At 41.1% G+C, this 131,838-nt stretch overlaps 2 protein-coding genes and 1 non-coding gene across 3 annotated transcripts; 1 reads left to right on the plus strand and 2 right to left on the minus strand.

Annotated features, from left to right (window-relative positions):
* Nucleotides 1-28,063: 28,063 nt before the first annotated feature.
* LOC112585369 lies at nt 28,064-28,170 on the minus strand. Its single transcript, XR_003109834.1, has one exon. It is a non-coding gene; the product is annotated as a U6 spliceosomal RNA (small nuclear RNA).
* Nucleotides 28,171-35,708: 7,538 nt separating this feature from the next.
* Nucleotides 35,709-70,834, plus strand: C5H1orf100 (chromosome 5 C1orf100 homolog). The gene is made up of 5 exons (XM_006045841.4): nt 35,709-35,791; nt 44,904-44,972; nt 54,023-54,118; nt 60,215-60,387; nt 70,743-70,834. Exons 2-5 carry the CDS (start codon nt 44,917-44,919, stop codon nt 70,832-70,834), a joined length of 417 nt encoding a protein of 138 aa, XP_006045903.4. The 5' UTR covers nt 35,709-35,791; nt 44,904-44,916.
* Nucleotides 70,835-73,410: 2,576 nt separating this feature from the next.
* ADSS2 (adenylosuccinate synthase 2) lies at nt 73,411-106,210 on the minus strand. The gene is made up of 13 exons (XM_006045840.3): nt 105,812-106,210; nt 91,917-92,019; nt 91,038-91,106; nt 88,771-88,821; nt 87,827-87,893; nt 87,445-87,552; nt 86,335-86,416; nt 83,504-83,630; nt 82,170-82,324; nt 80,858-80,982; nt 79,529-79,626; nt 75,874-76,023; nt 73,411-74,554 (listed from the first exon to the last, which is right to left on the minus strand). The coding sequence occupies exons 1-13, from the start codon at nt 106,001-106,003 to the stop codon at nt 74,502-74,504; spliced, it is 1,380 nt and encodes a 459-aa protein (XP_006045902.1). The 5' UTR covers nt 106,004-106,210; the 3' UTR covers nt 73,411-74,501.
* Nucleotides 106,211-131,838: the final 25,628 nt, after the last annotated feature.

Genomic DNA, 131,838 nt, shown 5'->3' on the forward strand with positions numbered 1-131,838 from the left:
AGTTAAATCTTATATCCCAGGAGAATGCTCCAGTATCTATAAAATTTCCCTTATCCAACTGTATTTTCTACCTCATAATATAAATATATACCCAGAATTTGTCTAAATGGGTTTGGTAAGATAGCAGGCATGGAAATGGTTGTTTTGAAGGAAGACATTTATACTCACAGATACCCAGACACAGGAGGCACGACACCCATGCAGAACCATATGGGGAAAGAGAAGGGATGGCTTGGAGTCAGAAGAAGGAAGAGGAGAGTGTGACCCAGAGCCTTTGGAGGGTTTTCTTGGAAAGGAATAAGCGAGGCAGGTACTATTAGGGGAAACACAGACTGAAACTGTCCACCCTGGCCACGCACCATAGTAACCATTTGGGATTTCACATTTGAGTAACCATTTGAGTATTTCACATTTGAGTAACCATTAGAGTATTTTACAGTGGAAGATCCTGGTAAGGAACACAGAACCAACAAGCCACCACCAACCACAAAATTCAGGAAAGTTCCAAAGGAGATGCCACATGTCCTACCAACCTCTCAGAATCCTCCTTTTTGGAATCTATCTTGACTGAGCAATGTGTGTACCACCAGGAAAGACCCTGAATCAGAATGATTGGTCAGAGACAACCTAGAAACTAATCCCATCATCATAAAACCCAAGACTGTGAGCCACGTGGCAGAGCACTTTTCCTGGGTTCCCTTACCCTGCTGCTCTCCACTTGGGCGCCCCTCCCAGTAAAGTCTCTTGCTTTGTCATCACGTGTTTCTCTTCAGACAATTCACTTCTGAGTATTAGACAAGAGCCCACTCTCAGGCCTTGGAAGGGCCCCCCACCCCACTTCCTGCAACAGTACTCTGAGTAGATTTAAGACTGCATAGTTAGAATAATTTACCCAGGTTCTGGACTATAAGAGTGGTCCACAGTTGTCCCATTCCCAGCCCTGGGGTGATATTGGCTTGGTGTGTGGGAATCTCTTAAAGGAGACAGTTGGGGAATATGGGTTTAGGATGGGTTGGTGTGCATATGAGACGTGCACTCGCATGGGAGTCATTTGCTCTCTCTAGGAATGAGTAGCCCTGGGAGTAGCAGTCTCTTCAGAATCAAAGACCCAGATGCCAGAGCACCAAGAATACAGAGAATAAGAAAATATAGTCAATACATCCCCCACTCCCCACCATCCCCCATTCTCAGACTCAGCACTCTGAGAACCTGGCCTCTCTGTACACTGCTGGAGATGTTGGCCAGTCCCTGCAGCCCCTTCGGTGGAGAATTCCTTTCCTCCCTTAGCAAATATAGCTCTTTCCCAGATGGAGAATGGTCTCTCTTCATGCTAGTTATTGGCCTAACAACCAAGAGGTCAGGTGAGGGCAGACCCTGATGAATGTGCCTGCTGTCGTACAAGGGAATGGCCTCTAAAGTGTCTCAAGGCTTGTCGGCATAGATGTTAGACCTTAGTATGGAGAAGGGAGCTGATTCTGTGGACAGAAGAATCAGGATATTCAAGAGCATCAACCCAGACGTCTGCACTTTGTATTTCCAGATCCCATTCTTTGCTCATGAGAGTCCTGACTTGGACAGAGCAAACCTATCTAGGCTGAGTGTTCTACACTCTCTAGAGCTCAGCTACTCTTTCAATTATAAATCCTGGGCTGGACTTCAGCTTTTCTGTCCTTTGGCTACAGGGGCTACAGATTCCTTTATATTCTGCCAAGAAAGCCTCTGACTTTTGTAACTACCTCGTAATCTGTGCAATCACTGTCAGCCTTTCATTTTCCAAAGCATCAACTGCCTCCCAGAAATAGCCATCTAAATCCATTGTCCTTCTAATTCCTTTTCCCCTCATTTCTTAAATGTGTAATACATTTCACCTATGACTGCGTTTCACATCACTGGCATATCATCCCAGTTCACTACTGGTCAAAGCTTTATCATTTGCACTGCTACCTTCTACCAGGGCTAAGATGGGCCACAACTACCAGTTATGAAGTTAACTTTGCCAACTGGACAACAGATGCTTCAGCTGCACAATCCCATATTAATGTCCTCTTCTTGGACTATTGCTGGTAGCAACAGATACAGGTTGAGTCCCTAGGAAACAGACTGTGAGATGGAGATCAACATGCTTATTGATCTTATTATTTTTTATTTTTAATGTTGTTGTTCAGGAAGCTTATTAGAGAGTGTGTTCTTGGGATTAACTTCCTTGGAGAAAGAGAGGGAAATGACTGCAAGGAGAAGTTGGACTGTGCTGTGGTCTCAACAAAAGCCTCAGCTGACCCCATGGGGAACTTTAATACTGGGATGCCCCTTCAGAGTTGTGATGATTTGGGGCAAGGCATTTGAGGCATTATACCCTCACAAATAGCAGTCATTGGATACAGGCTTCCCCAAGAAGAGGATGTGACCTTGAGCAGGATGGACCTCTGTAGCGAAGGGTAATTTCTGGAGAAGGCAAACAGCTCAGGGCTCTCAGGCAGCAGCACTCCCGGAGTCCTTCAGATCTACAGGGGACCAGGGATGGGGCTGGACCATCCTGCATCTTGCAGTCTGGACATGAGCTATCATTTTTTTAAGTTTTTTTTTTTTAATTTTTAATGTTGTTATTGTTGTTCAGTCTATCAGTCATGTCTTACTCTCTGCGACCCCATTTATTGCAACACACCAGGCTTCCCTGTCTTTCCCTACTCTTTCTAGGGAAAAGAGTATATCTCCCAGGGTATATACTCAAACTCATGTCTATTGAGTTGATGATGCCATTCAACCATCTCATCCTGTCGCCCCCTTCCCCTCCTGCCTTCAATCTTTCCCATCATCAGGGTCTTTTCCAGTGAGTCAGCTCTTCTCATCAGATGGCCAAAGTATTGGAACTTAAGCTTCAACATCAGCCTTTACAATGAATATTCAGAGTTGATTTCCTTCAGGATTGACTGATTTGATCTCCTTGCTGTCCAATGGATTCTCAAGAGTCTTCTTCACCACCCCAGTTCGAAAACATCAATTCTTTAGTACTCACCCTTCTTTACAGTCCAACTCTCAAGCTTTGTAATATGCTGTCTAAGTTTGCTGTAGCTTTTCTTCCAAGGAGCAAGCATCTTTTAATTTTATGTGGACAGTTTTTAAAGTCTTATTGAATTTGTTACAATATTGCTTCTGTTTTATGTTTTGGTTTTTTGGCCCTGAGGCATATGGGATCTTAGTTCCCTGGGATGGAACCTACACCTCCTGCACTGGAAGTTGAAGTCTTAACCACTGAACCACCAGGGAAGTCCCTGGACATAATTTATTTCAACATCCTATTCCCCCTCAAGGTGCATGCTATCTGCTTACACAGATGGTCTCTCTTTTATGATTATATAACTCGTATTTACATTTCCTTCTCCATAACAGAATTAGTTAACTTTAGGACCTTAAATACCTGGATTTGTAATACTTCTAAAAGGCAAGGAATAGGAATGGGAGCATCGATTTCCTATGGGTAACTTCTCTGGAGACAGATGTGTTAACCTAAATCAAATATTTCTCACATTTATTTAAAGAGCAGGATCTGGAAACTCAGAATACAGAAGACTGATAATTTTGCTTTGAAGTACTTGAAAGAGACTGTTGGAAACGCTATCCCCCAAGATTCTGCTTTCCGGCATGAGAACAGTGTGATGTTACATTAACAGCTTGCCTGCGTAGATTCAAGAATCATTTGCTAAGTTAATTGCCATTTGAGGTTTTGAAAGTAGGCAAAATGTGAATGAAACCACCCTTTGACCATTCTGGTTGTTTTCTTTCAAGAGTTTTGTGAGGAGAAGTATTCCCTCTTGACACAGAGGTCATTTATTACAAAACTTTTCTCTCTGTAAGAAGATCACTGGTTACGTCCTGAAGGTATTTTTCACAGGAAGTCTTGCCATAAAGGAATTTGACCTGTGTTTGCATAGCCACTGATCAGCGTCGAGGTTGTTTGGTTTCTCTGGAGCTAGGCCACCTCAGGTGGGAAGAAAAAGGAATTGTTTCAAGTTCAGACTAAACACAAGGACTGAGAAGCCAGCAGGAGTTCCCTATGACTCCCAAGACTGAAAGGATATGTGTATGGTGGCCTTGGTATGTTCATGGTCCACAGGAACTGGTGATGGTTCAGAGGGGCTCAGAGACAGTGGGTAGGAAAGCCTAGAGAGAAGACTTGAGTTTATGGGGTTCTTTTTTGCTTTTATCGTTTTGCTTTTAAGTTAAAAGAAAAATAAATCAATTTTCGATTAAATTTTATTATTCATATCAACTGTAACAAAAACTATGTTTGGGTTTATCTTGTTGTACCCCCTCCTCTGCTGACAACACAGACACCAGAATTCTTAAGAGTGAAAGGACACTGGTTTTTGGAGATAGAGAAGTGAAGGGAGGCCAGTTCATGAGTTGGATCTGGGCCCCACTTGCACATTATTATGTCTCAGATGCACAGAGGTAGTTGTTTTTAGGGTGGTAAGATTTAGCAAATAAAAATGCAGATGGCCCGTTAAATTTTCTCTTGTTTTTGGCTGCACTGGGTCTTCGTTGCTTTCTCTAGTCACTGTGTGTGGGCTTCTCACTGTGGTGGCTTCTCTTGAGGATCACGGGTTCTAGGGCGTGGACTCAGTAGTTGTGGCACAGAGGCTTAATTGCTCCGAGGCATGTGCAATCTTCCCAAACCAGGAACTGAACCTGTGTCCCCTGAATTGGCAGGCGGATTCTTAACAACTGGATGACCAGGGAAGTCAAAGCCAGTTAAATTTGAATTTCAGATAAATAATAAATAATTTTTTCGTACAAGTATATCCCAAATGTTGCACAGCACCCTATAAATCATATCCCATTTTATCCTGTATTTTGGGCTTCCCAGTTGGCGCTAGTGATAAAGAACCTGCCTGCCAATGTAAGAGACAAAAGAGAAGCAGGTTCAAACCCTAGGTCAGGAAGATACCCTGGAGAAGAGCATGGCAACCCATTCCATTATTCTTGCCTAGAGAATGCCATGGACACAGGAGCCTGGCAGGCCCATAGGACTGCAAAGAGTCGGACATGACTGAAGCAACTTAGCACACACGCACACATCCTGTGTTTTACCTGGCAACCATACTGTATTTTCAAGTGAAAACTGTTAGGCTATGCTTGGGGATTTGCAAGGTGAATAGGACCAACAATGTGACTGCCCATGACAAAAGAAAGGAAATGAGCTGAACCATGAAAGAAGTGACAGAGAAAACTAAAACTGAGTTAGAGAGCCAAACAAAATTGGACTGTCCAATTAAATAAAAATAAATTTTTAATGCATATTACATGACAAAATAGATCAGCAGACTTGGCTTGGCAAACAAGTGAGACAAAGAGCAAATAACTGCTGCAATGAGCGTGCACTGGTTTGCAGTCTGAGAGGAGTAGGGGTGTGGCACGATGGCAGTTGCCATGCTTATTTCCAGTGAGAAATGAATGCTAATGTTGACCTGTGGTTTTAGAATTTTAAGAGGCAGGGCAAGCCTCCACTGTGATTAACTCACTCTCCATGGAGAGATCTGGCAGGAAAATCCTTTGGCCATTGTCAAACCAGAACAACAAAGCATCCAGGGATTCTTTGGGGGTCCTTTGCACTGAAGATCAGGGCCAAAGGTCAGGTACCCACAGGTCTCTCAGGGCAACAAATTCTGTCTCTACTTGCCCATTCAGGTAATTAAGGGGTCCCTAAATCTACAATTGAAGAAGGCAATGGCACCCCCACTCCAGTACTCTTGCCTGGAAAATCCCATGGACGGAGGAGCCTGGTAGGCTACAGTCCATGGGGTCACTAAGAGTCGGACACGACTGAGAGACTTCACTTTCACTTTTCACTTTCATGCATTGGAGAAGGAAATGGCAACCCACTCCAGTGTTCTTGCCTGGAGAATCCCAGGGACAGCGGAGCCTGGTGGGCTGCCGTCTATGGGGTCGCACAGAGTCGAACACGACTGAAGCGACTTAGCAGCAGCAAGGCTACAATAATTAAAGCTGTGTGCAACAGTTGCAGAAATGAGAGATGAAAGAAATCGTATTAAAAGTCTTTCTCACTTTCTGTGATGTGAGCATATGATAAAAGTAAAGCGTAAAGTGTTCACTCAATGACCATGGGACAATTGGCTCACCATTTGAACGAAAATAATTGAAATTGATTCCCTTGGTGAGGATTAACATAACTGTCTTTTACTTGGTCATCTGAAACCAGAGCAGTTTTCTTCCTCAAAACAAAAAACTCTCCCAGTGGGCATTGATTGGGTCCTGGAAGTGACTTCCAGAGGGTCCACTTTTCCCAGCATTTCTCCTAACTAGATTCAGGGCCACCTTTAGATTTGATGCTTCAAGAGCAGGGGACGGTGACTCCATGAAGTGGGCAGATTGTGGGGGTGGAGAATATAAAAGACATGTATAGAATTGACAGCCCTGACGAAAGCAATCATGAAATTCAACCTACAAACCCTTGAGACTTAAACTTGCCTTCCTAAGCCAGTATACAGCCATTGCATATTTAAATACATCAAGGGTTTCCCTGATTTCTAAATCCCTCAAAGGCTCAAGAGTGTCCCCAGCTCTGACAAATTTCTAATGAGAAAATGATATATAAACATGTTATTTTTAAAAAACAATACCTTACACCCCAGCTTTTGTTGTTTGTAAATCTGTACCCCACTATCACATGTAATCACAGACATTCAATACATAAAAGTGTATGGAGTTTGTTTCAGCAGATTAAGCTCTGTGACCCTGACAGGTTACTGCTGTTTCCTTGAATTCTGTCTCTTCTAAGATGCAAGGGATGCACCAGGGGCTATCTGAGGTTGCTTCTAACATGTGACTCTGTGATTCTATAATCACTAAAAGTGCATTGTTTGATGTTGACATTTAGACAGGGCTGCTCAATCTTTTTGTTTAAAACATTGTCATTATCATTAACATACTTGGGTAATGTTGCTGAGTCTGGGAAAACAGAACAAAAACCAAAAGTCTTAATAGGAATAGTTTTGATCTTTTTTCACTGGATTTTCTGTCTCTGGTTGGACTTTTTGGGTTTTGGAAGCAATTCAAAAAGACCAAAAGTAGAACCACAGCTCTTACATCAGTAATCAGAGGGGAAAAAACAAAACAAAAACAAAAACAAATAATCAGGAAAAAAAGAAACCAATCATTCACTTGATTCTCTTCCTTTTCCCTCTTGCACTGAGGCCATTGAACTGGTTTGCCCAGCTTTGGAGTAATTAGTAAATTTTGTATTATTTCTTATGAAGACACTAAAAGAATGGTTCCAAGACAGATTGGGGAAGACAGTACAAGACTAACTTAAGTGTAAAGAACATCCAGTGTACCAACTCTGCTATAAACAGAATAACCATTTTCAAGTGAACCATTCAAAGATTGTGAATTGGAGATGACCTATAACTACAGAAGAACATTTAGTTTACTCACACATTTTCTTGGTGGCTTAAAAAACAAGGTTTGTTTTCTTGGAGAGCATAGCACAGCTGTGACTCAGTCTTGACTCAAAGTTCCCTGACCAGTTGAAGAAGAGAAAAACAATTCAGTTCTCAGGAAAGAAAAAACAATTCAGTCTGGTTAATGAGGAGTCACCTTGAGCCAGCTTCCAGAAACGTGATAAAGCAGCTTTCCTGCCCCACAGAAAATGTCACTTTTCTTCAAAATGTCACTTGTCCTCCAGTTTGGAGGAATTGGGGGCAAGTCTCACAGTTGAGCAAAGAATGCTCTCTGTGCCTCAATTTCTGTGCCTGCTTAGCCTAAGATATGCTTTCTACCTCTCCTGCTGGCCTACCTTTATCATCAGGACTGATGTGGACTGAGCATTAGCTTGGTGACAGGCACATTACTTACCCCATGTATTCATCATAGTAATTCTAAGATACTTTTTTCATCATCTTATAGAATTGGAGAATGAGCTGTCAACAGCTTTCCCAGGGCCCACACCTAATGAGTCAAACCAGAATTTTTGTGGGCAAACTCTTGTACAAGCACTTTTAAAATGTCTGTTTTCCTTTAATCGAGGTATTATATACAAAAATATTTATCTATCTTAAGTGAGAAATTTGATCAGCTTTAATATTGATATGAAAGCTGGTAACCACCACCACTGTCTAGGTACATAGTAGTTCTCTCTCTTTAAAAAATTCCTTGTATCATCTTTACAGCTGATCCTCTCTCCTTACCCTCAGTCACTGATCACTTTCTCTCACTGTAAATAGAGGAAATAAATACCTTTTATTTAAAAAATGCAATAAAATACCTTTTATTTCCTTTTCTCATCTTACTGCCTTCCCTAGGATTTCCAATACCGTATTGAAAAAGGTTAGTGGGCTTCCCTTGTGGCTCAGCTGGTAAGGAATCTTCCTGTAATGCAGAAGACCTGGGTTTGATCCCTGGGTTGGGAAGATCCCCTGGAGAAGGGAAGGGCTACCATCTCCAGGGTATTCTGGCCTGGAGAATTCCATGGACTGTATAGTCCACAGAGTCGCAAAGAGTCGGACACAACTGAGCGACTTTCACTTCACTTCAATGACAGAGGCCCTCTTTGCCCTGTGCATGATCTTAATAAGAAGACTTCTAGTTTCTCCATTAAGTATGATATTAGCTGTAGGTTTTTTGTAGATAGTCCTGGTCAAATTGAAAACGTATGCCTCTATTCCTAGTTAACTAAGAGTTTTATCATGAATGGGTATTGGATTTGTCAAACGGTTTTTCTGCATCTATTGATTTTATAATTAGACTTTCTTCTTTAAATCTGTGTGGAAAAGGTCAGTTTTCATTCCAATCCCAAAGAGGCAATGCCAAAGAATATTCAAACTACTGCACAATTGCATTCATCTCACATGCTAGCAAGGAGAAGGCAATGGCACCCCACTCCAGTACTCTTGCATGGAAAATCCCATGGACAGAGAAGCCTGGTAGGCTGCAGTCCATGGGGTCGCGAAGAGTCCGACACAACTGAGCAACTTCACTTTCACTTTTCACTTTCATGCATTGGAGAAGGAAATGGCAACCCATTCCAGTGTTCTTGCTGGAGAATCCCAGGGATGGGGGAGCCTGGTGGGCTGCCGTCTATGGGGTCACACAGAGTCAGACACAACTGAAGTGACTTAGCAGCAGCAGCACATGCTAGCAAAGAAATGCTCAGAATTCTCCAAATCAGGGTTCACCATATGTGAACCATGAACTTTCAGATGTTCAAGCTGGATTTATAAAAGGCAGAGGAACCAGATAACAAATTGCCAACATCCTTTGGCTCATCAAAAAAGCAAGGGAATTGCAGAAAAACATCTACTTCTGCTTTATTGACTACACTGAAGCCTTTGACTATGTGGATCACAACAAACTGTGGAAAATTCTTAAAGAGATGGGAATACCAGACACACACCTTACCTGCCTCTTGAGAAATCTGTGTGTAGGTCAAGAAGCAACAGTTAGAACTGGGCATGGAACAACAGACTGGTTCCAAATTGGGAAAGGAGTATGTCAAGGTTGTATACTGTCTTATATACAATAGGCTTATATTGTATGCAGAGTACATTGTCTTATATACCCTGCTTATTTAACTTCCAAGCAGAGTAAATCATGTGAAATGCCAGGCTGTATGAAGATTGCTGGAATCAATGAAGCAATGAAACAAAGAAGATTGCTGGAATCGAGATTGCTGGGAGAAATATCAATAACCTTAGATACACAGATGACATCACCCTTATGGCAGAAAGTGAAGAACTAAAGAGTCTCTTGATGAAAGTGAAAGAGGAGGGTGAAAAAGTTGGCTTAAAACTCAATGTTTAAAAAACAAAGATCATGGCATCTGGTCCCATCACTTCATGGCAAATAGATAGGAAAACAATAGAAACAGTGAGAGATTTTATTTTTTTTGAGCTCCAAAATCACTGTAGATGGTGACTGCAGCTGTGAAATTCAAGGACATTTGCTCCTTGGAAGAAAAGCTATGACCAACCTAGACAGCATAAGAAAAAGCAGAGACATTACTTTGCCAACAAAGGTCCATCTAGTCAAAGCTATGGTTTTTCCAGTAGTCATGTATGGATGTGAGAGTTGGATCATAAACAAAGCTGAGTGCCAAAGAATTGATGCTTTTGAACTGTGGTGTTGGAGAAAACTCTTGAGAGTCCCTTGAACTGCAAGGAGATCCAACCAGTCCATCCTAAAGAAAATCAGTCCTGAATATTCATTGGAAGGACTGAAACTCCAATACTTTGGCCACCTGATGTGCAGAACTGATTCATTGGAAAAGACCCTGATTCTGGGAAAGATTGAAGGCAGGATAAGGGTACAACAGAGGATTAGATGGTTGGATGGCATAACTGACTCGATGGACATGAGTTTTAGCAAGCTCTGGGAGTTGGTGATGGACAGGGAAGCCTGGCATGTTGCAGTCCATGGGGGTTGCAAAGAGTCGGACACAACTGAGTGACTGAACTGAACTGAAGTGATAATTACATTACTTGATTTTCAAATGTTGAATCAGACTAACATATCTGGGATAAATCTCACTTGATCATGGTATATAATTCTTTTTATACATTGTTGGATTCAATTTATTTGTATTTTGTTGAGGAGTTTTGCACCTATGTTCATGACAGATAATTGGTTGGTAGTTTTCTTTCTCGTAATGTCTTTGGTTTTGATATAAGGGCAATGCTGACCTCATAAGATGGATTAGGAAGAATTCCTTTTAATAGGTTATGGAAGATATTATAGAGAGTTAGCCTAATTTGTTCACTCAATGTTTGGTGGAATTCAGCAGTGAACTCATCTGGGTCTGCTGCGTTCTGTTTTGGAAGGCACCAAAATTGATTCAGTTTCTTTAATAGACATGAAGAAGTGAAATGAAAGTTGCTCGGTCATGTCCGACTCTTAGCGACCCCATGGACTGTAGCTCACCAGGCTCCTCTGTCCATGGGATTCTCCAGGCAAGAATACTGCAGTGGGTTGCCATGCCCTCCTTCAAGGGATCTTCCCAACCCAGGGATCGAGCCCAGGGATCGAGCCCAGGGATCAAGCCCAGGTCTGTGGCATCGCAGGCAGATTCTTTACCATCTGAGCTACCAGGAAAGCCCAAGAAGTGTGCAGATGCAGATTCTTTACCGTCTGAGTCACCAGGGAAGCCTGAGAATACTGGAATGGGTAGCCTATCCCTTCTCCAGGGGAACTTCTTGACCCAGGAATCAAACCTGTTTCCTGCATTGCAGGCGGATTCTTCATCAGCTGAGCTAATAGACATAAACCTATTCAAATTGTCTATTATTTTTTTGTGTAAATTTGGCAGGTTGTGCCTTTCAAGGAATCGGTCCATTTTATCTAGGTTTTCAAATTTGTGGGTATAGAGTTGTTCATAGTATTATTATTATTAATATCTGATATTAGCAACCTGTGTTCTCTTTCTTTGATTTCTTTTTAGCTTGCCTAAAGGTTCATCAATTTTATTAATCTTTTCTGAGAACTAGCTTTTGAATTTATTGATTTTCTTGTTGATTTTCTGTTTTTTCAATTTTATTTATTTCTGCTCTAAATTTTACTATTTCTTTTCTTCTGCTTACTTTGGATTTAATTTTCTCTCTTTCTATGTTCCTGAGGAGAAAACTTAGATTCTTGATTTTAAATATTTCTTCTTTCTAATACATGCATTCACAGCTAAAAATTTTCCTTTAAGCTCTGCTCTCATTGCATCTCATGGATTTTAAGTTCTATTTTCATTTTCATTTAGTTCAAAATATGTTTTAATTTCTCTTGAGGTTCCTTCTTTGATGAATGTGCTATTTAGAAATGTACTGTTCAATCTCCATGTATTGGGGAGATTTTCCAGCTATCATTCTGTTATTGGTTTCTAGCTTAATTCCCTTGTGGTCTGACAGGAGATATTGTATGACTTCCATTCTTTTAAATTTGTTAAGGTGTATTTTACGGCCCAGAATGTGACCTATTTTGGTGAGTGTTTCATGTGAGCTTCAGAAGAATGTATATTCTGCTGTTGTTGGATAAAGCAATCTACAGATGTCCATTACATCCAGCTGATTGATGGTATTGTTGAGTTCAACTATGTACTTACTGATTTTCTGCCAGCTGTATCTGTACATTTCTGATAGAGGGGTGTTGAGTACTCCAATTACAATAATGGAGACATCTATTTTTCATTGCAGTTCTATTAGTTTTTTTTGACTCATGTAGTTTGTCACTCTGCTATTAGGCACATACACATTGAGAATTGTTATGTCTTCTTTGAAAATTGACCCCTTTATCATTATGTAATGCCCCTATTTAGCCCTAATAATCCTCCTTGCTTTGAATCCTACTTTGATTGAAATACAGGTAGTCTCACTTTATTTTTATTAGTCTTAACATGGTATATCTTTCTCCATTCATTTGCTTGTAATTTGTATGTGACTTTAAAGTGGGTTTCTTATAGACAACATATAGCTGAGTCTTGTTTTTGCCCTACTCTGACAAAATCTGTCTTTCCTTTGGGATATTTAGACTAAAGACATTAAAAGTGATTTTGGATATAGCCTTCTCTTGTGGCTCAGTTGGTAAAGAACCCACCTGCAATAGAGCAGACATGGGTTCGGCCCCTGGGTAAGGAAGGTAAGGAAATGGTAACCCATTCCAGTATTCTTGCCTGGGAAATCCAACAGACAGAGGAGCCTAGTGGGCTACAGTCCATGGGGTTGCAAGAGTTGAACACAACTTAGTGACCAGACCACCATGGATATAGTTGGATCATTATCTAACATGATTTTTACTCTTTTCTATTGGTTGCCCTTGTTCTTTGTTCCTGTTATTGTCCTTCACTCTTTTTTCTACTTTTGCAGTTTTAACTGGGCATTTTATAAGATTCCATTGTCTCTCTTTCTTGGCATCTCAGTTATACTTCTTTATAAAGTTTTTTTAGTGGTTGCTCTATAGTTTGAATATACATTTTCAAATATCCCAACTCAACTTTCAAATAACACTATATAACTTCAGGGTGAGACCAAGTCCCTGGTAATAACAGCATAATCCTAATTCCTCCCTCCATTCCTTGTGTCATTGCTGCCATTTGTTTCACTTATATATAAGCACATACAAGCACATGTACATAAACATATGTGTATGTAGGTATATATAATTGAGTACATTTTTGCTATTATTATTTTGAACAAACTGTTCAAAATATTGTTACATCAATAAAAAATAAGAAAAGTAAATACTTATATTTTACCCTCACTTATTCCTTCTCTAATGCTCTTTCTTTATGTAGGTCTAATTTTCTGACCTATATAATTTTCCTTCTCTCTAAAGAACTTCTTTTAACATTTCTTGCAAGGCAGACCTACTGGCAAAAATTCCTCAGTTTTGTTTGTTAGAAAAAAAAAAAATTTACTTCTTCACTTTTAAAGGAAAATTTTAGAGGGTACATATTTTTAGGTTGGAATTTTTCTCTCAATACTTTGAATACATCACTCCATTTTTTTCTTGCTTACATAATTTTTGAGAAGTTGCGTGTGATTCTTATCTTTGTTCTTCTATAGGTAAAGTATTTCCCATCCCCGACCCCCCACTGGCTTTTTCTTTATCTTGTAATTTTTTTCCCCTTTATCTTTGATTTTCTGTAATTTGAATATATGTCTATGTGTAGTCTTTTGGCAGTTGTCTTGCATGGTGTTCTCTGAACTTTCTGGATGTGTGGTTTGGTATCTGACATAAATTTGGGAAGTTTCTCAATCAGCTTGCAAATATTTCTTCTGTCCTTTTCTTTCTTTCTTCTCCTTCTGATGTTCTAATTACATATATATTACCTTTTACAATTGTCCAACCATTCTTGAATATTCTGTTCTGCTTTTTTCAGTCTTATTCCTCTTTGCTTTTTAGTCTTGAAGATTTCTACTGCTATATCCTCAAGCTCAGAGGTTCTTTTAGACATATCTAGCCTACTAATAAGTCCATCAAAAGCGTTCTTCATTTCAGTTACAGGGCTTTTGATTTCCAGCATTTCTTTTTGGTTCTTTTTCAAAATTTCTACCTCTCTGCTTACATTGCCCATCTGTTGTTTAATGCTCTCAACTTTATCCATTAGGAGCCCTTAACACTGTAACTATAGTTGTTTTGAATTCCTAGTCTGATCATTCTAATAGCCTTGCTATGTCTGAGTCTGTTTCTGATACTAGTTCAGTTTCCTCAGACTGAGTTTTTTGCCTTTTAATATGTTTTGTCATTTTTCCCCTTGACATCTGATATGATATACCAGTTAAAAGAAACTGCTATAAGTAGACTTTAGTCATGTGGTGGTGAAGTGTGGGGCAAGGGAAGGCAGTCTAAAGCCCTGTGATTGGTCTCAGGAGTTTCAGTGAGCCTGTGTTGCTGGATCATGAACTTCACCAGTGCTTCTCAGTCCCTCCTTCTCAGGTGGGACAGGATGGCTACGGTGGGCTGGAGTTGGGTACTTCCCTTCCTCTAGGTCACATAGGCTCCAGTAATATCCCAGCAGGTTGGACTCTGGTAAAATAGTTTCTCCAGCCTTGCTAAGAAGAACAAAATGCTCCGGTGCATTTCAAATGTTTCCTTTTCCCAACCCCCTGCAGAAAGCATGAGGGGATCTTTCACAAAAGTGTGGGACCCCTTATGATTGGGTCCCCCTGGAGTTTTGTCTCTGCTACTTGTCCACACTGAGCCTTCAGTGATTTGTCAGTAACATTTTAGCTTTTCCTACCCTAACACTGGTTCTCACACAGTTTCTGCTCCAGTAAGTTGTGATTCTCTGTATTCATCTTTCTGTTTTTCCCATTTTGGAGGCAGCAGTCCTGTGACTTCATGTCTCTTGCATATCTAAGAAGTCACATTTTCAATTTGTTCAGCTTTTCACTTGATGTCACAGTGGAGTGAGTGGCAATTTCCAAGCACCTTATATATGGAATCAGAAACTCAAAGTCCTTAACTGATTGCTCTTACTTTCATTAATCCCCTGAGCTCAATTTAGGCAGTCTCTGGACAACGGTCTCTGGCTTTAATGACTGGGGTGAGTACACCCTCTACGTGCTTTCCTGAAACTGTGTGCTTCCTCTTGCCTAACAATTCATTTACTCCTCTGTCCAATAAATGTCTACTGAATAACCAAACTCCCAAGCACTGAAAAAGCCACTATGAATTTTAAAAGTCTCCTCTCTTGAGAAGCCTAGAGCCTAGGTGGGGGAAATTAGGCAATTACCATAATTATGGTGCATGACCCGCCATTACTGGTCATCAAAAGCTTTCCAGTGGACAGGAATATAGGAGCCCTGAGGGAAATGATGAGTTAACCAGGTGGAGAGAGCATAGAGGTCATCTGTTTATACGTCTGTTTCCCTTTTTTGATTCTAAACTTTTGCAAGACAAGGTCTAGTTCTTTTTCATATTACATCTGTAGTTCCAATGCACAATAATCATTTAAAGAAGCAAATAATTGAAATTTAATAACTGGACAATGAAGCAAAGGGCATAACAGTTGGAACAATTAAAGCACTGAAGTAAACTTTATGAAGTGTTCAGGGAACTGCAAATAGTCTAGGGAGATTAGAGCATGATGTCTGTGTGGAGAGCTGGCCTAAATGAGATGGCGGCTGGTTGATGGAGGACCAGGAATGTCAGATGAAGGAGTTTGGTCCTTATTCAGCAGACAGTGAAGGGCTCAAAAAAGATGTTCAAATGATAGAAAGCAGGTCAGTTAACAGAAGCAGTCCTCTCTAAGCACCCAGTGCTTCTTGTAAGGAGTGACTATAAGCGAGTAATTCCCAAATTAGTAGTGTTCCTAAATTCCACATCTGCAGTTAAAAGTTATTTTAAAAATTACACTCTTAGCTTCACAAATAAAGAATGAGTGCTGCTAAGTCACTTCAGTCATGTAGGACTCTTTGTGACCCTATGGACCATAGCCCACCAGGCTCCTCTGTCCATGGGATTCTCCAGGCAAGAATACTGAAGTGGGTTGTATGCTCTTCTCCAGAGCATCTTCCTGACCCAGGGATAGAACCTGCATCTCTTACTTTTCCTGAATTGGCAGGTGGGTTCTTTACCACTATTGCCACCTAGAGAATGTTTGAAAGCCTTGATGCCCTGGACAAGACCCATTCTTTGGCTTGACTGATGAGGCCACACCTATTCCCCAGGATCACCTCTCCTGGGCACCAGAAAACCCACCACACCCTAACCCTGGGAGCCCTGGGGGTTCATCTGGGAGTGCCAGTCTCCAGAGGCAGAGAGAACACTCTGAAGAAGCTGAAGTTTCCTTGTCTATGAAAAGAGAGCTTCCTGGGATACTCTCTCGTTGCCAAAGAGGTAATGCAGGAGCCTGAGGAGAACAGAGCAGGAAAGGACAACACTGTTCACAGGAACATGAGTCCCAGTCGGGCCAGCTCTCCTTGGGATGTGAGGCCCCGCATCTTCAGCTGTTGAAGGCACCCCCAGTGTATCCCCTGGAATGGATTCAGCTAATGGAGTTCTACTACTGAATTAAATTTTTCATTTCCAGTATTGTGAATAATTAATTTGGGGACCTTTGTTGAAGCAAAGAATATGAAGAAGGAGATTAAAAAAGAGGAGAGGTATTCTGTTTTACTTTGACGCATGTAAGTAGTTTCTTTAATTTGGAGATTCACAGGGGCGAGAACAAGAAGGAAAGGCTAATACTATAAATTCAACCACACGCTTTGTTCAGCTTGCTCAGGGTACTAGTAGTCGGAAACATTCCATTAGAAATCTGTTTTCTCTGAAAACTCTGGAAGACCTGCGTTCCCTGGGTCCACCCTCCCACAGAAGCAGCTGTAATGGGGAGCTGAGCAGCAGTCGCCCCCCCATACAGGGCGGGGAGCCCTCCGTACCCACAGCCCCTCCGTCCTTAGGCTCCTGAGGTTTCCACCCACTTCTGTCCGTCTGTCGGCTCCTCGTTCCTAGGGTTCTGAGTCTTCTGACGCCTGTTTCACAGATTCTTTAACTCTTCTCAAACCTTCTTCTATTTCCAAGAAGAAGGTTTCTCTTGGTCTCTTTCCAAGCTCTTCACTCAAAGCAGACAAAAGTAAGTGTTAGTTAAGCTGTCATGTCTGACTCTTTGCCTCTTGTCCTCTAGTCCTGAGAATCTCATTAAATTATTTCTACAAAACACCTTAGATAGAACTCTCAGGGGGCTTGCTGGCCTTCCCATGGGTTACAAAAAAGTAAAGACAAGGTTAAGAGAAATGAGGATTTTCTCGAGATCTGCCTGCAGCCTATTTTGTAACCATAGTACACTTGGTAACTGGGCTTCCCTGGTGGCTCAGGTGGTAAAGAATCTGCCCACAATGCCAGAGACCTCAGTTTGATCCCTGGGTCAGGAAGATCCCCTGGAGAAAGGAATGGCAACTGACTCCAGTATTCTTGCCTAGAGAATCCCACGGACAGAGGAGCCTAGTGGGCTACAGTCCCTGCGGTCGCAGTCAGACATGACTGAGCGACTAACACTCTCACTTTACACTTGGTAACTAGCACCATGCCCAGCACACGCTAGGTGCTCCGGTAAGAAGCTTCAAATGAATGAACAAACTTTACTATGGTCTTAATCAGTTTCCTCACTTAACCAGATGGTCTCCAAGGTTCATTGAGCTCTACTTTCTGTGATTCTGTGAGGGCAAAGGAGAGTTTCAGGTGGCTTCATATGGCTGAATGACAGGGTGATGGGCATAGACCCTAACGTCTGCCAAATATTAATTCCAGTTGACTGGAGCCTGTAAACATTTGTTGCTTCTGTGCTAAATCTAGATATACAAGATTTATAAGATGCAGAGTCTGCCTTCCTTATGATGGCAACCTCCTGCCACTAGAGAATAAAGATATCAGTTATTGAGACAGTAAGGCTCACTGGGATGATCCCCCCAACACTTCCTCTGTCTTGCAGCCCCCTGGGCCACCACCTGTGCTCTTTCATCTTCTGCCCTCCTCTCTGGGAAGCTACTAGCAGCTCTCTAAGGCAGAGCATCACCGTCTCCTGGCCTAAGCACGTCTGCTGGTGGTTAGATGAGTGATGCCTCTGTAATTATGTGGGTTACAAATGGAGAAGCTAAAATGCTCATTCTTCCGAGAGAGGCAAGCCAAACCTCAGATTACATTAGGATCCAGATGATAAACATCAGCTCCTTTCCTGGGTGCTGACCTTGGTCAGAGGAGTGAGGAAGAAAGCAAGGGAAGGCAGTGGAGAGTTAGGTCATTGTTGGCAAGGTCAGGGAGGCTCCTGTCTCTAACTCTCAACTCCTCTTGTGAAGGTACTTATGGCATCAGCTGTACTGTTATGTAGTTTTATCTCTATATTACTACATTGTATTGAAAATGCTGGCTTTCTGGAAGAGAGGTCAAAGTTCAATCAGACAAGAGAAGTGATTGTCCCAGCCAAGCCGGCAAAGGTGGTAGCTTGCAACCATGGAGCTCTGCCCTCACTCAGTACTCTCCTCTACCACAGTTGTTATTTCTCTGCTACAAGAACTGAGGCTAGAGCAAAACAGGACCCAGGGCCACGCAGCTGCTTTTCTGATGTGCGAGCCTGCCCAGCCCCACAGCTCAGCGTCTCCCCCTCCCCCAAAGCTAAGCCATTTAGCGTCACACACAGGTCCCAGGATGCACTCTGACCTGAAGCAGGAGGGCTTCGAACTCAACTGCCAGACTCAACATGAGGTCTGATGTACTTGCTGTCCACATCGGTCTGGTCCTGGAGACAGGCATCATGGTTTTGTTCCTAGACTCTCTTCCTCCCCAACACATGATCTAGTTCTTACCATAAGCTCCTGGATATTTTTAATTAATCTGGCAACTGCCCAGAACACCCTCTCTATCACCACCACCACCCCTGCCTCCCAGATCTGAGCTGGGATCCCTTCTGGAAAGAGGAGGGATGAGCTAACATTTGCTGACGGCTTTCCTATGCCTGCATTATCCCATTTTGTCCTCACAGCACTTGTGCAAAACTAGTCCCCAAATATAGATGAAGAGCACTGAAGTCACTGAAACTTAGACACAATAAGACATTTCCCAAGGTCGCGTGGCTTCTAAATGGAGGAACAGAGGTTGAAGCACAGTCAGTTTGGCTTGAAAGCTTTATGTTCTTACCCCTCCACCCTGGAGGCTCCCAGTGACTGAAGCCCAGCTCTAAATGCAGCTGTCTGGCCTGACCTGCCAGCCCCCTCTCTGACACCCAGCAACTTGTAAGTGCTATTCACCTTAGATTTGCCACAACTCTGTCCACTTCCTGGCTTGAAGTTCCCCTCTGTGGTACCTTGACTTCATGCTGTTAACCAGCCTTTGGGGGAAAAACCAAACTCTGAAGTCACATCTGGGCTTGGCCACTTCAAAGCTTTCTCTGTGACCCTGAGCAACTTTCTAAACTACTCTGAGCCTCAGTTTCCTCATATGTAGGGTGTGATGTTAAAACTCACCTCAGAGAACAGTTGTACAGATGCGAACCTGACTGCCCTTTAAAATCCTAAATTTAAAAGCTTGTTTTGCTTGCCATGAGTCTGGACTCATTATTTTAAAATCTTTTTTTTAAAGCTGAGTTAAGAAAAAAAAAAAAAAAAAGACACTTGCAGAGGACTTCACAGATGATTTTGCTATTGAAATCACTAAATTGCATTGTAGACAAAATAGGATATAATACTGTCTTTCTGGCATTTATTAAGAATACAGCCATTAGGCAACAAAGGCAGAAGAAAATTGCAGCGTTCTGTAAGCATATCTCGTAACAATGCCTCTTTTTAGGAGGGGCCTCCATGACCACTGCTGACAATTTTCTTTAGGCTCCATCAATGTTTTTCGTTGTTTAAAGACACACATTAATTTAAAGTCTCCTCCCATTCTCTGTGCAAATTACAGCATTCAGATGAAGTGGCAGCTGCTGTAATTAAGACACAGTTAATTGCCTATCTCCTTAATTGCAATGATAGGATTTTGACAGTTCGGTAAATAAGAATTGTTTGGTTTCCTCTGGCAACTTCAGCCTTGTTTCCCATCACAAGTGCTGAGTCACTCACTTCCAGGACAAGAGCTGTGGTCCAAGGGAGCTGGAGTGGGAGAGGAATCGTAATTCACCTGCAGTTCCTTTTCTTGCTGCAGGAACCTCCCAATGGAACCACCCAGTCCATTGCCTGATAAAATCCTCCCAGAAGTTTTTTCCGCATTAATCAGTCATTAGATGAGAGCAAATGGGAAATCACAGAAACAGAAGGATGGGGTTGTGGGACAATGATTTGCTACTGCTGATGGGCACAAGAGGAAACAATGCTCTTAGATGAGAAATCAGAAGTCCAGAGTGTTTAAACACCCAAAATCAGGGTGCTACTGAGTGCCAAGCCAGGTCTTCTGACCCACTGTGCTCACAGGATGCTCAATGGAAACAGAGAAAAATGATGGTTCAAAGCCAGACCACTGGGGTCACGTGGACCTGGGTTCAAAGACTACCTTTACTGCTTGTGTAACTATTGGCGAGTTACTGACGGTTTCCAGGCCTCATTGGCTTCCACTGTAAAATGAATTTTGCATTCCTCACCTTGTATCATTGTGAGAATTAAGAAAAATAATCTTACAAAGTCCTTTACAACCTGTCAGGTTTGTGGTAAGTTCTCGACAAATGAAAGTTACAGAGCAAATATGACTCTTTTTCCAAAATCTACATAAACAAAAAATTTTTTTTGCATTTCTTTCTTTTCCATAAACTTAATTTTGACTGTGGCTATGTTCTAGGTTCCCATCTGAGGCATTTCTCTCTAGGATCTTGCCACTTTCCAATGAGACTATAGCAAGGAGCCAAAGTCCAAGTGATTGACATCAAAAACATCAGGCACAGTGTTCAAAGCCTCGTAGGAGACAAGGAGAAATATTTACACTCATCTGCCATACTCTGTGGAGCTGAAAGAAAGGAAGAGAAACAAAACAAGTTGCCACAAGAAAACAGTATAGATACTCATATCCTACCATGGTTATCGTTAGCTCTAAAAACATGACTGTAAACTTTGTGTTGTGACAACCATGTTATTGGTCAATCGTTGCTTCCTACAGGCCACACTAGACTTGGGAACTAAAAAAGGATGTTAGTCATGATAACCATTTAGCTTTTTCCCAGTGCTCTTGTGTTTGTACTCAAATTCTGCCCTTTCCTAAGTATGAAGTGAAGGAAGTATTAGTATATAATAGTTAACAGTTTTCAAAGAATGAATGAATGGAGTGAGTGGGTGAGAAAATCCTATCTAAAAATAAGATTACCTTTGAGGAAGATGTTTCTTGTCCTGCTCAGCATATATGTGGCTTTAGCTGTGATGATATGAGCTTTAAAAAGACAGAAACTTGAACTTCCCTGGTGGTCCAATGGTTAAGAATCCACCTGCCAATACAGGGGACATGGGTTAAATCCCTGGCCCAGGAAGTTTCCACATGTTGTGGGGCAACTACGCTCATGCACCACAACTACTGAGCCCATGTGCTGCCGGGAGCCAACGTGAGGAGCTCCGTCCGTGGCAAAGGTCATGAGGAGGGAGGCTCAGCATACACAAAGGCGGGTTTGAGCCTCGTGAGTCACCGTGGAAATTCTCGAGCATCTACCCCCAAAACCAGAGTCTGCCTACTTTCTGCTTTGTGCTCTCACCTACACCTCTGACTTTACGGGGGGCTGTCCCCCACTACCTCTCTCTGAAAAAAGAGTTAACTTACAGCTCCAGTTAATAATTCCTGAGTGTGATAGTGTTTCAACCTACAAACTCCTTTGGAAGTCTTCTAGCCTGCCTGAATAGGTTTTTCCTGCCACATGTGATTGTTCAGAGCCTCCCAACTGTGAGAGGCATGAGATGTTCTAAACTGTCTAAATACAGATTCCTTTGAGCAGTTAAAAGATTAGAAATTGTATTGCTGAAGGGTTTTTCACTTTTTGGGCCAATGTTTGCTGCTAAGTTTCCATATCCCTTATCTGCTGTGTCCCTGGCAGTGTATTGATTAATATAATTGGTGTAAGTAGTAGCTTTAATGTTTGTAACCTTGGACCCTTGAGTTAATTCTTTTTCTTCTTATAGCTCATCACACCTTTGCCCTGTAGGAATGCAACTTTATCTAATGCTTTTGGAGGGTGGCGCTTGGCTAATCACCTTTAGAGAAAAATAAGTTTTCTGAAGAAAGGGTCTTAAAATGTTAACAGGCCTCCAGGCCAGAAGATGATGCAAATCACCTACACTTTTGCATATGGTAAGTTTGCAGGTAGAAATCCTGGCTTACTGCATGACTCTACCCCTTCCCCCATTATCCTCTATGCATAACTTAAGGTATAAAAACTACTTTGGAAAATAAAGTGCGGGCCTTGTTCACCGAAGCTTGGTCTCCCCATGTCGTTCTTTCTCTCACCTTCTGACTGAATTATTCAGCCTCTTTTCTCCACTGAATTTCCTCACTGAGCTATCCTTATTTAACCACTCTTTGTATCTTTAATTAACATTTAAATAAGCTGTTGTTTCCTGATCATCGATGCCGTCTCCTCTTGGAAACCCCTGACTCCACCGGGGCTGGAGCCCGGCAATGTGCCCTAGAGCCCAGGCTCTGCCACAGGAGAAGCCACTGCAGTGATAAGCCTGGGCACTGCAACTAGAGAGTAGCCCCCCTTCTCTGCAACCAGAGAAAGTTCGCATGCAGCCGCAAAGATCCAGCACAGCCAAAAATAAATAAATGAATAAACAAAATTAAAAAAAAAAAAAAAAGACAGAAGACCAGTGTGCTTTCGCCTAAACAAAGTCCAAAGTCAAGGGTTGTTTGCCAGCTCCAAAATCATGAAGGAGTGAGCTGCTTCAGACTTACTATCATCCTAGATGCATGGCTTCCATCATGTGGTCCCAGGGCTGCTCAATCTTGAGGGCTTTGCACTTCCGCATGGAACAATATTGTGGGTTTGAGGTAATCTTATCTAGATTCTAAGCGGCCAGACCACCAGTGACATCTGGATGTAACTGAGTGATGCGTACGTACTTGTCACTACACAGCCCGCGACAGCGGCACACTTGAGCCCAAGACATTAGCAAAGCATTTGCTTCTTTAACTCCCTGCAGTCCATTAAAAAGAGCACTGGACTTGAGTTCAGCCATCCTCTGAGTGATTTTGTATAAGTACCAGAACAGAAACATCAGCAGTAATTAATGCCTGATGAGATGTTACCATGCATTAGGTACATGTTACACATTTTATATGCATTTCTTTATCCTCCACAAAAATCCTATGATATACATAATATGATTATTGCCACTTTTCAAACTAAAGAAAGAGATTAAGAGATGACCAATGGAACTGGTAAAGTAGCACAGTGAGAATTTGAACCTATGGCTTTGAAAGGTCAGATTTCTCACTCTAACTGTCTTTCTTCTCACAGGGAAGATATATGCCAACATCAAGCATATAGAGGCTGAGAGGCAAATAAACAGTACATAGTGACCAGGTCCCTATGAGGTCAGGTGCATGGCGGGGGCTTCCTAGAGGAAGAATGAATAATCGGCCAGGCAGACAAAGAGGGACAAGTGTTCTAGATCCAGGAGCCAACAGATGTTATGGCACAGCCTTCACTGACCACAGAGTGGCTGCTGGGCTCCAGACATGGGCTCTCCCTCAGGAAGGTGTGTGTGGGAAAAGATGTCTCATTGATTAGTGAGGAAAATACTGCTCAGCAACTCCCTGACAGACTTTATGTCCCACTGGCCAGACCATGTCACAAGACTACTGCAAGCCATGAGGAAGGACAGAGAAGTCACATTGCCTGTGGTTAGTCATGAATCATCCGCTGGGGCTGGGCCCACTGCAGCACTAACAGAGCTGAGGTTGTGTTGGCCAAGAAGGAAGCGGGGATGGGAGGCGGGGAGGCAGGCAGCCCATAGACTCGGGTCACCATTCTTCACACTGAAGTCCAGGGGGAGCTGAGAACAGCGCAGTAAGACAAGTGAGAGGAAGAACTGAAATCATTTAGTGAGATACTAGAGGTGAGAGCTGAGAGGCCAGGATTGTTAGGTGTTTAGATTTATGGCTTGGGTGACTGGGCTGTCAGTGACTAAATTAATCAGGGAGCAGATGGCTATAGCTGGAAGGCAAACTAATAAGATGCCTTGTTTTAGTCAGCCCGGACTGCCACAATAAAGCACCACAGACATGGCAGCTTTTTTTTTTTTGGTCTTTTTTAACAATTTTTTTATTTTTAATTGGAGGATAACTGCCTTACAGTTTTGTGTTGGTTTCTGCCATACATCAACATGAATCAGCCATAGGTATACATATGTCCCCTCCCTCTTGAGCCTCCCTCCCACCCCATCCTACCCCTCTAGTTTATCACAGATCTCTGAATGGAGCTCCCTGCACCATAGAGCAAATTCTCACTGGCTGTGTATTTGATACATGGTATGTTCAAGCTGGTTTTAGAAAAGGCAGAGGAACCAGAGATCAAATTGCCAACATCCGCTGGATCATAGAAAAAGCAAGAGAGTTCCAGAAAAACATCTATTTCTGCTTTATTGACTATGCCAAAGTCTTTGTGTGGATCACAATAAACTGTGGAAAATTCTGAAAGAGATGGGAATACCAGAACACCTGATCTGCCTCTTGAGAAATTTGTATGCAGGTCAGGAAGCAACAGTTAGAACTGGACATGGAACAACAGACTGGTTCCAAATAGGAAAAGGAGTTTGTCAAGGCTGTATATTGTCACCCTGATTATTTAACTTATATGCAGAGTACATCATGAGAAACGCTGGACTGGAAGAAACACAAGTTGGAATCAGGATTGCCGGGAGAAATATCAATAACCTCAGATATGCAGATGACACCACCCTTATGGCAGAAAGTGAAGAGGAACTCAAAAGCCTCTTGATGAAAGTGAAAGAGGAGAGTGAAAATTTTGGCTTAAAGCTCAATTCAGAAAACGAAGATCATGGCATCCGGTCCCACCACTTCATGGGAAATAGATGGGGAAACAGTGGAAACAGTGTCAGACTTTATTTTTGGGGGGCTCCAAAATCACTGCAGATGGTGACTGCAGCCATGAAATTAAAAGACGCTTACTCCTTGGAAGGAAAGTTATGACCAATCTAGATAGCATATTCAAAAGCAGAGACATTACTTTGCCAACAAAGGTCCGTCTAGTCGAGGCTATGGTTTTTCCTGTGGTCATGTATGGATGTGAGAGTTGGACTGTGAAGAAGGCTGAGCGCCGAAGAATTGATGCTTTTGAACTGTGGTGTTGGAGAAGACTCTTGAGTCCCTTGGACTGCAAGGAGATCCAACCAGTCCATTCTGAAGGAGATCAGCCCTGGGATTTCTTTGGAAGGAATGATGCTAAAGCTGAAACTCCAGTACTTTGGCCACCTCATGCAAAGAGTTGACTCATTGATAAAGACTCTGATGCTGGGAGGGATTGGGGGAAGGAGGAGAAGGGGACGACCGAGGATGAGATGGCGGGATGGCATCACTGACTCGATGGACATGAGTCTGAGTGAACTCCGGGAGTTTGTGATGGACAGGGAGGCCTGGTGTGCTGCGATTCATGGGGTCGCAAAGAGTCGGACACGACTGAGTGACTGATCTGATCTGATCTGAATGTACATGTTCAATGCTACACTCTCAGTTTGTCTCACCCTCTTGTTCCCTCGCTGTGTCCACAAGTCTCTCTATGTGACAGGGCAGCTAAAACAATAGAAAGTTATTTCTCACAGTTCTGGAAGCTAAAAAATCCAAGATCAAGGTGCTGGCTGATTTGTTCCTTGAGGAAAGCTCGCTTCTTGACTTGCCTTCTCACTGCGTCTTTACATGGCTTTTCCTTCATGCTCATCCAGAGTTTCTCTCTCTGTCTTCATCATCTTAAGAGGACATTATATTCATCAAATGGAAACAGTGAGGGATTTTATTTTCTTGGGCTCCAAAATCACTGCAGAGGTGACTTCAGCCATGAAATTAAAAGATGCTTGCTCCTTGGAAGAAACAAACCTAGACAGCATATTAAAAAGCAAAGACATTACTTTGCCAACAAAGATCCATATAGTCCAAGCTATGGTTTTTCCAGTAGTCATGTATGGATGTGAGAGTTGGACTATAAAGAAAGCTGAGCACTAAAGAATTGATGCTTTTGAACTGGGCTGTTGGAGAAGACTCTTAAGGGTCTCTTGGACTGCAAGGAGATTAAACCAATCAATCCTAAAGGAAATCAACTCTAAATATTCATTAGAAGGACTGATGCTAAAGCTGAAACTCCAATACTTTGGCCACCTGATGCGAAGAGTCAACTCATTAGAAAAGCCCCTGATGCTGGGAAAGATTGAAGGCAGGAGGAGAAGGGGATGACAGAGGACAAGATGGTTGGATGGCATCATGACTGAATGGACGTGAGTTTAAGCAAGCTCTGGGAGTTGGTGATGGACAGGGAAGCCTGGTGTGCTGCAGTCCATGGGATTGTGAAGAGTTGGATACAACTGAGAGACTGAACAACAAAATATTCATCAAAGGGGCCCCACTCTCAATTGAACTCTAATTACCTCTCAAGGCCCCAACCCCAAATACCACCATCCTGGGGAATACGGATTCTACAGATACATTTTTCCGGTGGCACATTCATTCAGTCTGTAGCATGCATAAAATGATTTTGTGAGTCAGGAGATATTCTATTGCTTTGGGATTCTTCACAGACTTTCCCTATCTCTTGGTCTGATGGGACAATCAAACAATTAAAGCAAGTAAAAGCATTTTTTACGTAAGCTTTGTATAACAGTAAATTGTCAGCATCAAGTAAATAGAAAGCAGCTGGAGTGGCTGCCTGATCCTATTTTCCTAGTGGCTTTGAGCAGGCTGTGTGATCCTATCCTCGGACTGATGGGCTGTGTCACTGTCATATCAATTTCAGTACCCAGTGGACCAGGAACCCCTGCTTCCGGGATCCCAAGACCCATCCTAATGCCTGCCTTCCTGAGGCTTAGTGATTCTCATCCTTCCTTCAATTTCTAAAAAATTATTTATTATTTCATTTTTGACTGCTCTGGGTCTTTGCTGCTGCCCGTAGACCTTCTCTAGCTGTGGCAAGCAGGGGCTACTCTTTGCTGCCATGGCTTCTCATTGTGGGGGCTTCTCTTGTGGAACACAGGCTCTAGATGTGAGGGCATCAGTAGATGCAGCTCATGGGTTCAGTGGTTGTGGCACAAGGGTTTGGTTGCCCTGCAGCATGTGGGCTCTTATTTCCTGGACCAGGGATTGAACCCGCATCCCCTACACTGGAAGGCAGATTCTTAGCCTCTGGACCACCAGGGAAGTTCCCCTCCCTTTCTTTTTATAGTCTACACTAATAGCCTTTCAAGAAATTAATATTTTCCATTGTTAATAGTATTTGTTTGTGTAACCTACAAGCAAAAGAACTATCCAACTTTTTGGTAGGGTCTTTTTTTTTAAATCACTTTATTGAGGTATGATTGACATACATCTTGATCAAGTCTTTAAAAGTATATAATATGCCACAATATCCCATATGTGATAGTCTTGCCAAAAATGTTTACATAAAATTTAATTATGAGGACATGGGTTTGAGTGAACTCCGGGAGTTAGTGATGGACAGGGAGGCCTGTCGTGCTGTGGTTCATGGGGTCACAAAGAGTCAGACCCGACTGAGGGACTGAACTGAACTGAACTGAATTATGAGGAAATGAGAAAATAATAGACTGTGAGACATATTATGAGACAATTAGTGTGGCCCCTTAGAGCAAATCATTATCATAAAAAGTCAACAAAATTCTGAGGGCTTCTGTTGTAGATTAGCAGAAACCAGAGACATAACAGCCAAATATGATGTGTTAACTTTGGGTTTGGGTTTTGTTTGTTCGACATTAAGTTTAAGCCAGCTTTTTACTCTCCTCTTTCACCCTCATCAAGAGGCTCTTTAGTTCCTCTTCACTTTCTACCATTAGAGTGATATTATCTGTATGTCTGAGGTTGTTGATATTTCTCCCAGAAGTCTTCTTGATTCCAGCTTGTGATTCAAGTATTGATGTGGGGAAAGGTGCAAAATATGGAACACTTCATGAATTTGCATGTCATCCTTGCACAGGGGCCAGGCTAATCTTCTCTGTTTTGTTCCAATTTTAGTATATGTGCTGCTGAAGCCAGCACTAACTTCAGGTTTTGAATTATTTATAAAAAAAAATCAGCGTTCAAAAACAATTCTGAGTCAATTTAGACTGTAAATGAGTAAATACTATAGAATTTTTAGTGTCACTTATGTGAGACAACGTACTGAAGTTAACAGCGTTGACATGAAACAGACACAGTTATTTCTCCAGAAAAGATGATTTATTCAAGATCAATGAGAGTTACATTTCTGGGTCTGCAGCCATGGGAAGCCACATAAGTCACCCCATGACAAGGGAAGGAGAATGCTTTTATAGTGGGGAAAAGAAGTTGGGAGGGCTACAAATTGTCCATGGCTTTCATTGGCTGAGTCCTTGCCAGGAAAGAAGAGGAGTTTTTCTTTTTCCTCTGCTAGGCTCTGCTACTCTAGAAGGGAGTGAGAGCTTCCCCTTCTAGTGCTTTGACTCTAACTGAGATTTTTTATTCATTCATTTTTTACAGTAGAAAATAATTTTATTTTTAGGAAACACATGCTGAAATGTTTAGTTGTGTCATGTCATCTACTTTCAAATAACTCACAAAAAAATTTACATGACTTCAATAATTATTTTAAAACTGCCCCAATTAGGTAAAAGGTATATAGATGCTAATTGTACTGTTCTTTCAACTTTATGAGTTTGCAGTTTTCTAAATAAAATCTCTGAAAAAGTGTACTATATGCAATTGTCCTAAAGGACAGATTCACGAGTCAGCGTGAAACAGGTCTATACTGCCCTGTATAATTATAACAAACATTTACAAACTAACAAGCTGCTGCCACAGGCATCATCTCCTATAAGCCTAATGTGAATGACCCTTATGTGGTAGGTTTGTTGTTTTTTTTTTTAATCCAACTTTGCAGCAAAGGTGCAGAATTGACCAGCAGAGCTGCAATTCTGGCCTGTGTTTGACTCTGGTCCTCCTAGGCTTTCCTCACTCCCTGCGGCCAATGCAGTAATGAGCACCTGGCAGGTGCTTCTTGAACATTCATGTAGGATTTACTGGAGAAAGAGAAATTTTTTAATTGTTAATTTAAAATTAGAAGTATTGTGTTAAATCGTTCTCAAGTTTTTAGATTTTTTAGTAGATTTCATGACACCAGAAACTTGAGAATAACTGTTTTAATCAGGGAAGAAACTTTTTTCTTTCTTTTCTTCTTTTAAGCTTGCTTTTCATGGAATACACTTTAGTCACTACTTCTTCCTCCCCTCCCCAGCATTGGACTGGAAACAGATGGAGGAAGCAGGAATTGTGACTCTTTAAAAGAGAGAGGTCTTTTATCTCTGAGTGGGTCTTCCACATAAAGTTTCCTGGAAAACACTCTGTGATAGAAATTTGCTTAGCGGAGATTTGGGGGTATGTTCCTGTAGAAATGGCTTCCCATGTGGCTCAGTGGTAAAGAATCCACCTGCCAATGTAGGGGATGCAGGAGATGCAGGTTCAGTCCTTGAGTGGGGATGATCCCCTGGAGGAGGAAATGGCAACCCGCTCCAGTATTCTTGCCTGGGAAATCCCATGGACAGAAGGAGCCAGGGGGCTATGGTCCATGCAGTCACAAAGAGTCGGACCCAACTGAGGACACATAAACCTGTAGCAACAGGATCTAGCAAAAGGATCAGCTGAACTGCACGTCACTTGCATCAGAGGCCTCAGCCAATGCCATCGAGAGCTCCAAAGCTAGAATGGAATTTCAGAGGCGTCCCAAATTGGAACCAGGAGACTGGGCTTCTGTATACCCATGTTAACCAGCCGCTGGAGGTGGTCTCCCTCAGAAACCACTCTTTTCAGTCATGGGAAATTCTCAGGGAAAGACTGAATACTTTCAGTTGGGACTCCAGCAGGTGGAGTCTGGGTGGGCTGCAGAGCCCTTTTACAACCTGAGCCAGGATCCAGTCCTAGATTACAGAGTGCTTTTATTTGTCTTATCTCTTTAGGCTTTCAATCTGGAAGAGTGTCTTAGCTTTTCTTTATCTTCCTTTGTCATTTTTAAAGAGTTCAAACCAGTTATTTTGTAGAAATATTTCAGCTTGTCTAAACTTTTCTTATGGTTAGAGAATTCAGGTTATATTTTTTTTACTCATAATTTCTTTCCTCTCTAAGCAGGTCCAGCACTTCCCTGCAGGTTACACTGTTACTTGGTCTAAGTATTGTCTGACAGTCAGAAGAGGAAAAGGTAGATTCTAAAGAGGGAAGATGGACTCTACATGATCTTCAAGCAAGAGAGGAACAATAACCCTTTAAAGAGATGAGTAGATCACTTCTGCAGGTCCAGAAATTCAGATAAGTCTGTTGTTAAGGTTCCCAAGTACAATGACCTCTTCTTCCTCGTCCCAAATCTTAGGTTGCCACTCCTTTCCAATCATGGCCTTGACATTGGCATGGAAAATTTGTTGACTATTCTCTGGAACTTCACTACACGTATGCCTGAGTCCTGAGACTGATTCTCATCAGTTTCCGCCTTCCTGCCACAACAAATGAGAGTCTTTCTATGTGCTACAGGGGGAGGTCCTCAATTTCACATTTTGCCTAAGTTAATGCTTAATCATCCTCATACATTCTCTATCTTATTGCAAAACACAGTAGTACTTGGAAGGAAAGTTATGACCAACCTAGATAGCATATTCAAAAGCAGAGACATTACTTTGCCAACAAAGGTCCATCTAGTCAAGGCTATGGTTTTTCCTGTGGTCATGTATGGATGTGAGAGTTGGACTGTGAAGAAGGCTGAGCGCTGAAGAATTGATGCTTTTGAACTGTGGTGTTGGAGAAGACTCTCGAGAGTCCCTTGGACTGCAATGAGATCCAACCAGTCCATTCTGAAGGAGATCAGCCCTGGGTGTTCTTTGGAAGAAATGATGCTAAAGCTGAAACTCCAGTACTTTGGCCACCTCATGTGAAGGGTTAACTCATTGGAAAAGACTCTGATGCTGGGAGGGACTGGGGGCAGGAGGAGAAGGGGACAACCGAGGATGAGATGGCTGGATGGCATCACTGACCCGATGGACGTGAGTCTGAGTGAACTCTGGGAGTTGGTGATGGACAGGGAGGCCTGGTGTGCTGTGATTCATGGGGTCGCAAAGAGTCGGACCTGACTGAGCGACTGAACTGAACTGAACTCATCAAAAGCCATCTAATTCCATTGCTCTAATAATTACTTCTTTCTCCAGCTTTTCCAAGGCCTGAGAAACTGCACCTGCCCATGGATTCCTTCCTCTCATGTCCTCTAAGTGAAAGTCTCAACAGTTGCTCTGCTATAGAATCCAGCGGCTCTCCCTGCTCCACCTGCCACCAGTGGTGATGCAATTCCAAAATTCAGTTCAGAGTCTATTTCCTCAGACAACTCACAGAACCAACTCTTTTAAGATTCACTGAGAAACAGACAACTCTGAGACAGAATTGTATGAAGGTGGTTTATTGGAAAACAGTCTCAGGAACTAACTCTGTAATAGAATAAAGTGAGCTGGGTTGGATAGAGGGAGAACTTGAGCTCAAACAACAATTCAGTCTCAGCCAATTGGTTCCACAGGGCCCATGGAGCTGGGCTGTTTGTAATCTGTGGATCTGTCATTACTACTTTCGGCAAAAGACTGTTGAATGGGATGTCCTTCTCTAGGCAATATTTCCCTACCTCAGGGATAAAGTGGTGGCAAAACCAGACCTGGAAAATGGCTTGTGTAACCCAGCCTTTGGGGGACTCTTCCATTTAAGGGCTGTCAGGTTCTCTGAATGGTAACAAAGAGAGGCTTCGCCTTCGTATCACTGGAAGCATTGCCACCAAACAGAAGTAGCCCGTCCTTTGTCACTTTATAGGCTGGCATCAACTTTTCCTCCTTACTGATGTGACTTTGGTATGGCATCCCCTTCCTGTTTGTCTAGGGTAAGAAATGGCTTTCAACTCCAGTTTTCTTGTCTGGAAAATCCCATGGACAGAGGAGCCTGGGAGGCAGCAGTCCAGGGTGTTGCGAAGAGTCGTTCACAACTGAGCAACTGAGCAAACACACACTCACAGGCCGTTCAGTGGTGAAGACACTAAGCTTCCACTAGACGGGGCACGGGTTTGATCCCTGGTTGGGGAACTAAGAGTGTGCATGTTGCACAGTGCAGCCAAAAAAATAGAGAGGAAAAAGAGAAAAAGCAAGTACGGAAGTTTTTGTAGTCCTGTCACATGCAAATGCAGATTTGTAGTGACTTTTGGACCTAAATTACAGGGACATTTGAGAATTTTCCAGTGTCTTTCAGTGACAGAGCTAAGAACCCAGGTGGTAGGAAGTCTGTGGATCTTGATGGATTTTCTAAGAAAATGGAATCAATAGCAATAAATGTGAGGGAAGGAAGGCTTTAAAGAGGAAATTAATGCTTCATTCCTTGCATGGTTTCAAATAAGTATCCCCATTTTGTGCATCTGTGTCTGATCAGGAGGAACAGTTGGCTCAGAACTGTTTCATACCCTTTTGTGATATCTTTGACACAGGTGGTCATACCTCACCCCCAGTTGTTCTTCATACGTGTAGTCTGTGTTCATGCCACCAGTTGCTGGGGAAAAACGTGATGTTATTGTTTTGGAGTCACTGATTCCAATCTTGACTCGTTGGCTGCACAGCATCAGAGAAGCCTATGAACCTCTCTATGCCTTAGTTTCTTATCTCATGGAAGAGCTTGTTGCCTGACCCAGGGACTACCTCAAAGGCATTAGTGAGGACACGTGAGATTAGGAAGGCTGGAGAACCCTGAGGACCAAATTTCTCAATGCCAACAATTTGCTGGAGTCATTTGGGACATTTTTAAACAATGTTGATGTCCACACCTTCCTCCTCCCCCACCACTGGCCCATTAAGTTAGAACCTCGGACATCAGCATGCTTTGAGATGCCGTGAACCACTGCTTGAAAAGGAAGGACAGATACATTACTACCTTGGAAGAATCCAATAAGGTTTAGGAATTTTTAAAAAATTCCTTTTGGAAGGCCAGGCATTTCTTTAAGAATGACCAGATGCTGACGAGATACAATGAATTCTGTCCAAACAAGTTCTCTTTCTGCTCCACACTACACCCTTTGGAAACTCAGCTATGCTCTCATCTACTTAAATATTTTGTGAAGCCTTGTTATCAAATGTAACAGACATGAATTTATAAATCTGCTAAACATGCATTAAGGTTATGAATGAATTATTGAGAGGAAAGCGCCTTCCATCTCACTAGGCTCCTGTGATGACCATAAACTCCATTTCCCCAGGAAAAGAAAACTTGCTAGATAAGTACATGCCTTAATCAATAATTTCTCAAAGCATTTCAGGAAATTTCCAGGCAGCTACAATATCTGAGCATATATCAGATCAGATCAGTCAGATCAGTCGCTCAGTCGTGTCCGACTCTTTGCGACCCCATGAATCGCAGCACACCAGGCCTCCCTGTCCATCACCAACTCCTGGAGTTCACTCAGACTCACGTCCATCGAGTCAGTGATGCCATCCAGCCATCTCATCCTCGGTCGTCCCCTTCTCCTCCTGCCCCCAATCCCTCCTAGCATCAGAGCCTTTTCCAATGAGTCAACTCTTTGCATGAGGTGGCCAAAGTACTGGAGCTTCAGCTTTAGCATCATTCCTTCCAAAGAAATCCCAGGGCTGATCTCCTTCAGAATGGACATGATATATATGATAAACTGCCATATATGGTAAACCCACAGCTAACATATACTCAATTGTGAAAAGCTGGAAGCTTTTCCTCTAAGATCAAGAATAAGACAAGAATGCCCACTCCTGCCACTTTTATTCAAAGTATTAGTATTTTATTCATAGCATTAGTTGTCCTGGCTATAACAGTTAGACAACAAAAAGAATGAAATGTATCCAAATTGGGGAAAAGAAGTAAAACTGTCATTATTTGCAGATGGCATAATAATATATATGGAAATAATAATTATATATATAATATACAAAACTATTAGAACTCATCAATGCATTCAGTAAAGCTGCAGGATACAATACAAAGAAATTTGTTGCTTTTCCGTACACCAATAACGAGCTGTCAGAAAGAGAAAGCAAGAAGACAAACATTTAAAATTGCATCAAAAAGAATAAAATACCTAGAAATAAACAACCAAGGAGGTAAAAGGCCTATACTCTGAAAAACTATAAAATATTCATGAAACAATTTGAGAATGATATAAAGAAATAGAAAGATATCTCATGTTATTGGATTGGAAGAATGAATATTGTTAAAATGTCCATACCACCCAAAACAATCTATAAATTTAACCCAGTTCCTATCAAAATACCAATGGCATTTTTCACAGACCTAAAGAAAACAATCCTAAAATTTGGGTGGGATCACAATAGACTGTGAATAGTCAAAATAATTTTGAATAAGAAGAAAAAACCTGGAGGTATTACACTCCATGATTTCAAACTATGGAAAGCTATGGTTATCAAAACCATATGGTACTGGACAAAATTACAGACACAGAGATCAATGGAACAAAATAGCTTAAAAATAAACTCATCAACATCACTAATCATCAGGAAAATGCAGATCAAAGCCATAATCAGATACCAATTTATAGCTCGCAAAATGACTACAGGCATACCTCAGAGATATTGTAGGTTTAGTCTTAATCTACAGCAAAGAAAGCAAGAATACACATGGGAAAGAGATAGTATCTTCAAAAAAAAATGGTGCCAGGAAAAGTGGACAGCTACATACAATAAAATAAATCTAGGCCATGTTCTTACACCATATTCAAAGATTGAAATGGATTATATACTTAAATGTAAGGTCTGAAACCATAGAACTCCTAGAAGAAAACATAGTAGCATGCTCTTTGATATCAGTCTTAGCAATATTTTTCTGGATCCAAGCAAGGGCAACAAAAGCAAAAATACACAAATGAGAGTAAGTTAAACCAAAAAGTTTTTGCACAATGAAAGAAACTGTTGACAAAATGTAAAGGCAGCCTACTGAATGGGAGAAGTTACTTGCAAATGGTATGCTTGGTAAGAGGTTAATAGTCAAATATATATAAAAAAATTTATAACACATTAGCTAAAAAACTAACAAACTGATTAGAAAATGGACAGAGAACTTGAAATATTTTTCCAAAGAAGACATACAGAGGGCCAATTAAATGTCTCCTTTGATACCTTCAGTAGTAGCAGGATGGAGCCTAATCTAGCCTTGGACCAAGCAGAGCTAGACTCATTTGTTGCAGGGGCCAACCCCTACTTCCTCAATTTTAGCTTGCAAAGGGTAGGGCTTGCAGTACAGCACCTCTCAGATCTTTGACCTTATGCTGTCTCTGGAATAATCTTTACAGAACATTCTAATGATTAAATAGTCCAGGTTACTTGCCACATGGTTTTCCTTTCCACACCAATTTTTATCCTTTCTTTCATGTACAGGGAGACCAAAGGATCTCTATTTTTAATAAGTCCAAGACTTGAAAGGCATTACCTACCAAAAGTTTCTAAGTCACAGTGCATCACAATACCCTTTCAATGATGTAAAAAAGATCAAGTCCTATAACTCTGCAGTGAGCCTTGGCAGTACTTGGAGACAGCTAAAATAACTGCTGTCCTTAGAGGACTGCTTTCAAGAACAAGGAGGTCTCTACCCACTTCAGCCTAAGCAGGTAACACCAGTTACTGCCCAAACCTCTCTCTTCTCACTTAATGGTTGCATTACTGAATTGCTGATTGCATTTTGAATGCTCTAGGGACAAGAGCTCACAATATAAAGAAACTTGGTGGCAAACCATTTTGTAAAGTGAAGAATTCTTTTGGAAACTGAATATTCATATCTCAATTTTGAATTATTTGAAGAGCTTTTTCTAGATCAACATTTTTTTCTTAGAAATGGGATATACCTATGTTAAGGCAATTGGCTGTTTATGATACAAGAAGAACAAAGTTTAAAACCTATTAACCAGATTGCCAGATTACTGAGTGGGCTGACTGACTGATTCTGTATGCAGTGAGCACTTCCTTGGATGGGGAACACTTTGCAAGACAGTGAGGTAGGAAGACAAGGAGAGGGAAGATAAAGACCATCAAAACAACGTGGTTCTGGGATTTCCCTGGTGGTTCAGTGTCTAAGACTCCACAGTCCCAACACAGGGGGCCCGGGTTCAATCCCTGGTCAGGGAACTAGATCCTGCATGCCACAACTAAGACCCAGCACAATCAAATTTATTAATTGAAAAAATAAACATGGTTCAACATCCAGGAGCTTACATAACTTTAGGTGAAAGGCAAGACATTGTATGAAACTATTATCTTACTCGTTGAAGAATCTCTAGAGCCTTATTTAAGACCAGGCACAAAACTGCCACTCATTAAACATTTTCTTAAATGATGAATAAATGAGTTCAGAAATCAATGAACCAATAAGAACCAATGTGCATCATAGAATTAATCAGGGGCTCTGGGAATTCAGGGGCAGACAAGAGACCCCTGGGAACTCAGAGTCCTAGTAAGAGATTGTAAAGGACCTGAAGAAGGCCCTGAAGGGTGGGTGGAATTTAGATTAGAAAAGGAGGAAGGAAGCAACATTCAGACAGCAAAATTCATGGTAGGGTTTTGGGGGTTGGATGCAGGAATGTGGAAGGGCAAGAGAGCAAGTGGTTAACCAACCTTCTTGAACTGTGAACCCTGGCTTCCTGAGGAAACAGAAGCAAGTAACTCAGTTACTCAAAACCATTTTCTAAATGTCCTTTTATGACACACATGCTGAAAAGCAGCTGAGAGCAATTGCCTTGGCCACAGAGTAACTCTGCAGTCAGCGAGGCTACTGTCGTGCTCCTAGCAAGGGCGGGGCATAGGAATTCTGAGAAAGCCGGCCGCCCCACATGCCTTCTGTGCGCTGGCAGATTACGAGGACTGGGCTTGCTCCAGGGGCCCAACTTCCCCTGGTATAGAGGACAGATGCCACACCTTCAAGGAAAGGGGACACCCAGGACTCTGGTGTTACGCACTACATTTCGAAAGTACATTGTTGCCATGTGTGCACCAGATTATATGCCACTCCCTTCTATTTCCAAAAATTACCAGATAAACAACATCAGAGTCTGGGGACCCCACTAATATTCTGCCTCTGCCCTTCTTTGGACAGATGAATTAAATGATAATTTGCTGTGCTCTGCTGTGCTTAATCACATCTGACTTTTTGCAACCCTCATGGACTGTAGCCCACCAGGCTCCTCTGTCCATAGAATTCCCCAGACAAGAATACTGGAGTGGGTTGCCATGCCTCTTTCAGGGGATCTTCCCAGCCCCAGGGATCAAACCCAGGTCTTCCACATTGCAGGCGGATTCTTACGCACAGGGAAGCCCAAGAATACTGGAGTGGGTAGCCTATCCCTTCTCCAGAGGATCTTCCTGACCCAGGAATCAAACCAGGGTCTCCTGCATTGCAGATGGTTCTTTACCAGCTGTCCTACCAGGGAAGCCTGATAACTTGCTAGTTATCATGTATTAATGCTTAAGGTCCACAAGCTGATTAACTTACTAGGTAATTGCTGCTGGATCCATTTGACATTGTAAACCTTTGATTTAACAAATCTTATTTTTAACTCTTTCCTACCATAAAAGTTGGTGTCAGTTTTTACAAACTTTTTCTCAGTCTCAGAAAGCGCATCTCCAAGAGGAGAGAGCTTCTCGAATGTTTCCTATCAGGGAAAATGTCCTGAAGCAAATGTGACTTATCTGTTCTTAGAGTCTTTAGAATTCTGAAAGAGGGGAGGAGGGATGCAGTCCATCAACTACCTAAAAGCTAACGTCAGAGGATTCTATTTCAGCAGTTACTGAGCTTCAATTTTACATTGCCTTGTGCGACTCTGATTCATATCTGACTTCATCTCCTCTAACACATAACAGGAGAACAAAACTACATACTTTTGGCTAAATGCTTTTTGCCAGTACCTGGTACAATGCCATGGGAAGGTAGTTGATCATTAAACGTTTGCTGAGTAAATCAATGAATCAGTGGCCCTAGGGGAGAAGGCAGACAGGCTTTGGAATCAGGCAGATCTGGATTTTTGTTGTTTACTGGCTGTGCTTATATGTGTGTGTGTGTTTAGTCACTCAGTCATGTCTGGCTGTTGGAGACCCCAGGGACTGTAGCCTTTGTCCATAGGTTTTCCCTGGCAAGAATACTGGAGTGGGTTGTCATTTCCTTCTCTAGGGGATCTTTCTGACCCAGGGATCAAACCTGCATCTCCTGCATTACAAGTGGATTTTTACCCACTGAGCTACTGGGGACTATATGACCTTAAACATGTAATTTAACATCTTCTACAAACTCAGGATACCGATAAACAGCTCTCACTACTCCTATGAAGACTGAGTGAAATAACACATGTGAAATGTCTAGTTGATAATAGATGTGAGCTGAGGACTAGTGTTTTTCCATCCCCTTTCTACCAAAGTATGATTGCTCTTTTTCAAATTACTTCAGCTATTTTATTAATATTTCCCTTGCATTTCCAAATAAACTTTAGAAAAAACTTTTGTCTATATCTATTACCAAAAATATTGCTGGGAAGTTCAACCAGAGAAATCAAATCAATTTGGGGAGAATTGTCATCCTTACAACGTTGAGTCTTCCAATCCAGGAACACAGTGCCTCTCAGGTCTTTGATTTCTTTCATTAGTACTTTGTACTTTTCAGCATATAGAACCTGAACATGTCTTGTTGGGAGAAGGCAATGGCACCCCACTCCAGTACCCTTGCCTGGCAAATCCCATAGGTGGAGGAGCCTGGTAGGCTGCAATCCATGGGGTCGCCAGGAGTCAGACACGACTGAGCAACTTCACTTTCACTTTTCACTTTCATGCATTGCAGAAGGAAATGGCAACCGACTCCAGTGTTCTTGCCTGGAGAATCCCAGGGACGGGGGAGCCTGGTGGGCTGCCGTCTATGGGGTCGCACAGAGCTGGACACGACTGAAGTGACTTAGCAGCAGCAGTTAGCATGTCTTGTTAGATTTATACATAGTATTTTTTTTCTTTGTTTCTTTCTTTTTTTTGTGCTATTGTAAATAGTTGTGTTATAAATTCTGTTTGTTTTTTTACTTAAAGTATATTTATTTTTTATGTGTTGACTTTGTATCTTAACATCTTGTTAAAAACAGCTACTAGTTTAAGACTTTATTTGTAGATTCCTTGAGATTTTCTACAGAGACAATTATGTCACTTGCAAATAAGGACAGTTTTCTTTCCTTCCAATCTGCATGCCTTTTATTTCATTTTCTTGCCTCTTGCCCTAAGATTTCCAGCAGCACATTGAGTAGAGAGGTAAGAGTAACATCCTGTTTTGTTCTTGATTTTAAGAAGAAATCAGCCTTTCACCATTAAGTATGATGTTAGCTGTAGGTTTTTATGGATGTTTCTTATCAGGCTGAGAAATTTCCTTCGTGACTTGCTAAGAAATATTACCATAAATGGGCAGAATTTATCATACTTTTGACTGCTAATATATTTTATAAAATTTTGGTTTGATCCATAATATACAATACCAGAAAGTTGCCAGAATAAATCCTGAAGTCAGCATTTTGAATATGTTGAATATTAACTTTGAGGAAGCTTGTTGGAATGTGCATCTCATATACATTTACCTTTGTTCACCTCCTGAACATCAGCATGATAAAAAATTCTACTATTAAATTTTAATTCTTAGGCCCTAGGGGTCTATCCATAGTGATTTAGGTACCAAAATTAATTATTGAAAGTGACTACAATCCTCCTAAGAAAGAGCCATGAAGATGCCCAAACCTTGACTCACTTCTAGGAATGTACCCTAAGAAATTAATTCAACTGCATCAAACATATAAAAGCTCAGCATGACCAAAATGTCCAACATTAGGGAGCTGGGTTACATAAATTATAGCACATTTAGTTGTTCAAAGAATATTTGTTAAATGTCTACTGTGTCAGTTATCATCTTTGGTCCTAGAGATACAGCTGTGAACACAACATTCAAAGCTCTCTTTCCAATGGGGAAGACAGACATAAACAAGATACCTAAGTAAACATACAGTGTGGCAGATGGTGATGAGTATTTTGGAGAAAAATCAAGCATAGAACATGGATGAGGAGTCCAGGTAGTGAAGAAGATACTGTTTTAAATAGAGTAATAGGTGAGCCTCACTAAACAACACAAAAGAACATTAAATATTAGAATTAAGAATATTCTGTAGCAGTGTAGAAAATTTTAATATATTGTATTAATTTTAACATAATATATTGTTAAATGAAAACCAAAAAATATGAAACAGAATGCCTGTTGTGTTTTCAAGTTTTTAAGTATATATGCTGTTTATGTTGTTGTTCAGTCACTAAGTCACGCCCAACTTTTTTGCAGCCCCATGGACTGCAGCATGCCAGGCTTCCCTGTCCTTCACTATCTCCCGGAGTTTGCTCAAACTCATGTCCATTCAGTCAATGATGCCATCTAATCATCTTATCCTCTGCCACCCCTTTCTCCTCCTGCCTTCAATCTTTCCAGTGAGTCATCTCTTCGAATCAGGTGGCCAAAGTACTGGAGCTTCAGCTTCAGCATCAGTCCTTCCAAAGAATATTCAGGGTTGAGTTCCTTTAGGATTGACTGGTTGGATCTCCTTGCTGTCCAAGGGATTCTCAAGAGTCTTTTCCAGCACCACAGTTCAAAAGCATCAATTCTTTGGCACTCAGCCTTCTTTATGATCCAACTCTCACATTCATACATGACTACTGGAAAAACCATAGCTCTAACTATGGTTTTTAGCTTAACCTTTGTTGGCAAAGTTATGCCTCTGCTTTTTAATACACTGTCTAGGTTTGTCATGGCTTTCCTTCCAAGGAGCAAACATTTTAAAATTTTGTGGCTGCAGTCAGCATCCACAGTGATTTTGGAGCCCAAGAAAACGATATTCACATTTTTTGTTGGTCAGTCACTAAGTCGTGTCTGACTCTTTTGTGATCCCATGGTTTGTAGCCCACCAGGCTCCTCTGTCCATAGAGTTTTCCAGGCAAAAATACTGGAATGGCTTGCCATTTCCTCCTCCAGGCGATCTTCCCAATGCAAGGATACAGCCTGTGTCTCCCGCTTGCAGGGACCCTCTTTACCACTGAGCCACCTGGGAAGCCCCACATATACACATATAAATGTAGATATATGTGCATACATATAATATAAAAATTTAAAATAGTTTATGGGTGGTTTTAATATTATTTTATAGCATTATTCAGTCTGAGCATATTGTATTTCAGTTTTTTAAAAAAAGAAAAAAGCTTAAAGTTTTGTAGAATTAATGTGAGTTTGAATGAAAGGTAGGATGACAGTATAGACAGAACTCATATTTGTTCTGGAAGAATTTTACTAAGGGCACATCAGAAGGAGAATCTTCTATTAAGGTAACTAAGAAATTATACATTTTAAAGGTGATAAAAGATATGTTGTTCGTGGTACCTGATAACAGCTGTGCAGTGTTGGCTGTGAGTTTGTAAATGATGGCAAGTTTAACATATGTTCATACCTAAGTCACATTCTGATTTGGTGGGTGACTCTATTTTTTAAGATTAACTAAAATAAAATGCACTGACATATCTATTGCAAGCTACATTTTCTTATGTGTTCAAGAGATGATAGCTAATCACACAAAATGTGTTTTGGTACCCTATACGCATGGTAGAGGCATTCTCTAAAGATGTAGAATGGCAAGGTCACCCTCCCAGACAAGGTCTTCTGATTATTCTGGAAGCTTAGGCTTAGACTCAAAGTGAGTTAATGTGTTCCTCTGAAAGGGTTTCTACCACATAGCCAAGTCACAGCCACCCAGGACTGATGTTCCCTGTGATGCTGATTCAGAATTTCTAGGCACTGAGCAATCACTCCATCATCGAAGGCACACTTGCTGTTGTCTTGTTAGGAGCACACATGTCCTAAATATCTTGCATTCTTCTCCGGCATGTCACTTCTAGTGAATTGAAATCCCAGCAGTGATGTTTTCTGAGTTTAAAAGAGAGCTCAATTGTGTTTGCTCAGGTTCTCTCTTTCATTCTTTCTGCCTTCTTTTTTCTTTTTTTTAAATAAACACACCAGTGCTGAAAGTAAAAACACACTTTGTAATGAACAGATTCTGTTGGATAGCCGAAGTGTCCTATTATGATCTTGTTTGAAACTTTTCAAGTTGCTTGAAAAACATAGAGGTGAAGTAAAGCAACCAGCTGGCCTGTGGACAGAAGTCAACAAGTTATACAAGGAAAAGAGCGAGGTATCACACTCTTTTTTCCCAGTTCTTTCTCCCTCCTGGTTACTGCTTCTTGTGTATTATCCCAGTTTTGTTTTGGCTGATGGTCAGGGTGCCCCGTGGTTGTTTTGATAGAGCACAGTGTTAAGACAACTGTTTCTGGAGCTAGAGGAATCTAACCATGGATCCTCAGAAGTTACTTTACTTCTCAGAATTTCAGTTTTCTTGTCAGTAAAGTGTAGTGATAAACACTTAATAGGATTACTGGGAGGCTGATAGGAGTTCATATGTGTTGGTGTTGGTGGTAGTTAGTTGCTGAGTCATGTCTGACTCTTTCGTGACCCCATGGGCTGTAGCCCGCCAAGCCCCTCTGTCCATGCAATTTCCCAGCAAGAATATTGGAGTGGGCTGCCATTTCCTTCTCCAGGGGGTCTTTCCAACCCAGGGATCGAACCCATATCTTCTGCATTGGCAGGCAGATTCTTTACCACTGAGCCACCAGGAAAGCTCCTTAATACATATTACTGTACACATAATACATGCTCATAAATAGAAACTCCTATAGTCTCCTTTCTCCAACGTGATTTTTAGGTTAGAAAACACACATGCATCATTGTCTCACATAACTCTCCAGAAAGATATCATAACCATCAACGTACTGAGCTGGTGCCTGAGTCTGTTCAACTGCTGTAACAAGCTTCAGAGGCTGAGAGGCTTGTAAACAATAGAAGTTTCTTTCTCAGGTTTCTGGAGGCCAAAGTCAAAGATTGGGGTTCCAGCATGGTAGGGTTCAGATGAGACCCTCTTCCAAGTTGTAGGCAGCAGACTTCTTGTATTCTCATATGGCAGAAAGAAAGCCAGGGAACACTCTGAGGTCTTCTTCATAAGAGCACTAGCCCCATTCACGAGGGCTCCATGCCCATGAGATAATTATCCCAAAAGCTCCCCCTCCAAATACCATCACAGTAGGATTAGGGTTTCAATATGTGACTTTCAGGGAGGACACAACCACCCACACACATTTCCACTCTGGAGAGGCAAAGACTGACCACAAGTCACATGGGTCTCAGGACAATGTTCTTCTGCTACCCCATGTTGATGCAAACTGGAGTCCAGCTGTCTTTGTATATGCATAATATATACACCTTGTACAAAATTCCCAAGGTACACCAAAGGTAAACTGTAAAAAAGTAAGGCTTTCTCCCACCTCTGTCCCCCCAAGCACTTAGTGTCCTCCCCATTGTAGACTCTTTCTCAAGTGAATACTTAGATGCAGTGGTTTTCTATGGCAAGTTCTCCAGTACATAAGCAGATGCAACATGAAAATTTAGACTAGAAACATTATATATTATATGTTTAAACTGGAGCCAGCATACGAACAGAAAAGAGTTCAGTGTAGATAATGAGATGGTTACAAAATCATTTGAAGTGTTGGAAAGAGTAGGCCCTGGGGAAGGCCTCCAGGAAGCTTCTAGAACATCTTCACAAAACTGACCCATCATAAAAGCAGCTACCTGTGCCCTGATCAGGAAGTTGCTTCCAGACAGCTGAGTTCAAGAACCTGGTCCCAAAGCTAACAGCACTGCCACTCCAGCTGCCTCTCTGCCCTCAAGAAGCTGGTATTTGAACTCTAAACACAGCGTTCAGCGTTGCTTCAACACAATTGCCTCTTCCACCGTCAAAGCTGGAGATTGGACACTGGCATTCTGTTGCAGAAAGAAACATCACGTTGTCTTAACCAGTTTTGCCAGTATAAAAAGGCAAAGAAGCAGAAATCAATCCCTGTCTCGTTTTCATCTTCCAAATCTCAATTACATCTGATTTGAGTACATCTAACTCATTTCCAGAACTCTAGTTATGAGGGCATGTGGAAGATGCAGAGCTTAGCCTACAAGCGGGTGCAGTAGGAAGATACCTCAAGAAGAGTGACAAAGGAGGCTACGTCCCCAACTCACACAGTACTTTTTACTGTTAAAGAAAAGCATGCCTCTGTGTATTGGCTTATGCTTTCCATTTCTTTTTGCTTCTTTTAGAGTTTATTTCCTGGGGCTTCCCAGGTGGCTCAGTGGTAAAGAATCTGCCTGCCGATGCGGAAGACACAGGTTTGGTCCCTGATCCCAGAAGATCCCACGTGCTTCAGGGCAACTAAGCCCAAGTGCCACAACTCCTGAGCCTGTGCTCTAGAGTCTAGAAGTCACAACTATTGAGCCCACGTGCCGCAACAAATGAAGCTCGAGCATCCAAGAGCCCATGCTCAGCAACAAGAGAAGCCACCCACAATGAGAAGCCCACGCAGCACGATGAAGAGTAGTCCCTGCTCACCACAACTGAAGAAGGCCACAAATAAATAGATAAATAAATAATTTTTTTAAAGAGTCTATTTCCTTCCCTAAATAGTCTAGCAGAAGCTATGAATGGCCCTTCTACTTTCAAGACAGACTTTGTAGTACTAGGTAGGCATGCCTGGGAAATGTGTATAAACTTGCAATAAGAAACTTCACTTAAATTTTTTTTCCAGAATCTTATCCATCATGACTGCCATCCGGCTACGAGAATTTATTGACCGCCACCCAGCAATCCCACCCAGGTAATGGTCTTCCAAATGCAGACACCTCCAGAGCTGCAGTACAGAAGACAGACTCCTGGGAGGCTAGAATTATTCGCCCTGCTGCTTGCTCCCTGATTTAGAGATAACTGCTGCCAGAGGTTCTACTGAAGTTTCTTTGGGTTTAGAAAAAGCTGTTTAAAAAAAATAAAATCCTACATTTATGGCAGCATCTAAGCAAACTGGCAACTCCAAATTTTAGTATTTAGTTATTTTCCACAATGTTTAGTCATCAAAGATATGTCCTTTTGCTTCCAGAAATCACTGAAGGAGGAAGGGAAGGATGTTTTGTTCTTAAAAAGATGTTCTTTCTCTAAAAGAGTCCTATTTTAGAGAAAGTATAGTCCCTATCCTTCCTTCCCTGAAATGCACATGCAGAGGAAGCAGGGTGGAGAGAAAGGGGTGGGTTCCAGAATTACTTGATTTCTGCCTCCCCACATGCCCTTGGCTTTCTGTGTGTGTGTGTTTGAGATTTTTGCCCCCCACTGTCGGGCCTGTTTAATTGTGGTCTCATCTCCTGGGGAAAATGGAGACAATCCTCCATTGGCTGCTGCTGCCTAGAGCTAAATGGAACCAAGTCAGAATCACTGGACCTGACTTAAGGTAGCCCTTGGGGAGCTGGAGGGTTGGGGTGGAACACAGTGCAGAAGGCACCGGGCCGCTGATGTCCTCAGGCTGGGCTGCATTCAGCTCTCTTGGGCTCATCCATCAGAGAGGCACAGTGTGCCTGCACTAGACTGAGGCCCCCACTTGCCACTTGAGTGCTCCCTGTGGGGCAGGTCTCTGTCTATTTTGTGTCTCTCCTGCCTTGCAACAGAGTGGACCAGTCCATCAGCAGGGTCCTCAATTCTGCCTCTAGGGTGTATCTCCATCTGACTGTTTTTCTTCATCTCCACAGCCACCACTTGGTCCAGACCACCACTGCCTCTCCCCTGTTCACCTACAACGATGGCCACTCTGGTCCTCCTCCAATCCATTCTCCAGAGAGAGCCCCATAAAACATAAATGGGATCAGAGCCTTCCATTGCATAAAACCGTGCAATGGGACCTCTCTTGTGGTCCAGTGGTTGAGAACCCACCTTCCAATGCAGCAGACACAGATTTTATCCCTGGTCAGAGAACTAGGATCCCACATGCTGCGGGGCAACTAAGTCTGAACTCCACAACTAGGGATCCTAAGTGCCGCAACAAAGACCTAGCACAGTCAAAAAAAAAAAAAAAAAAAAAAAACAAACCAAACCCTGCGATTATTGCGTTTTGCATGAAGCCTCAACACTTGCCAGGGCCTGCAGAGCCCTACATAAACAGACCCTGCTGATCTCTCCAACCTCCTCTTAACCTCAGCCCCATGATCTTTCTTGTTGCTTCAGTAGGCCCGCACTCTTTCATGTCTCAGGGTTTTGGGACATGTTCCTTTCCCCTGCATCACTGCCTTCTGGACTCTCTGCTACTCTTCTTACTCGGTTCAACCAGCCCCCTTTCACTCAGCATGTCTCCACTGTTATCAGCTGCTCAGTGAGCAGAGGGTGGTACCATCCAGGCTGGGGGAGGTCTCTTCCTTTCACCTACCTCATCACCTATGTTAGTTCTCTTTCTCACACCTTTTTTGGTTTCCTGTATGACTCCGATCATAACTTTCAGTTATTTTTTGTTTCTTTATTTCCTGTCTAGATCACCCACTGGATTAATAGTTAGCACTTATACAGCCCTTAATATGTGGCAGGCACTGTTCTATGTATATATCAACTCATTTAATCTTCACAGTGACTGGGAGGAAATTGAGGCAAGGAGTGGTTAAGTGACTGTCCTGAGATTCCACCGTAGTGAACTAGCAGAAGGAAGATTTGAACCCGCTGGTCAGGAGCCAACATCTGCGCTCTTGGTCACTGCCCTTGACATCCCCAGGTCAGCCCCCAGGGCGGGGCTTGTTTCACTGGCCACTCTGCCTAGCAGACTGCCACACTTGGTAGGACCTCTGTGCACCTTTGTTGGAAAACTGAAAATGAATGAATCAGTGAGAAAAACTCATTCCGGCATGTGTTTGAGGTTTGGCCTCCTGGTGATTGACAGTATCCACAGAAGGTCTGCCCTCTGCTGCTCCTCTCTATAAGCATTTACCCAATTAATTCACCCTTAAATGCCTAACCCTTGGGCTATAGTAGGGAAAACTGAATTACAAACCAGTAGGAGCACCTCATAAAGTTAAATATTAAGTGATTCACAAGTAGTAGTGACCACACAAAATTCTCATAAAAGAATTACATTAGATACAAATTATCTTAGCCTTGTCACTCAGGGGCAGGGCTGAGCATTGTGTTGACTTGCGGGGCCTAGGATGCTCCTGGAAAGATCACTTAGGTTGGATTAAACTCACTGTGGTGTGCAAAAGACAAAGAATTTGTTTTGGGCTTAAATGAATTTTTAAAACATCAACTGAAATGATCTCTGAGACATCAAAGGGCAGCTGTGAAGATCAGATCATCCTGCCTTGAATGATAGATGGCAACAGCAATGGGATACTTCAGTCACCGAGGACGTTCACACATGTCTTATTGACTTTCATGTAGTCATTAACAGAGATAGCATTATCCCCACTTTATTTATTTTTATAATTTTTTAAAATTTCATTTATCTATTTATTATTGGCTGTGCTGGGGGTTTGTTGCTATGCAGGCTTTTCTCTAGTTGTGGCAAGTGGGGGCTACTTGCTCGTTGTGATGCCCAGACTTCTCATTACCATGGCTTGTTTTGTTGCAGAGCGTGGGCTCTAGGGCGCGGGGGCTCAGTGGTTGTGGTTCCTGGGCTCTAGAGCCTGTGGTTCCACAGGCTCACTAGTTGTAGCATGCTTAGCTGCTCTGCAGCACGTGGGATCTCTCCCGATCAGGGGCCACACCTGTGCTTCCTGCATTGGCAAGTGGATTCTTTACGACTGAGCCACCAGGGAGGCCCTCCCCACCCCATTTTATTGATGAGGAAACTGAGGCTCCCTCTTCCTTGAGGAGATTTGTGAAGCTAGTAGAGTCTGGGGAATGAAAGCATGAGGATGCGGGAATGGTGGCCTCCCATCTCTGGACTTATCGGCTCCTGTCCTTAGTAAGAGACTCATTCCCCCTGAGCCTTTGTTCCCTGACTGGTGCAGCACTTACCCCCACTCTATATGATTAGGCCTGAGGAGGGTTTTCCTTGCCTGATCATGAACTCTCAGGTGGAAAGACAGCGTTTCTCATCACTGCAGCCCTGGCATCTAGCACACTTCAGAGCCTGCAATAAGCACTATTTTTATTGAACCGAAAGCAGCCTCCAGTTACACTGCTGGGCCTACTTCACTTCCTATTGCTTTGGTACAGGACATCCACGTCCTGTCTGCCCACAGTGAATCACAGAGTTCACACAAAAGTAACACTGAACTCTTCTGAAAAAGAAGTCATTGCACAAACACAGAGATGACTCTGGATGTGATCTGGAGTTCAGAGAATTGGGTTTGACTCATGCTTCTGGCATTTATCAGCTGGGTGTTATTTAGAAAGCCCACTTAACCTCTGTGAGCCTTGGTCTCCTTTTCTATAACAGGGTGTTAACAATGTTTACCTAGCAACAGGACTGTGAGAGTTAGATGAGATCATCTCTGCGAACTGCACCATCACAGTGGCCCGGGCTACCTCAGGTCCCAGAGGGATCCTCCCCTTTGGGTGTTGAGTTTTGCCTGCGGGGAAGCCCAGATCCTGCTCTGGTTACATTCACCCTCCCGGGGAACAGGTTTGCTCTTGTCTAGACTGAATGTGTAACCTCAAAGAGCCAAGCTGGTAAATACTGTGCCCGGACTCCTACTCCCACCCAGGGAGGAGAAAAGGCCTTTCTACAGCTGTCTCAAGAATCTTACAAGCCAAGTCAATAAAGTGGGTCTGAGCAGAGTCCAGGGCAGGGCTGCCAGACCAGGAGGCCAGCCCTGCTTTCCTACTCATTAATCGATTTTTTCCTCACGCCCAGCCCATCCTCGGGAGAGGCCGGGTACTGTGCAGCCTCTGGGAGGACTGACTGCCAGGCCAGGCCAGGCATTATCTCTTAGGACATAAAAATTCTCTTCCAAACCACTGACATGTTACCGCATTCATCTAGAGCTTTCTCTTCTCCGAGGTGAAGACCACGTGGGGGAACTTGGAAAGTCTACCCAAAGAGTTGGAAGAAAAGCATACCACACCTTCATTCCTCAAACCTCTCCATGACCTCACCCAGCCCTGCCTCCAACACCCACCTGCTTACACACTTTCCTACTCTCTCCACTTCAAAAGCTACCTGCACAGGGACTTCCCTGGGGGTCTGGTGATTAAGACTCTCCGCTTCCACTGCAGGAGCTGCAGGTGGGATCCTTAAGATCCCACATGCCACGTGTTGCAGCCAAAATAAAACGAATTTAAAAAATAAAAAAGCTACCCAGGAAGACTCCCGAGGGACTTGGGGTGGGCACGTTACCTGGTGCTGGTGAGGGGCTTCTCCAGTCTCAGACGGCTTGTACAGACCATTTCTAGGAGCAGGGCTTAGGCTGCTCACCTGGACTCATGCCAGGGAGGAACCCAGAGTCAAAACACAGCCTAGTGCAAATGGTATAGCAACCGTGAGAAATCAGTGTTGTTCTGGAACTCCAGGTTGATGCTTCACAGAGCATCCAGTGAGATAATCTTCCCAAGGGGGGGCTTGGAAACTGGACAGGCACCTAAGAAATCTGTGTCTCCCATTCCCATGCCCTCAGGAATGTCATTTGCTCCTTATTATTGTGCCAGTTCCTCTTTCTTCTTGTGACCTAATCCCCTGCTGTTATTTACTGTTCAGGGCTCAGTCATATTATCCCAGCCACTGGGCAGGCCCAGACAGACTGTGGTTTTTCTGCAAATCAGAGCTCCCTGAGGTCCTGTTTGCATAGACAAGCAGACCCGCCCTGCTGACAGCACTTGCCTTTGCACCAGCCAGACAGCAAAGTCCCCACTGGCCTTCACACACTCCACTCTGATCACAACTCTGTCCCAGAGTTGGGTTCTATCATTCCCTCACCTGGAATCTCTTCCCTCTCCTACTGACTTGCTCAAACCCTAGACAGCCCTCCCTCTTTTGTGCCCCACTGACCCTTTATTCAGGTCATGATTTCAGCACATAAAGAGCGTGATGAGGACAAGCACTGCTTTTGAGTCAGCTCTGTATCTGCAGAAAGTAGTAATGTAGAATGTAGTAATGTGCAGGGCACGCTGTTGTAATTATTCAGTCCGCTAGTCATGTCCAACTCTTTGCAACCCCATGGACTGCAGTATACCAGGCCTCCCGGTCCCTCACCATCTCCCGAAGTTTATCCAAATTCATGTCCACTGCACGGTGATGCCATCCAGCCATCTCATCCTCTGACGCCCACTTCTCCTTCTGCCCTCAATCTTTCCCAGCATCAGGGACTTTTCCAATGTGTCAGTTGTTTGCATCAGATGACCAAAATACTGGAACTTCAGCTTCAGCATCAGTCCTTCCAACGAGCATTCAGGGTTGATTTCCCTTAAGACTGACTGGTTCGATCTCCCTGCTATCCACGGGACTCTCAAGAGTCTTCTCCAGCACTACAGTTTGAAGGCATCAATTCTTTGTTGCTCTGCCTTCTTTACCATCCTGCTCTTACAAACATCCGTGACCACTGGGAAGACCATACCTTGACGATACGGACCTTTGTCGGCAGAGTTATGTCTCTGCTTTTCAACACACTGTCTCGGTTTGTCATGGCTTTCCTGCCAAGAAGCAATCGTCTTCTGATTTCATGGCTGCGGTCACCATCTGCAGTGATTTTAGAGCCCAAGAATAAGGTATCTGTCACTACTTTGACTTGTATTCACCATGAAGTAACGGGGCCAGATGCCATGATCTTAGTTTTTTTAATATTTAGTTTTAAGCCAGCTCTTTCACTCTCCTCCTTCACCGTCATCAAGAGGCTCTTTAGTTTCTCTTTGCTTTCTGCATTGGAGTGGTATCATCCACATATCTGAGGTTGTTGATGTTTCTCCCACCTGTCTTGATTCCCGCTTGTAACTCATCCAGGGCAGCATTTTCCACTATGTGCTCAGCATATAGGTTAAACAAAGAGGGTGACAGCAGACAGCCCTGTCATATTCCTTTCTCAATATTGAACTAATCATTTGTTCCATACAGGGTTTTAACTGTTACTTCTTGACCTGCATACAGGTTTCTCAGGAGACAGGTAAGATGATCTGGTATTTCCATCACCTCAGGAGCTTTCCACAGTTCATAACAATCCACACAAAGGTTTTGGCGTAGTTGATGAAACAGAGGTAGATGTTTTTCTGGATTTCCCTAGCTTTCTCTATGATTCAGCAAATGTTGATCTCTGGTTTCTCTTTCTTTTCTAAGCCCAACTTGGACATCAGGAAGTTCTTGGTTCACATAATGCTGAAGCCTAGAATACAAGATTTTTAAGCATGACCTTATTAGCATGGGAGATGAGTGCAATTGTGTGATGGTTAGCACGTTCTGTGCTACCACCCTTCTTGGGAATTGGGTTGAGGATTGACCTTGTCCAGTCCTGTGACCACTGCTGGGTCTTCCAGATTTGCTGACATATTGAATGCAACACCTTGATGGCATCGTCCTTTAGGGTTTTGAATAGTTCTATTAGAATTCCATTGTATCCACTAGATTTATTAACACTAGTACTTCCTAACGGAGAAGGCAATGGCACCCCACTCCAGTACTCTTGCCTGGAAAATCCCATGGACAGAGGAGCCTGGTAGGCTGCAATCCATGAAGTCGCTAGAGTCAGACACGACTGAGTGACTTTACTTTCACTTTTCACTTTCATGCATTGGAGGAGGAAATGGCAACCCATTCCAGTATTCTTGCCTGGAGAACCCAGGGACGGCAGAGCCTGGTGGGCTGCCATCTATGGGGTCGCACAGAGTCGGACACAACTGAAGCGACTTAGCAGCAGCAGCAGCAGTACTTCCTAAGGCCCACTTGACTTTGCTCTCCAGAAAGTCTGGCAATGGGTGACTGACTACACCATTGTAGTAATCTGGTTCATTAAGATCTTTTTTGTACAGTTCTTCCATGTGTTCTTTCCATCTCTTCTTGATCTCTTCAGCATCTACTAGGTCTCTACCATTTCTGGGCAAAATGTTCCCTTGATATCTCCAATTTTCCCGAAGAGATCTCTAGTCTTTCCCCTTTTGTTGTTTTCTTCTAGTTTTATGCACTGTTCATTGAAGAAGGCCTTCTTGTCTCTGTGCTGTTCTTTGGAACTTTGCGTTTAGTTGGATATACCTTTTCCTTTCTCCCTTGCTTTTTGCTTCTCTTATTTCTTTGGCTATTTATAAAGCCTCCTCAGATAACCACTTTGCCTTCTTGGTTTTCTTTTTCTTTGGGATGGTTTTGTTTGCTGTAGTATACATTATGCATAGTTAATAAATTCTGGTCAAACTGGAGGCATAGCTTAAGTTTCCATTCATCATTCAACACATACTTGATGAGTTACTCCATGCAAAACTATGTACTACCTTCTACTGACTCTTCTTGAATTCTTACGGCACCTACTGAGTAAGAACCTATGGAAGGTCCCCAAAGACCCCAAATACCACAGACTCTACAGTCATCATCTCAAGAAGGGTCCCTTTCCTGCGTTCTGTCTCCTGGTGAGTGGCAGCCTGTTTCCCAGCGTCTGAAGCCTTGTCTTGATGTCCTCCTTCTTTTTCATCCTCAACCCTCTCTCCTAGCAGTCATCTTAGTCAGGCCTCTCCTCCCCAAGTGAACTTTCCACCACAGAGTTCAAAGCTTCCCTACATCCCACATACATTACTATGATTACCTCCTGACCAGTCTTTGTACTTCTAGTCAGAACGTCTTCAGATTTGTTTTCCACATTGCCACCAGCAGAATCCCTCTTCAACAAAAATTGCATTCATCATGGATTTTCTTTAAAATCCTATAAAGATTCCCTATTACCTATATCAATGGTTCTCAGTTTTTCAGATGACACACTCCCTTGGTTTATAATAAATATTTCATAATGTCTCTGATACTCTCCTGAAATAAAATCTGTAAATAACATAATACAACTACATATAATTTTAAGATGTCAGTATAATGCTGTAGGGCTTCTCTGGTGGCTCAATGGTGAAGAATCCACTTGCCAATGCAGGAGACATGGATTTGATCCCTGGGTTGGGAAAATCCTCTGGAGGAGAAAATGGGAACCCACTTCAGTACTTTTGCCTGGGAAATCCCACGGACAGAGGAGCCTGGTGAGCTACAGTCCATGAGGTCAAAAAAGAGTTGGATACAACTTAGCAACTAAACAACAGCAACATAATGCTAGAACTATCATCTAAAAGAAAAGTAATTAATTATAAAGAAGATGTATTTCAAAATGTGAGACCTGGGCACCATGAGCCCTCGGCTTCTCCCGACACTGCTGTGTTTCAGCTGCATACACCCAGCTCATCTCACGCCCCAGATTTCCCCCCACTCTCCACCTTACTCACTTATGCTTGTGCTTCCGAACATCCTCACAGCCCAACCCTCCCAGGCAAGGCTGGAACCCCTCCTCCAGGCTTGCAAGTAACTTGTGCTTTGACCTTCACAGTGCTTCTTCATTTTTAGCCCCTATATATTTAATTATAAGAATTTCTCTTTAAACACTGTGAAAGTTCATAAAAATATCAAAAGTAGAAAAAAATAGTATAAAGAATCTCCATTTATCCATTTCCATCTTTCAATAATTATCAACATTTGCCCCACTGGCCTTATATATTCTATTCTTTTCTTGATATTTTGAAACTAATACCTAAGTCAAATATTTCTTTATAAATCCTGAAAATTGGATAACAAAAGATACTCCTATCAAAAGATTCCAAGGATTTTAGGACCTTTGTGCCAGGAACTGAGGATAGAGACTGAATATATTTTTTTTACCACACCACAGCTGGTTTTCCTCTGTAAAGAGCTAATAATATTAATTCCTTTTGTCTCATTCTCCTTCCTGTCCTCACTAGTATATTCATTGTTCACCAAGGAAAGGATCTCCGTGGTTATTACACTGGGCAGCTGGCAAGAGTCCATTATGATTATAGTGTGAAGAGATCTCCCAGGTAAGACACTTTCCTAAATCTTAATGTACTAAAGTTAGGCTAATAAATGAAAAACTGGGAATCACAATTTGCAATGATAATAACAATAATAATTATTATTTAATTTATGGAAAAATTTGGAAGGAAATACACCAAATTGTTGACACTGGTTTTTCATGAATAGTGAGATTATTGATATTTGTATTTCATTTTTTATCTTTTTCTTTATTTTCCGGATTTTCTATGATAAACATATATTACTTTTATAATTAGCAATAAATATAAAATTATTTAAATCATCAAAGGAATGTAAGAAATACCATTAGTTTAACATTTTAACTCAATCAAATAACTTAATCTTCCTGACACTCATTTTCCTTCTCAATAAAGTCACAAATTTGGCCTAACCAGTCACTGACTCGATGGACATGAGTTTGGGTAAACTCTGGGAGTTGGTGATGGACAGGGAGGCCTTGTGTGCTGTGGTTCACGGGGTTGCAAAGAGTCAGACACAACTTAGCGACTGAACGGAACTGAACTGAACAGCCTCCCCAAACTAGAAAATAGCATTGAAGTGCCTGCTTTTTTCCCCTTTCTGTTAAAATCATGATCTTCGTTTTCTGAATGTTGAGTTTTAAGCCAACTTTTTCACTCTCCACTTTCACTTTCACCAAGGGGCTTTTTAATTCCTCTTCACTTTCTGCCATAAGGGTGGTGTCATCTGCATATCTGAGGTTATTGATATTTCTCCCGACAATCTTGATTCCAGCTTGTGTTTCTTCCAGCCCAGCGTTTCTCATGATGTACTCTGCACAGAAGTTAAATAAGCACAGTGAAAATATACAGCCCTGATGTACTCTTTTTCCTATTTGGAACCAGTCTGTTGTTCCATGTCCAGTTCTAACTGTTGCTTCCTGACCTGCATACGATTTCTCAGGAGGCAGGTCAGGTGGGCTGGTATTCCCACCTCTTTCAGAATTTTCCACAGTTTATTGTGATCCACACAGTCAAAGGCTTTGGCATAGTCAGTAAAGCAGAAACAGATGTTTTTCTGGAGTTGTCTTGCTTTTTCAATGAAACATCAATTTGAATAACTTATGAAATATTTGATTTTAGGCAGTTTTCATCCATTCTGAATATCAATAGGTTTACCTGTTAAGTAAAATAATTGATGTAAAATTCCAGAACATAGTAAGTACTCAAAATGCGATTGCTATTATTTTGAGTTCATCATCATAGTATATTTTAGAAACTACTTTTCTTCCTTAATTGCCTTTGACATAGTCAACTCCTGATTATTCTTCAAGTAAAGAAAAGCGAGCCATAGCAACGACAGAGTAGCACACAGACTAAACTTAATAGATGACTGAACTGGAAGTAGCTTTAGCTTTTAAATTCTGATTCTATCTGATAAATAAGATGTAGCCAGAGAAATGACATGACTTGCATGACATGTAGCTGGTTGGTGTAAAAGCTGAGTTGTGAATTGATCCACACTTTCTGATTCCCAGTTCAAGGTTCTTTGTTCTAATTCAAATACATTCTTATATCAAAATCTTGATAGGAGCATGATCTCTGCCAGAGAATAAACAAGGAAGGAAACAACTGAAACCTCTTCCAGAAGTCAGCTCCACAGGGCACTTTCCACGTGTATTCTATGGACTCTGACCGTTCCCTCGGCTGCATTATCTGCCCCTCCTCTTACCACAGGACGCTCAGGCAAAGGGAACCTTGACTCTGACAAGACTTGAGCCGGCCTAGGATTAGTCTTAGGGGAAAAACTTAGTCAATGTTTTGTCAACCAATGACTTTATTAAACTTCTGGTTAAGAATAAGGAAAAGACAAGCAAAAATGAAACAAACAAACAAGACAGGAAATCATGCAATTATTAGGACCAGGCCTAACTTCTTTATCCTCATAATTTAAACAGACAGATGCCTATGGCTTACCTTCCCCAGATATATTCTCCCACCAATGTAATATTTTCAGAATTAGAGTCCCCCTTTTGAGTAAAAGTCTTGTCTCCAGAACACCATCAGTATTCTTGAAAATGGAGATGATTCTGGTTCCATAGAAATATCCAGGACAAAGTCAGAACAGGCTGCCAGTCTAGGAGGGCTGGGTGTAGGAGCACTCACCAGGATCCGGTTCGGGAGCCATCCATGTCTGTCAATGGCATAGAAGTGACCAGATGATAGTAACAGGCAGAACACAAACTCACAAGAGGCTGACCCATTCATCAGAAGGCAAATGTTTTGCTTCACAGCAGGAGACAAGCTTTCATAGGAAAAGAAGTACTCCCACCCACCATGTAAGGCACCCATTTTCTAGGACCAAGAACCTTTTAAGCACAAAACAAAAGCAAGTAGAGGTGGGAAGGAATTCTTGGTGCTTCTCCACACCTGTCTTCAACAGAACATCTCCCGCCCATCCAGCATCGCTCCGCTGTCCAGTACCACACACACAGTCAGAGTCTTGCTCTTTCTTTTCCTGAACTTCAGGCAGAGGCATCCCGTTTCTGCTAACAAACTCTTCTCTTTAAAGAAGGCACGTCACAATCAAGTTTTACCCAAGTATATAAACATAATGCATTATGATTAAATAGTGTCAGTCACCCATTTCAGTGTGATTAATCATGGTTATACAATCAAGTAAGATGACATCCTACTCAAAATGATTGGATTAGGATGTTCTTAAATCTCACCCAACATTTAATCTTTTTCACATCTCTAGTAGCTCACCTTCTCTACTTTACAGTACAAAAATACACATGTTCATTAGAACATTTGAAAACACTGATAATCAAAAATTTTTTTAATTATCCATAATGCCATTACCCAGAGATAGATAACATGTAAAATCCTCCAGATCTACACAAAATAGAATGAGATGGTATTTTGAAACTCTTTTTTGCCCAATTTTATTGGGATATAGTTTATATATAACATTTTATTAGTTTAAGGTATGCAGCATAGTGATTTTGTATATGTTGTTGTTGCTGTTCAGTTGTTAAGTTGTGTCCAAACTTTTGGGACCCCATGGACTGCAGCCTGCCAGGTTCCTCTGTCCATGGGATTCTCCAGGCCAGAATACTGGAGTGGGTGGCCTTTTGCTTCTTCAGGGGATCTTCCCAACCCAAGAATTGAACCTGCATCTCCTGCATTGGCAGGCTGATTTTTTATAGCTGAGCCACCAGGGAAGCCAGTACATACTGCAAAATGTTTATAAACATCCATCACCTCATATAGTTACAATTTTTTTCTTGTGGTAAGAACTTTTGAGGTCTATCTCTTAGCAACTTTCAAGTATACGATATAGCATTGTTGACTATAGTCACCATGCAGTACATTACATTCCCAGAACTTATTTATTTTATATCTGGAAGTTTGTATCTTTTGACCATTTTCATCCATTTCCCCCAGGCCCCAAACCTCACCTCTGGCAATCACTATGCTGTTTTCTGTTTTTATGAGTTCAGGTTTTTAGATTCCACATAAAAGTGAGATCATACGGTATTTGTCTTTCTTTACCTCTTAGCATAATGTCCTCGAAGCTCATCTGTGTTGTCACAAATGGCAGGCTATTCATCTTTTTTAGGCTGAATAGTATTTCATAGTATATACATTTCACACATTTTTTTCCATTCATTCATCAGTGGACATTTAGATTATTTCAATGTCTTGGCCATTGTAAATAATGTTGTAGTGAAGATGGGAGAGCAGATATCTTTTTTGAGATAGTGATTTTGTTTCCTTTGGATAAACACACAGAAGTGGAATTGCTGGATCATATGGTAGTTGTATTTTTAGTTTTTTTGAGGAATCTCCATACAGCTTTCCATAGTTGATGTAACCAGTTTACATTCCCATCAACAGTGCATGATGACTTTTTTTTTTCTCCACATCCTTGCTACTACCTGTCATTTTTAGTTTTTTTGATGATAGCCTTTTTGACAGGTATGAGGTGATATCTTATTGCAGTTTTGATTTGCATTTGACTGTGTGGATCACAATAAACTGTGGAAAATTCTGAAAGAGATGGGAATACCAGACCACCTGACCTGCCTCCTGAAAAATCTGTATGCAGGTCAGAAAGCAACTGTTAGAACTGGACATGGAACAACAGACTGGTTCCAAATAGGAAAAGGAGTACGTCAAGGCTGTATATTGTCACCCTGATTATTTAATTTATATGCAGAGTACATCATGAGAAATGCTGGGCTGGAAGAAGCACAAGCTGGAATCAAGATTGTCGGGAGAAATATCAATAACCTCAGATATGCAGATGACACCACCCTTATAGCAGAAAGTGAAGAGGAACTCAAAAGCCTCTTGATGAAAGTGAAGGAGGAGAGTGAAAAAGCTGGGTTAAAACTAAACATTCAAAAAACTAAAATCATAGTATCTAGTCCCATCACTTCATGGCAAATAGATGGGGAAACAGTGGAAACAGTGTCAGACTTTATTTTCTTGGGCTCCAAAAAATCACTGCAAACGGTGACTGCAGCCATGAAATTAAAAGATGCTTGCTCCTTGAAAGAAAAGCTATGACCAACCTAGATAGCATATTGAAAAGCAGAGACATTACTTTGCCAACAAAGGTCCGTCTAGTCAAGGCTATGGTTTTTCCTGTGGTCATGTATGGATGTGAGAGTTGGACTGTGAAAAGAAAGCTGAGCACCGAAGAATTGATGCTTTTGAACTGTGGTGTTGGAGAAGACTCTTCAGAGTCCCTTGGACTGCAAGGAGATCCAACCAGTCCATTCTGAAGGAGATCAGCCCTGGGATTTCTTTGGAAGAAATGATGTTGAAGCTGAAACTCCAGTACTTTGGCCACCTCATGCGAAGAGTTGATTCATTGGAAAAGACTCTGATGCTGGGAGGGATTGGGGGCAGGAGGAGAAGGGGACGACAGAAGATGAGATGGTTGGATGGCATCACTGACTGGATGGACGTGAGTCTGAGTGAACGCCAGGAGTTGGTGATGGACAGGGAGGCCTGGCGTGCTGCGATTCATGGAGTCGCAAAGAGTCGAACACGACTGAGCGACTGAACTGAACTGAACTGAACTGAATGATTAGAGATATTACTTTGCCAACAAAGGTCCATCTAGTCAAGGCTATGGTTTTTCCAGTGGTCATGTATGGATGTGAGAGTTGGACTGTGAAGAAAGCTGAGCGCCGAAGAATTGATGCTTTTGAACTGTGATGTTGGAGAAGACCCTTGAGAGTCCCTTGGACTACAAGGAGATCCAACCAGTCCAACCTAAAGGAGATCAGTCCTGGGTGTTCATTGGAAGGACTGATGCTGAAGCTGAAACTCCAATACTTTGGCCACCTCATGCGAAGAGTTGACTCATTGGAAAAGACCCTGATGCTGGGACGGATTGGGGGCAGGAGGAGAAGGGGACGACAGAGGATGAGATGGCTGGATGGCATCACCAACTCGATGGACATAAGTTTGGGTAAACTCTGGGAGTTGGTGATGCACAGGGAGGCTTGGCATGCCATGATTCATGGGGTCGCAAAGAGTTGGTCACGAATGAGCAACTGAACTGAACTGAAATGAATAATTAGTGATGTTGAGAACCATGATTAAAGCTTTCAAAAAACTGGGCATAAAGGGAACATACTTCAACATAATAAGTTCCACATATGACAAGCCCACAGCTCACATTATACTCATCTGGAGGTTCAGGAAGGTTATAACCAGTTTCAGGCTCATCAAACATCAATATGCACCATAGTGGTTAGTCTGGTCAAAATAAAGCACTAGTACCTTGAGGGAACTAAATATGCAAACAAAAATCACACTTCAAAAGGGCACTGGGAAGTAGCAATGCCAGAACAGATCCAGAGGAAGTTTTGATGCAGATCACATTCTGTGACCTGTGATTAGAGAGGAGGAGGGATGCTAAAGGGAAGAACAAGGGTCTGGAATCCTTGAACCATCTACTGACAAGTTTGCTAGGGCTAACCCTGGAGTTACAGAGTCTTGTCAATACTATCTTGGTAGCCTCCGGGCCACTTTTAGGGAATGGATTTCAGCTGATGAGAAAATGAAATATTTTTCTTCTACTGGGTGGGCATTTAGCAAGCTGTTTCTATTTTCATTTAGACCTCTCATAGACTTGGAAATTCCATCTAAGAAGAAAAGTCAGTATCAGCCTCAATTAGACCAACAAACTCTCATTCAGTACATCTGTTTTCGAAGATGTTCAAAGCCTGCTGAACCATGGTATAAAGAAACCTCTTACCAAAGAGACTATTCTTTGCCGTTTTACAAGATGGGTAAGTCAGATCAAGGGTTCTTACTGTCTGAGAGCAACTCTGCCTGGGCCACATTTGAGCATCTCCTGTGGGCTTGCTGTCTCAGGGAGCATGTCTGGGACCAGTCACATTGGCAAGGAGGGGTATTCACTTGTGTCTGGGGCAGGAAGAAGAGTTTAGAGAGCTGCCCCTGGGCTACATCCTTCTTTCCTAGCTCCTCATACAGGAGACTTTAAGGCTGAAAATTCATAAATGTCCTTGGTAGAAAGCAAGCTCAAGTCTGACCACTCCTCGGAGCCCCTTGTCACTTGACAAATTTGTTATTGTGCCATACTGTTGAGAGGATCTTCCTCCCCTCATTCTATTTTAAATGGATTTACGACAATTATTTAATATTTGCAGGTATGTTTCAAAAATTCTAAGTTCCCTCTGTAGTATTTCTCCATGCTGCAGCCCGTGTGTGAGTGCTGAGGGGCCAAGGCCCCCCACAGATATGACCCTGGGGAGTACACGTGGTTATGACCTTAAACTTGACTGCATTCCTATAATCACTGACACTTTGGATTTTAGTCACAGTGTCGATTGCTCTATTGACAGACTTTCTAAATGAGTAAACCCCAATTCTTCCGGGGCTCTTACACGGTGGGAAGCATATATTTCGTCCTTCTAACAGCTCTCTGCTGCTGCTGCTGCTGCTAAGTCGCTTCAGTTGTGTCCGACTCTGTGCAACCCCATAGATGGCAGCCCACCAGGCTCCCCCGTCCCTGGGATCCTCCAGGCAAGAACACTGGAGTGGGTTGCCATTTCCTTCTCCAATGCATGAGAGTGAAAAGTGAAAGTGAAGTCGCTCAGTTGTGCCCGACTCTTAGCGACCCCATGGACTGCAGCCCAACAGGCTCCTCCATCCATGGGATTTTCCAGGCAAGAGTAGTGGAGTGGGGTGCCATTGCCTTCTCCGAACAGCTCTCTGCAGTAAATGCTATTATTTCCCCCACTTTACAGTGACCAAGTTGCAGAGACAGCCCCAAGTCACAGGAAACAGGAGAAGCAAAACCCAGACCCAGGCCATTTCAGACACAGAATTCAGCCCTAGCCCAAGGTCTGTGCTGGACCTTTAAGCTATTTTACCTCTGTCACAGATAAGCATCACTTGTACTACTATCTATTCAACAGTTTTCTTTAAAATGAGCCACTTTTTTTTTATCTTAAAATTAAAAATAACAAAACTAGTAAAAGTATGGTGAGAGGAATGGGATGTGGAATGGGAAGAATCTACCCCTCTTTTTTTCTCCCCTGAACAAAGAGCTAAAGCCTGGAGGGAATGACAGAGCAGGGCTGAGACTCAGTCCCAAGGGGACAGGAAAAAATAGCAATCGGGAAGAGCGGGAACCCAGCAGAACCAGGCAGATCTTGGGGAGTGGAGCCAGGCATAGGGGTGGTGAAGGATGAAGCTGGGATTGGGGCCAGAGAGTAACAGGGCGAGTTGGGATAAGAAGCTGCAAGCTGGCTAATCTGGGTTCTGGGAGGTGAGAGAAGTTTGGAGCCTGAGAAGAGAGGGAGCTGAGGGGATAGGGAGGAGGGTGAGGGCTGAGATAGGTCATTGGAGGAGGAGGTATGGAGTGGTAGGAATCAGGGGTCCTTGGGAGGGTTATATTAAAGAAAGTCAGCTTCGGGTGGAGGACATTACCTGGGGCTGAGGTGGGGTTGGAAAAGAGAAGGGGTGGTTGGGAAGCATCTGTGGGGCTCCCATCCCTGTAGAAGCAGTTTTTGGAGGCTGACAGTGTGAAATCTCTTTCCTTTGTATGAGGGAATCTAGGTGACCTCTAGTTTCCAAAGGGATGGTAAACACTTTTAAAAGACAATTCCTAATTCTTTCCAAACCTATCAAATCAGGTGAATGCTTAGCAAAGAAAACACCCAGGCTAAGTGCCATGGGAGGAGGTAAAAGGAAGTCCATACTATGATCTCAGCCTCAGGAAGCTCACAGTCTAACTGGGAAGATGAGGCAATAATGAACCTATCAGAGGTTGCTGCTGCTACTGTTGAGTTGCTAAGTCATATCTGACTCTTTGCAACCCCATGGACTGTAGCCCACCGGCCTCTCTGTCCATGGGATTTTCCCAGCAAAAAGACTGGTGTGGGTTGCTATTTCCTTCTCCAGGGGATCTTCCTGACCCCGGGATCAAACCTGAGTCTCCTGTGTTGGCAGGCAGATTCTTTACTGCTGAGCTCCCTAGGAAAAACTGACAAGTAGAGGAGCAGCAGCTGAAAGATGAGAACACTGGGGCCTGGAGCAGAATGCGCTCGTGGGGACCTAAGCTTGATCTCGATGGATAAGACTTGCAGGTAGCAAAAGAAATGGGGACATACCAGAGGCAGTGGATGAGAAGAAGGGGGAGGTTTGTGGGGGTGGGTAGGGGAGCAGGGAGGAACCCCAAGAGGGCCAGGCCTGATTGAGCAAGGTAGAACAGAAGTGGGAAGCCAAATGCAGATTGGCAGAGTGGGCAAGAGTGTCTGGAACTGAAGAGGAGCTACAGGAGCCTGGAAAGTTGAATCTGCATAATCAGAGCCGTTATAGCATCAGAGTCAAGGGGGCAACCCAATCAGCTTCAGAGGATGTTAGCTTAGCATCCTCTGTCTGATGATTAGCTTAGCATCAGTCTGTCGGACTGCTTAACTCGGGCAGGAGAAGACACAGCCAGCAGGTGAGAAGAGCAGCTGGGAGGCGGTGGCAGAACCATGGATGGAGCAGTGCGAGGCAGTGAGCAGAATTCAGGCCTTAGAGTGCTACAGGCCTGGCACATTCTAGCTGTGTGGTGTCGGGCAGGACACTCGACTTTTCTGAACCTTTCTGTTTGTAAAATAGAGATCAGAGTCCGCATTTTAGGATAATTGCTAAAATTTAAAATATTTGTCATGTGCCCAAAGTGCGCTAAGTGATTTACTCATATGCATGTCACGCTTACCGTTGCAATGAGTCGTATTGTCCCCACAAAGTAGGTATTTTTACCAACTCCATTTAGCAGAAGAGGAAACAGAGGCTCAGAGACGTAAAAACCTGTTCAAGCAAGCAGCTGCTAAGTCCTCAGTCTGGGTCATGTGCAAAGGTGTCACACTCCCAAAACTTGCTCTTAAATTGAACTGAGCAAGTTTCATGAGAAATGGGAAGAAGACTCATATGGCAGAGCCTCAGGAGAGAGAAAAGACAGTACCGAATAAAGAATTCACAGGAGAGCAATTAAAGCTAATTGCACAGTGTCCCACTTGTACTGCAAGATTGTTAAAGCCTCTGATAGAAATATGGAAAATATGGTACTTGAAAGTGTGGCCTAGGATCATTCCCTGCTTAATGAGGTTTGAAGCCTGACCGATTTAAGAGATAATTTACGTTGAAATATTCAGGGCTCCGTTTATCACTCATGGGGTGTATGTTAGTTTTCTATTGTGGAATAACAAATCATTCCAAAACCCAGTGACCTAAAACATGGATAATGATGATTTTTATTACTACCTCTCATCATTTCAGTGGGTTAGGGTTTGAGAACTGCTCAGGTGGGCAGTTCTTGCTCAGAGTCTCTCTCAAGGTAGCAGTCTATGACAGTGAAAGCTTCATCGTGTGAAGGCTCAACGGGGGCTGGAGGATCCACCCTCAAGGTGGTTCACTCATACAGTTGTCAAGTATGACGGCTCACATGGTTGTCACAGGCTGGTTGGGGATTGGTGTCTTGATGTCTTTCCATGCTGAGCATCCTGATGGTGTGACAGTTATCTTCCCCTGGAATGAGTAATCTGAGATGAAGGTGGGAACTGCAATGTCTTTTATGGCTTAAACTTGAAGGTCATATTACAGTCAGCCCTGAAGCGATGTGGGAGGGGAGTCAGACCCAAGGGCATGGATGCCACCAGAGGGCAAGAATCATTGGGATCCATCTTGGAAGCTGGCAGCCGTAAGATGATTCAGTTACTGGTTGAACACCCAGTACAAACTATCTGTCTGCTGGGAGTACAGTGACCAGGAGAAACAAGACATCTGCTTTCATGGAGCTGACATTCTAATGGGGGATATGGAGCATGAGCTAAGTCACTTCAGTCATGTCTGACTCTTTGCTACCCAATGGACCGTAGCTGGCCAGGCTCCTCTATTTATGGGATTCTCCAGGCAAGAATACTGGAGTGGGTTGCCGTGCCCTCCTCCAGGGGATCTTCCCCACCTAGGGATTGAACCCATTGTCTCTTACGTCTCCTGCATCAGCAGGCGGCGTTTTTGTTTGTTTTACCACTGGTACCACCTGGAAAGCCCATATGGAACATAACCAAGTACATTTTAAAAAGAACTTTAGACTGTAGTAGAGCTGTTAGGGAAGTAAACAGTGATGAATGTAGCCAAGGGAGATTACTTTTAATACTGCAGTCAGGGAATATCTGTATATAATTTTAGCTGAGCCCTGGAAAATAACAATAAATCATATAAATAGCAGTAAGTGCTAAAGCCTGAAAGTTGGAAAGGGCTTGCATGTTTGAGGAACAGAAACGAGGCCAGTATAGTTCGGTGGGTAGTCAGTGAGGGTGAGAGTGGTAAGATGCTTGGATTCTATTCTGAGAACAATGGAAAGACTTGGAATAATTTTGAACATAGGAGTAGCATATTATTGGGGTTTTAAAAAGATCAGTCTGCCTGCTGTTAGGACACTGGAGAGGAACAAGAGGGAAGGTCTGCAGACCAGTGAGGAAACTGTTTAGTAGTTGAGACCAGAGATGATGGTGGCTTGGACCAGCAGGGAAGACAAAAAGGAATAAATGGGCCCTGGAGATATTTTGGAGCTGACATCAGTTGAATTTGGTGATAGATCTGATGTGAAGCGTATTTTCATTCGTTCATACATATTCCTTTAGTAACTAATTTGAGAGTATAACTATAGGCCAGTGTGAAAGGTTTTAGCAACACCATGTGAAGCAGAAATAGACCCAAAGTTTCTACATTCAAGGAGCTTCAATGGGGGAACCAGCATAGAAATAAGCATAAAATCTCACTGGCCATAAGTCTTATGAAGCAGAGTTTATGTGGTATTATAAGAGCATATAACAGGTCAGAAAAATGATGAGTTGACAGCAGAAAGATGAGCTAAAAGTTAACTAGGCAAGGAATGGGAGAAGAGCTCCACTAGGCACAGTGTGTGCAAAGGCACTGTGGTAAGAGCATGGCATGGTTGAAGAACTAAAAAATAAATGTGTTGGAGCCCAGAGGTCAAGAAGGGTGTGGCTAAAGAGATGACAAGGTCAGGGAGGGCTTGGGGACCTCCTTGGTGGTTCAGTGACTATAACTGCACTCCCATACAGGGGGCCTGGGTTCAGTCCCTGGTCAAGGAGCTAAATCCCACACGATGCCAGTAAGAGTTTGCATGCCTCCACTAAAAATCCCACATGACGCAAGGAAGATTGAGTATCTCACTTGCTGCAACTAAGACCCAACCAAGCCAAATAAATAAATATTTTAAAAAAGAAGAACAAGGAGGGCTTTATGAGCCATTTTCGGGTTTGGGGCCTCTAGCTTGAGATTACTGGGAAAGTTTTGAAAAGTTTTAAGGGGTTCATGCAGTCATTTCAGTCGTGTCAAACTCTTTGCAACCTTGTGGACTGTAGCCCACCAGGCTCCCCTGTCCATGGAATTCTTTAGAAAGAATACTGGAATGGGTTGCCATTTCCTTCTCCAGGGGATTTTCCTGACCCAGGAATCAAACCTGCATCTCTTATGTCTCCTGCAGTGGCAGGCAGGTTCTTACCACTAGGGCCACCTGGGAAGCCCCCACGTTTTAAGGGGGTGGAGGTGACGCAGTTACAACTGCAGTTTGAAAAGATTACTCCAACTATGGAGAAGAAAAAGGGACAGGATGGGGAGTAGAGTGGAGCCAAGATGGAGTAAGAAGGGTCAGGAGATGATTTGCAGGGGTTACGCTGAAGGTTTTTAACTTCAGCTACATCACTTTTAAAAATCCAGCTGCCGAGGATATACCCAATACCAATTAAGTCAGAATCTCCTGGTGGGAGGAAGAAGGTCCCAGGCATCAGTAATTTGTGAAACTCCCCAGATAATTCCTTTGTACAGCCGAGTCGGGAACCAGTGCTTCAGACAGCTGATGATGGGAGGCAGTGAAACCGACCAGGGTGCTAGGCCTTCCCCAAGCAATAGAAATTGACTAGAGGCCAGACAAGAAATTCAGGCAAGGTTTGTATTGGGGCTCCTGTGCTAGCTGCAGGAGGGAGCAAGAACAAGTAACAGGTTCCCTTGTTTGGTTTATGGTAGAGCTGGTTCCTTATATGGGATGTGAGTAGAGGTGTGCTCAGGGATCGGGCTTAGGTGTTTTGACACCTCTTTGGTGGTGGTGTGTGCAGGGGGCATGGGCAGAGCCAAAGCTCCCGAGACGCTCTTTTTGCTTCCAGCTCCTCAAAAATGGCAGTTGGGATTTTTGCTCTTTTTGTTTCCCCCAACTGCCTGCATGCAGTTATTTTTAGTCCCTTTTCATTTCTTTGTACTAATATTTTGTTACTGGAGAAATTTTTCCAGGTGTAAGCATTATAGCACTGCAGCAAAGGGTCCCAGGTGCCCAGTCTGTCTAGTAGCAGCACAGAATGCATGCGTCCCTGTATGCTAAGTCACTTCAGTTGTATCCGACTCTATGTGACGCCGTGGACCGTAGCCTGCCAGGCTCTTCTGTCCACAGGATTTTTCAGCAAGAATACTGGAGTAGGTTGCCATGCCCACCTTCAGAGAATCTTCCCAACCCAAGGATTGAACCCATGTCACCTGCATTGGCAGGTGGGTTCTTTATCACTAGCACCACCTTAAAGGCAGAGGAACCAGAGATCAAATTGCCAACATCTGCTGGATCATCAAAAAAGCAAGCGAGTTCCAGAAAATCATCTATTTCTGCTTTATTGACTATGCCAAAGCCTTTGACTGTGTGGATCATAATTAACTGGAAAATTCTGAAAGAGATGGGAATATCAGACCACCTGACCTGCTCCTTGAGAAATCTGTATGCAGGTCAGGAAGCAACAGTTAGAACTGGACATAAAACAACAGACTGGTTCCAAATAGGAAAAGGAATATGTCAAGCTATATATTTGCACCGTGCTTATTTAACTTATATGCAGAGTACATCATGAGAAATGTTGGGGTAGATGAAGCACAAGCTGGAATCAAGATTGCTGGGAGAAATATTAATAACCTCAGATACGCAGATGACACCACCCTTAATGGCAGAAAGCAAAGAAGAACTAAAGAGCCTCTTGATGAAAGTGAAAGAGGAGAGTGAAAAAAGTTGACTTAAAGCTCAACATTGAGAAAACTAAGATCATGGCATCTGGTCCCATCACTTCATGGCAAATAGATGGGAAAACAGTGGAAACAGTCAGACTTTATTTTTGGGGGCTCTAAAATCACTGCAGATGGTGACTGCAGCCATGATATTAAAAGACACTTACTCCTTGGAAGGAAAGTTATGACCAACCTAGAGAGCATATTAAAAAGCAGAGACATTACTTTGCCAACAAAGGTCCATCTAGCCAAGGCTATGTTTTTTCCAGTGGTCATCTAGGGATGTGAGAGTTGGGCTATAAAGAAAGGTGAGTGCCAAAGAATTGATGCTTTGGAACTGTGGTGTTGGAGAAGACTCTTGAGAGTCCCTTGGATTGCAAGGAGATCCAACCAGTCCATCCTAAAGGAGATCAGTCCTGGGTGTTCATTGGAAGGACTGATGCTAAAGCTGAAACTCCAGTACTTTGGCCACCTGATGCGAAGAGCTGACTCATTTGAAAAGACCCTGATGTTGGGAAAGATTGAAGGCAGGAGGAATAGGGAATGACAGAGGATGCGATGGTTGGATGGCATCACTGACTCAATGAACATGAGTTTGGGTAAACTCTGGGAGTTGGTGATGGACAGGGAGGCCTGGCGTGCTGTAGTCCATGGAGTAGCAAGGAGTCGAAACACGATTGAGCGACTGAACTGAACTGAACCACCTTACTTGGATTTTAGAGATACTTAGGTGGCAATTATTTTATAAACAACTATCAGGCAGGCAAAGGGCTGGTTTGCAAGAGACCTAACAGATAATTATTATGAAGCTGAGCACTCATTGAATCGAGCTTTTGTTTAATTCAAGAAACTGACTCCTTGAAGGAGTATTTGGGGGAAGGCCTTTCACAGAATAAGAGAAAGTACTATTACAGTGTTTATCAAGGTGTAAGACTGTTTTTAAATCTTATCCATTTGACCAGTCTTTGTCATCAGACTTTAAGGGCCAAGTTCATGTCTAGATTAGCAATTTGCATTTCATGTTCAGTTCTTACCTCTTATTTGGGAACAACTGAAGAACAGATTACATACAGACCATGACAGATTATGGTTATTGATTAAGAAATTCCTCCTCAGTAAAAGTTCTTTCTTAGGACATAGGGGTCCATTTATTTGGGAAATATTTATTAAGTACTGACTATGTGCAAGACACAGTAGAAGAGAAGATTCTGTTCTCAGGGAATTTATAGCCTGGGAGGGTGAGATGGCCCCTCAGATGAAAGTTGCCCTTGTTTTATGCACCTTGGTGCCAAATAATTTAAAAACCTCATTCTTCCAAAATAAAATGTATTCTTTTAGTAGCAGTGTGACAGTTAAGATTCTGACCTTCAGTTTTCTCACATGCAAAAAGGATAAAAATAGTATCTACCTAATAGAATTGAGATACCCATGTAAGTAATTTAACATCGTGCCTGTACATAACATTAAGAAACCTCCAAAACTGTTAGCTATTACTAATGATCAAGGTCAAACATGTGCCACAATAAATGTTTGTTTTTTAAAAAAAAACCTATCTCACTGGGATTAATTTCTAAAACTAGAGCATAAAGAAATAATCATATATAATCAAGGTTATCCTTTAAAATTTCTTAATTGCCCAAAGTGATAATATTAAATAATACTAAATCATTAAATCATTTGGAATACATGGGATTCTTCAGCAAGTTCGTTAAATTTTCTCTATGGTTCTCAACTAATTTTTCACTTCATTTTTCAGCAATGCATTTCAAAGCAGTCATCACACACAAATCCACATGAACAATAATTTGACTTTGTCAAATGATATAGAAATCTAAAAAATCATTTCAGTTCTTTCCATAGTATTCCCCACACCCAAATTTGTATAGTATATTTCAGACTTGGTAGCACCCACTGTCAGAAGGCATATACATGCACTAAGTGGAATAGCAGGAGAAATCCCCCCAAAATGTTGCTGTTAAAACATTTACTGTTGAATTTACCTGGTTAAATGTACCTAATTCAGCTCCATTATAATTCTCATAACAAAGATCACTAAGGCTATCAAGTAGGATTTCTAATACTTCTAAACATCATTAATATATTTCCCTGGAATACAATGTAATCCTTAAGAAGGTCAGAGTTATTATTTAATACAATAGTAAGCTTTGAGAAGTCATATGGTTACCAACTACGGACAGCATCACATTTAGTTAAATCTGATTTTTAAAATCTTCCAGAGATGGCATTTCCAGCTATATTTCCTGAGTAAATGAAATGTTATTCATTCTTAATATTAAGAAATGTTTATTTCTTTAAATGCTGTTGAAGTGCTATGGAAGGTAAAGAGAACACTGAAAAGATTAGGGACTTTGGGGCCTGATAATCCTGGGTCAAATGTGGGCTCCTCCTCTCACAAGCCGTGTAAACTCGGGAGAGTTCATTGATCTCTTTGAGGCGGTGATAGTATCAGTGGGCCTCTGAGGATCTGTGAATTTTAGGGTTAACCCTAAGTAAAACACCTAACACAGGGAATAGCACGGTACATGATAAAGTTTTGTTACACTATCACTGAAACATTCTAGTCTTTGGTCCATTAGCTGTAGATGCAATGATCGCAGTATCCAACCCAACTCCTTGAACCCATACCTTTAGATAAGCAGAACTGCTGGTGATTGTAGACAAGGGAATATAAAACATGAGGGCACTCCAATGGGTCTGAATTTAGGGATGGTAACAACTACATTTTGATACAAAAAAGACACAAAGAGACCTATTAGGGCTTAAAGGGCCAAGCAGGTATCTAGAATTAGAATGTACGAATACAAATTTAAGCCATTTATTTCATTTTATTTACATTTTGGAATAGTCTAGTAGCATGCCTCAATCCGAGATTGAACCACAAAAACAACCTTTTGATTAAGCCCTTTTCCCCCCACATCTTTTAAATATATTCGTTTTAAATCTTATAAATCACTGTTATTGCACACAATTGTTGCTGAAAAGACAGTGTGTTAAAACTGAGTAGTCTTAAAATAAATCATTAATTTGTTTTATTTTCCAGATTGGGACCGGAAATTAGCCACAGTTTCATCGAATCCTAGACCACTCAATTCACTGCCAGAGTGCTACTGTTGTGAAGGGAGGTGGCTTTGAAAGAAAGGCTTTTAAACTAAAGTAACCATGGCATTTTGAACAAAACATTTGGCACTCTTAAGTGGCTCCTTTAGACTAAAATAATGGTTAACAGAATTACTTTTCAGTGTGTATCCTGATGGCTACAATCCTAAAAAATTTACATGTTGCAAATTCTCTTCCAATCAGTTGGCCAGCCTGGGGCAGGGAATCAAGATCAGCCTTAAGAGTTTGTCACCTGTTCTTAAGGCCCCACTACCAGTCTTGTTGCTAATGTCGCCAAACCATCTCACATTTAGTCCAGTGGTTACATGTGGGACCAGCTAAGGAGATAATTGCATCTGTTCAATAACTGTATCACTGTTAGGAAAAAAAGAGAGAAGAACCTAAAGACGTAGCCAAGGAGGAAGATTCCTGGCATCACAGACCCTGAAGGTGCTTTGGATACAGAACCCGGTATGGCAGAGAGCTACAGTGAGAGGATTAACAGAAAGTCTCCACAAAGAATTAATATCCCTATACTGACAAGAAGCCTGACAACTAGGGATCAGCTCCCTAGGCAAAATGATAGAGGTTCTCTAACGAAATGCTCCCAAAGAAAAGAATCTTAAACATTCTGTTCCCTAGGGACTCCCCAAGCATAGTAGTTGGTCCCCTACTCATCACCCCAAAGTGAAGTCTATCAGTTAATAAACTACCCCCAAGAAGTTATATATACACATATATATATATGTATATATACACACACATGTATTAATATACATACATCTCCATTGCCTTAGTCTTGTGAAGTAATAAATCAGGTCCATCATCTAACTAATAAGCATGCCAGAGACAAAGCGATAAACATTAGAGGTATTTTTCAAAGAAATATTTCACAGAACTTAAGACAAGAAGCCTCCCAAATGAAAGCTTTGCTTATCTTTCTACTGGTTGTCAGTGGTCTATTTGTTGCAGTTTTTTGTGTTTTAGGGATATATGTTGACTTTTTGTAAACTTTCACTTTTCTCAGTTGTTTTTTTAAAATTTTGTTTATAGTGTTTTTAAAATTTTAATTTGGTAAAATCTCTACATTTTTTTCTTTAGGGTTTCCAAGTTTCCTGTTTTTCTTTAGAAGGCTCTAAGAGTATATATTTTCTGATATTACTTTTATTACTTAAAACTTTATAATTTAACTTTTATTCTATTATAAATTTCTATTCTATGTTGAGATTGTTTTGCTATCATTATTTTTAATGTATTCTTTTCCCAGTGAAATGGAGTGCTTACATTACGTTCCCACATATGTTGCATCTATTTCTGGAATGTCTAGTCCACTTCCCTTACATATCTGTTCTTTCCCATGACAGTATCACATACTTTGATTTTAGTAGCTTTATACTGCTTTAATATCTGGTGAGTAAAAACCTCCTCTCTCAACACATTCCTTTTTCAAAAATATCTTACACTCTTACATATTTTTTTCACCTAAGCTTCAATAATTTTTGTCCAGTTACAAGGAACACCATGGTGATTCTGGTTGGAATGGCATTACATTCATATACTCATTTGTGAAGGGAAGGCATCCCCATTTAACTGTATTAATATACATAAACATATATACTAGGCAGGTCCTCTCCACACTGAAATATCTTGTTCTGTCATTTATTTCCCTTCTACTAAGTTTTACAATTCAGAGTTTTGTTTCAGCAGTTGTTCCATGCAGTCATTATGCCTCCTTAAGTATATACATATTAGCCTACAGTCCTCATATAAAACATGGTTTGGTTGTTTGGCTTTACCTTCCTCTGGTTTTTCTTGCCAGCCTCAGCAGCCTCACCAGTCCCTTGCTATTTTGTTCAGTTGTTCAAACTTTCCAAATTATTTCGAGCCTCTGGGTCTTTGCATATTGACTACTTTGTACTCCAGCCACTTAACTTTTTGGTCCGTTTAAATGCTATTTCTACTAAAGGCCTTCTCTGACCTTTTCCAAATTTAGATTAGGTTCTCCTGCATAGCACTCCGGGACTTTTCCATCCTAGCATATGTCTGTTTAGCATGCTCTCCCCACTACAATAAACTTTAGGAAGACTGTGTACGTACTTATCACATACCTAATACCTAGCATATATACTTGATCAACAGACTATTTTAATACAGTTGCCTATGATTTTTAAGACTTAACTGTATCTGAAGAAAATATTCTCTCAACCAATTTAATTAGTAACAGCTCACTTTTTTTTTAAACTTTTTGGCTGCACCGCACAGCCTGTGGCATCTTAGTTCCCTGCCCAGGGACTGAACCCGTACCCACTGCCGCAGAAACGCAGAATCGCTGGACCACCAGGGAAGTCCGCAAACAGCTCACTTTATTTGCTTCTGGACCGTTACTAAAAACACGTTTTAATAATGTGAAGCTTATAGCCAAGATAATGGACTCTAAAAACTATCTAAATACACTTAGTAAAGGTAAAAGACACTTAGATCCTTTCAAAGATTCTGTTGTTGAGTTTTCCTCACTTTACCCCACAGACTATAAAGGTAAAACTCTGTCTTATACGCACTAGTAGTATTACTATTAATTCTCTTATTAGAACAAAAACACAATACACAAAACATACTAGAAATAGTTGGTTCTTTTTAATCAGCTATTGATGGTATAATAAAATAAATTTAAGTGGCACCTAATTTAAACATTTAAAATAGTTCATTGAAGGATAATCTACAACACAGTATGTTAAGCCAAATAGTCAAAATAACACCTTTTTTTTTTTCAAGAAAGAAGAAATAAAGGCATGATCAAAATTATGACCAACAAGTTGGTTTCATTTGGACACTTTTAGATGACTCTGTAGGCATATTGGCAGGCACGATGTTCAAATATCAACCCATTTGACTTTAGAAATAATGGTAAGAAAGCTATACATTTCAGAATTAATGTCTGAAATTAAAGAAAAATATCCACCAAATATCACAACAGATCTTTTAATGACTAAGTTTTTTAACATTACAATTGTTATTTTAGGGAACACTTTTTTCTTTTCTTTGAACAGTTAGCTAAATGTTCAATATGTTAAATAATTTACACAAGAGAAATAAGTTTCGTGTTCTGTACAAATTAGAGGACTCATGAATATAATCCCCTCCCACCACCAAAGCTCAAATTTGCAATGGTCTCAGCAGAAAATAAACAGTTCACAATTTAAACAATTTAAAGCATTACAAAAATTTACAGGACTCCTCTCTTATCATTTTCTTTCGAACAACAAAGGTTACAGTGACAGAAATGAATGATCAGAATGTAAAAATATTTGTGCAAAACTGCATTAATTGTTCTTACCATTCAATAGAGGTAAAACCTATGAACACACAATAACAATAAATGAAGAAAAACTACACTGAAAGTAATTCTATTTTCAATTTCAAACAACATTGATTTTATTATTACTAAATATTCAAAGAAAACGTGGCACCATGAGCAGCAGGAGCAACAAATGATTCGGCAATTATGCCAGCTAAGGAAGCTGACACTGGAAAACGCCAAAGTGTATCTCCACACCAGCCATCCATCTCAAAGACTGGAAACAACTGTAGGGCTTCAAACTCACTTCAATGTCTTTATTCTTGGAATTTGCAGATCATAAATGAAATATTTAAGAAAGTCCTTTCCCCGCCTCTCCAGGAGTGTTTCCTGCATCACTGGTAATCCTTAAAAGAGCTGAATCATAGATTCTCTGGATTTACCTACACCAATCCATTTAACTGGGAGGGAGAAAAAGAGTATAAGAATAGTATTAATCCACGTATAATGTTCAATCTTTGGGATTAACAGATCCCCCGCTTTTCTCAGTGTTTCTCATTTAACTTTCCCCCCATGTCTTCTGCTATCTTTTTCCTCTATTAGCAGATTATGCCAATTTCTAAACAGAATGTGCAGTCAACATCCAGGACAGGGTAGTATGCCTTAAAATTCTCCTGTTTTAATTGTACAATATTTACAACTGTTCAGTTCCTAGTGATTAGTAAAATACTGGCCCAAACCAGCAGAGACCTAAAGAACCTTTAACCAAATTCCTAATTAACTAGAAAAGATAGGCATCTTTAATGGATGGCTGACAGTAAGAGGACACTGAAGTGACACTGCAACGCCCGTATCTCACAAAACATAGAAGTATCTGGAAGAGAATACTGTTTATTTGCACAGCCTGAGAATCTGGCTATTATTCCAGTCTAGGGGAATCTCTCCTCATCGGCACTACATGGGCAAACCTTTATGGCATTTTACAGATGTCATTGTTAAACTCACTGCTTTTTATTTCAGAAGACACTGACGAAGTACAGTGAGCAAACATGCCTACAAGATTTAATATCAAGCTGGGAGACACAGCTAGCAATATGGAAAACAAGATTCATGTTTGGAGATGAACCACAAATATAATCAACAATATAAAATCAGGTTAAGTGCATAAGAGATTTTATACAGAGGATATTTTCCACTCTACCTTTTGTCCCTGAAATCTCCAACAGTACCAAAGGGGAAAAAAGCAATGTTTTAAAAGACAGATTTCACATAACTAGTTCATAGCCATAATTTGGTTATGTCTAACTCCTTGGCCAGCTTACTTATTTTTTTAAAATAAAGAACTTTTATTCTTTATTCTTTCATTTTTTTCAAGCTGGATTTCCTATCTTCTGCATCTATTATTTCCTAAACTCTAGTCAAGAAACTTCACCAACTCTCAAGGGTAACTTAACCTCAAGTGGAAAAGAAATCACAAACCAGTTTTGATGGTGGTAAAGACACAACGATTTATTATTAAGAGGGAGAAAGAAATAAGAATGAATGTCATAGGGCAAAAAGAAAAAGAAAGACTAACAGAGAATTAAAAACAGGGTCAAAAAGGGTGAGAGGTAATATATTATCTTGAGGTATGTGAAAGATTACACAAAGATATTTTATCTTTTCCTGGGCATCTGTGCAAATCATAAGCACTCTACTGAGAAATAATCTGTTTTTTATCCTATTTCAAAGATAGTTGAAATCAAAATAGAAAAAATAGTTGTTCATAAAGTATATTTACCTGGAATTTGAAGTTCATCTTCAATAAATCGAACATAGTTTTGTGCATTAATAGGTAGTTCCTTAAAAGTCCTTGCATTTGATATGTCTGTGTTCCATCCTGGGAGAGTCTTATACTGAACTTCAACTTTATTTAAGACTTCTTGGTTTGCTGAAAGTTAAAGAATAAATATATTTGCCCATGGTGTACACTGCCTATTGTCAAATGAGTTTTTAATACATCATAGGTTCACAATCTCTTACACTGGAGCCAAATAATGTTTTGAAATTTATAATTTTTCAGAATTTAGGGAGGTAGAAAAGTACACTATCTAGTATTTCATAATCAAACATATTTTTGCAGTAATAGGATTATTTACTTTAAGTGGGTACTTTAAGTCAGGTTTTGCTGTCAAATCAGTTTTGGTGCCAAACTTACAACTTTCCGTTTTCAGAGCTTTTTAGACTTCCATACTACGGACTGGGGGCTACAGATCCATATAACGGCAGCAGCGTCACAGAAAGAAGGTTTGCATACGTGCTCTCACCTGGGAAAGCCTCTATTGTTTTTGTGGCTGTATACAAAGACTTAGCCAGAAAATTTCTTCATTATCTCACCTAACCAGTTTCTCCGTATTCCCTAATAGAAGCCAAAAACTAAAACAAGAACAGTGTCTTTGACTGGAGGTTGTATGGTGGATGCTATGGTACACTGTCCAGACTTCCCTCTTCAGGATTCACACGCTAATTCCCCAGCTATGGGAGTACTGCCTGCTGAGAACGCACAGTTCAGAATTCTCCTCTTCAGAATCCCCTGGAGCAGCCCATACCAACGACTAATCAAAATGGGGATACGAAGGACCTGCCTACTTACCTTAACTTGGGACTACTCTGGAGGACTATTCTAGTCCTAGAGTTCCCCATGCAACCAACTGAGGGTTTTTCATGGAACTTCTTGGCAGTTCAACTTCTGCTTAATCCTGCTACTTCTCTCCCCCTCCCTTACAGATATTGTTGCTCAGAGCGTTTGCGAACAAACTACCTACACATACATCTCTGTAACGTGGACTCTTTCCCAGGGAACCAAGAATAAGACAATTGGCGCCAGGAGTGGCTCTAGAGTGGGGTCTAGAAGCCTGGTCACTGGCTAGCGGGCTGGCAATGAGGACGACTGCGAGTGGTAGAGAGAGTGCAGCCTTTGGCATGTTCTAGTCGTGCAACTGTCCACAGAAGGTGAACTGGGATGCCGTGGTGGGAAGTAAAGCACTGGCAATAGCTGACGTTCTGAGAAATGAGCACAAGAGAAACATGGAATTGAACAGCTCTGGATGGATGTCATTCATGGACTGGACAGAGACAAAGGTTAATGGAAACACCTAGAGAGAATCTCATCTGCTACAGTGGACAGCAGAAGAGCTGAGGATCAGGCTTAGGACTCAATCATACAGATGGCAGAGCTCCAGAGAAAGCTGAACTCTCAAATTCAGTGAATCTGCTACGACAAGGCCAGATCCTGTTTGAGAAAAAAGTGGGACCCTGAGACTTTTGAGACATCTGGCTGAATCCTTCTATAGATTCACTGATGGCCTGCAGAATGGCTGAGGCTTCCCCTGGCTTGAGGATGATGTAGAAGCCTCTCTGGGCCTCCTCTCCTGACATGCAAACATAAGTTGGCCAAGGAGTCACAGGGCCTGCTAAAGGAGGAGGGGAAGTATATTCTGAAGGATCTGTGGAACTGAGCCAATATTTAATAGTAGGAGCGAAAGGAGTATGTACAAAACTGGATCCTAAAGGTACAGGATGAAAGGATTCTGCAAGTGGTGGAATAAAAAGTTTAATAAGAGAATATATGGATACGAGAGTTCTCTCCTATGACCCAAGATACATGAGAATGTGTCATGTCAGGAATGTTCGTGGACGTCTAGAGAAAGTGATGAGCCACACTACTTGGCGCTGCTTGCGACAGACCACAGAAGAAGAACTCGAGAGACTCAGTGGGGCTTCTCCTCTTAGCCATGATGGAGTACATGGTTCTAAATGAGCTTTTCTAGCATAATAACTGTAAAACTGAACCAGATACATGACAACTCTTTCCAGGCAGTGGTCAACAGGTAGCACAAACTGTGGTCTCTGAGAGGAAGAAAACTCAAGCAATTCCTGAAACTACTTAACTCTCTGCCAGGGACAATTTCTTGATCAAGGAAAGTCAGGACACTGGAGTCAGTAGGAATGGTGGTCCTACCGACCTGAGAACACAGGTATCAGATTTCAGGAAAGCTGAAGCAGCTAGAACCACCAAGGGCAAGCATCAGAGAGGAGAGAGGGTATTCCTCCCCCAGAAATGGGTGTGAAGGTACCATGGCTGAAGCTCAACCATACACGCGTGGCCCCACAGGTGGCTCACCGGATAGCAGCTGTCACACAGCTGGGCGGGACAAAGACTCTAGAGGCCAAGCAGTGCTGCTGAAAGGGGAGGGACAGGGCGCGCTGGAGCTCCAGCACTGCCAGATTGGAAAGATCTCTTTACACCTTATTAACTCTCCTGGCATCCAGCTGAGACAACAGAAAGGCTGTTCACTGAAAGTAAAAACCAAACTTTAGCTTGAAATCTCCTATAGACGCTCCCTCACCCTGCCCGTGCCCCACCACCTCCCACATCCACCCCTCAATAAAGCCTAAAACTAAGCTCTGCCAAGACCCACAGAGATAATTTGGAGACTGTCTCACACTAGGTTAGAAAGACTTGGGAAACACCTTACAATCTCCAAATACTATATGAACAAAGTATAAAAAACCAAGCTATACAAGGTTCAGGATGACAAGCCAGTAATTCAACTGTCCCCTAAAACAAGAACCAATACTCTTCAGAGTAAGATAACAGAATCCAAGTCTCTACAACATATTATGCACAATGTCCAATATTCAACCAAAAGTCATGAGACACAGACACAGTGATCCACAATCAAGGAAAAGAATAGTCAGAAGAAGCCAAACAGGAGATGGCCCAGATGTCAGCTAACAAATAATGACTTTAAATATGCTTCTAAGAACTCACAGTTCTCAATTCCAACCTACCAGTCTACCAAGTTCCATTAAGCTAGTCTATTCCTTCATTTGACATATTCTTAGTCTTCCAGGATGACGAAACAATTTAACAGTTTCTATTTCTGGAAAATGGAAACATTTTTGGAACTTGCTGAGTAACTGAAGAACTCATGTAACTAAAGATATGCCTGAAGAAACCCACTGACTCTAGTAGGAAATTTTACATCCATCTACTTTAGACACATAAGTCAGAAAAAAATCATTCCTGTAGCTTGAAGGACACAGTGGGTTAATGCATTAAGAGCCTGCTTACCCTGACAAGCAGGGCTCTTTTCTCCTATCTCACATTTTCTCAAGGAATGCCTACAGAAAGGTTACTTTCAAAGTAGGGAAGATAAGATTCAGGAGCAGCATAACTGGGCCCAGTGGTACCATGTCTCTTCTTTTCTATTCAAGTGTGAGCACAAGCTCGTCACGACACAGTACCCAAATCCATAGCAACTATGAAACAAACGCTAGTGTGTATACTTGCACTGTTCACAGAGCACATTTCAAGTCTGTGGCTGTACGTCATAAATTATACAAAAGAGTTTTATGAATTGCTCTGATACATACACCTTATAAAAGAGTACCTGGAAAATGAGGTATAATTTCACCATCTAATTTGTATGCAACTCCAACTTTGATTTCCGTAAACATGTCCAAAATATCCAATTTGGTAAGTGCCAACCTAATTTTGGAAGAAAGGGAGATGTCAACAACTTGATGAAGGAGTAAAGCAAATTCATACAAAGCTAAAAGTTCCAAAGCAATCCTGAAAACTGGTTAGAATTATATTTTAAAGCATACCACACACAAAACACTACAGGGCAATATATGGATATATTTTCCTCTATTAAAAACAATGACTTAACTGATCTACTAGTGAGTCACTTTTCTAATAACTATAACAGATTGTCACTGATTGATAGTCCACATCCTCTGGCTTAGTTTCTCAGGATCAACTAATACATATCCAGAGAGGGCTGCCTGGAGTAAAGGATACATTCTGTGGCTGACACAGCAAGACTGACTATTCAACATGAATGACAAGGTACATGCACGATACATACGCGGATGCAATCAATCCTCATTTCTTCACTCTCCTTTAACACTACCCTCTGGTCAGAAATTGTCAAAGGAGAGTGAGGATCTCTTCATAACACATCAAAACTTCCCAATAAATTGACTGGAAAACAGTTTTCTAGGAAAATCTATAGAAATTAGATGAAACACTAGGTCCGAGATTCTTGTCCACAGATTATTTTTTTATCCTTTATTCTAATATTTGCTAAAAGTTAAGCCTAAATAATATAAACATGAATACATTTTTACATTTATTATGTGTATGCAATATTAATAGCAACTTTTGCTGAGCATTTTTAGTGTGCCAGGCAGCATGCTATATACTCTCATCTAGACTTCAAAATACCCCTTGGATGTAGATAGTACTATTATTTAGATTTTAAAGATGATGAAAAAGGCACAGAAAAACTGACTTACCCAAAGTCACATAGCATAATGTATGGATCTGGTATTTGAATCCAGAAGTCAGATGTCAATCAAGCCTACCCACTCAATCAGTTCCACTGCCTCCCCTCTGATATGCATGCTCCATGTTGCTCCATCTATCTACCTACTCATCTTTCTACCTGCCTGGCTTACCTCCCTCTAAACTTATATGCATGTAAGAGTATCAAGATTTTCTCTCCCAACCTTGGATATCTAGGGAGAAAAACTAGGGTCTTTCTCCTTATGCACCCCTCCCCTGTATTCTGGTCCACTTCTGAACTGCAATTTCATTTGGAGTCTAAAGAGTGAAATCTTTGTATTAGTGCACTACCTCAAGTTCGCACTCCATAAAATTTAACCTGTAGTCATGAACTGTCATTTATGAAGTAAGTGTTTCTAAGAATACTCACGCAGTAAATCCATTAATCATATGAGCATATTTGAGCAAAACAAGGTCCAACCAGCCACATCTTCTTTTCCTTCCTGTTGTTACACCGAACTCTCTACCCCTTGTTTGTAACAATTCTCCAATTTCCTAAAGAACAGAAAATAAAACTTTAGGATTAGAATACCAATAGTCTAAATCTAGTAGATCATATAACATGTTATAGATCATATAACAAGGCATAAAGTTTCTTTTTTTTTTTTTGGGCATAAAGTTTCTTAGAGATAAACATCTTTCAGAAAAAATAACTAAGTTGGAAGGTATAATTTCACAGAGATAGATTTTATGTGAAGGAGGCATTATTTGAAACACATCCACTTTTGACTTTATTTTTTAACCACTATTTTAAGACCAACATTTTTTTACATTATACAGATAACTTCTAAAAATTTAGATTAACATATAAAAATACTGCACAAAAACTAAGCTGCTAATAAATATTTACTAAAATAGATAAGTTTGGCCAATTTGTTCTAAGAACTATAGTTTGATGATTTTCCTAAAAACCATAAGGCAAATTCCCATCTAGTAGTTGCTACCACAATGTCCTTTTGAAGAAGATTAAGGCTGAAAACAATGCTCAAAGTTCTAAGCTACAGCCACTCCCTACAACCTAATTTTTCCATCTATCATCTATCTATTCCTTAATTTACACCTTTCTGATTAAAGCCATCATTTCATTATCACACATATTCTAACGGAATTACAACTTAAATACTGCTTTGTCAGGTTTGAATTTCAGCCTTGTTTATCTGTGTGGCCTGGGGTAGTTACTTCAGTTCTCCAGGCCTCAGTTTCCCCATATGTAGAATGGGGATGGTTAACAGCACCCAGCTCCCAGAGTTGCTGTGAGGATACAAAGAGCTTTTAAGTTTACAGCAATTACACAGGGGCTGACCTGAGGTCACCACCAAGTAAACAGTGGGCTATGATTAGACAACGTCTGGAGATCACTTTCCTCAACCTTGACTCCTAATAAGCTCTTGGAGAAAGATACCTCTTATTTTTAAATTCTCCCTCCTCTACTATCTTAATCCCCTTCATAACCCACCTTCACTTGCCTGTAATTACAGTTACCTTTAAATGCGCACTAATTTCCCCCTTTTGTTGCCAATGTGTTGCCACTAACAATAAAGGTATATGTAATTTTCTTTAGAGTTGTGCTGATTAATCTTGCAAATTAAGTAAAATGCATAAAAGACAATAATTCTTTAAGAAAAAAGCATGATTTTTCATTTTCAAACTTTTGAATCAGATATACTGAGAAACAGGCTTACATTGTCTTGTTCTGTAGGAAAGGCACCAATACCAACTCTAGTTGTATAAGCTTTCACAACTCCATATACTTCTCCAACGTTTTGAGGGGGCATACCCAAGCCAGTACACACACCTCCAACTGTACAGTTCGAAGAGGTCACAAAAGGATAAGTTCCTAAAAACAGAAACAAACAGTAAAATATACACAAGTGATAGACATTATTTTTTCAAATTCTGCATTTGAGTATATTCTAGGTATCTGACAGACTTATGGAGCTACCCTTTCAAAGCCTCGATGTTTTATTCCTGACTCTGTCTGTCTGTAGAGATAAAAGCATAGGTGGTGAAGCTACAGCCGCGGTGCTGTACTACAGACGCCCCTTGAGCACAGGCAGTTACTCGGTTCTGTCCAGTAGGTACTCACCTAAGTTCATGCCCAAACTCTGGTGTTATCCTACTATGTAGATTTATATTTTATACTTTCCTGTTAATTTAAAACAGGAGTAAATTTTATTTTACTCCCTTGATACGGATACCCCAGCAGACTGGAGTGACAAGAGTACACCAAGAATTCTGTGGTATTCCACAGTTTATGACCTTTTGATCTCTCTTCAGGGAATAAACCCCAGAAATGACAAGAGTAAACAAAGGTGTACTTCCTATCCCCCCCAACCCTGACCCCAAGATCTTATTCATACTTGAACTATCCCCTATGCTAATTAGACACGGCTTTCTTCCAGATTGGATAGGCATATTATGGTATCAAGAATATGTATCTACTGTACAGAAATACACTTTAATTGGCTTACTTGGAGTCAAAAGTCAATGAAATGTTAGTAACAGCTGAGAACAGTCTTATACTGAGAGATCATGTTTAGCTTGAAAGGCCAACAAAGGCAGTAGTTTGAAGATGATAAGTATCAAATTTTTAAATTCAGAATCTCACATCCAGGGAGTTAATTAAACAGACTTCCATAGATCTTAGGATGTGCATGCTTAGTAACAATGCATATTATTAGCTCTTGACAGTTTTTAAAAGCTTGAATTATAGGTTCTTTCACAGAATTCATCTAATCATCTTTCAGTTCCAAGGAAATAGTCTGGAATTGCTATAAACCAAACAACAACAAAAATCCCATTGACCCAAAGAGTGATTTCATTTTTCTAATGAACTGCAAAACACAAAATATTCCCTTTTTAAAAAAAGGGTTAGGATAAGATGACAAACTTTCATCATTCCTGAATATACAAGCAAAAAGCCTTATTCTAAAATACTTTAATGCTAACATTAATTATGCGTATCTTAAGTAATTTAGGGCTCAGTTACGCTCCCCGTAAATCGTATCTCACTTACCAAAATCAATATCTAGTAGTGCTGCATTTGCACCTTCTACCAAGATTTTCTTTGGTGGTCCATGGAGAGCTTCATACAGGAAATAAACTCCATCTCTCACCATTGGCTTAATTCTTTCCATATAACCCTATATACAAAGACAAAAACCAAGCTTGATGTATACTAATAAATTTACAATGTAAACTATCTGAGTAAAAATCACCCAACTTTTGACAATGAAAACTGACAACTGGAAAGGAGAAGGGGATTGGTGACAATGCTCATCCTATTGCAACATTTGGATTGGCTTTGGTCTCTCATGCTGATTCCCCAGAACCAGAAAAGAGACACTATTTGAAGAAAAGTAGAGATACAATGAAATTCGAAGGTTCTACTTCAACCTCACTGCAAATAATGATAACAATCTTCTGAACAGCCCAGTACTCATACTTCATATACCAGCTTTTAGGAAAACAAAAAGAACTGAATATTGTGCTTTTATATTTTGTAGGTATTAAAAAAGCAGTACTTAAGAGTCCATATAACCATAAGTGCATCAAAGTCTTTCTCAAAATGTTGTGAGGGCCACCAGTGACATTGCCAAGCAAGCATCAATAACTGATTACTAATATTCTTTTCCCACTGTATTCCATTACAGTAAAATACCTTAGCAGTATTACTAGTAATATCAAATACTAACTCACATTAACATGATAAAACTTTCTCAAAACATGTTTAAAGTATTAATAATACTGCTTAATTCTAGAGATTCAATTAAAAATATAACAAGAGTTCTCCCAAGGCCTACAGTATAACCGCAATAAAATTTAGTTTCAACCATGTTTAAATGTTTAGCCAGACCAGTAAGGAAATTCCAAGATCCATCCACTCATGAACTCATTGAGTATGTTATACCTATTGATGGACATATAATCCCCCTCTGGCTCTAGTCACCAGTCGCATGCTTCTTCCTGTTTTAGTCCTTTATTTTTAATGTCTGAAGTGACTGTACCATTCATCATGTTTACCTTAAAGTCCTGGTTCAACATACAGCAGTCCCCCCACATATCCTAGGGGAATATGTTCCAAGACCCCCAGGGGATGCCTGAAACCACAGACAATACCAAACTCTACATACACTGTGTTTTCTACTATCCATAGACACCTTTGATAATATTTGTTATAAATGAGGCACAGCAAGAGATCAACAATAACCAATAATTAAATAGAACACTTATGACAATATACTATAGTAAAAATTATGTAACACATTGTTATACTTTTGCAACAGCAAAACTAGCACAAATTTCTTTTTCCTTAGATAGAAGACTTATTCTTACTGTAGACCTTAGCAACCACAGCATATTTTTTTCTTTCCTTATTAAGTCAAGAATTTTCACTGTATGGTTTCTCTTTGGTGTATCCAAATTGCCAGCATTACTGCTCTTGTACTTTGGGGCTATTAGTAAGTTAAAAGGGTCACTTGAATATAAGCACTGTGATACCAGGACAGTCAATCTGGCAAGTGAAATGGTAGTCAGCGACTAATGGGCAGGATGCACTGGACAAAGGGATGATTGATGTCTTGGGCAGGATGCAGCAGGACAGCAAGAGGTTTCATCACACTACTCAGAAGGTCTCAAATTTAAAACTTAAAGAGTTGTTTCGCACTTGACCATAGGAAACTGAAACCACAAAAAGCAAAATCAAGGATAAGGGGGGAATACTGTTCAACACCTATTAAGAATCTTCTTACTTAATTCTGGTCATTATTATTCATATACTTTACATTCATATGGAATATGTATAAAATAGAATTGAAAAGATACACCTGTATATTAGCATGTAAATATTTTCAAGTTGTTACTAATAAATTTAAAATATTTGTTGCATGACAGAATGAAAACAAAGTGGCAGTCTACTCTGAGCAACAATCAATATACTGAAATCCAAATAGCTAACATTCACAATGTCCCTTGAAGGTCACTTTTTCAAAAGAAATTCAGTGAGTAGGTGACCTAAGGTCTGCTACAACTCTAAAATGATATATAAGGTATGTAAATTCCTATTCAGTTCTGGAACTGATGTCATACTTATTCATAGGAAACAAAGAGTAATGGTCAGACACAACGGAAGCAGCTTGAAACTCCAAAGATTTTGGAGGAAAGGAAGGGTAGAGAAGTTAGGCAACTTGATTACTGACTAACTTAGGCACCAACTGTGGTACTAATCTTTGGTCAATCACCTTCTATGTCTCTAAAGAGTACAGTGCTTTAGAGCTGTCCCTTTAATTGACCCTTTGGGGTATCAGTCCTACATGTGCTGGTTAGCTTTAAAAGTTATCATCTCTCACGTGTCCCTTAGTTGATCTATCCTCCAAATGCTTATGAGTGATTTTTATATAACACAAAGTTAGTCCTTTTTTTCTGCTCAAAATTATTGAGTAGCTAACCTTCCTATTACTGCATATAACATCAACACAAGACTTATGATTTGGTTGCTACTTGTCTCACTTTTTGTGATCTCATTCACTGTAGCCTGTCAGGCTCCTTTTCAAGTACTTTATTCTTGCTCCCTGGTCCCCACTGGATGTTTTGTTAAAGGCACATCATGTAAAATTACTCAAACATGCCACGTCCTTGTATGCCTATGTGCTTTTAGACTTAAAAATACAAATTCACTTTACCAGTTCTTACCTATAATACTTTACACATATCTGTGTGGCACTTACTAACCACATGTTCTTCAATCTCGTATTTTCAGTTCCTAATACAAAGACTGAATGAAAGATCTAGATGCTATTTTGGCGAACAAGTTTTAAAAAGGACATTATAAATGTCAGAAAGCACTACCTTGAGTTTTTGTAATTCACCTTCAATGTCTATTTCCAAAGTAGGGTATATAGATTTGTACTGGTTAGCCAGAACTTTGAACCTGAGAAAAAAACAGATAAATCAAGACCTTAGCTCTGTTTTAAAATATTCTGAATAATTTCATTCTGAATTATTCAAATGATTTCTGGAGTTAAGTGGTCTTAATAACAATCCCCAAAGTGAAGTTATACTCTGAGAAACAGAATCTAATTAAGGTCAGTCATATGAATAAATGATACATTCAAAATATTTTTTACTGATAGGAATATCAACAATATTATTAAGGTGATGTGTGTGAGGGGCAGGAGGAGCAGGGAATGACTCAAATCTGTAACCACAAGACTTAAATCTGAATTAATTATATTATACTCTGTGAAAGATAAAAGGGAATGGTCCAAAATGATGCTTTTAGGAGAGTCAGCGGCAGACATTAGCAACTTGTCTCCAATATTCTCACTGGAGGTGCCCTAACAATGCAGACAGACAAACTGCTGACTGAAAATGGATACAGCGAGTGATCTTTGATGCTGTTATTAGATGCAACCAACTAACTCATCACTGAGTCACCATATAGTTTACTGATGATTATTAGGTTTCCCATGGAGATTTTTCTACAGTGATTAAATGTCAAGGGGGCATTCCTATTTTTCAAGCTGAGCTTGATACATGTTAGTTCACAAGTACTTGATAACCTAATTATTTCTAGGTGAAAGGACACAGCAGTGTCTTTGAACTTGAAAATCTGAGGATCAAGACCCTAGGATATGCAGACCCCACCACAGCACTGCCACATACTCCCGGAAACATGTCTATTACTCAGTAAAGCATTCTAAATTCCAATCCTTAAATGTAATTTTGGCTTTGCCTTTCTGGGGGTACTCATATGATATCAACATCATGTTATTTTCATGAAGTTAATCTCAAATTAACGATCAATTCAAATGTAATAAAAAATAGTATTTCAAATGAAACAAAAAAGCCAACCACCACAAATCAACTAGAATACAGATTTTTATCAATTTGCATATTGAGTTTTAAAAATTCTAAAAATCCATTTGCTCTTTCCATTTCAAAATACAAGATAGTTACCTCTCAGAGAAGCCATCAAAGTCAGAAACGAGATCGCACATCCTGAGTCCACTCCGAGCAGCTTTGGAAGAATAAACTGGGCCAATGCCCTTTTTTGTGGTACCCAAACTTAAAAATAGATCAAAACAAGCTCTGAGTTAGAAGAGAAAGATCCAGTTCTTAATGGTCTGCTGACCACAAAGAATTAAGTTACTATGAGTGTTTTCTGTTTATGCTATTTCCTTTATATTTATTTTCATGATCTTACTGATTTTCTCTGAAATCTAAACAGGATAGTCTAATAGCTATTTTTCTTAAACTTCTGGCCTAGAATTGAAACAAAAAAAGACCAGATATGCTTAAAACTGCACATACACACCCACCCACAAAAAACAGAACATACTTTTTTCCTGCTTGTTCTTGTCTCTGTTGTTCCTGGATACCATCAGCTGCTTGATGAAAATCAAATACTGAGGGAGAAAAAACAAAATCAGCTGTTATTGACTCAAAAGTAATGTAGGAAAGCAAAATGTATTTTGTTTTAAATTACTTAAGTTACAAATCACTTCAGCCTAGCTTCTTTATGACAAATACAAGCCTAACTGGTATATTATTATGAAAATATACCTGTTCATTAATTCCTATTTATTGCAATCTATCATATTTTTACAAATGAGTCCTTAAGACAGTAATTTTGGAATTCCATAAAGCTCATTTTACTAAGATATTCTCTGCAAGTTTTGGACTCTAGAAATTTGGGGGTTATGTTGATCATCTCCCTCTTCTCTTCCTCATAAGCTAATAGTGGAGATAATATTTAAAAAATCAAATCCCAGAGAAATCAGGAGAGAAGAAAAAAGACAAAGAACAAATAGAAAACAAAGAGTAAATATAAATTCAACCATACCACTAATTATACTAAAAGTAAATAGTTTAAATACTCCAATTAAAAGGAACATTATCACAATGAATAAAAAGCAAAGTCCCAATATACTTGTTGACAATAAATGAGCGATAAATGTAAAGATATAAATAGGCTAATAATATATGCAAATAAATGCTCTTTGTATTTTAATATGGCTTATTTTCAAATAGAAGTAGCAAAGCCTCTTGAAATACTGCTTATTCATTTGGTTAGCTAATTCTTCAGAAGTAGGTAATCTTAAACTAGTCCTTATCAGAAACAGAAGAAAAAAATTATTAATATTTCATGTACTTGAACTCAATTGTTACAATTCATCCTACTTAGTTTTCAATAAAATTAAAGATCAAATCATCTATTAAACGCTTTCATATGTTTCTGATAAAAAGACAGTTATATATAAATACAGTGTACCCCCCCCTTACCAATATGAGCTCTGTCAGATATGATAAGCCTTTTCTCCCAGCCTTCCAGACCTAGAAGGAAGGGAAGAATAGACACGCTTAATTGAACATTTGTATAATAATTTTTAAATCTTAATTTCCTTAGAAATACAATGTTTAAAAGTGTTTTTCACTGAAGTAATCATTTTAGTATCTTTTCTTCTGCATAGGAAATATGTTTAACAAGAATTTTCTTATCTGTCATCATACAAACTCATTCACAAATTCTATCTTTCTAAATGTTTTGCTCTAAGTTATTCCAAACTCAAGCCAGCCATAGCCACATAAAATACTTTTAAGCATCCAAAAACACAAATGGTACAAAATATCATTTTGTCAGCAGTGGGGAGTGAGGAGCAGAGCATGGGGAGAATTTTGAGAAAGGGAGTTAATTTTGGGAATGGTGCCCTTTCCCAAGACAATTACAAAAAATGTGATTAAACAAAATAATAAAATGTTCTCACTAATTCTTCCAAAGTACTATCAATTACTGCACTTATCACACTGAATTATAAGAAGATCTACGTATCTTCCCATTTAAGTGTGAATGCCTGAGAGTAGAAGTCATGAGTTTTCATAACACGGGGTCTGGTATCCAATAAATGTTCAAAGAAAATGACTAAATGTTCAAAGAAAATGAATAAATAAATGAATTTAAATATTTTTCTTTAAAGACAGAACCTTAGGTTATATGTATTCTAAGGATTAGCCACCCAGCCCAGGTTATACGTATTCAAGGATAAGCCACCAAATACTAATTTTGAAAATTAGTATTTGAATAGCAAAAAATTAATTACTTTTGATAATATTCAAAGACTTGTTTTAAAAATATTCCTTATAAAGAAGATATTAAGCCCCCCCATAGTTGTTGACATGTAAACACATATGTATTCTAAAGTTAGCTTAGGCAGTATTATAAAGTAAATATTACAAAGAAATTCAGTAAGGTGGATTCAGCTGGGTTAGGCAGGGAAGAAGGAAAAACAGTAGGGCAAAACTGTAAAGGGGGATGAAGAACAGCGGAGAGTAGCATGGGAACCTCAACCTAACCAATTAAAGAAAGCAGACACAACAAACAGGTAAAATTTCAGGGAAGACTACAGAGAGAGAAGCAAGACAGGCTTCTTTTAAGTCAGATTTAGTTGTAAGGAACACTTAAGGATGGATGGACTGCTACTTTTATGCATGAAAGATAAACTTTAAAAATTTAATAGGACAGCACATTAAACATGAGTTAAGGGGAAACTACACTAATGATTTTTCTCAATTATGTTTTATTTGTATTGTCACAGTCCCCTCAAACCCTAGAAAGGCAGCCAAATTGAATGTAAACAGACTTCCAAAACTCCAGAAAACATAAGAGAAGGCAGGAAATCAAGTCTTTTTTTTTTTTAAGATGGAAGTGGATACACTGCATAGAAGCGTTTCCCTCACTTGGAGGGAGGGATCTAAACAACCCTCTTTTGTCCTGGGTTGTAGTAACCAAGGGACTTCCAGATCCTCTAGGAAATGAGGCTAATGGTGTACAAAATGGGCTATAGTGCCTTTCTGAAACTGCCTTAAGCTAATTTTGGTTTGTGCAGAAGAGGATGCTAGCAACCACAAGTGACAAAATGAGCTTGTTTCCCAGAGTCGTGCCACCAACATAAAGTAATTCTAGCTACCTAAAGATAAGGTTCAGAGAAGGCAATGGCACCCCACTCCAGTACTCTTGCCTGGAAAATCCCATGGACAGAAGAGCCTGGTAGGCTCCAGTTCATGGGGTCGCTAAGAGTCGACACGACTGAGCGACTTCACTTTCACTTTTCACTTTCATGCACTGGAGAAGGAAATGGCAACCCACTCCAGTATTCTTGCCTGGAGAATCCCAGGGACAGAGGAGCCTAGTGGGCTGCCGTCTGTGGGGTCGCACAGAGTCGGAAACGACTGAAGCGACTTAGCAGCAGCAGCAAAGATAAGGTTTGCAGACAACCAATGTGTAAAAATTCAGGACTTACACAATGAACTTGCTATGCTTGTTTTTTGTTTAGAACACTGATTATAAGGAATAAAATATAATAAAAATTTATTCAAATAAATAAAAATTATGACATAAAAATTATGTCCTACAATAACCTGTAATTTTAATGTAGAAGATAAAAATGTGAAGTTTTTTCTGGAATGAGAGTCCCTTTAAAACTTTACCCCTGCCCCCCACAAAAAAAAACAAATAACTGGTTACCAGACAAAGCAGACTCATTCTTTCATACCTTTTCCTTTTTGAACATTTTTTTCTGCTTCCTCAAACAATCCAGGTAGATGAATCACCACACCATTTCCTTAAAAAATAAAACACATACACACAAATAAACAAATCCCAACTTTAAACATCTATATTTGTAATACATAATGATATTTAAACAAAGACATTTACAATAACCCTTGTCTAGAATAGTAGAAGAGTGATACGCTTTGATTAGTAGAACATTCTAATTTATCAGGGAGTTACCACAGAAATGACTCCAAGTCTTAAATAGTAGTAAAATGTAAATACACAATAGAACATAATACACATAATATAAAACACTTAAAACTACACTCAATAAACTTTGAAATTTCTTTGAAATGAAGTGAAACTGTTATTTTGAAAGAAACCAGTTATATAGTTTTAGGCAAACTGAACCAGATCACAGTCTTTCAACTTGGGGACTCAAACCAATTAGTGGCCATAAAATCAATTTACTGGGTTGTGATTAGCATTTTTAAAAATAAAAGACTAGAAGAGAAAATGTCAGATTGCATCTTATGTTACAAGCCTTCAGAATCCATCCATGAAACATAGACTTCTCGCTTTTCTTACTATGCTTCACAGTGCTTGGAAACCTGATTCGATGATCCAACATGCTACACAACTGTGTAGCATGCCAATAAGAAATAAATGCAAAGTAATCATTCCAAAAAGTATTAGGGCTAAAAGATCTAAAAGATGTGTTAAACAGTCTAAGTCAGGTATATTCCAGGAGGTACCACTATCAGGATTAATAAGCAATCAATAAATCATTTGATTAGAGATTAAATAAGCTTAATGAAAAATAAACACTATTATCAACTGGGGGAAGAAAATCCCTAAGTTCAGTTTACATACTTACCAATGAATGCAGTAACATTTGGGTTAATTATTCCACTGGGTAAAAGGTGAAAATCATACTCCACAGAATCTACAACAACTGTATGGCCAGCATTATTTCCTCCCTGAAATACAAGATTGGGAAAACTAAACCTAACAATGAATATGACAAGCAATATAACTCCTTCCAAAGTGAATTAAGATCTCCTACTACAATGACAACGTTACTTGAGGCAACCCAAGTATTTGCCATGAATACTTATTCTCTAGAGGCTTACAACAGTTTGGCCATCCTCTTTCCTTTCCCTACTTGAGTGATTATTCCTAACAGGATCTAGAAATTGGAGAATTCAGATTTCTGGAAGACTGGAAGACATATCCCGTCTTAAAAAGAGAAAGAAATGAACAAAGTACAGGGAACAATCAGCTTGTTATTCTGTTTCTGGCACTATGTGGAACATGTAGCAATCTACTTAATTACCCATGACACTGATCTTTAAAATATCCTTAAAATTGAAAAAGTAATCTATCCTAACTTGATAGAAATATTCATATAATTCTCATTGTCCTAAACGTGTGACAAGGAACTCTGATCTAAAATTATTATTCTTATATGGATTTATCAACTAGGATATCTCCCAAGCAATTCCCTCAATAATTAGTTATCCCGAAGACTATAAATTTTGTGAGCTTGGTTAGTGACCAATTCCTTGAATCTGCTTGTCTCTGGCTTAAGTAATACACTGGGTCATGGAACTTCTAAAGCTGAGCATCATAGTACAAATCCATGGTGAACTTTCTACTCTATGAAACAAAATGTAAAACTAAATTATAAAAATCAGGTACAAATGAGACAGTATTAAATGACCAATTTTTCTAATTTCTAAGCTTAAAAAGCATGAGGAAAAGACACAAATCAATTTGATTATGTTTAAACGTCTACAGAACACTAATTTAAAAATAAACAACAAACTAGGAATATATCTGAACAAATAAAAAGTTTAACATCTTTGCAGGACATGACTGGTTTAACTTGATCACAAGGCTACAAAATTTATGTACTTTTACTGTCATCATGAATTCACAAAAATGCCAGAAAAATAGGTCCTGCAAAAAAAATCTTCAACAAAGCAAATACTTATTTACAGTGTTTTGCACTGTACAAAGAATTCCTTGCTTAAAGACTAGAGTTATGTCATGTATGTTTAAAAGAAAAAAAAAGACTTGGCAGTGGTAGCCTGTAGTCTACCAGATAACAGGTAGGTGACAAGACACAGGAAGACAGAAGCAGGGATTTAAGCAACACCTCCTTCACCTGATTCCATCAAAGGAACAGGTGAATTTTTTTTTTACTATTTACTTATTTGTAGGCAACATCTGCACATGGATACAAAAGGCACAGTAGGATGCGCAGTAAAAAGTGAAGTCTTTCTAGTACTCTGCTCTCCCTTCCCTGCTACAAGGCTGCTGTTACCATCTGCTTTTTGGGTCCTTCCCTAAGTAATTCTGCATATACAAACACATATTTGCATATTCCACCTATGCAAATAATAGCAAAGATATATACCTGGGCAAATTGCTTTTCTACTTAACAAATCTTAAAGCTCATTCTCTATAACCTTGTGAAGAGAAAACCTCATCCTTTTAACAGCTGCACTGTATTCTTTTTTATAAGGACACATAAATTTATTAAACTGGTCCCACAGAAAGGCATTTGGGTTGTTTCCAACCTTTTGTCTTTATTAACAATGTTGCAATATACTTCCTGGTCATACTTTATTATTATTTTACCCTTGGCAAGTTTATCACCAACTCTGACAGAATCCTAAAACATATTACATAAACTAAAGAATATACTGGAAAAAAAAAAAAAAGAACATATTGATCTTAGTCTTTCTTAAATAACCCACAGGACAATTCTTACTTGGTTTTTATGGCTTTTCTTTCATTCTATCCCTCATACCAATATTAGCCTTTTTATCACAACTTTCTGTGATTTAGGAAACTTCCAAGTTTCAGGAAAAATATTTTCAGAGTATAAAAACTCATTAAAATTTCTTCAAATCTTAGGAAAATGTTAATTTGTTATTATAACTATTTACTCTAAATTGTTATAAAACACTAAATTTAATTCATATTAAACTGTTATCAAGTACTGGTGACTTTGAAACAATCAATAAAGTGTTATTATTAAAGCAGAACCAGTTTTCTTTTTAATTCAACATTTGCTTAATATAAAACAAACTATCCACTTTGTAATTTTGATGTAGACTTTTAAAATAAGTCTCTTTACACATTTTTTTTTACACAGTTGTTTTTAAAGATATACTAATATAGCCATTTGGATAAATAATTTTTAACTCAGTTGTTCTTGTGTATAACAAAGCCTACTACTCTCTTAGATAATATCTTACTAAGACAGGACGTAATGATGGAAAAATAGTGGCTGATGTATTTGTTTGAGACAGGTCATTGTGATTGGTGATAAATGACTTTAGGGCAATATATTGGTTTAATTCTTTGAGTTCTTCCAAGTTTACACACAGATGGTGGTGCAGGCTGGAAAAGTTCAGCTGCAAAAGGCTTGAAATCACACTTTCGTGAACAGCTTGCTCATTCAAACATTAACCAAGATTGTTCAATAATCAATGTCTTATTAAGGATTACTATATGGTTTAAATCCCACTTAAATTGTTTGATTAAGTAGGAAAATATGGTTAAATATATTCAAGAATAACCCTAAATTATCCTGTTGAGGAGTTAAGGGAGAAAATGCGTATATTAGCTAATATGTTTGGTCACTAGTGCCCTACAAGGGTTGGGGTGTAAAAGCTTCTAATCTTGAAACACTTGCTGTGCAGAAGAGTCCTGAGGTGAACTGAGACAGAGCTACTCATAAGGCATTTTTTGACAAATCTATATATGATTAAACTTTTAGTATAGGATCATTTTACAAAAAGCCTCAGATGAAGCTTCAAATTTCAATTGCCTATTTGGATGCCAACCTAAAATATGCATAAATTTTGTTTGCAGTGCACTTAGTCGCTCAGTCGTGTCCAACTCTTTGTGACCCCATGGACTGTAGCTCCTCTGTCCATGTGGATTCCACAGGCAAGAATACTGGAGTGGACTGCCATGCCCTCCTCCAGGGGATCTTCCCAATCCAGGTATCGAACCCAGGTCTCCTGCATTGCAGGCAGATTCTTTACCATCTGAGCCACCAGGGAAGCCCACAAATTATGTGGAATATACAAAATTCTTCTTGGGAGCTGAGGAAATTGCTCTGAAACACAGGTCCAAGGAGGGGTCACATGTTAGCAGCAGACAGCAAAAACAAAGAGGTTTCAATAGAACTACCATTGCCAGTCTCACCCAACCACCAACACCCATGACCACGTTACCAGGGCAGATAGTCCTTCTGTATCCACAGGAGATTGGTGCCAGGACCCCCAGAGACACCAAAATCCACAAGTGTTTAAATCCCTTGTATAGTGCAATATTTGCCTATAACTTATGCAAACCCTCAGGGATACTTTAAATCATCTCCAGATTACTTATAATACCCAATACAACATAAAGTCTATGTAAATAAAGTTTTGCTTTTTGGAACTTTCTGGATTTTTTTTTCAATTTATTTTTGACTGACGGTTGAATCCTTGGATACAGAACCCATGGATACGGAGGGCCAACTGTACTCTCAACTGCAGACTCTCACATTTGTGATGAACAGCTTCTCACATGGGCAACTCTGTGCAGTATGTACCTAGATAAGTAGCAAGGACATATATGTTTAATAATGTTTCTCCTAACTAGCACTGGGAAGGCCAGATAAATGATGGAAGATAAATATATCTTTCATTCTACTTTTAACAGATGCCTCAAAGCAAATTTGGAAAAGTATCCTCCCAGATACAACATTAGCCACATATTTATATTAATAGTTATATGTAACTACCTCTTGTTGCTTTGCTAAATTCCCATAACACTTACGATCCCACTCATTCATGCAGCATTTAACAAATATTTCTAAATATCACAGCTGTATATTTTATACTACGTAACTAAAAAACAGAATATGTTCAACTGTTATAGAAACAAGGAGCTGTGGAACAGTAATTAATGCTGTTTTACAGATCCATTATCAATCGAGAAAATGTTTCTTAATGAATCTCAGATGCCTTCACTTTTGAACATTTTTAATTTTGAAATATACCATCTAAAACCCCATTAAACAAACGAGTGGGGCTCAAAAGTGGCTGCATATTGTGTGGCAAGTCTCTTTTAGGAAAAACGTAAGTTTATAATGCCTTATATATTTTTCTTACAATAACAAGAACAAATGTAAAATTCAGCGGGGATATAAGATGACGAATATAAACTCTTTAAATACAAGGGCTCAATACTTCTTTGCTTTCCCCCACAGTGACCAATAAAGTTCTAGACACTGTTAGTACTTATTTGATATGGACTAATTAATGGGATGGTTGATATAGTTGATATGGACTAATTAATGGGATGGTTAGATAGCATCACCGATTCAATGGACATGAACTTGAGCAAACCCCGGCAGATAGTGGAGGACAGGGAAGCCTGGTGTGCTTAGGGTCAAAAACAATTGGAAAATAGTAACTGAACAACAACAATGATAATTTTAGAAAAGTAAAACTCTACAATTCTTTGAAAATAAAGCCATTCTACCATCTCTTCAAAACAAAAGGAAATTAACAACATTAAAGTGAAGAATATGTAAAAGGAAAAAATCCAGTCATCCAATCAGCACTCACCACAATCACAAAAACATCCTCTAATTTGGTGTTTATTTTACTGATTTTCTTTGACCATTAATCTTACATTAAGATTCAAGGTAAATATTAAACAAGCTTCTTAATGACCCAAAAAAAAGAAACACTGGACCTCACTGAAATAAATTAGAATATTATGATGGAGGTGGGGGAGGGCAGAACTAAAATTCTATGTTCTCCAAGGTGAAGAGCAAAGTTTCTTGTATATACTTTTAGGGTTTAAAAACCAATACAGCTAAGTCTCATTATTTTAATTATAGTTAAAATAAAACCCTATTTAACACCAAACATTTTGCCTCCAGAAAAGCACCAAAGGTCTACAATATATTGGAAAACAACTTACAAAGGAGAATAACCCTGAATTGTTTCCTCATTTCTTATCTTTCCATATGAAATGAACTGAAGGTTAGTTATACCTTCAGTACAGTGAGTCCCTCTGCCTCTCCTCCCCCTTACCATTTACTTCCTAAATCATAATATGTCATCATCCCCTCTGGCCACAGTAATTGATCCAGAGGAGGAAACCTGATCCAGGCCTGAGCCAATCAAGCTTCTCTCGGGAATGTGATTGTGAGAGATGCCTATCACCTAAGAGAGCATCCTAAAAACGGCCAGTTTTGCCTGCTGAGATCCAAGGAGCTGCCGAAGGCCAGGCCACTCCAAGGTTTAGCCATCTAGGTCTTCCTTTAGGCATAGCCCCATTTTGCTTAAGACAGTCTCTTTTCCATTGTTTATAAAGAATCCAAAGTATTTACAAAACAAAGTCACCGCAAGACGGTATGTATACAGCCCATTCTCTAAATTCACGTCCTGCACTGGTAATAACTGAATATAAGACAATAAACTTATGTACACCTGAAACTAATACTGTAAATCAACTACAGTTCAATTAAAAACTAATTTCTAAAAAAGTTAATTTCTAAATTTTAATATCTATGCAATCAAGAATAATCCTCTAAAACATGGTACTGGAGGACACAGGGATAATATATTATTTAGCTGTTTTGCATCTGTTCTCTTAAATATCATAAAAGTCATTATAAAATTATGATTTTCCTCAGAGACTTGCCACACAATATGAAGCCACTTTGGGGCTCCACTGGTTGGTTTCTTGGGGTTTTAGATTGTATATTTCAAAATAAAAATATTTAGCTCTTTTATACTGTTTTCATACACTTTTTCCCCCAATTTGATTTTAAACTTAATAAACTCAGATGACAAGTGTTTTAAATTTTCTTTCCATAGTTCATTAGAGGCTATCAAGCCCAACTCTGTAATAAAAGTTTGGATCAGGAAATGTTGTTATATGTAAGTTTCTAAGAAGGTCCAAGAGAGGAAAGAAAAAAAGAAAGGAAAGGAAAAGAAAAAAAAATTTTTTTAGATTGGAATGAAATGACACTAGTCTGCAAAAGTGACTCCTGAGTCTTGACTTAGTTTGCTACTAGGTCTTCCTCTTTTCCAAAATCACTCAAACTAAGTGAGTTTCTGAGAGGAGATGGAAACAGTCAATGTTACAAACCTGAAAGAATGGTACCTCTTTTCCATCTACTAGCAAGTGTTAAGGGCTGTTCATGCACGTAGCCCATAGGCATTACTCAGGCCACTTAGTTTGGCCTCCAAAATAGTCTGTGTCTTCTCTTTGTCCTTGTTCCTCTGAATACATGAATACTATACTGTAATCATAAAGATCAAAATGAACATCAATCAAAAAAAGTCAGAATAAACACTATGGATTACAGCATAGAGTAGCAATGGCCTTTGAACTATTCTAGCAACCAAAAAAGGGTTCCCACTTCATATCTAGTCTTCAAGTTCCTTAGAAACCTAACAGTCTTGTTTTGAGTTGGTGCTGATTACCTGTGTTGATTTTCTTGATAAAGGCCGTTCCGGCCCGTGTCCCATTGTTGATTTCACTATTTGCCAAAACTAAAACACAGCAATCCACAGCAATAAAGGAATTATAAACAAGGATGACTGTTCTTTTATAAAAACACTCAAATAACTGCAATTAGCTTGTGATTCCAAAGTAGAGCAGGTTTAAGTTACCGGCAGTAAGCTGATCAAATTAAACTATTCAACAGTAACCAGACACGCTAGCTAGGAAAACATATACAGGGTATCTGAATTTCTTTTTAGCAAAGACATCCAAGTGCACTGCTCAGTTATCTCTTAAAGGCTTAAGACATCTGCTTTACCTTACAGTATTACATTTACCTTCCAGTTTCATACACAGATAAGTGTCACATGGATGACAAAAATCTCAGGTACCTCGTATTTTGTACCTTAAATTACATTATAAAACAACTCACAAGGAAAATGGAAAGAGAAATAGACTTGGAGGATCTCAGGTTCCTGATTAAGAAGCTCCAGATTCTAGGTGCATGTGTGTGCTCTAATATACACACTTAACAAGGGTCAGAGATGACCACAGTCATAGATAGGAGGATCAGACATGCAACCAAAAAAATGCATAAACCAATGTTATGCAGCTCTTTATAAATTCCAGATAAAAACACCCCTAATCATTAAAACATCTATGGAGATATTTTCTTAAAACACACTGACATTGAACTGCAGATTTCAAGTCAAAAAAATTTTCTCATGAATAAAATCCTTCCTTTAAAAGGGTTTTCAAAACATAATACAGACAAAAGTCCCATTTTAAAAAATGTCATGGGACCTCCTATTTTGTAAAGAGGAATTTTATTACATTGAATTAAATATAATTAAAAGTTGGTTCAATGTAAAGAACCATCCATCTTGGAGCCAGAGTAGTCATGGGAACTGTCCTCTATTAACTGTCCCTTTTTTTTTAAATTGAGCATACAACAAATTGAGAAGGCAATGGCACCCCACTCCAGCACTCTTGCCTAGAAAATCCCATGGATGGAGAAGCCTGGTAGGTTGCAGTCCATGGGGTCGCTGAGGGTCGGACACGACTGAGCGACTTCACTTTCACTTTTCACTTTCATGCACTGGAGAAGGAAATGGCAACCCACTCCAGTGTTCTTGCCTGGAGAATCCCAGGGACGGGGGAGCCTGGTGGGCTGCCGTCTCTGGGGTCGCACAGAGTCGGACACGACTGAAGTGACCTAGCATACAACAAACTGTGGAAAATTCTTAGAGATGGGACTACCAGACCACCTTACCTGCCACCTGAGAATCCTGTGTGCAAGTCAAGAAGCAACAGTTAGAACTGGACATGGAACAATGGACTGGTTCAAAATTGGGAAAGGAGTACATCAAGGCTGTATACTATCACCCTGTTTATTTAACTTCTATGCAGAGCACATCATGCGAAATGCTGGGCTGGATGAATCACAAGCTGAAATCTTCAACCCTGAATATTCATTTGAAGGACTGATGCTGAAGCTAACGCTCCAATACTTTGGCCACCTGAGGCTAAGAGCTGATTCCCTGGAAAAGACCCTGATGCTGGGAAAGACTGAGGGCGCGAGGAGTAGGGGGTGACAGAGGATGAGATGGTTGGATGGCATCATCGACTCAATGGACATGAGTTTGAGCAAACTCCTGGAGATAGTGAAGGACGGAAGCCTGGTGTGCTGCTGTTCATGGGATCACAAAGAGTTGGACACAACTTAGCAACAGAACAACAACACATAGTTGATTTACAATGTTGTGTTAGTTTCAGGTAGACAGTGAAGTGATTCGTTATACACACATATATACCTTTTTTTTTTCAGATTCCTTTCCCTTATAGGTTATTACAAAACATTGCGTTCCCTGTGCTATACACACTTTACTGTTCTTTTCAAATGCTTTCCCCAGACAATACTGAATACCTCAACATCCCTTTTTCTACTGATAAAAAGTACTCTAACATCACCAATCTTCACTTACTGTTATGTAGCTAATCCACATTAATCTTTGGTGTCAACACTGACTTAGTCCCCAAAACATACATAGATTTGTATCCAATTACTGTTAAGTAAGCTATTAAGTATATTATCAATTTACAAGTTCACTCTAGATTTGTTCTAGGCAAGGATTTTTCCTAAAGATACTTAAAATGACCAAACTAATCCACCCTTTCTCACCAAAATTAAAGAAATAATATTGGTCAGATTACTGAAGATAATTTCATATAATTAAAAAAATTTATGCCTCAAAAATAAAGATAATGCCGTATTATCTATACTAATACAGTAAGCTTAAATAGTGAACAACTTTGAGATCTACTGCCCTCAGCAAAGAAAAACTGTTTAATAGAAACACATGGCAGTCAACTGAAATTTGTTGAGGAAATGCACAAAAATTATACAATTATCAGTTATCTATTTTCTCATAGATACAGGAGATAAAACTTTAAAGGAGTAAAGCCTTTGAACATAATAGTACAAAATAAAAAAAATACTAGCTAAAAATACTATGTAACAATTGTTAATCCAAGGAACGCTGGGGATTCCACATTAAGCTCACATCAATAGTCAATTAAATTGCCCAGGAATATATTAAAAATAATAAGGCTTCCCCAGTGGCTCAGCGGCAAAGAATTCGCCTGCAATGCAGGAGACACAGGAGATGTGGGTTCAGTCCCTGAGTGGGGAAGATCCTCTGGAGGAGGGCATGGCAACCCACTCCAGTATCCTTGCCTGGAGAATCCCATGAACAGAGGAGCCTTGTGGGCTACTGCTCATAGGGTCACAGTCAGACACAACTGAAGTGACTGAGCATGAGTATTAAAATAATACAGTAAAGAGCTAAACTACGGAATTCAAAGAAATTTCTAAGGGTGATCCAGGTCACACAATATATATTTGTTAAGTATTTACTTCCTCTCTGCCTCACATGGCTTCCCTAGTGGCTCAGATGGTAAAGAATCTGCCTGCAATGCAGGAGACCTGGGTTTGATCCCCAGGTTGGAAAGGATCTCCTGAAGGAGGGCATGGCAACTTACTCCAGTATTCTTGCCTGGAGAATCCCATGGAGAGAGGAGCCTAGCGGGCTACAGTCCATGGGGTCACAAAGAATCGATACAACTGAGCGACAAAACACACACTGCCTCATGTAGTACTGGGTGCTATGGAAGAAAACAAAAAGGGAATGAGTCCTCTTTCTGAGAAACCTACATTCTAATAGTACTAAATCACTTCAGTTGTGTCCGACTCTGCACTGGCAGGTGGGTCTTAGCACTAGCACCACCTGGAAAGCATTCTATTAGGGAAAGCACAATAATCCAAGAAAGTAGGATTTAACCAAGTACACCACACAGTGGTAATCACTTATGTACGATCTTGGAAAATACTATATATAGAAAACAATCCTGATATGAGACAAAGAAACAACAATTGTTATAAAACTGGAAGAATGGCTTACCTTAAATGCTAATTCTCCACCAGCTTCAAAATTATGGAAGGTGGTTTAGAAGATAATTTTAGCTGTGTAAGGTCAAGGCATTAAAAGAACACTGAAGTTATTTTCTTTTAAATTATCTCTCAACCCTTCTGAGTATTTCAAAGAGAAAGTCTCAGTTGCTGCTGATATGTCTTTTGCATTTCTTTATCACTTGCTAATAGCTGGTTTCAGATCCTTCAGATACCCACATCTAGCTACAAACTTTTTTTTCATTGTGCTTAGTTTTATGGCCAACTTTACATACAGCATGTGACAGGACATACTTTCCCTTTATAATTAATTTTACTTAGTATTTCCTCTTTATATTAACATTAAAACCCTGGGGAAAATCACAAAGAAAGGAAATACTGTTCTAGCTACCCCGATCACAGGCAACTAACCTCATGCCTGTCATAGCCAAGACTACCAAGCTTTACTTTCACCAGAACAATAAACAAGCCCATGCTTAAGGCCTGATATAAAGTACAATAGTCAAAATCTCTGTAGTTTCTATTCAACGAAATAAAGAAAATAGAGGCTAATTTACTTTGAGGGAATTGGGGTAGGGGGACAGTAATAGACCTTCTAATAAAACTATTTTTGTGTTGCCAGGAAGGGGCCTTCCTATTCCCATATTTTAACCTTTTGAAAAACCCACACTAACACCCTTCTCCATCCCCACCCTGGCAATACTTTTTAAGTAACAGTTGTCCACTAGACTATAAACACCTTGTGAGCACAAGCCGTGCCTTTGTTAGCTAAAACTCTGGGGCTAAGTAGTCCCCTATAGATATTTATTATGCGATTGTTGGATGAATGAACTATGCCAGAAATTGGTCCTATACTTAATTCTTCTTCTCTTTTTCTTACAAGACCTATTGAATTAAGTCATCCTTCCATGCAAGTCCTACACACTTATTTAAGGATCTAAAGTATAAGTATCTAACAAGTTATAACTTCCTATAAATCCCAAATCTAAAATGATGATGAAAATGCCACAAGCTTTGCACCTATTCTTTCCAAAAAGACATTTTATATTTAAAATAAAGTTACATGCAATGTCAGCTTTTCTTTTAAAAAACTATTTTTATTGGGAGAAATTCCTTATTTTATGATTCCATTAGAGACACATTATGTGTATACCACTTCTGGAGAAACACTACAAAATCTGAGCTTATGGCATGAATATGACAAAATATACTGATTAAACTCTAAAAAGTGCATATTATTTTCAATATTACACAAAACTTAAATCATCAAACAGAGAAATTCAGGTCCAAATGTCCTTCCAAAAGTTGACTTTTCCCAGCTCTCTATACATCTTAAGAATTTCAACAGTCCATAACTATCAATTGTATAACTCAGGAGAACTTCACTAAGAGATGTCAGCTTACTGGGACTGACCAAATAATATAGTTACCAAAGTAAATCACAACAGATATTCTTAAATCTATTCATTATCTATCTACCAGCATTAACAAGACATTAAGAATCCTTTGGGTTCTTAAAACACTAGAAGAATATAAATTTTTAAAATTATTTAAGGAAGGTAGTAAGTAAAATTTTACAGGTGAGTCAAATCTGCCTAACAAGTTTGCTCATACATGTCTCCTCTATCTTCAGCTAACACTGAAGCCAAACTTTGCTCCTTATCAATCACTTCTCTCCAGACTTTCCAAGGGCATCAGATCAGATCAGCCCATGACCTCCTTCAAAACTACTTTTTGCAGTAACATGGTAATACCCTCTCCAACCATCAAGCGAGTTCTACTTCTTTTCAAAGTGATTATTAAAACTGAGGATCTTTTAGAATGAAGGAAAAATGGTGACATCCCCCAAAACTTCTTACAACCTATAATATATTGTTATTTATGTTAGCTATTTCTGTATAAAAGAATTTGCCTGCAATGCAGGAGACCTGGGTTCGATTCTTGGGTTGGGAAGATCCCCTGGAGAAGGAAATGGCAACCCACTGGAGTATTCTTGCCTGGAGAATCCCATGGACAAAGGAGCCCAGTGGGCTACAGTCCATGGGTTTGCAACAGTTGGACAGGACTTAGCAACTAAACCACAACCATTTCTGTATAAGGAAGATATCAGAAATGACAGTGAAGTAGATAAAGGGATCTCCAACCTCTCCTCCCGCCCAGAGTTAGGTATTCCCATACTTTGCCACAGCACAGCAATATAGGATCTTAAGAGAAAAGGAAGGTGATGGTCAGTCTTCTGGAGCAGCTCCTACAGCAGTATGAGGCAATACCTTTAGGCGTGTCATGAGTAACCTCCTATGTGTGTAGCCAGAGAGGTGGAAGAATAGAAGACTGGAAGAGAAGTGGTGGTGGTGGTGGTGTTAATAATAAGAAGCAACTTAACCAAAAAACGGGCAGGATGGATTTCCTCAGGCAAAAAAACAAAATTTTCTCATTTAACTTTTGATGTACTTATTATTACTTTTTTCTGTCTGCCAAAATGGTATTCAATTTTAGGTTCAGTCCGACTCTTTGCGACCCCATGAATCGCAGCACACCAGGCCTCCCTGTCCATCACCAACTCCCGGAGTTCACCCAGACTCACGTCCATCGAGTCAGTGATGCCATCCAGCCATCTCATTCTCTGCAGTCCCCTTCTCCTCCTGCCCCCAATCCCTCCCAGCATCAGAGTCTTTTCCAATGAGTCAACTCTTCGCATGAGGTGGCCAAAGTACTGGAGTTGGTAGAACACTTGTAATCAAGCAGGCCTACGAACTTGTTAGAATGCGCACAGCATTATTATATTATGCCATGTACACAGTTCATGAAGAAGAAACATTCTTGCAACCTAAACAGCAGTTAACTTCAGACATTACCATTCGTTCTGAAAGGGCTTATTGCTCAACTATTTCGAATTTTGAAATTCGTAACAGTTAACTATGAGCCTTTAGAAAGGACCAGCCTCTTGGCTGCTTCAAAGCAAACGACAAATAGGAAGAAAGCTTACAATGAAAACCACGAGTCTTCCGGGAGGAAGTATATTACCATTCCATTTCCCGAAAGTTCACTCTAGGTGTGAGCGTTAACAATGTAAATATTTCTAAATACTAGATCTGACACTTGTATTCTTTTACTTGCCTCACTCGTAAAAGAGCTGGGATGCCTACCTTTAGGACTAACAAGTAAAATTAACCTTCCTTAGTATAACCGTGTACCAAGTAAAAAAAGGGGCCATTACACGGTTATAAACCGCCCTAAAGCCCAGAAGTGGATTCTCATGTCAACAAAGTGGACCCGAAGAGGCAAAGCTCGGCAAGCTCGGGCCGGCAGGTGGGGGAGTGGCGAGTCTGGATTTCTGGGCGTTTCGGCCCAGTTGGTATCCCCTAGGCGTATGGGTGATGACGGGGACGATTTTGCGGCCCCTTAGGGTCTCTGCCCGGAGCCGGCAGCAGGCCTCGGGCGGTAGCTCCTCAAACTCGAACGGTCTCCCATCTCCACCCCGGCCCCAGTACTGGGTTTGAGCACTGGTCCTCGGACCGAACACTGCAACTCCCCAGGCATCGCGCATCTCAAAGGCTCCCAGAGTCAAGCCACATTTTCCTCCGGAGCCATCACGAGCCCGCAGCCCGAGACCCAGGTCAGGGGTCTCCGACCTCCCGCCATTTCTCCACGTCGCCGCAGCTCGTAGTAAGAGGAAAGAACCTCAAGGTGACACCTTATTTCGGACGGTGGATGCGAGTTCTGGGCCAGAGCTCAGGGGCCGGCTTCCCGTCAAAGCCCTGCCGCCTCACCTGGCAGCGGCACACGATGTCGGCGTCCTGCGCCAGCAGATCCACCACCTTCCCCTTGCCTTCGTCGCCCCACTGCGCGCCGAGCACCACCGTCACCCGGTTCCCTCCAGGCCGCGCCCTGGGGCGGCCGCAGTCGCCGTTGGGCAAGGAGGATGCCGCCGATGCCGCCGGGTTGGTCTCGGCAAACGCCATGGCTCCGGAGACACGAGGAGAGCCCGAAGGGGAGGCGGGTAGCTTGAAGTGCGCGAACTGAGCTGCCCAGCGGTAGCCAGCCACATGCGGAGGAAGAAGGAGCCAGAGCCAGCCCGGCCCCGCCCCGCCTGCCGGGTCGCCACCCTCCCGCCAGGCCCGCCCCGCGCTCCCGCCGCCCTCTCAGAGGAACACCAGGACCTCCCCGCGCACGCCGGCCTTGGCAGCACCGCCCCAGGGAAAAGCCACGCCCCTTCCGCGGCCGGGCGCGCCCCTCCCGTGCGAACTCAGAACGGAAAGGATGGGGGCGGGGTTTCGAGCGCGCTTCAACCTCAACGCCCCGCCCACCAGCCCTTTCTCGGGCTTTTCAAACTGGAGAGGCGGGGAGGTACGTGCCAGTGCGTCAGACTACAACTCCCGGCAGCGCTCTGGTCAAAGTGGTGTATTCCGGTGATTTGGTGTCTGCCATCTGCACGTTTCAGTTTGTGAAAAATGCTTGTTTTTAAGTTCTTTCTTAATATGCTTTTATTAAGGAATGAGATAGTGTATACAAAATACGAAGGGTGGAATTTCAAAATACAAATGGGATGAAATTGGAACATACTATAGATTTAGAGTTGGAAAGTAAAGGTCTGAAAGAACAGAGATGCGAACGGGCATCAGAAAAGGGCAAACTCGAATGTAAAGCAGTAATGTAGAGGTCATTAGGCCTGAAAATCTATAGAATACGTAGAGTCCTATACCTTCTTATTAGAATTAAATGCCGATATCATTATAGTGTATGCCAGAATACAGTAACAACCATATGAGGTAGGTAATACTATCTTATCCTTATTTTACAGGATTTAAAAGTTAACTACCTCTAGTGAGGAGTGAATTGGTACCTAGATGGTCAGTCCAGAGCCCAGGTGCTTTCTGTAGTGTTTAATGTTTCAGTTGCCATTAGATTCCCAAGTATACTATAAAAATAAAGCTCATTTTAAACGGGATCAGGAAGCCCCGAAGGGGAAAGCTCTCATGCGGGTACCACTCCGAGCAGATTGCCTAACAAGGAAGAAGGAAGATAAGAATATTACTTTTCTTCTAGGATAAAGGAAGACATTTTTCATATAGGAATTTTATCTCCTGCTTTTAAAAAATGGAAGGCAGTTTCCTCCTTTGCCCCAGCAACAATGCTCTAACCTTTGAAATCTTTTTGTCACTTTAGTTAAATGAATAGTTAAATATTATTTTATAATGATCTGTGACCCAATTTAGTCACGTCCAAATTTTTTGATATTTGTGAAAAACTTCCTCCAAATCAAGCTATAAGTGAAGTCTTTTTGACCTTAAACTAACTTTGGGATTTTTTTAGAGGGCCTCTGGAGCATCTCAGAGGATCTGTTCTCTCTGTTTATAAAAAGGGAGATACTAAACTAATTGGACTTATTTGGAAATTACATGGGAAGCATTGTCAAGTAAATAATACTAAGCCTTCTTTATATTGCATCTGTATAGGTATGTGTTATAAATGCTTCATAAATATAACATTCCTTGAAATCTGATATTTCTGGTGTATTATTACATTCATAAGGGCTTCCAAGGTGGTACTAGTGGTAAAGAACTTGCCTGCCAGTGCAGGAGACATGTTCTACCCCTCGATTGGGAAAAGTCCCTGGAGGAAGACACAGTAACTCACTTCAGTATCCTTGCCTGGAGAATCACATGTACAGAGGAGCCTGGTGGGCTACAGTACATAGGATCACAAAGTGTCAGACACAACTTAGCACACACACACATGCACCATTCATAATTCTAGTTATTATTTTATAATGTGTGTCATCAGATCAGATCAGTCGCTCAGTCGTGTCCGACTCTTTGCGACCCCATGAATTGCAGCACGCCAGGATTCCCTGTCCCTCACCAACACCTGGAGTTCACTCAGACTCACGTCCATCGAGTCAGTGATGCCATCCAGGCATCTCATCCTCTGTCGTCCCCTTCTCCTCCTGCCCCCAATCCCTCCCAGCATCAGAGTCTTTTCCAATGAGTCAACTCTTCTCATGAGGTGGCCAAAGTACTGGAGTTTCAGCTTTAGCATCATTCCTTCCAAAGAAATCCCAGGGCTGATCTTCAGAATGCACTGGTTGGATCTCCTTGCAGTCCAAGGGACTCTCAAGAGTCTTCTCCAACACCACAGTTCAAAAGCATCAATTCTTCGGTGCTCAACCTTCTTCACAGTCCAACTCTCACATCCATACATGACCACAGGAAAAACCATAGCCTTGACTAGACGAAACTTTGTTGGCAAAGTAATGTCTCTGCCTTTGAATATGCTATCTAGGTTGGTCATAACTTTCCTTCCAAGGAGTAAGCGTCTTTTAATTTCATGGCTGCAGTCACCATCTGCAGTGATTTTGGAGCCCAGAAAAATAAAGTCTGACACTGTTTCCACTGTTTCCCAATCTATTTCCCATGAAGTGATGGGACCGGATGCCATGATCTTCGTTTTCTGAATGTTGAGCTTTAAGCCAACTTTTTCACTCTCCACTTTCACTTTCATCAAGAGGCTTTTGAGTTCCTCTTCACTTTCTGCCTAAGGGTGGTGTCATCTGCATATCTGAGGTTATTGATATTTCTCCCGGCAATCTTGATTCCAGCTTGTGTTTCTTCCAGTCCAGCGTTTCTCATGATGTACTCTGCATATAAGTTAAATAAACAGGGTGACAATATACAGCCTTGACGAACTCCTTTTCCTATTTGGAACCAGTCTGTTGTTCCATGTCCAGTTCTAACTGTTGCTTCCTGACCTGCATACAAATTTCTCAAGAGGCAGATCAGGTGGTCTGGTGTTCCCATCTCTTGAAGAATTTTCCACAGTTGATTGTGATCCACACAGTCAAAGGCTTTGGCATAGTCAATAAAGCAGAAATAGATGTTTTTCTGGAACTCTCTTGCTTTTTCCATGATCCAGCGGATGTTGGCAATTTGATCTCTGGTTCCTCTGCCTTTTCTAAAACCAGCTTGAACATCAGGAAGTTCACGGTTCACATATTGCTGAAGCCTGGCTTGGAGAATTTTGAGCATTCCTTTACTAGCGTGTGAGATGAGTGCAATTGTGCGGTAGTTTGAGCATTCTTTGGCATTGCCTTTCTTTGGGATTGGAATGAAAACTGACCTTTTCCAGTCCTGTGGCCACTGCTGAGTTTTCCAATTGCTGGCATATTGAGTGCAGCACTTTCACAGCATCACCTTTCAGGATTTGAAATAGCTCAGCTGGAATTCCATCACCTCCACTAGCTTTGTTCATAGTGATGCTTTCTAAGGCCCACTTGACTTCACATTCCAGGATGTCTGGCTCTAGGTCAGTGATCACACCATTGTGATTATCTGGGTCATGAAGATCTTTTTTGTACAGTTCTTCTGTGTATTCTTGCCACCTCTTCTTAATATCTTCTGCTTCCATTAGGTCCACACCATTTCTGTCCTTTATCGAGCTCATCTTTGCATGAAATGTTCCTTTGGTATCTCTGATTTTCTTGAAGAGATCCCTAGTCTTTCCCATTCTGTTTTCCTCTATTTCTTTGCATTGATTGCTGAAGAAGGCTTTCTTATCTCTTCTTGCTATTCTTTGGAACTCTGCATTCAGATGTTTATATCTTTCCTTTTCTCCTTTGCTTTTCACTTCTCTTCTTTTCACAGCTATTTGTAAGGCCTCCCCAGACAGCCATTTTGCTTTTTTGCATTTCTTTTCTATGGGAATGGTCTTGATCCCTGTCTCCTGTACAATGTCATGAACCTCATTCCATAGTTCATCAGGCACTCTATCTATCAGATCTAGGCCCTTAAATCTATTTCTCACTTCCACTGTATAATCATAAGGGATTTGATTTAGGTCATACCTGAATGGTCTAGTGGTTTTCCCTACTTTCTTCAATTTAAGTCTGAATTTGGCAATAAGGAGTTCATGGTCTGAGCCACAGTCAGCTCCTGGTCTTGTTTTTGCTGACTGTATAGAGCTTCTGCATCTTTGGCTGCAAAGAATATAATCAATCTGATTTCGGTGTTGACCATCTGGTGATGTCCATGTATAGAGTCTTCTCTTGTGTTGTTGGAAGAGGGTGTTTGCTATGACCAGTGCATTTTCTTGGCAAAACTCTATTAATCTTTGCCCTGCTTCATTCTGTATTCCAAGGCCAAATTTGCCTGTTACTCCAGGTGTTTCTTGACTTCCTACTTTTGCATTCCAGTCCCCTATAATGAAAAGGACATCTTTTTTGGGTGTTAATTCTAAAAGGTCTTGTACTTACCAAATTCCCTTGTCCATTCTACTATAATGAGCTCTTATTGGACCTCTAATAAGGGACATTTAAGTCTTTTGTCACCGTAGAGAGTTACGGTTTTACTCTGATGCTTTGCAAAAATATTCCTATAAAAATGCTTCATCTTTAAGGAGAATCATGGAAAAGACACCCCCCCCCCCAAATAATTAGAATGCAGATTTCTGATAACTTTAAGATCATAACACTGAACTAGGTAAAAACTTATAAAGCTTTAATGGAAAACTGATTGATTCATAAAGCCGCTAACCCAAGATCAACAAGAATTACAGGAGACTGAATGAACAAATAAGAATGACTATAAGTCATGATTTTTTTATGCTGGTTCCCTAATGTTCTACTTTTCCTGAATGAAGTCTTTTAGAGGATGATTATAATCTTTATGACTTCTTATGCTAGTCTCCTAATTTTTACTTTTCCACATTTAAGGAAATTTTTCTCTTAAGCATCTGTCACTTACAGTAGCTGTAAACAAAGATGAAATATTCATTGTTTCCTACCTGATCCCTTCAGAATTTGGGAACTCTTAAATATTCTTTTCCTGACAGAACAGTTAGTTATTTACATGAATTCAGTGAGAACCTGTTCTTATAACAGTATACAACAGGAAATATTAACTACATTGCCAAGGCTTTGGCTGGAATGTCGTATTTGAGAGAGAGATATATAGATATGACCAATTTTAAGGAATTGCTTGGAAAAACTAAGCCTAGCACCTTGCTTGTAAGGTTCCAGCACAGTAATCTTAAAAAGAAGTTATATGGTCAATCACTATACTTGCTACATTTATGTAAATAATCAGGCCAAATATAATACAAACAAATTAGTTTTACTATGATTTTTTTGATAAAAGGGAGAAAATTATGGCGAGAGAAATTATGTTTGCATCTCTGTAGATATTAGATTCTTGTCCTGTTAATTTTCTTTAAAGTTTTGTTATATGCTTATAAGCTGGACTAGATCCTAAAGTCTTTTTTCCTCAAATATCTGATTACAAATCTCCAAATTAACATTTCCAACTTTTTCCAACCCTTCTGGTTTGGAATCAATAAGAATAAAATTTATGAATTTCCTTGGACACAAAGGTCCTCACTACCCAGATGCACCAAAACACCTGAAACTTGAACCTTGGGTAAACATCTCACAAGGAAATGGCAACCCACTCCAGTATTTCTGCCTGGGAAATCCCATGGACAGAGGAGCCTGGCAACCTACAGTCCTTGGGGTTGCAAGAGTCCAGCACGACTTAGCGACTAAACAACAATAAACCATCTCACAGCTAAAGAAGACTCCACCTGGCATCCCATCCTATAACAAGCTCTGAAGACCACTGAATCAAACTGACCAGGAACTGCAGTAGATAACAGCTGAAGGACACATCTTTTTTTCCCAAGATGACTGGACCAGACTTGTGTAACTTTTTCCTCTATTTTTATTGCCTTATCCTCTCCCTCTTCTTGGAAAGACAGTGCTTTTGTCCACATTTTCAATCTGCTACAAAAGGGGGAAACTTACCTAATTGTTGGGTTTGCCCCTAGAGACATCAATCTATTCACAACAGTGGTGATCCTTTCGTCCATCCTGTAACACATTTTTTCACTTGTCCCAAGCACTATTGCTAATTTCACTCATCAATCACTTGACATCAGCTGCAGAGTAAAACATTTGAAGCTTCCCATTCATTCACCTCTTAAAAGAAGCCTATTTGACTCTGAGTCTGCCTCCATAGGGAGAGACTTTCTCCTCTAGGTCAGAATAAGTTCCAATGAAAGCATGATTCAAACTCCCTAACACTAGGAGAGCTAGTCAATTCCACAGCCAAAGCATAGCAGCCCAGCAACGATCACCTGACTCATTAGCTAAAGTAGTTTTGGAAAATTGCATATCCCCTCATTACCTACTTGCTAAACAAGAAGGCATTTTTTTCGGTAGCAAATACTACCTGTTACACATAGTTAAATGCCTCTGGAGAGATTAAAAACTCAATCATAAAGATCAGGAAAGTAGCCCATTGGTTACAATAAATTTCACCTGATGATCCCTACTTTTTTTTGTTTTTGTTTGTTTTAAACCTATGTAGTATCACCTTTAAATTTGGGCTCCCGGTTTAGAACTGTAATACAAACTGAATTTATATTACTCTTAACTCTGCTTTGCATAATCATTTTTGTGCTCGTTAAACCTTTGTAAGAATAACATATACCCAGTGTAACTGAGCAGGACCCTATGAGGCCTTCTGGGGTAGATCTCACCCTTGCATGTCCTCCACTTGCCTTCCCTAAGTTCCAAAGAATAAATTTAATCACAGAAGTGAGAAAATGCACAAAGAAAGAAAAACAATCAAGTAAGACAAAATAAACAGTTTAGCCATAAAGTCAAGAATCTTTAGCTCCTCCTCAAGTGCTATAGCTAATATTCTGAGCTATATCCCTTTGAGTTTTTCTGCAGCTAATGAAATCCCCTCCAAGTGGATGAAGTTAGCTATATGTTGCTCATAAGCACATAGAAACCAAGCCAGTTGGGAACCAAAAGATTAATGATGTTGACTCCCAATTAGCTTACCACCAACCAATCAGAAGAATTTCCATGAGCTGAGCATGCACCCCACAGCTCCCCTCCCTCAGCTTATCTTTAAAGACCTTTCCCTGAAAACCATCAGGAAGTTCGGGTCTTTTAAGCACCAGCTGCCTAGACTCCTTGTTTGGTGCCCTGCAAAAAGCACTACACTTACCTCCACCACAATTGGGTGTCAGTAGATTAGCTTTATTGTGCATGGGTGAGTAGACCCAAGTTCGCTAGGGTGGTAATAGCCTACCAGTTCAAGATGATCTCTGGTGTTTATGGCCTTGATAAGATACAGACTTTAGATAGGAAATACCTGATACTTATCCCTCCTACTTTTCTTTGTTCCTCAAATGTGGCCTCAATGATTTCCAATCTGCACTTTCCCTTTGACATGGGGCACAGCCACCAATAAAGCTCCTCTCTGGCACCGAGGACCAAAACCTCTAGATCTGGAAAACCTGACTCTTGGTCAAGCATGCTCTCAAAGGAAGATGGTGACGAAAGGGGGAAATATGAAAAGAAAGGAACAGTCATCTTCAATGGAATCAGTGCACCTGCCACTTGTTGCAATCTGCATAACCAGCCGCAAGAAGGAAGAAAAGAATGTTAATTTTTTTCTGGTATAAGGGAGGACATTGTTTGGTTTTTTTTTTCATTTTTCCTTTTATTTTATTTTTAAACTTTACAATATTGTATTGGTTTTGCCAAACATCAAAATGAGTCCTCCACAGGTACACATGTGTTCCCCATCCTGAACCCTCCTCCCTCCTCCTTCCCCATACCATCCCTCTGGGTCGTCCCAGTGCACCAGCCCCAAGCATCCAGTATCGTGCATCGAACCTGGACTGGCGACTTGTTCCATATATGATACTATACGTATTTCAATGCCATTCTCCCAAATCATCCCACCCTCTCCCTCTCCCACAGAGTCCAAAAGACTGTTCTATACATTAGTGTCTCTTTTGCTGTCTCATATACAGGGTTATTGTTACCATCTTTCTAAATTCCATATATATGCATTAGTATACTGTATTGGTGTTTTTCTTTCTGGCTTACTTCGCTCTGTATAATAGGCTCCAGTTTCATCCACCTCATTAGAACTGATTCAAATGTATTCTTTTTAATGGCTGAGTAATACTCCATTGTGTATATGTACCACAGCTTTCTTATCCATTCATCTGCTGATGGACATCTAGGTTGCTTCCATGTCCTGGCTATTATAAACAGTGCTGCGATGAACATTGGGGTACACGTGTCTCTTTCGATTCTGGTTTCCTCAGTGTGTATGCCCAGCAGTGGGATTGCTGGGTCATAAGGCAGTTCTATTCCAGTTTTTTAAGGAATCTCCACACTGTTCTCCATAGTGGCTGTACTAGTTTGCATTCCCACCAACAGTGTAAGAGGGTTCCCTTTTCTGCACACCCTCTCCAGCATTTATTGCTTGTAGACTTTTGGATCGCAGCCATTCTGACTGGCAGGACATTGTTCACAGAGCAATTTTATCTCCTGCTTTAAAAAACAAATGATTTGTTTATTTTGGGGGGCGTGTCAAGTCTTAATTGCAGCACGCAAGATCTTCATTGTGTCAAGTGGATTTTTTGTTGTGGTGTGTGTGCTCTTTAGTTGTGGTGATCAAGCTTAGTTGCTCCAAGGCATGTGGGATCTTAGTTCCCCTACCAGGGATCGAAACCACATCCCCTGCATTGCAAGGCAGTTCTTAATCCCTATCTCCTGCTCTTAAAAAAGGAAAGAAAATCCCTCCCTCACCAAGAAAAAATGCATTAACTCCCACTTGCATCCAGTGAGAAACTGCCACAGCAAGTTATGGTGAATCATGGGTAACTCTAGAGAACAAAGAGGGTTTTGCTTTTGTTAGGTTTTAGAAGGAAATTCGGACAAGGCAATGGCACCCCACTCCAGCACTCTTGCCTGGAAAATCCCATGAACGGAGGAGCCTGGTAGGCTGCAGTCCATGGGGTCATGAAGAGTCAGACACGACTGAGTGACTTCCCTTTCACTTTTCACTTTCCTGCATTGGAGAAGGAAATGGCAACCCACTCCAGTGTTCTTGCCTGGAGAATCCCAGGGACAGTGGAGCCTGGTGGGCTGCCGTCTATGGGGTCACACAGAGTCGGACACGACTGAAGTGACTTAGCAGCAGCAGCAGAAGGAAATTGCTAGAGTTGTTTTGAACAAACATTCATTGGAGAAGAGCCAGTTTAGAGCTGGCAACCTCATAAAACCCAAGGGTTGAGACCAAAGAATAGTTTTCAGAGTTCCAAACTTAACCTTTGCACCCAGGACTTAAAGCTCTTTTGCCACCTGAGCATTAAGTTTTAAAATATTTCAGGATACAGTTAGTCCCTTACATATGAACCTTCAGGTTGTGAACTTTCCAAGTTATGAACACGCATTCCCATGTCTGATCACACAAGTTAGTTCATGTGTCTGGCATACATTGTCATGTACATGCAAATCCTCTGCGAGTGGTTGTGCTTTTGTGTCCTTTACAGTACTCTATAGAGTACAGTAGACAGTATCTTTATTTCAAGTCCAGGATGTCCGGAAGCAAGAGTGAAAGCAGCGGTGATGTAGCTAGAACTGCTAGTAAAGAGCTGTTGCATTCCCAGGTGGCGCTAGTGGTAAAGAATCTGCCTGCTACAGCAGGAGACATAAGACATGTCTGGGTCATATTCCTGTCTTCCTGGGTCAGGAAGATCTCCTGGAGGAGGGCATGGCAACCCACTTCAGTTGCCACTCTTGCCTGTAGAATCCCCACGGACAAAGGAGCCTGGTGGGCTACAGTCCATGAGGTCACAAAGAGTCAGACACAACTGAAGCGATTTAACATGCACTGTACTTCTCAAGGTACCTTCAGATGAGATCAGTCACTCAGTCGTGTCCGACTCTTTGCGACCCCATGAATTGCAGCACGCCAGGCCTCCCTGTCCATCACCAACTCCCGGAGTTCACCCAGACTCACGTCCATCGAGTCAGTGATGCCATCCAGCCATCTCATCCTCTGTCGTCCCCTTCTCCTCTTGCCCCCAATCCCTCCCAGCATCAGAGTCTTTTCCAATGAGTCAACTCTTCTCATGAGGTGGCCAAAGTACTGGAGTTTCAGCTTTAGCATCATTCCTTCCAAAGAAATCCCAGGCTGATCTCCTTCAGAATGCACTGGTTGGATCTCCTTGCAGTCTGAGGGACTCTCAAGAGTCTTCTCCAACACCACAGTTCAAAAGCATCAATTCTTCGGTGCTCAGCCTTCTTCACAGTCCAACTCTCACATCCATACATGACCACAGGAAAAACCATAGCCTTGACTAGATGGACCTTTGTTGGCAAAGTAATGTCTCTGCTTTTGAATATGCTATCTAGGTTGGTCATCACTTTCCTTCCAAGGAGTAAGTGTCTTTTAATTTCATGGCTGCAGTCACCATCTGCAGTGATTTTGGAGCCCAGAAAAATAAAGTCTGACACTGTTTCCACTGTTTCCCAATCTATTTCCCATGAAGTGATGGGACCGGATGCCATGATCTTCGTTTTCTGAATGTTGAGCTTTAAGCCAACTTTTTCACTCTCCACTTTCACTTTCATCAAGAGGCTTTTGAGTTCCTCTTCACTTTCTGCCTAAGGGTGGTGTCATCTGCATATCTGAGGTTATTGATATTTCTCCCGGCAATCTTGATTCCAGCTTGTGTTTCTTCCAGTCCAGCGTTTCTCATGATGTACTCTGCATATAAGTTAAATAAACAGGGTGACAATATACAGCCTTGACGAACTCCTTTTCCTATTTGGAACCAGTCTGTTGTTCCATGTCCAGTTCTAACTGTTGCTTCCTGACCTGCATACAAATTTCTCAAGAGGCAGATCAGGTGGTCTGGTGTTCCCATCTCTTGAAGAATTTTCCACAGTTGATTGTGATCCACACAGTCAAAGGCTTTGGCATAGTCAATAAAGCAGAAATAGATGTTTTTCTGGAACTCTCTTGCTTTTTCCATGATCACGGTTCACATATTGCTGAAGCCTGGCTTGGAGAATTTTGAGCATTCCTTTACTAGCGTGTGAGATGAGTGCAATTGTGCGGTAGTTTGAGCATTCTTTGGCATTGCCTTTCTTTGGGATTGGAATGAAAACTGACCTTTTCCAGTCCTGTGGCCACTGCTGAGTTTTCCAAATTTGCTGGCATATTGAGTGAAGCACTTTCACAGCATCATCTTTCAGGATTTGGAATAGCTCCACTGGAATTCCATCACCTCCACTAGCTTTGTTCATAGTGATGCTTTCTAAGGCCCACTTGACTTCACATTCCAGGATGTCTGGCTCTAGGTCAGTGATCACACCATTGTGATTATCTGGGTCATGAAGATCTTTTTTGTACAGTTCTTCTGTGTATTCTTGCCACCTCTTCTTAATATCTTCTGCTTCCATTAGGTCCATACCATTTCTGTCCTTTATCGAGCTCATCTTTGCATGAAATGTTCCTTTGGTATCTCTGATTTTCTTGAAGAGATCCCTTTTCTTTCCCATTCTGTTGTTTTCCTCTATTTCTTTGCATTGATTGCTGAAGAAGGCTTTCTTATCTCTTCTTGCTATTCTTTGGAACTCTGCATTCAGATGTTTATATCTTTCCTTTTCTCCTTTGCTTTTCACTTCTCTTCTTTTCACAGCTATTTGTAAGGCCTCCCCAGACAGCCATTTTGCTTTTTTGCATTTCTTTTCCATGGGGATGGTCTTGATCCCTGTCTCCTGTACAATGTTACAAACCTCATTCCATAGTTCATCAGGCACTCTATCAGATCTAGTCCCTTAAATCTATTTCTCAATTCCACTGTATAATCATAAGGGATTTGATTTAGGTCATACTTTACTGTAATATTAAAAATTATTTCTTTATTTTTAATGTTTGCTTATTTTTTTATGTATTCTTTCGTGTGAAAAGTATTATAAACCTATTACATCACAACCTGTCCTTTGGCATAGGGAGATAAGCCCCTACTCTGGACACTGGTCCTGGCCCACTGACCACAGATTTGTTAATTCAGATAACTGCTCCAAGGGTCACAAAAGAAACAGAAAACTCACCCTACCTGTCTACTCTCCTCACTGAGGTAGCTCCTATGATGGACAGACTCCCCAGACTTCTGTTCCTCCACCCCAATCCACCCTAGACTTTTCTAGATGCAGAGGGGAGTCTTCTAGAATATTGGCAACAGTTTCACAGTTCAGTTTAGTTAGGAACAGTCCTCCAAGACAGAGGACTCCACAGGGGTTCAGGCCAGAGGTGGGGATCCTGAGATTCTGGGAGGCACTGGAGCCTGTGTCCACGCACAGCCCTTGGTGCAGATGAGCTTGTAAAGTGTTCTAACTCCAGAATCTCTGCCTCCATGAACCCACAGACCTGAACTCCATCTTCTGCCTCCTCAGGGTGTGGAGGACGCAGAGTCGCGGGCCTGGAGACTCATTCTCCTAGGGCTCCAGGGCTCCAGGGTGCCCTAACTTTGCATGTGGGGCTCTGCACCTTCCCAAATCACCCCAGCCAGCAAGACAGGGCACTAGGCAGTGGGGTTTGGCTGCTTGGTATTGACTTTCTCTAGAAGATCTAGGCTTTAGCCACCTTTGTTCTCAAGCCCTGAGTAAATGAAGAGAAAATGAGGGCCTTGTGAAGTGTAAGAAGGCCTGAAAGGGCAGCCAGTAAAGGGAACTGGGTAATGTACTACTAGGCTTCAGCCTCAGGGGAGCAAAGACAAAGGGGTGCCCCCAGGAAAGGCTTTTGAAGCCCCCCTCCCTTCTCAGATCATACCACTGCTCTGCTTCTCCCAACAGCATGAGTGTGACTCTATCCCTGTGGGCCAGGCTGGGGTGCAGATGGGCAGTGCCTGCTGGGAACTTGACTGCCAGGAGCACAGATGGCACTATGCCCAGCAACTAGGGAGCTAGTAATAGTGACTCTTTCGACACCATCAGTGAGACAAGGCTGGCAAGCACTGGGGAGTTCCCCACTCCCAGCCCATATTTTTCATGATTCCCAAAATCTGCTGGGGGCACTGCTTAGGGGAAAAAAACTCCTGTACTGCAGGCAGTCACCCACCAAGAACAGCAATAAGGTCTGTTGCTTTCGTCTAGACTCTGTCTTCCAGGAGGGGTCCTGGGGGCTTCCTGTGCTGAGGGGGAGATTAGTCAAAGAGCTCTGCCTGGGAAACTGCTAAATATTTGAGTCAGGGGTCAGACTTAGAAAGAGGATTGCAGAAAAGAGTGAATATTAAAGCAGAAACTTTAAACCGCCCTTTCCCTACCCTCAGGCTCTCAGAGATAGCGATTAAGTTTAACTGAAAAGTGAAAGTCGCTCAGTTGTGTCCAACTCTTTGCAACCCCATGATCTATTCAGTCCAAGGAATTCTCGAGGCCAGAATACTGGAGTGGGTAGCCTTTTCCTTCTCCAGGGGATCTTCCCAACCCAGGCATCGAATGAAGTTCTACTCACATTGCAGGCAGATTCTTTACCAGCTGAGCCACAAGGGAAGCCCAAAAATACTGGAGTGGGTAGCCTATCCCTTCGCCAGTGGATCTTCCTGACCCAGGAATCGAACCAGGGTCTCCTGCATTGCAGGCGAATTTTTTACCAACTGAGATATCAGAAAAGCCCTAAGTTTAACTGAAATGGGTTCCTTAGTAGGATGTGCCTTAGTAGGATGTGAACTTGGCTGTTGTTGGCTCCCAGGGATTCTCTGCGTCTGGATTTCCTATTTCTTGTTCTTGAAAACATCGCCCCTCCCCTGGCTTCCTAAAGACATGTTGCAGATATTAAACTGTGGACGGGGTTTTCTGCATTAGTCTGTGTTCTTATCTGAATCAAAAGTCAAACGAGATTCCCCTAAACACGCCTCTGATTCCTCACTAAGCAGAATGAAGTGGCCATGATCGGACAGGACTGGAAATGGGACCCCCTAACTTTCCCCCTCACAGCTCAGGTGTGTGCATGCTAAATCGCTTTAGTTGTATCCGACTCTGGGAGACGCTATGGACTGCAGCGCACCAGACTCCTCTGTCCATGGGATTCTCCAGGCAAGGATACTGGAGTGGTAGCCATGTCTTCCTCCAGGAGATCTTTCCCACCCAGGGATTGAACCCATGTCTTATGTCTCCTGAATTAGCAGGTGGGTTCTTTACCACTAGGGCCACCTGGGACACCTCACAGCTCACGTTAAGACTGGGCTTTGGAAGCGGTTCTCGGGAGTGCCGTGTGCCTCTCACGCCCTGCTCTCCAGCTCTACCGGGGGGAACTCAGCAGAAAGGGACCTAGGGCCCGTGTCCCCATAGGAGAGGAGACCTTTCCTCCCCACGAGGCGGGGTGAAACCTGGCAGGTATCGGTGGCTCTTCCTGAGCGGCTGATATCTGACAAGAAAGATGCCGTCAGCCGTGCTGCCAGAGGCCACTGCACTGTGTGGAAGGAGATCCCTATCCCGCGCTGGACTGAACCCAAGAGCTGGTGAGCAGATCATGTGCCCTTGGCACCTGCAGATCAATGCATTCTTAACAGTACTCTTGGAGTATATCCTGGAGAATTCCATGGACAGAGGAGCTTGGCTGGCTACAGTTCATGGGGTCGCAAAGAGTCGGACACGACTACGTGACAGACACACACACAACCTCTTCTCTGGCCTGCAGTATGGACTTGCGTGGAAGTAGGGGAGTCACAGGCCTGAGGCTGGTGCTGGTTTCTCTGGCCTGTCTGTCCACTTGGCTTCCTCTGGGGGGAGCTGCATGTCCTGAGTGTGGGTCTAGGGTTAGAAGCCTGAGAAACCTGTTCTGCCTTGAGTCTGTGGGCTCGGGCTTCCACCTTGCTGGTTCCTTCCTTGCTTTGCCAAGCCTGACGGTCTGATCCAAACCTGTTTCGATCTTTTATTCATCTCTAGCCTCAGCAGATGGAAGGAAGCTGCCTCAGCAGTTCGGCTTGTTTTTCTTAGACTCCTAAGCAGGGCTTTCCAGCTGGGAGAGGCTCCTGTTCCAGCTTACTCTAACCCTTGCCTGAGGCCAAGAATGCCAGGACTGAGGCCAGCTAGGAGCCAGTACATTGTCACTGGCCTTCTAGACTAGAGGGACTGTCCAGATATGCTTTCTGCTGCTCAGAGACAGAGGATTTGCTGGAGATCTGAAAAATGGGATTCTGTGTGAAAGTAAAATGAAGTACTCACTAAGTTTAGAGCCTTCTTAAAAGGAGAATTTTTTTAGTTATCAATTTACATAAAGCCTAATTCTTTTATCTTTAGCTTTTAAATAATTTATTATATATTTGTTGTTGTTGTTCAGTTACTTGGTCGTGTCCAACTCTTTGTGACCCCATGGACTGCAGCACCACCAACCTCAGTCCCATTCTCCTGCCACTAGGTGGCAAAGCTACAAAGCTGAGAGGGCTCAGCTCTCTGACTACAAATCCTGTGTCCACCTGACCCTCATCTCCCCTCTCCATACCCCCACCACTTCATACACACAGTACTGCCCTTCTAGGGCACCTGTCTCCCCAGAACTCCAAGCCCCTTCTAAGTATTCTCTTCTCACATCTCTAGAGGTGAGCAACAGAGCATGAGAGAACTTTCTGGAGTGATGGAAATTTTTATATTTTGATTGGTTTGATGGTTCTATAGGTATAGACATTTGTCAAATCATTCATTGTATACACAATAGTATGTATACACTTAAGTATAGATTATGCTTGAAAGTTTTGTGTTTAAGTACAGAACTGAATACAATTGTAGTTAGGTCACAACAGTTTTGTAGACAGGAAATCCTTCTGTCAAGAGAAGAGGGCTGGGGAGAGATGATAATGCCATCTGCATCCTTAATAGTGTTATTTCCTGATCTTCTATAGCTTTGAGGGGGATACTGGCTCTGTATCCTGCTGATGGATTGGTCTTCTGTTGCTATGATAAGAAATCCATGTTGGAATTTGCTATCTACACAGCCTCTCAAGTGTTCGAAGCAGTTGGTAACTCCATCCTTACCACCATTCCACCCTGAAGCACTTGGACTGTGTCTTCATGTAGACAATGAAGCCATCTATGGTATCTGTCACTGTAACTGGGACATCAAGTACCCGATCTACACCCGCCTCAACTGGCTCATTAGCCAGATTGTCCTTCAATTGCCTCCCTGCATTTGGTTAGTGCCCTCAATGTGAACCTCACAAAGTCCAAGACCAATCTGGCCCCTACCCCCACATCCACTTTCCCTTGGTGACTACTCACACGTTGTCTCAGCTGAGAAAGACCATCATGAGCAGCTCTTGGTGTCAGGGGTTACCAATGTCTGCTCCAAAGCCTCCAATCAGATGGGTCAACTGTGACCCTCACCATGGCAAATAATGGCCTGTTCTACCATGGAGATGTGATACCCAAGCATGTGAATGCCGCCATTGCCACTCTGAAGACCAGGTGCATCATCTGGTTTGTGGGCTGATGTCCCATGAGTTTCCAGGCAAGTTGGGGGGAAAGGGAGGGATTAGCATGTTTTCTGTGTACCCACTAAGAGGTGAGATTCCTGTAGAACTTCAGGCACTAGGGATGGGAGAATCTGGCAAATAACAGCCTTAGAGGCTGTCTTTAACTTAATAGATCTCAACTTGTCTAGAACATCTGAAATAATTTTTGAAGTGCCAAAGAGCCTTTTAGATAAGAAGATTGATAAATTCTACTCTTAAAGGGGTCTCTAATAAGAAAGGAACTATTCTTCCAGGGTCTAACCATATATAGTTTTAGAGATCAGCATTAGTCAGTCCAAGTGCATAGCAGTAGCTAAGGGCTAAACTGGATGGCCCTTTTCAGCTCAGCTCAGATTCAAGGAGACTTCTCTGTAATGATCTGAAAAGCCCTCAGCCAGGTAGGAGGGCATACTTGTGCTCTCGAAGAGGAGGGAATCTCATGGACCAGGCTCTGCCTCTGGCAAGCCTGAGCAGAACCCAGCACAGCCCTCACCAGAGGAGTAAGGCTCATTCTGTTGACCTGGTTTTACCCACTTTGATTTTCAGATATTCAGCTCTAGCATATATAACTCAGAAATGTGCATCTGCTTTTTTTAGGCTCCAGTGAGCCTTGGGGCTGCCTGGAAATGTTACTCATGGCCTTGCTTTGAGTTCAGGGAACTCGTTATTAACATTAATCTAGGAGCTGATCCCCAACATCTGTGAGCCCTGCTTGACTGACCCCAAGGAGGGGTTTGCTGAGAGAATGGTGTCCTAGAGCCCATTAGTGTGGTGCCTGGGCCCATGGCTTTGACCCCTACCATGGAGCTGCATGCATTTAATAGAGGCTATGGGCCTATGCGACTGTCAGTCTCCTGGTGATGGGTCTCTTTCTCTGGTTTCCCATTTTTCTCTATCACTGCAATTCCGAGTGTAGAGGTCTGACAGTCTCCTACTTGGTTTTCCCCCACTGTTACTCAGTCCTTAGAGTCCCACGGAGAAGGCAATGGCACCCCACTCCAGTACTCTTGCCTGGAAAATCCCATGGACAGAGGAGCCTGGTAGGCTGCAGTCCATGGGGTCGCTAAGAGTCAGACACAACTGAGCGACTTCACTTTCACGTTTCCCTTTCATGCATTGGAGAAGGAAATGGCAACTCACTCCAGTGTTCTTGCCTGGAGAATCCCAGGGACGGGGGAGCCTGGTAGGCTACCGTCTATGGGGTCGCACAGAGTCGGACACGACTGAAGTGATTTAGCATAGCATAGCATAGCATAGCATAGAGTCCCAAGAATACAAGGCCCTCAACCTACTTTATTGGGTTGTCTTAATTCCTTCAAAGCTCTAACATTGGTATATGTCTTTCTTATTGCACCTCCTTCCTTCCATTTCAAGCAGCACAGGTCTCCCTAGTAGTAACTGTTGACTTTAAAGCTGTTCCTGGCAGACTCTTAACCTCCTGGCTTCTCTAGGACTCAAAAGGTTTGGGTTAGAGATGGAGTTAAGGAAGGGAAGGAGATTACAAAAATCTGCCTGGTGCCTCATGGATCTTGACCTGTATGTATTTGGCAAGTATGTCTAGCCTGCTCTTCTGTTCTTTTCTTTTTCTTTTTTTTAACTTAAAAACAAATTATTTTCTTTCTTTTTTTTAGTTTTTTTTTTTTCCTTTCTTAGCCAGTTTTTCTGGAATTATAAACTCCTCTCCCTTTTCTTTGTGTTTTTTAAAAGATCTGAAAGAATCTTTGTTAAATCTATGCCTGGGCTCAGCTCCCTCCCTTACTCCCATCTCCAAGCCCCAGAGAGAGTCATCTCAAAAGCTTTCTCACTTACTTGTCTGCCTGTGGACTAGAAAGATTTTAACACAGTCTCTGCATGGTAGCCTTAGAGTAGCCAGAGTTCTTATATAGTAGCTCAGGGCTCCCAGAGAAAGTGTTTCAAGAGAAACTAGCAAGAATGGCCTGGCCTTTTCTGACTTGGCCTGTGACTCCCAGCACATTGTTATATCAAGGGAGTCATAGTGGCTGCCTGGGCTCCAGGGGAAAGGCATGGACTCTACCTCTTGGTGGAAGGACTGTCAAAGAATTTGTGGACATTTTAAAACCACCACAGGTACTTATGGGCGGTGGCAAGGGGGAATTATGAATGAGTTAACAGAAGTTTTCTCTCTATTGTCATAGTTTTTATTCTCATCTATAGTATAGCATGCTTGTAAAGTTTTCTATGATTATAATGTATTTTTACAAAGAGAAAAATATTTTATTTTTAAAAGGGTACTGTTAACTGTTCTTGAAAAACCAAAAGGGTTTCCACTAAGACATCCATAGCATGTCACTGCATTGTGGTTTTTTACACAGCTCTGAGGAGCCAGTTCAGGATTAGGTTGGAGTCCTAAAAACCAAGATAACCCACCTGGACAGGGCTCTAACTGGCAATTCTGGCTCCCAACCAAATGAGTTAACTGCCTTATATTAAACATTAACGTCTTGATTTCCACCCCAATCTAGAAGGCTTCATTGTATTCCAAATGTTACATCCTATAACCTGACCCTAAAAATGTCCTTGGTACTGCAATGAGTAAGTTAAGACCAGACACAGGCACAATACACAAGATCCATACACAGGCACATAAAGTCTGTGGGTCTAGTTTACAGGTTTTCAACAAAAATGGAAACGTTGAGGAATAGAGGGAACCCCTTGAATAAATAAATGGTTAATAACAGTCAGACAGTCAGTCAGTTCAGTCACTCAGTTGTGTCTGAGTCTTTGAGACCCCATGAACTGCAGCACACCAGGCTTCCCTGTCCATCACCAACTCCCAGAGCTTGCTCAAACTCTGTACATCCAACCATCTCATCCTCTGTCGTCCCCTTCTCCTCCCACCTTCAATCTTTCCCAGCATCAGGGCCTTTTCAAATGAATCAGTTCTTCGCATCAGGTGGCCAAAGTATTGGAGTTTCAGCTTCAGCATCAGTCCTTCCAATGAATATTCAGGACTGATTTCCTTTAGGATTGACTGGTTGGATCTCTTTGAAGTCCAAATGACTCTCGAGTCTTCTCCAACACCACAGTTCAAAAGCATCCATTCTTCAGTGCTCAGCTTTCTTTATGGTCCAACTCTCACATCCATACATGACTACTGGAAAAACCATAGCTTTGACTAGATGGACTTTTGTTGGCAAAGTAATATCTGCCTTTTAATACGCTGTCTAGGTTGCTCATAGCTTTTCTTCCAAGGAGCAAGCGTCTTTTAATTTTGTGGCTGCAGTCACCATCTGCAGTGATTCTGGAGCCCAGGAAAATAAAGTCACTCGTCAGGTGAGGCTGCAAAAGTGGTGTTTTGCGCTGTACATGGGAACAGTGCAAGGGAAGCTGGTGTTCCTTTGTTGGATGCTTCTGGAGGGCAAATGCTTAAGTAATTTTTGAGTTTTTATCCTTATATTTTACTCTGCTTACATTTAGTTTAGATATGACTTCACACCTACCATATAGGGGGTAGGCCAGAAATAGTTTTGGGGAAACATGTCCATGGAAAGTTACAGTTGATACTGAAATTCAGGTTTCCTGGTTCCTGAGTTTTGATTTTTATTTGTTTTTGCCTCTGCCTACTCCCATTATCAATTAGGGTAAAACAAATCATTAGAGACTCATTTAACCATCAGTTGAGGCAAAAAAAAGTGACTGAAATGACAATATAGCAGGAAGAGAGACTATCATATTTTTTTATGTCCTCAGATGACATTTCAGGGAACACAGCAAAGGATAGTGTTCAGATATATGTTTTATTAAGCCAAGTGCTGGTAGGATGGGGAGTGGATATGTTCTAGATTAGTGCTCTCTCCCTGTCAGCAATACCCGTCTCTGTCAGGGACACCCTATAGACCACAGTATGGCCAAGAGTTCAGAAGTGCAAACTCCAAGGAATTTAATACACGCTAGCAGTTGGTGGCGCTTAGCGGTGGCTACCTAGTGGCGCCAGGTAAACCTGCCTGCCAGTGGAGGAGACATAAGAGACGCTGGTTCGATCCATGTTTCGGGAAGTTCCCCTGGAGAAGGGCATAGCAACCCACCCCAGTACTCCTGCCTGGAGAATCCCATGGACAGAGGAGCCTGGAGGGTTACAGTCCATGGGTCACAAAGAGTTGGACATGACTGAAGCAACACGCATGCACAGCAGTTCTCATGGATATGCCTGCTAACATTTGGGGAGAGGCTTACTCATCCTGACCAAAGCATTTACCTTTTTTGGGCCAATGTCAATCCAATTTTTTTAAATGAAAAAAAATTACTTTTATTCTGACTGCCAATGCCAGACTAGCACATTGAGGAAATCCTATTAAAGTTTGAGGATGCATTAGCAGGGCATCATGAAGTGGGAAATAGCAAGTATATTGGCAGTAGCCCCAGTGATGAGGAGTAGAGTGATACCAAAACTTGCTGGCATTGTATTTTGTAGTATTCTGGGGGCAATTAAATGTGTATGAGCCAACCATGTGGAAGACATTAAAGGTATTGTGTGTGTGTGTGTGTGATATGTGTGTGTGATTAGTGGTTGCAAGGATCCTAGGATAACATTCCAAATTCTAGAACAACATTTTCCTTTTTAATGTTCCTTTTATAAGACAAATCCAGCATATTCACAATAGTGATGGAATGGAGCAAAGCCAGATATCTTGTATTTATTCTTTTGACAAATATTTGAGTTCTCATTTTGTGTCAGTTGCTGTTCCAGGCACTAGGAATATAGTAATGAACAGGAAAGGTAAGTTCCAGGGCCCTACTTTTTAGTGGAGGAAATGGCAAAGAACTAAGCCAATAAACAAGAAGATCATTTCCAAGAATATTAAGTAAAATAAGGGACTATCATAAGGAAACTTGTAGGATGAAGAATATGCTTATAATCTTGATTATACTGCTGCTGCTGCTGAGTTGCTTCAGTCGTGTCCGACTCTGCACAACCCCATAGACGGCAGCCCACCAGGCTCCCCCGTCCCTGGGATTCTCCAGGCAAGAACACTGGAGTGGGTTGCCATATCCTTCTCCAGTGCATGAAAGTGAAAAGTGAAAGTGAAGTTTCTCAGTTATGTCCAACTCAGCGACCCCATGGACTGCAGCCCACCAGGCTCCCCCGTCCATGGGATTTTCCAAGCAAGAGTACTGGAGTGGGTCGCCATTGCCTTCTCTGAATCTTAATTATAGTAATGCTTTATCGGTATACATAGGTGCCAAAATAAAATGTATGAAATTGTCCACTGTAAGTATGTGCAGCATATGTATCCATTATGCCTCAGTAAAGCCATTTTAAAAAATAAAAATACAACAGGCAGTGTGGGAAGCTAATTCAGATTGTTTGTTGGGGAAACCCTCATGAGGAGGTTACATTTGCACTGAATATCATGAAGGAGCTGACCTCACCAAGAACTGAGGGCCCAGCAGATTTATCTTGCTTGAAGAAGCCAAGAAGACCAGTGTGGCTGGGGCAGAATGAGCCAGGGGGAGATTAGGAACAGTTACTACTACTAAGTCGCTTCAGTCCTGTCCAACTCTGTGCGACCCCATAGACGGAAGCCCACCAAGCTCCCCCATCCCTGGGATTCTCCAGGCAAGAATACTGGAGTGGGTTGCCATTTCCTTCTCCATGCATGAAAGTGAAAAGTGAAAGTGAAGTCGCTCAGTCGTGTCCGACTCTTAGCGACCCCATGGAGTGCAGCCTACCAGGCTCCTCCGTCCATGGGATTTTCCAGGCAAGAGTACTGGAGTGGGGTGCCATTGCCTTCTCCGTAGGAACACTTAGGAAATGGCAACCCACTCCAGTGTTCTTGCCTGGAGAATCCCAGGGACAGCGGGGCCGGGTGGGCTGCTGTCTATGGGGTCGCACAGAGTCGGACACGACTGAAGCGACTTAGCAGCAGCAGCAGCAGCAGCAGCAGGGCCTTATGGACCACATTAAGGATAACTATGAAGCCCATATTACCAGAGCAAGCAGTCAAAGCTCCTCTTTCATCTCTTAAGAATCGGGGCATGGACCAGAGGCAACACAGGAGCCTCTCAGCATCCTTGTCTTTAATTTAATGATAGGGTTCCTTGACTTATTCTTATTCCAAGAAACCGCTAGGGAACAGTGGAAAGTATAAGTAGAATGAGGATGATCATATGACTGGGCCAGTTCAGTTTTTGTATTCTTGATATTCTCTTCACTGCAGCTTTTCCTGCCTTCCATGAGAAAGAAGTCAGCTCCGGCTAATGGCAGCAGCCCTGATGGTGACCTCCCCAGGCTGGTTGATGACATGTTCATCTTTCAGAACATGGAATTCACTAAGGTTGTGGGCAACAGGTTCTTGGTCTGTGTAGACTGTGAAATTGGACCAATTGGCTGCCATTGCCTTGATGACAAGAACAGTTTCTATGTGTCCCTGGAATGGGTTTCCCATGACTAACCAAGGAGAAGAGAATCAGCTCCACGCTCATCTGTAAAAGCTGCTCCCTGCAAGAACTGGCATTTAACTGGTATAACTCTTCAGCCACTGCCTTTTCTGTGTTACTATAAATTATGAGTATCAAGATGTCCTGTTGAACACACAGAGGACTAATTCTGTTTCTTTAAAACCTCAAGTGCATGCCTCTTGCTTAGTTTGCTTTGCATCACATTTCCCAATTTCCCTCCTACCTCCTCAGTTTTGGGACCTATTCTTCTGCCTAGGATTCTGCCTGGGCTCTCTTTTACCCATGAGCTCCCTTGTTTCTTGCTCTAGAACAGCAGCAGTCAACCTTTTAGCCACAGTGACATATGAAAAATGATGTTCATGTGCTAATAGTTGAAACTCCACCATTTTCTCTCTCATTCAAGAAAGCATCTGAGTGTCTGAGAATGACTCTTTGATGTGGCTGACTTTATCTACAGTAATTTATTCTTTTTAAAAGTAAAGCATTAACAAACTTCAGTATGTAATTGCTAATCAGAAACATATTACCTTGGACACACCCCTAATATCATGTTCAAGAGCCTCTACTCCAGGTTGACAGTAACTTTTTAATGTGAAGATGAGCATGTGAAGATGTGAAGATTTTCTTCCCATCAAATCTTTTTTTAAAAACTTTATTAAAAAAAAAGTTTTGGGTGTGCTGGGTCTTTGTTGCTGCAAGCAGGCTTTCTCCTGTGGCGAGTGGGGGCTACTCTTTGTTGAAGTGTTTGGGCTGCTCACTGGGGTGGCCTCCCTTATTGTGGAGTGGGCTCTATGGGGAATGGGCTTCAATAATTGCAACTCCAGGGCTCTAGAGCATAGGCTCAGTAGTTGTGGTGCATGGGCTTAGCTGCCACATGGCATGTAGGATCTTTCTGGCCCAGGGTCAAACCAGTGTCCTCTGTATTGGCAGGTGGATTCTTTACCACCGAGCCACCAGTGAAGCCCTCAAATCTTGATATGATTTCTCTTTAGGTTAGCTCCTTACTGCCATATCCTATAAGTTGAGAATCAAAATTTCAACCCTATCTGGCAGCAACCCCAAGGAAAATTCAGCCCTGGTCGCTTTCCCAGGATTTCTTGTAATCAGAGTAGAGGGTGTGGGATATAGAAGGGATAGATGTTTGCCATATTATATACATAAGTTTGTCTTATCCGGACAAGTAACTCTTCATTTGCTCTTAGGAAAGACTCCTTTAATGGATAGTGTCATCATTTACTGAGCCTACCAACAATGGTCCTCTCTGAGTTTTGGTTCAATTGGAATCTCTGTATCAATTCAGAGTACAAACTTTCTGTCCAATGCCTCTCTTTATAGCTGTGGGGTTGCTCTAACAGTTTGATGTTAGCATCAGTTTGATGTTCAATATTATTTTCAGTTTTTCTGTCTTTTCTTTTCTGAAATGACTCACCATCTTAGAGGGAATCTATATAATCAGGTTTCAGGCATCCTTTCATCATTCCTACCTCTAAGATTCAAGAAACCTAGAGAAAGGAGGACTAAATAGAGACCTTACAATCTGTGGTCCATTCCTTGCATCTGTTTTCTGGTTGCTTTCTCCTTCCTCTCCACAGAACTTACACTAAAGAATCCCCAATTAAAATATGGGCCTTTTGCAACAAAACCATTCCCCTGGAAAGGTGACTTCCTTCCCCAATCAGGCACAAATATCTCTAGTAGAAAATGAGAGAGCTTTTGTCCTTAATTATGGTATTTGCAGGATAACAAACAAACAAACAAACTGAGATTTATCCAGGTCAGAAGCAGCAAGACCAAGCAGATGCCTCTAGGGGCATATGATTTCTCGTATCACAAGCCAAAACCTAAGCAAAGCATTTTTTAAAATTAGGATTTGACCTTTCCTTCCTTTTTTAAAAACACGGAGGTAAATACACATTCATTTAAATGAGTATAAATATAAAATGGGTAAAGATATGTTTTTAATCACTCACATTTCCACCATCCAGAGACTGCCAATGGCAACATGATATATATCCCTCTCAATGTTTTTCTATATGTACTGTATATAAACATGTATGATCTTTTAAAACAAATATAAGATCACACTCTTTTATAACTTGTGTTTTCCATTTAACAAAATACTGACTTCCCATGTCCATAGATGGATGGACTTCCCTGGTGGTTCAGTTGGTAAAGAATCGCCTGCAGTGCAGGAGACCCAGGTTTGATCCCTGGGTCAGGAAGATCCCCTGGAGAAGGGAATGGCAACCCACTCCAGTATTCTTGGCTGAAGAAGTCTATGGATAGAGGAGCCTGGTAGGCAACAGTCCAGAGGTGGTGAAGAGTTGGACACGACTGATCGACTAATACTTTTCATGTCTGTAGATATCCATTTATTTTCAATATTTCATTGTATTTCTGTACTATAATTTATTTAAACAATCCACTATTAGATTATCTCCAGTTTCTAATAAACAATGTGATATTACATGCAATGTTAGAGCTAAATCTGTTTAAAGTGAAGTCACTCAGTTGTGTCCGACTCTTTGGGACCCCATGGGCTGCCTACCAGGTTCCTCCATCCATGGGATTTTCCAAGCAAGGATATGGAGTGGGTTGCCATTTCACTCTTAATTATTTCCTAAGCTACATCATTAAAAGTGAGTTGCAGGGTATGCGCATTTTCAAGGCTTTGCTGTATTGACACATATTCCTCGAAAACCACTGTGCTAATTTATTCTCCTCCAGCAGTATAAGACAGCATTTCTCTGAACCTTTCCTAACACTGTGCATTTATTATGACTAAAAGAATATTTTGCCACTTTGATTAAAAAAATAGCATCTCACTGTTTAATTGGATTTATTTCTAATGAAAAGTTGTATACTTGTTGGTCATTATTTTTTTGAAAATTATTAAACATTATTATCCAGTAGCCAAAAATACCAAGTTGTTATTCTGCTTTTTCAGTTTTATATGAGAGAAATAAAGGCATTTAAGCAGTGGAAATTAGATTCTTGCAAGTCCCTGGGAAGAGTATATAATCTGGAAAAGCAGAAGAGAGCTGAAAGCTGAAAC

This window comes from Bubalus bubalis, chromosome 5 (genome assembly GCF_019923935.1).
Source record: "Bubalus bubalis isolate 160015118507 breed Murrah chromosome 5, NDDB_SH_1, whole genome shotgun sequence".
Lineage (NCBI taxonomy): Eukaryota > Metazoa > Chordata > Mammalia > Artiodactyla > Bovidae > Bubalus > Bubalus bubalis.

Bases quoted from the DNA above. Each gene is read 5' to 3' on its own strand.
- C5H1orf100 (XM_006045841.4), top strand. From the start codon at position 44,917: ATGACTGCCATCCGGCTACGAGAATTTATTGACCGCCACCCAGCAATC. The intron at 44,973-54,022 runs GTAATGGTCTTC...TGTCCTCACTAG, and splicing joins CACCCAGCAATCCCACCCAG to TATATTCATTGTTCACCAAG. The intron at 60,388-70,742 runs GTAAGTCAGATC...TTTATTTTCCAG, and splicing joins TTTGCCGTTTTACAAGATGG to ATTGGGACCGGAAATTAGCC.
- ADSS2 (XM_006045840.3), bottom strand. From the start codon at position 106,003: ATGGCGTTTGCCGAGACCAACCCGGCGGCATCGGCGGCATCCTCCTTG. The intron at 82,325-83,503 runs GTAAGTGAGATA...TTCTGTTTTTAG, and splicing joins ACTACTAGATATTGATTTTG to GAACTTATCCTTTTGTGACC. The intron at 80,983-82,169 runs GTAAGCCTGTTT...TCTGTTCTTTAG, and splicing joins TTCCTACAGAACAAGACAAT to GAAATTGGAGAATTGTTACA.